General features: G+C 33.8%; 9 protein-coding genes and 1 non-coding gene across 16 annotated transcripts; 5 read left to right on the forward strand and 5 right to left on the reverse strand.

The window, feature by feature from the left end:
- The first annotated feature begins 10,446 nt into the window (after window positions 1-10,446).
- On the forward strand, window positions 10,447-13,097 carry LOC137829675 (probable LRR receptor-like serine/threonine-protein kinase RKF3). The gene has a single exon (XM_068636540.1). The coding sequence runs from the start codon at window positions 10,969-10,971 to the stop codon at window positions 12,847-12,849; it is 1,881 nt and encodes a 626-aa protein (XP_068492641.1). The 5' UTR covers window positions 10,447-10,968; the 3' UTR covers window positions 12,850-13,097.
- A 7,199-nt stretch (window positions 13,098-20,296) lies between these two features.
- Window positions 20,297-24,850, reverse strand: LOC137829676 (uncharacterized). Its single transcript, XM_068636541.1, has 4 exons — window positions 22,868-24,850; window positions 21,110-21,317; window positions 20,878-21,007; window positions 20,297-20,794 (listed from the first exon to the last, which is right to left on the reverse strand). Exons 1-4 carry the CDS (start codon window positions 23,653-23,655, stop codon window positions 20,532-20,534), a joined length of 1,389 nt encoding a protein of 462 aa, XP_068492642.1. The 5' UTR covers window positions 23,656-24,850; the 3' UTR covers window positions 20,297-20,531.
- A 1,540-nt stretch (window positions 24,851-26,390) lies between these two features.
- On the reverse strand, window positions 26,391-26,472 carry TRNAS-UGA (transfer RNA serine (anticodon UGA)). The gene has a single exon. It is a non-coding gene; the product is annotated as a tRNA-Ser (tRNA).
- A 2,191-nt stretch (window positions 26,473-28,663) lies between these two features.
- On the reverse strand, window positions 28,664-32,919 carry LOC137829677 (putative E3 ubiquitin-protein ligase RF298). Of its 4 annotated transcripts, none has more exons than XM_068636542.1 (4): window positions 32,698-32,909; window positions 32,376-32,424; window positions 30,188-32,102; window positions 28,664-29,445 (listed from the first exon to the last, which is right to left on the reverse strand). In XM_068636542.1, the coding sequence occupies exons 1-4, from the start codon at window positions 32,717-32,719 to the stop codon at window positions 28,906-28,908; spliced, it is 2,526 nt and encodes an 841-aa protein (XP_068492643.1). In that variant the 5' UTR covers window positions 32,720-32,909; the 3' UTR covers window positions 28,664-28,905. The 4 variants fall into 4 exon arrangements, with proteins under 4 accessions (XP_068492643.1, XP_068492645.1, XP_068492644.1 ...); XM_068636544.1 differs by having other exon boundaries at window positions 32,376-32,550; XM_068636543.1 differs by having other exon boundaries at window positions 32,376-32,591.
- Window positions 32,920-38,842: 5,923 nt separating this feature from the next.
- LOC137829679 (methyl-CpG-binding domain-containing protein 4-like) lies at window positions 38,843-41,614 on the forward strand. The gene is made up of 2 exons (XM_068636546.1): window positions 38,843-39,071; window positions 40,953-41,614. The coding sequence occupies exons 1-2, from the start codon at window positions 39,018-39,020 to the stop codon at window positions 41,442-41,444; spliced, it is 546 nt and encodes a 181-aa protein (XP_068492647.1). The 5' UTR covers window positions 38,843-39,017; the 3' UTR covers window positions 41,445-41,614.
- Window positions 41,615-43,071: 1,457 nt separating this feature from the next.
- LOC137829680 (piezo-type mechanosensitive ion channel homolog) lies at window positions 43,072-78,406 on the reverse strand. Of its 4 annotated transcripts, none has more exons than XM_068636547.1 (21): window positions 77,852-78,406; window positions 77,212-77,292; window positions 76,366-76,525; window positions 76,123-76,280; window positions 73,821-73,977; window positions 73,529-73,715; window positions 69,220-69,335; window positions 67,701-67,785; window positions 62,588-62,803; window positions 62,331-62,508; window positions 54,892-55,020; window positions 54,547-54,720; window positions 54,185-54,418; window positions 52,471-54,012; window positions 49,394-51,885; window positions 47,783-48,178; window positions 46,898-47,056; window positions 44,641-45,147; window positions 43,882-44,029; window positions 43,640-43,784; window positions 43,072-43,552 (listed from the first exon to the last, which is right to left on the reverse strand). In XM_068636547.1, the coding sequence occupies exons 1-21, from the start codon at window positions 77,898-77,900 to the stop codon at window positions 43,417-43,419; spliced, it is 7,449 nt and encodes a 2,482-aa protein (XP_068492648.1). In that variant the 5' UTR covers window positions 77,901-78,406; the 3' UTR covers window positions 43,072-43,416. The 4 variants fall into 4 exon arrangements, with proteins under 4 accessions (XP_068492648.1, XP_068492652.1, XP_068492650.1 ...); XM_068636551.1 differs by having other exon boundaries at window positions 67,714-67,785; window positions 76,119-76,280; window positions 77,852-78,303; XM_068636549.1 differs by having other exon boundaries at window positions 67,714-67,785; window positions 77,852-78,285.
- A 22,281-nt stretch (window positions 78,407-100,687) lies between these two features.
- Window positions 100,688-105,236, forward strand: LOC137829682 (auxin-binding protein T85). The gene is made up of 5 exons (XM_068636553.1): window positions 100,688-101,100; window positions 102,276-102,382; window positions 103,031-103,234; window positions 103,908-103,975; window positions 104,916-105,236. The coding sequence occupies exons 1-5, from the start codon at window positions 101,010-101,012 to the stop codon at window positions 105,019-105,021; spliced, it is 576 nt and encodes a 191-aa protein (XP_068492654.1). The 5' UTR covers window positions 100,688-101,009; the 3' UTR covers window positions 105,022-105,236.
- Window positions 105,237-107,582: 2,346 nt separating this feature from the next.
- On the forward strand, window positions 107,583-108,935 carry LOC137829681 (probable galacturonosyltransferase-like 4). Its single transcript, XM_068636552.1, has 2 exons — window positions 107,583-108,095; window positions 108,296-108,935. The coding sequence occupies exons 1-2, from the start codon at window positions 107,615-107,617 to the stop codon at window positions 108,862-108,864; spliced, it is 1,050 nt and encodes a 349-aa protein (XP_068492653.1). The 5' UTR covers window positions 107,583-107,614; the 3' UTR covers window positions 108,865-108,935.
- A 10,227-nt stretch (window positions 108,936-119,162) lies between these two features.
- Window positions 119,163-120,906, forward strand: LOC137829684 (uncharacterized). Its single transcript, XM_068636555.1, has one exon. The coding sequence runs from the start codon at window positions 119,349-119,351 to the stop codon at window positions 120,690-120,692; it is 1,344 nt and encodes a 447-aa protein (XP_068492656.1). The 5' UTR covers window positions 119,163-119,348; the 3' UTR covers window positions 120,693-120,906.
- A 671-nt stretch (window positions 120,907-121,577) lies between these two features.
- LOC137829683 (RNA demethylase ALKBH10B-like) lies at window positions 121,578-127,254 on the reverse strand. Its single transcript, XM_068636554.1, has 7 exons — window positions 126,465-127,254; window positions 124,658-124,788; window positions 124,461-124,578; window positions 124,022-124,123; window positions 123,762-123,877; window positions 123,504-123,658; window positions 121,578-122,466 (listed from the first exon to the last, which is right to left on the reverse strand). The coding sequence occupies exons 1-7, from the start codon at window positions 126,880-126,882 to the stop codon at window positions 121,989-121,991; spliced, it is 1,518 nt and encodes a 505-aa protein (XP_068492655.1). The 5' UTR covers window positions 126,883-127,254; the 3' UTR covers window positions 121,578-121,988.
- Between the last annotated feature and the right edge of the window lie 13,651 nt (window positions 127,255-140,905).

The following is a 140,905-nucleotide window of genomic DNA, read 5'->3' on the forward strand; positions in this document are numbered from 1 at the left end:
GGATGAAAATACCTATAATGTATCTTGTTAATGGAAAACCTCATAGGATAAAAGAATTCACTCCATTTCTTGGTTTCTACGTATAATTCTTAAATAGCATATAAAAATAAATAAAATGAGTGGATTTTAGGGTGAAAGAATGATATTTTAGAAAAAGTTATAAAAAAGTAATGAATTCAAAGAATATTTATAAATGACTTGTACTTGTTTCATAAAAAAGATCTAACTTATTGAATTCTTATAAACTTTCTCTGAATCTATAATTTATTAGATGCAAATTCTAATTTTACTTCCCTTTACCAACTCCATGAGGTTATTTGATCATCATTCATTCAATGTATACTTTGACTAAAAAAACATCACTTCATCATAATTATATATTTTAATGGCCCAACCTTTTCATATTACATGCCCATGAGCTAAATTCAACAATAAATTGTGTATATTCATTATGGTTGTGTTCGGCTAAAGACAAAAATGTTGTCATTAAAAAAAGAGCATTTACTAACGGATAAAAGAAATATTGAGTGCTAGAATTTTGTTTACTTGAACCGTTATGTAAAACTCACAAAAAATTATAAATCATATATGAATGAGATTTCTTGTTTAAACCATGCTCCTTAAAGGTTAGTGTACTTATGGAGTTGAAGTTCAACGTCCTTAATCAAGTCCAATAACGAAGAATTCATAATAATTATATAAATAAACACAAATTTCAAAAGATTAGATACGTCATCATTTAGTACTAAACACAATGAGTGTCGAGTGTTGAAGTTTGACTTGAGTGTCGAAGTGTCTTTTGCAGATACTATCCGAGCTCGAAGTTCACGGAGACGAGGAGTGGAAGAGCGAGAGAGATAGAAGGAGTTCATTTGAGAGGAAGGGGGGAAGAGCAGGCCGACCGATCGACTGAGAAGATGTTCAAAATTCTCTTGGTTCCAATCCCGTTCAAGAACATTTAGGATTCTACATCTATTATGGTTACGGTTAAGATACTAATTTTCTGTTCAACTCATTTATTTTCTAGTATTATGTTTGTGTTTTATTGATATAGTTATATCAATTTTATTTTTCTTTTTATATCATTTTTTTTTTCATTTTTGCTTCTTATGCATTATACATTGGAAGTTATTTGTATGTTTCAATGAATGAATCTTAAAGAGTTTTCTTTTATCTTGTTTCACTTTAAAAAATGAGAAATTATGATATCTTTTTTTTTATATATATAAAATGAGATATGATCTTAGGAATATACATTATTTTGTGGTTGATTATTTAATGCTAAGACAAGATACTCGAGTCACTAATTAGTTGTATCTCATAATTTAAAGAAAAAATAATTATTGTTAAAGGTTAGATTTAATATATAGAAAAATATGTAGAGCATTGGATAATGATGTATTGTAAGCTTTTGGAAAAATTGACTAAAAAAATGAACGAAAAAGCAAATATTAAGCTTAGTGTTTAGGGTTTAAAGTTTTCCCATAAGCATGCGATAAGACTCTACATCTTAAAGAGGGGACTTATGGTAAAAAAAAGATGTTTGACATCACGAACAAGAGGAGTGGAGCATGATTTGCTAGCAAGCATTTCAATATTAACAAGAATATCCAAGACATATTTCCTTTGGAAAAGGTGAATTCATCTCTTTGACTAAGCCATTTCAAGATAAAAATAATATTTTAGCTCTCCTAGATCATTGATTTTGAAAGTGTTGTCCAAGAAATATTTTATTCTTTTAGTTTCAGTTAAAGAGTCATCTGCAAGGATAATGTCATCTTCATCATCTACATACACAAGTAAAGTCGTGAAAGTAGTTGATGTTTTCTTAATAAAAAGAGAATGGTATGATTTTGACTTAGTAAATCCAACATAAGTAAGGGAAAGAGGAAGTTTTGCAAACCATTGTCTGCTAGCTTGCTTTAATCCATACAAGGATTTTGTCAATACACAAATTTGATTTTTATTTAGATGGTATAAAACCAAGAGGAACTATCATATATAATTCTTCATTGAAATTTCTATGCAAAAAGACGTTATCAAAATTTAACTGATGTAGATGACAATGCTGAGTTGCAACCAAAAAGCTAAAATAAGTTTGACAATAGTTAATTTTATTATTAATGAGAACGTATCTAAATAATATTCCTTTTATTTACATATAGCCCTTTGCTACAAGAAGAACCTTGTGTCGTTCAATGGAGCCACCAGTCTTGTATTTGACCTAATACATCCATTTGTAGCCACTAGTTGTTTTATCATGTGGTAAATCAGTAAAGTACCAAGTCTTGCTAGCTTGAAGAGCTTTAATTTTATTTTTCATGGTGACAATACATTATGGATATTTATAGGCTTCCTCGTAAGTTTGAGGTTCATTGTGTGAAGAGATGGCCATAGTGTATTATAAATTCTTGTCAGATAAGGAGTTATAAGACCAAATATATGATATAGGAAAAACAACTTTACCTTGGGAAGAATAATAGCTTTCAGGGATTGTAGAATTATTAACTTGATGATGATAGTCTACTAGAAATTTTGGAGCTCTTTTGACCTTGTTGGAATGTATGAGACCATGATTATCATTGGTACTCTTATTCCTTGCCTAATATTATTTTTGTTGTTGATATGATCCAAATCTTTTTTGGTGGAACTACTAATATCACTATCTTCACTAATGCTAGTATTTTGAGTTAAAAATTGATCATTGTTTGTTGTACTTTAAAGGTTCAAGTAAAAAATTTAAATCTTGTTAGACAAAATCACTAACGTAACAAAATTGTGGAATTGTCTTTGAAATATTTGTAAGGAAATATGTTTTCATTTCTATTTATAATTTTTTTTTAGTGTTTCTTGTATCAAGAAGCACATAACCTTTAACATCATTCTTGTAATCAAGAAAAATACATTTCCTAGATTGAGGAGTCAAGTTTAATTATGTTATTTTCTATGGTAGAAATAAAACATAAATTTCCAAAAACCTATAAATTTAGATAGGTAGGAGGTAGATTTTATAACATTTCATAAGGAGATTTTCCATTAAGAGTAACATAAGGAAGTTTTTTTTTTATCAAGTGAACAACACGAGAAACAACATAAGTTCAACATGTCTTAGGTATGCCAAATTGAAAAAAAAGCCTACTGGTGATATTTAAAATATTTCGGTACTTTCTTTCCGCAACAAAATTTTATTATGGAGTCTCCACACAATTGCTTTGATGCATAATACCAAGTTTGTCATATAACTCATCATAATCAAATTCTTTACCATTATCAAATATAATGATTTCAATGTTATCATAAATTGATTTTTGACATACATGAAAAAACTGAATAAAAGAAATTGAGTTTTACTTTTAGTCTTCATGAGATAAATCAAAGTGCAACATTGCCAATATGCATGAGATTAAAATTTCTCAAAGAAAAAGTATTACTTTGTTTAGGGTTTAGGTTTAAGATGACATGTATCACAAATGTTTCCATAATAAAAATGTTTGTAAGGAAATTTTATGCACTTCTTCAATAACTTTATCAAAAAAATGTCTTAACTTAAGACATCAAACATCTATAGGTTTTCTTATAATTTTGTACATTATTAACATAAAATTGATTCTTTTCATGAATGGAAGAATAGTAACGGAATACAACTCTTTATTAGAGTGCAAATTTTCACATTTCATCACTTTTAAATATTTTAATTTGTAATCAATTAATTTTACATGCATTTTATCAATGTTTTGTTAATATTTTTCATTATCATATATTTTTGTCTTTCTTGATCTTATTACTGTATATTTGTTGTTTTTTCTTTTAAAATTATTTTGAAAAAAGTAGAAACTTTTTTTTTAAAAATAAGGTTGAATATGATAAGAGTATGAAGAAAGAGTAAACTAAAAACTCGAAAAAAAAATAATGTATAAACATCATATAAGACATGGGTAACACCTAATCTAATTAAGTTTATGAGAAAGTAGTTAAATGTAATGAAAAATGAAAATGTATCTTTAGAAAATGGTTGTAAAAAGTTTTAAAAGAAATTTATTCATTTATTATATAATATTATTTTTTAAAGTATAAAAAACATTATGAACTTTCAGTTACTTGTATGAAGTTTTGGAAAGTTGAAGTTTATTAAGCAACTTTACTTGCATAACAAACTAATGATGTCTATCATAACACATTATTTGTTTTTGGGTATGATAAATGAGGAAGGAGGGGCAACCGGGAGGAGTTTCTGTTTGGATCAGTGTTTTTGAGGGTGTGAGTGCGGATGGGGGAGCAGGGTGGGAAGTTTTTTTACTCCTCGCTAAACTAAGAAGATTTGCGTGGATTACACTTGGCAAAAGAGGCACAAATACAAATTTACTTTCGTACCCTTCCATCAATATATAAACTCTGTGGGCAATTTTGCAATTGGATTTACCGTGTGTTATAATGCTAAGTGCTAACAGCAGTGGTGCACTTTTGTGTGCGAATGAGCTATCAGTGTTGCAGAAGAACTGGTTTGTCTTCAGTTTTATTAACAACACTATGCATTAAGAATTATTTTAAATCGATTATGGAGGCTGTTTTAAAGAAGCATAATTGATTTTGTTGGTTATTAATTCAAATTTTATTATTATTAATTCAAATTTTATTACCCTTAACCTATTTTACCGTTATATTGCATTAATGGTCAATTAACAGGCCTGTTAGTATTCCTAGTTTATAGTTTCCAGTAATTGTAATTATTATATATATATGATTGAGTGAATCAAAATGAATAAGATCAGTTTTGCAATTTTGTGCAATTAGGTTCAATCAGTTGCTACAACTTTTTGTCTTCTCTTATTTCCTTCAATTAGTTCCTACAACTGGTATCAAGAGTTAGTCTGTTATCATGAACTCTACCCAATTATCAGTCTCTATCCTTGATGGAAAAAATTACAATCGGTGGTGTGTGCAAATGAGAGTTTTGTTTGATTATCATGAGTTATGGAATGTCGTTGAAAGTGGAGTGTCTGCATTAGCTGCTAATGCAACTGAGGCGCAACGAGTAGCGCATCGTGACCAGAAGAAGAAGGACAATAAGGCTTTGTATCTCATTCATCAAGGGATGAATGACGAGACGTTTGAGCAGATAGAAGGAGCAACAACTGCTAGTGAGGCTTGGACAATTTTGTCAACCAATTATAAAGGTGATGATAAGATCAAGAGGGTGCGTCTTCAAACCCTAAGACGCCAATATGAACTGCTGCAGATGGAAACCACAAAGACTATTGATGTCTATATAAATAAAGTTATTGCCTTAACAAATCAGATGAAGATCAATGGTGAAACACATTCGGAGCAGACAAAGGTGGAAAAGATTTTGAGGTCTTTAACTCCCATATTTGAACATGTTGTTGCCGCAATTGAAGAGGCCAATGACATTTCAAAAATGATAGTAAGGTTATTGTCTGGTTCTCTACGAGCGCATGAGCAGCGGATGAATGACAATAAGATTGAAAAACCAATTGAACAGGCTTTACAAGCACAAGCCTCAATTGGTAGCTCCTATCATAAACATGGTAGCTATTTCAGCAAAGGTCGTGGTGGCGAGAATCATGGAGGCGCTTGGCACAGGGAACGTGGTCGCGGAGGACGAGGAGGCATTTATAATAAATCAAATGTTGAGTGTTATAATTGCCATAAACGTGGCCATTATGCAAATGAGTGCAGACTAAAAGGTGATAATCATGTTGTCAATTATGCTCAAGAAGACAGTAACTACGTACAAGATGAAGAGGATCATACAGTACTAATGACAACCACATCAAATGAAACCCCAAACAATCAGACTTGGTATTTGGATACAGGTTGCACAAATCATATGTGTGGTCAAAAGGAGTTGTTTGCAGATTTGGATGACTCATTTCGCACAAAAGTGAAATTCGGTGATGGCAGGTTCGTTCCGGTGATTGGAAAAGGGCGAATTCTTATCACATTGAAGAATGGTGATCACAGGTACATCTATGATGTTTTCTATGTACCTAATATGAAAAGTAATTTGTTGAGTATGGGACAACTGGCTGAGAAGGGTTATGAGATGCACATAGTTGAAAATAAATTATCAATTTTTGATAAAAAAAAAGTAATTTGATTCTTAAAACCTTTTTATCAAAAAACCGCATGTTTCCAATAGAAATTCAAATGGGTGATTTCAAGTGCTTGAATGCAATAGTGAATAATGAATCGTGGTTATGGCATTTACGCTTTGGGCACTTAAATTTTCAGAGTTTGGAAAATCTTTCCAAAAGAAATTTAGTGAATGGTTTACCCCATATTCATCACCCTGATCAATTGTGTGAGGCTTGCATTTTTGGAAAGAATAATAGGACACCATTTGTTAAGGAGCCTTGGTGTGCAAAATTTCCTTTGGAGCTTGTTCATACAGATGTTTGTGGCCTGATGAACATATCATCAGTTGGAGGTAATAAGTATTTTTTAACCTTTATTGATGATTTTTCAAGGAAAACCTGGATTTATGTATTGAAAAGCAAGGATGAGGTATTCCACTGCTTTAAAATATTTAAAGCATTTGTTGAAAGAGAGAGTGACAAGACAAATTAAGATGGTGCGTAGTGATGGAGGAGATGAGTACAAGTCTAATGAATTCAAGAGACACTGTGAAGAACTTGGGTTGCAACATAACATAACTTGCCCCTACACACCTCAACACAACGGAGTTGCTGAGAGAAAGAATAGAACAATCATGGACATGGCGAGGAGCATGCTTAAAGCGAAAGGTATGCCAAATTATTTTTGGGCTGAGGCCGTAACATGTGCGGTATATTTGATAAACAGATCACCCACTCGGAGTGTTCCTAACACAACTCCGATTGAGGTATGGAGTGGATTCAAACCCAATGTGCAGCACTTGAAGGTATTTGGGTCGATTACTTATGTTCATGTTCCCAATGCAACAAGATCAAAGTTGGATGATAAGGCAGTGAAGACCATTTTCATTGGATATAAGCATGGGGGATACAAATTGTACAATCCAATGACAAAGAAGGTGATTGTTAGTCGTGATGTTACATTTGTCGAAGATGAGGAATGGCAATGGAATGCAACAACTGAAATGGATTTGAAAAAACGAGATATTTACCTTTTGAACGATGATGTGGAAGATAGAGTCACTCTTGAAGTACCTGCAGTTCAACCTGAAGTTGTAATTCAACCTGAAGTTGCAACTCCAATTGCAATTATGATGGAGCGACCAAGAAGGCAACAACGACAACCTGTACATCTTCAAGATTGCGAAGTAAATCTTGATGATGAAGTTGATGACAATGGAGAGTTGGTTCACTTTGCTTTTCTTGCACAATCGGAACCTGTGAGACTTGCTGATGTCATTCAACACCCCAAATGGCAAAAGGCTATGAATGAAGAATTGATGGCGATTGAGAAAAACAATATCGTGACTTAAATTGGAAAGGTTGTTCCAAGTCAAAATTAAGGGAGAATGTTGGTTATTAATTCAAATTTTATTATTATTAATTCAGATTTTATTATCCTTAAACTATTTTACCGTTATATTGCATTAATGGTCAATTAACAGGCCTGTTAGTATTCCTAGTTTATAGTTTCCAGTAATTGTAATTATTATATATATGATTGAGTGAATCAAAATGAATAAGATCAGTTTTGCAATTTTGTGCAATTAGGTTCAATCAGTTGCTACAACCTTTTTGTCTTCTCTTATTTCCTTCAATTAGTTCCTACATATTTTCCTAATTTTTCAAGTATAAAATCGATTTTCATAATTTTGTAAAGGGTGCATAATCGCTTTCCATTTTTTCAAAGGGTGCATAATCGATTTTCCATTTTTTCAAATAGTGCAAAATCGATTTTCCAATTTTTTTTTTCAAATAGTGCAGAATTGATTTTCGAGTGAAGGTTGATTTGAGAGAATCGATTCTGTGACTTTTAAAGGTAGAACAAGAATCGATTGTCCCTTGTGTGAAAAAAGTGTTCGATTATGTTATGTTTTTTATTTCTTCAAATTGGATCTTGGGTCTGGTTGCACGGGATATTTGCTTTTCTTCATCAGAGTGCTTTTTCTTCTTCTTCTTCTCTAGTTACGCAAGTTCTTAATTTTTTTTTCTAAATGTATTTAAAGTTTTTTTATTAAGTGTGGTTACTGTTTTTAATTTTTAAAAATGTATTTACATTTTTTTCTACATATTTACTATTTTTATTTTTAATAAATGTTTTTATATTCTTTTATATGTATTTATTATTTAATTTATTTTTTGTGTTTACGATTTTTTATTTTTTTGAATGTATTTACTTTTCTTTATTATTATATTTATGGTTTAATTTTTTATTTTATAACTTTACTTTTTATTTTTATTATTATTATATGTTTAATTTTTTTACATTTTTATATTATATTTTTTTATTAAAATATTTTTTAATAGCAAAAATAAATTTGTAAATTTACATTTTACATTTTTAAAATAATTTTTAAATTATTTCTTAACTATCACACCACTCACAAATTTCAATAAATTATCATCACAAATTCACTTTACTCAATTCAAATAACCTCATATCTTTTCATATCTTTTCTAATCCACTCCCTCCTCCTCTTACAAATCTTCACCCAAAGTCAAACGGAGAATAAGATAAATTAGTTAAGATGATTATTGTGTGTGAATGTTTGTGTTCACTTGTATGAAAACATGAAACTGGAACAACGACCAAAGTTGATATCAACTATCAAAACTTAACGCACAGTCACATCACTACAAATTTAAACATACAGATTTATTTTTCTCATTTCGTCATACATGCACTGAGTTTCTATACGACATGTAGAAAAAGGAGAAAAGAGAGTTCTTAATCCACTGATAATAAAAACTTACCTTCGACTTGAGTTCGTGACTTCAGAAAAAATAAAATAAAATATTTTAAAAAAATACTAATGAAAATTAGAGGACGAGTTTTAAGATATGATAGTTTAAAAAAAACTATTTTAATTTTATGTATAATTTTGTAACTTAAAAGACATTATTATTCTTGATTATTAAACTTCATCTGTAATTACAACATTCACTCAGGTCCACATTCATATTAGTATAATTATCTAATGGAAATCGAACTATTTGGATAAATATTATTAGTCCAAGCTAATATTATAATGCATTTATATTAGAAATTAATGTCAATAGATATTGCTTTTTTATACTAACAAAATCGTGTGTTAATTGATGTATTATACATTAATTCATGTTACCACATAAACTTAAAACGTTATAAGCATTTTATTTTTACTAGAAGAATATGGTATTAAAGGTGACTACAAATAAAAAAAAGCATAAAATGAAATAGAATTGTTGTAAAAAAAATAGAAAAGAGTGGGAATAACATATATTTATAAAAATATGCATATTTATTGATAACTCCTTGCAAAGAACGGGGATCACTCAAATACCTTTTCTTCTCAATTCTAAGAGAAAGTCAACAAGAGAAAATTTAAATGACTATAAAAAAAAACTCTTATATAAATCATCTTCTTCTTTTTATTCTTTTTCCCTGTGTATTACTTTTCATTTAATTGAAGAAAAGGTAATTTCGTATCCCAAGCAAAAGCTGCGTGTATAATTGGAAATGTGAACGAGTGGACATATACATAAGACGAACTATCGAAGGCTTATTGTGGTGTGTTTTACGTCAGATTTAGATTAGGTGACTGATGTTTATATATTAAATAAATCACTTTTTTAATTAATTAATCAATTAATAGAAACAAAAATTTACGTCACTTATAAAGTTTTATAATTCTAATAGATTGATTTACTTAAGTAATTATAAATAGTAATTTAATCTAACACAAATATTATTATATAAAATTATTTTATATATAATAACATTTTTTTTCACAAACAACTTGGTCTACCTGAATATCCCTTCCATGTTGTGGGAGACTGACTTAACCTAAGTATAAAAGTTAACCTACATTGATGTGGCGGGTGGGCACATTTTTAGATTTTTCACAATCCCGTGAACTGAATTTTTCCGCATTATGAAACTTCTTTGCTTGAAAAAAGCATTGATTATGAATCTTTAAATATTGAACAAGGATGTGAAGGAGAATCTTACTAGCACTTAATCATATGTAAGATAAGATAAATTTGAAAGGATACACAAGAGGTAAATAAAACATTGTACGAGAAAACAGCAACCGAAGTGTCAGCATCACCAGGAATTAAGACCGCGTTTGGTAATGTAAGTTTGTCCATTATGTGTGGTGTTAGCAAAAAAGGGAAACTAGAAAAGGTTTTGGTTTTGTTTGAGTTAAGTGATGGATGAAAAATGTGTGGTTTCTTAAGAAAAATGAGACAAGTAGGAGTGGATGAGATACAAAATTAAGCAGGTATATTGGTAAAGGCACTTTAACTTGTGGTAGGTCGAAATTGTGGGAACAGGTTATATTAAAATTGACCTCATGATTTGTTAATTAGAAGCACATAAAAGAAGATGAAAGCGGTGATTGTGCAAAATATGTTGGTGTGGTGTGGTAGTGACGTGTAGATTTGATGCAGGGGCAGTGGGCAATTAAAATTTTGGTTAGTGGCTTCTAGATGTTGAAAAAAGAGTTGAAAGGGAAGAAGAGGAACAAAAAAAGTAGGCTAGGAATGGACAGCGATGAACAGTGAAGAGAAAGGATCGACGATCCATGATGAAGGATCAATGATTGTGGGTGGTAGAAGCAGTAGAAGAAGTAGAAGAAGAAGAAGAAGTAGTAGTAATAGTAGTTTGAGTTGAGTTCGCGGAAGCATCCACCCTGTGTCAGTGTCTGCTATTAGTATTGAGTATTGAGTATTGTTGGGTAAAGAATGAGGAGGAACATGGTCAAAAAACATAAAACACCAACTCCTCTTACTCTTACCTTTCTTCCCATTCCAACTCCCACCTCGCTAACGTACCAACCCCTCCATTTCCATGACTCCTGTCAAACCCTTCATCCTCCTCTTCTTCTTCTGCTTCCTTTCTCTCCCATCCTCTTCCTTATCCGCCACGTGTCCCCTCAACTTCACCGTCCTCGGCACCACCAAGCCCTCCTCCTTCGACTCCTCCCGCTGCCAGGTCGTCACCGAGGCCCTCCGCCTCGTCCAGTCCGACTACCTCCGCCGCAGTGGCTTCTTCCTCGCTCCCTCCAACGCCTCCGACTCCTGCTGGGACAGCTTCCAGTCCTATGTTAACCGCTTCGACCCCACCTACGACATTCGCTCCTCCTGCGGCTACCGAACCTCCTGGATCTCCCAAGGCTGCGTCAACGTCACCACCAAACAAGACTTCGAAGCCCTCGTTCCCCAGTCCACGCTTCAGACCGTGGGGAAGAACTGCAACCAATCGCTCGAGAATAACTCCCCCTGCGCCCTCTGCACCTCCTCCCTCTCCGCTATCCCGCACTTGGGACAGTCCGTCGGCAACCTCACCAGCTGCACTGACTACTCTTCTATCTACGCCGCCGCCTTCGCCAACTACCTCGGCCCCTCCGACCCCGGCACCGCCAAGTGCCTGTTCTCCCTCGAATTTCCCTCCTCCCGTTCCTCCGCCGCCAAAAAAAGAAAGCTTCTTTTTGCGCTTGTTTCTGTTGTCTGTGTCTTGGTCTTCTCCTTGCTGGCTCTCTGCTTTTGGGCGTATCGCAAGTTTGATAAGAACGTGGCTCGGGATAGGGATATTCGTATTGCGGAAACCGGTTTGGCTTCTGGGTTGGACTCCATGGACCAGAGCACCACTTTGATCAGGTTCACTTTCGATGATATCAAGAAGGCAACTAAGAATTTCTCCCGGGATAACATAGTTGGAAGAGGGGGTTACGGGAATGTGTACAAAGGGTTGCTTCCTGATGGGAGTGAGGTTGCGTTTAAGAGGTTCAAGAATTGTTCGGCTGCTGGTGATGCCAGCTTTTCTCATGAGGTTGAGGTTATTGCTAGCGTGAGGCATGTTAACCTTGTTGCCCTGAGAGGTTATTGTTCTGTCACTACTCGTTTAGAAGGTTACCAGAGGATTATTGTTTGTGATATGGTGAAAAACGGGAGTCTCCACGACCATTTGTTTGGTTCCAATGGGGTGAAACTGAGTTGGCCAATTCGTCAGCAGATTGCTCTAGGCACCGCTAGAGGGCTGGCTTATTTGCATTACGGGGCTCAGCCTGCAATCATTCATAGGGATATTAAAGCAAGTAATATACTTTTGGATGATAAGTTTGAAGCCAAGGTTGCAGATTTTGGACTGGCGAAGTTTAACCCCGAGGGGATGACGCATATGAGCACTAGGGTGGCTGGAACCATGGGGTATGTTGCTCCGGAATATGCTTTGTATGGACAGTTGACAGAGAGAAGTGATGTGTTCAGTTATGGGGTTGTGCTTCTTGAGCTTTTGAGTGGGAGGAAGGCGCTTCAGATGAACAATGATGGTCAACCTTCTGCTTTGACTGATTGGGCTTGGTCATTAGTCAGAACAGGAAAGGCTTTGGATGTAATTGAAGATGGCATGCCACAACCTGGTTCAACACAAGTTCTTGAGAAGTATGTGTTAATTGCTGTACTTTGCTCTCACCCGCAGTTGTATGCTAGGCCAACAATGGATCAGGTTGTTAAAATGATGGAGTCTGATGAATCAGTGCCCTCAATACCTGAACGACCAATCCCTCTTGTTGCTGGGAGGCTTGATATTGAGAGATCTGTGAGCAGTAGTGGCTCTGGTCAGCTCTCTAGTCCAACGGGTTATCAAGCATATACTATAGAAAGTGATAGCCAGTTCACTAATTCTAGGGAAGAAAGAAGCTCCAGCTCCAGGATTTTGTGTACAGAATGAGATTATAGTGTCTGGATAATTTGTTCCTAGATTTAGCTTATAGAATACTGTTTTGTTTTTTCAAGTGTTTTCTGTTACAAAGCCAAATTGGATGTACAAATTTTGGTTCTTGCTAGAGTTTACATAATGGCAATAGAAGAAGAGTATCATCAAGCTTTGTTGAATCAAGTGTGTCACTGTTATCAGAAACAACTGCCAATTCATTTTAAGAATCTTCTAGTGCAAGAAATGATGGAATTTTTAGCTGAGCTCCTCCATTCTCACTTGTATCTCTCTCTCTCCCTGTGTCACAACTTCTCAATACTAAATGTTGAAGTTTAGGAGTATCATTACCATTTGTTTGGTCAACTCATTGGGTCATGAGAGGATACGGGAAAGTTGATGCAAGAGTGAAATAATCTCAAAAACGAGAAGCTGGCATAAATGTCTCTCAAAAGTTAAGTGCACATGTTCCCTTCTGTTGTGGGTTAATCAAGCTGTTTATGTTGAGGAACATGCCCAATTGGTTTGACTTTTATTTTCATATATAATATCATTATACTATGGAGCCTGAACTTCAATCATTACTCTGACAGAGTTAGGAGTTGGCAATTATTAATATGTGGGAAGAAGATTGCTTAGGTTTGTAACGTTCAGCTACTGCATTCTATGTTCTTCTTTATCAGATGAACAAAATAAATGATAAAAAAATTAAGATTTAATTGGACAAAGTGGAGTTTTGGTTGTGGTGTATTATTCTCTTTTTTTTTTCTTTTTTCTTCTTTTGACGGGTATTATTCTGGAATAATTGACAATATCAAAAACATATAATTCTGTGGGCCTTGTGACCGAATTTATAGAAATATAAGAAATTAAAAAACATCATAGTTTTATTGAAGTAATGGCTTAGTGGAGAACTTTTTTTGTTTCTTCAAATGATATCTTCATTGGGAATATGAGATCTGGTCATTTGTGATACAGTGATTTGAAGCAGAAAGTGCAACAAGGGATCAATGAGAAATCTTGAGCTTTGAAATTTAACCACCTTTCTCAAAGCAAAGGAATCAAGTACCATTAAATGACCGGCCAAGAAATGTAATTGGCCCTTGTTCATGAACGATCAAGTTATTGAGTATATAGCTTTTGAAATTATATAAGAATCAAAATATATTATTTTTGTTAAATATAAATGAAAAATATGCAGCATCCTATCTGTAAACAAAATATCTCTTTCCCTGCTTCACATAGGATTAGGCAAAATGTAAAATTACATTCCGAATCCAAAAGATAAAAAAGAACATTTTTATATAAAAACACAGTGACATATACATTGGTGCAATTTTATCATTCCAGAATGAACTACTGTATTTTATAATTGGCTTTAACTCTTCTTCGGGAGTGTTTTCTGCAGCATAATGATTCCTTTGAGTGTTTTCTGCAATTTGTCTTGAAATATATAGAAAATACATTCTGGAAACTCTATGCTAAAAATATCAGATGTCTCTAGAAATTTACTGGATATAGAAAGAAACATCCTTTTTTATTTAATCATTAGATATAGTAAAGGAAGAATTGACCTAGTTTGGACAAAAAATTAAAGAAACTGTTGATCCATTAATTGACAGATAGAAGAGCTAAAAAGTTTTTGAATATTTTGGGATGAAGAGTTTGTGGATGGCGAAGCAGAGATTACAGAAGAAAATGGGTCAGTTAATACTGTTTGTACTCAATTCAGTGATCCTCAATTATCTATGAATGCTTTAACAGGGTGCATAATTATGAAACAGTGCGGGTCATATATCTAGAAAATGTTGGAAGCACTAGCAGTCATAATTTCTTAGATTTGGAATTAGTTAAGAAGTTTGGGAGTAAATGAGACTCCATCACTCCAATGATTGTGACAGCAGGAGGTGGTACAAGGTTGGAGGCTCCTTATATAACATGAATTTTTCTATAGATGAAAAAAAGATTTGCTTTGAGGTGAGCCAAGCCTTAAACATCAAATGGATCAACAACAAAACTTTCAGCTGATTTTCGTGCAATAGATTGTATAGAAGCAACAACTAATCAATTGAAACTTCCCCCTAATTCAGGCATACACAATGTGTAAGTTGAAAATGTGAAGAGATCCTCAATCTTGTACTTAAAAATCTTTCACCACAACTATATTCACTTGTTCCTTCTAAAGGTGAACCAGAGGCTATTCTGGATAAGAATAGGAAAATGGTTAAAAGGGGTATTCCTGCTACTAAGATATTGTTTGAGTGGAAGAAATTTACCTATAGAGCATACCACTTGAGATTTCTATTGTGGTATGATCAAACAGTTTCCTAATAGTTTACACCCTTGAAGACAAGACTGCACTTGAAAAGGAGGGTATTGTTACAACAATAAGTACTCTAAAAAATGGTTTCATTTTAATAATTACTTGTTTGTTTTTCATTTTTGTCATCAACTTTATTTTCTATTTCACGTATTTTTGTTGTTTTTGGTTACTCATGTGACACTAGGTAATGGAGAGATTTGTTAAAATCTCTTTTCCAAACATTGCTGCAAGTGCCTCATACTATTTGGTTTAGACTAGTGAGTTAAATGGAAAAATAAACACGAAAAAACATCATTTTTCTTTCTAAAATTGTATCTATGTTTTTCTCTTTATTTGCCAACAAATCTCATTTTTAAGGATGTTTTTTCTTGTACTCTATATTTTTTTAAAGAATGTTTTATTCCTTTTAAGAAATGACTTTCAAATTACTCTTTTTGAAATGTTTTTTTGAAATATATTTTATGAATTTTGAATTTATTGTTTTAGAAGTCAAAAAAATGTGTTTTAAAATATAGAACAATTCTTTTGTTTTTTAGATTTCCTATTTTGAAAACACTTTTTACTTATGCAACATCTCCTATTTTATAATCATAAAAAAATATCAAGAGTAATTTGAATATTTTGAAGAATGTAAGGGTGCTGGAAGAAAACTGTAGAGGTGCAGAAAGAAATACTCCATTCTTAATTATGCTTTGCCTGGTCATGGACCTTGTTGGAGTTTTCTATCTGAACCCAAACTCCATCATAAGAGGCAGAAAGTTTGAATTTAATTTAAATTAAGAAAAGAAAATATCATATTTAATTACAGTTTTGGTTTTTTAAATTTAAAATGTGTATATTTATTTATGTTTTCTTAAATAATGCAGACTCTTTAATTTCATTTAAATTCTTTATTTTATGTTTCAAACTGCAAAAGTCAACTGCCAGAGTTCAAAACTAGTTAGTAATAGTGTCAATACTCAAGAGTAACAAAAACAGAATAATTAACCTTAATAGGTTGGTTCACATTAAAAAAAAATTAGTTGCAAGACATACTAATGAGTCTAATTATTGTAGTTTTTACAATTAGAAAGGAACAATTAATATAATTTACTCTTATTTATTTTGATAGTTAAAACGAAAAGTTATCCTCGTAAGTAAATTTAACCTAAGATAAACAAAAAGGAATCATGTTATTTGTAGACTTCTGGAAAATGTCAAATCTCTATTAACTTGTCATGGACTAAACATGAATGCCTTATAATCATTTGGTGTTACGTTTAAACCAAGAAAAACAAAACTAAAGGAGTTGAACAAGTATAAAGTTTATTTTTATTAACAATAAACATCCAAATACACGAATATTATTAAGATTATATAAGTTTTAAGAAGCTGAAGAGTACTTGAGAAATGTAGGTGTGTGATTTATTAAATGAATATATATTTAAGAGTATAACATGATAATTATATGGAAATATTTGATTAAAACAACGAGTAACATTCAATATAGGGTGACATTTATTCTTATATTTCATTTTGTTCGAGGATTTTTAAACAAATTGTTTCATGAATAATCCCTCAAGAATTAAAAAACCTTTCATGAAAAATTCGGGATCATAATCAAATCTTATAATTTTGATATGTTTCTTAAACTAGTTTTTAAGAAGGATAATGAAAATTGTAAGATGAGTATGAGTTTCAAACTCGTGATTCATAAGATAAATTCATGTAAAACAAGAACAATTATCTAAAGTAGTAAGAAAATATACATGACCATGTAAAGAAATATTGGAACAAGATCTCTAAATATCAACATGTATCACATCAAAAGGTTTAAAAGCACGAGAAAAACTAGAAAAAATATTTAAAAAAATTGTTTGACAAGATAACAAGTATTGCAACCATTTTTTTTTATACTTTGTATATAAGGATGTTTATGTTTCAAAATGACTAATCTTTCACAAGTGACCTAGTCGAGTATATTAGAGAATATTTTGTATAATATTATTCATCAACTAGACCAATTTTCTCTTTGGTTTTAAAATCTTTAGTCACACAAGAATTGGATGTGAAAAGAACTTTAAAATTGAGGGAAGATACCAACTTAGAAAAAAAAATCAAATTATATGTGAAAGAAAGAATGAATAAACATCTTTTAGCAAAAAAAACATCATTGAATTTAACTATGTCGATATGAGTAACAATAACCTTAGTTACATTAGGAAATCTAACAATTATAAGATAAATTTGTTTCTAAGAAAGAAAATTTGCAAGATTAGAGGAAACATTATATGTAACACCAAAATCAATAGTTTTATATTTTGTGCTTTGGAGGAAATGATTCTAGTAGTATTTTCATGGTTGGACTGTTGAATTAGAGACATCAAGGCTTTGTATTTGTTATTATGATACATGTATACTTTGGTTTCCAAATGCAGTATGTTGAACAACTCTAGTCTTTGTATCTTCTTTAGTATCAAAATGGTTGACAACATTGTTCTTTCCATTATAATATTTATGTATGGAGAAAAATCATGCTTCTTGTAGCATACTTCGCCATTTTTTTCAAATGTATACACATATTTCTATTTGAAGAATTCTTAAAGTTCTTGTTTCATGGCTTGACGAAAACCATGTTTCCTATAACAACGTCCTATATGTAGGGAACAATAGAGGTTAATGTATTAATCTTGGTTTCCAATTCTATAATGAAATTGTTGTCAACTATTTGTCGTTCCTATTGAGCTACATCAGAGAAAATTTTAGCAATTGGTGGAATACTTTTATCTGTGCAATCAAAAGTAATCACTCCACATGGTCATTTTGTGTCATAAGAGCATATAGGGTCATGTATAAAATTCCCAAGCTCATCCCATATAACTTTCAATTTTGTAAAGAATTCTTTAATAGTGAGATCTCTCAGTTTTAAGGATGAGACTTTCATTTGCAAATATGAAATTCTTATGAGATTTCCTTGAAAAAAAATCTTGATTTCAAATCATTATATATCTCATCTACAAAATGCTTTGGCTTATGGAGGGAGAAACTAAATGCACAAGCTAAGAAATCACCATATCATTATAGTGTTTCTAGGCTTGATCAAAGACATCTTCTTTCATAGATTCATCAACAGTCTCATCCAAAAATTCAACCTTGTTCTTGGCATTCAACGCAGTAATTATAGACCTACTACATGAGTGAAAGTTATTCAAATGAAAAACTAGGAATGTGGCAGAATTTTCAAATGAGTGAAAATATAAGAAACTATGTACATAAGAGATTTGTATTGAATCTTCATACATGATGAAGAAAAAAGGAACAAGAATGGTCAAGAAGCAGAAAAGAAACACTAAAAACACAAATAAAAAATATGTAATAAAACTCTTATTTCTTAGTTTACTTCTACAAGATAACAATTTAGCATTCATGATGAAAGAAAGAATGTGCAAAGAAGAAAAGAGAGGAACAAGCAAAGTTATGGATTTAATTGAATTGTATCTTATCTTAGAGAATATGGTAAAATCTTGATTTATCACTACAAGAAAATCATTAAAAATAGAAACTAATTTTAGAGACAAAAAATAATTAGTTGCAATAGTGACTAAATTAGAGATCATTTTAAAAACTAAAAAAATATTGGTTTCTAAATTAGTTTTTATTATTATTAAATAGTTTCTAAATTAGCTATCAAGGTTACCAATTATTTAGATTCTAAATTTGGTAGCAAAAACCTTGATTGCTAATTAGATACCAATTTAGAAACCATTTCAGAATAATAGAAACTAATTTAGAAACAAAAAATATTTTAGTCTCTAAAATGGTCTCTAGTTTAGTCATTATAACATCTAATTATTTTTAGTCTCTAAAATTGGTTTCTATTTCATGATTTTCTTGTAGTGTATATATAAGATGAAAAAAACGAAATTGAAAAACAAACACAAAAAAAAAAAAACATTAACTGAAACATTAAACACAATAACATAACTATGCAAAGAAGTTGAAAAATTTATTTTAAATTTTTTAGATCCATTTCTTTCTATGTTTGAAAATGAGAAAAAAAATTGTTAAAATTATTTGACTACAAACTTTTGAAAGAAAATTATTATAAAATTTATTTTAGAAATTTTAACACTTTGATAGTTCAAATAAGATTTTGATATACTTTTGTTTTTTTACATTCACTTTACAACCAACAATATTATTTTAATATTTTTTTATACTATTTTTAAATCTATCACAACAATTCTTATATACAACTCTATGGTTGTTAAACATAATTTTCCAAAACAGAATCTATTTGATCTTTGCTTAACATTTTTGGCACTTTTGTCTGGTTCTTTCTGGGCTACTTTCTATTTTATGGAAATGCCAGCTTTGGCAATAAATTCAAAGGAGGGTCGTCATCATTATCTTGGATGTAATATTATATAAGTTTCACAATCTTTTGATATTTTAAAGGATTCAGTGGAATTGAAATTAAAATGTCATTTTTATTAATAAAAAAAATCATCTAAACAACTCTTACAAATTTATTGTATCTGGGTCGTGTGCTCTATGAAAAAACATAATATCTTTAAAAAAATCTCCAAGGTGGGGCCTACAGATGTCTTTATCTTATCTTACTATTAAAGAATATGTGGAATAATTTTTTTATGTATTTATAGGAGAAAAGAATAAAAAAATATTTTAAAAAATTAAATTAAATTTATGTATAGATGGATTTGTAGAAGTTTTTCATTTAATTTTTAAATCAATTTTTTAGTTTATACATTGGATAACTTTTTCATTTATTAAAAAATTATTTAACTTTTTTTCTAAAATTAGTTTGGAAAAACTTACACAAGCATTCACTTTTTTTTCTTTAGTTACACAAACAAACCCCGAGTATATGTTATCAAAAAACGTACAAAGTGACAGAAAAAAAACTCATAAACGTCATCTCATTAATAATAAATAATGATACTGTTTCTTACTAATTTTAAAAAAAAATTAATAGTGATGAACTAATTATACTTTCAATTCAAAAACAGGGTATCATAATCCTGAATTTTATGAACATTGTCAAAAAAGGACAAGCAAGAAATCACTGGGTATATTTTCAAAATTCTATACAATTATTTTTATAAAAAAAGAAAATTCATACATAGGAACATAGACAAGGAATGGCTAGTAAGAAATCACTTCATAGATTTTTAAAGTTCTTAATAAAAATCTATACAATTATTTTTGTGAAAAAATGACACACATCATGACATTACACACTCTTTTTTTGTCATATGCTTCTAAATCTATTTGAAGAAAGCTGTGTACAGAAGGTCAGGAACTAAAGAAAATGCCCCAATTCCGAAATAGTATCATCATCATACTAATCTAAACCAAGGGAACTCAATTTAGGTGTCTAAGTGTGTGTTTTCCAGATACCTTTTGAAGGAGTGGATTGTGTTATTTTTACAACTCTCTGTCTTGGTTGTTGCGTATTCTTTGTGACCTTTTCTTCAGGCTTCTCATTTTCCCTCACCACATCAACTTTCACTATGTGATGATCTGAAGTCCCTTTGGAAGAAAGAACTAAATAGGAACCAGGAACAAACTTGTATGGAGAATTTGATGATGATAATATGTAATCTACCCTAGTTCCGTACTTACATGTACCTTGGACACCTGCATAACATTAGTAATGATAGTAAGAATAATAATAATAACAATTAATAAGCATGTTTAGAGTTTGAAAATTGAGTTTGTACTTTGTCCCTTGGCAATCATGACAACGGACTCGCATTCCCCTGCATAGTCCTTAGCATCAGTGTAGTCTTTAGTCTTGAGATATTTCATCACTTCAACCTTTGGTGTTGGCTTTCCCATCTCTTCATAGTACTGGACCCAACAAAAAATTTGATTTCTACTTTTGTTATCAAGAGTGAGACCAAAAAGCAACAAAATAATAGAGGCATTTACTTTTCTGTCATGCATGTATACCTTCACAATATCTGTCCATCTTTCTTGGGAGTAATCCGATTCATCTAGTGAATTAAGGCCTCCAGCTAAGATGTGAGGCTCATCACTGGATTGGATTATTGCATTTACCTGCTTCATTCGCCAATTCTCATCAAGATGATCAAGATGGGTACAGTACAAGTTAAGTTCACCTACTTGAGGCACATCGATAGTGGCCTTCAGAACATTCCTGTGCCCAAAAACTTAATCAGTCACATTTTTTTGCATCTCATGCTCATCCTTCTTGTTAAGTCATTTTCTAACCACAATGCTTTCAATCTACAATGCTTCAATCCTTCTAACTAGCTTGTTTACACGGATTGGAATTTGGATTTCCACAATCATTTTTCAATAGATGGTCATTATTAGCCATAGATGACGCCTTTGGTGGAGGAAAGTAAAAAATTTCTCAATATAATTATGATGAACTTGAGCAAGAAAGAAAGTATTCTGACTTTTCTCCCACCCCAGAAAAACTGTACCTCATTTGCATCAGACAAACTTACTCCACACCAAACTACAATTATTTTATGCTGCGCACAGTGCAAGTTTCGTTCTTTAAAAACACGAACCAAATAGATTTACATTTTAGAGTTGTTTATAGTATTCAGGGAAATAAGCCACCATTTGTATTTGGGGAATCTAAAAGTGTATATAAAACAAGAAGAAAAGGGTGAAATTGGTGTTCCTTGGTTGGAATATTTGGTGACTTATACACCTCTAAAAAAGTCCGATTGAGGTTGAAAATAAAATATAAGTGTGAAGGGAACATTGATGAATGGTGACAACAGAGAATCCCCATATGGAGTAGGTGGGGAAGAATCCTGCATCGCTGCCTACAGCTATTACAGTTGGCATGTCGTGCATTTGTCATTGCCGTTGCCACGTACAAGAAAACAAGGAAAGAATCTAAGAGCAGTTTTAGAATTGATGTTAACGCTAAACTTTTTGCGTAAAGCTAAATGGAGGTGGATCATTGCTTAAGCATTGGTTTGAAAGAGTGAGAGTAGTTAGTGAATGAGAAAATCTTGTGTATGGCTTTTGGAAACTTCCCATGTGTTAGTTTGAGAATTCTTTTTTTGGTTCAAAAGTGCTAGAATAATTGCTCCTTTATCAGCAGAAAAGTGATTATCTTTTCATTTTTCTTTGCAATGACAAGCACGAAGAAGCTTCTTCGAAATACATACAAGAGCAGAGAACCAAAAGGTGTCGTAACTTTACTTCTTTTTCTTTAAAAAAATATTTTAGTGTGCTCACAATACCTGCTACATGTATTTATTTAATGATAGAATAATAAACGCATTTTAATAAGCGTTTCAGACTCTGCAGGAAATGGGTTAGAATTAAGTGTAGAAATCAATTATTTTAAAATAATATATTTCAAATTCAAATGTTTAAATATGTAATAAATAAATAAATGTACTTATAAATTTAATTTTATGTATTACGAATTAGCAATTAGCAATATACTAACCAATCACAAATCTCATTTTTAAAACAGTTATTACAAAATCATCAGACTAGTTTAGTTGATAAGACAGTTTAACAATGAAAGAACTAAATTAAAATAAGTAAAAATAATATTCGTGTGTTTCTTTGAACAATCAAAACTACTGTGCCTCCATTGCCGAGTTCAGTCCTGTTCCATTCCAGTGACCCAAAAAAACTTAACCTTAACATAAACAAAGAAACTGCAGAAACGCAAATGATGAAAGTGAAAAGTTAGTTTAAAAAGCTGACCTGAAATCAGTTTGATCGAAGATTTGGTGAGAAACGCAGCGTTTGATGGGCCATTTGGACAAGACAGCATTGCCGTACTCGGGTGCCCAGCTTTCGGCGAAGACGTAGTTCATTCCCAGCGCCGCAGCCAAATCAGACAAAGGCTTCATCCCATTCTCTTCCTCAGCCTTCACATCTTGCAGACTCAAAACATCTGCATCAACTTCCTTCAGAACCTCAACCACCGTTCTGTTACTCACGTGGGCCCCACCTCCCCCCCACGACCACGCCTTCAACCCCTCCTTGTCGTGTTCCGAGAAGCTCGATTGTCGGCTTCGCAGCAGCGAAATCTCGTTGTCTGGCAAATTTATGGAAACCCTCATCTTCTGTCTGCTACCAACGCTCTCCTCTGCTGTCTTTTTCACTGATTGCGACTGCTTCAATATGCTTCTCGGCCGCGAATTCGCCTTCGAAGCGACGCCGTTTTGCTCCCCCAACTCGCGTGCGCCTTTCGGGAGCGCCGGGGCCATGGAGAACAGCGCGGCGTTGAACGTCGCCACCCGGATTGGCTTCGGAGCACCCAATTGCGCGTTGGGATGAACCGTCGCGGAAAGGTTTGGGCTTGGCTCGGTTTGGGCCTTTGGGGCGCTCTTCTCGAGCTTGTTGATCACTACCACTTTGGGCTTCGAGCGGCGGCGAATTGGACACCGGAGACGGCGGAGGAGGCGGCGGAGGTTCTTCTTGAGGAGCTTGAGCATGGTGGAGAAGCGGGCGTGTGACAAAAGAGGGTCTGGCCTTGGGGAGATCATAAATCAATTGCAGAGTTGTGATTTTTAACTCTGTATTGTGGTGACGTTTGGCAAGGCATGGATATCGTGTGGGAAGGGAAGGACTAGGTGGATAACATACAGTGGCTTGGAAGGAAAAAAATGAAGAAACAAAAACGGAGTAAATAAATAAATAGTGAGATGGATTAGATTAGGAAGTAGTAGTTGAAGGCTTGCTTTGGTTTGTGTTGAGAGAGTTGAGTAGAAAAGGGGAATGGTGGCATTTGGCATTTGTGAACGAAATCTTAGGGAAATGGAATAGTTATCTCAGGAGAATGCCATAATTCAGTAAGAGAGACAGGAAAAAGGAGAAACGGGAGATGCCTATGGATATGGTATGCCCACTGTCATCTTCATCCCCAACTGCTACCAAAAAATATAAGATTATTGGTCTGCTTTTGGTTGTGTTGTGGACACAACACACGCAAAGCCAATATCATGTAAAACTTGGGGATGTAGTTTAAACTTGGTGCATTTTTATTAATCATTTTGAATAGGAAAAAGTTAATCTGAATGTATAGATTGAAATTGGGAAGTTCACAGCTTTGTCATAACTTATAAGGCAGGTATGGGTTTCATATTTTTATAGTTTTTCTTGTTTGACTGAGACAGAGAAGTAAGGGAATTAAGGGAATGAAAGGAATATTAATGGTAATAATGAGAGTAAATTAAATGAAGAAAGAAGAGAAGGTGGAGTGAGATTCTTCTTTGGAAACAGGAAACCCGGCGTACCCATCTCCAATGAACCTAACTACCATTACCATTTTACAGAATAATCTCAAGAGTTAAAAGTGTGAAGTTGTGACTGTTGACTCTGACTCAGACTCATTGTGCAGCTGTGAGAACTTCTCTTGTGTGATCAAAAAAATCAAAAACAATGGAATGTGAGCTGGTCTGGGACCCCATTTCATGAACTTAGGAAGTTGGAATGGACTCAAACACCTTGTCAAAGACCAAATAAAGCTGGAATACCTCACCTTTCTCCACTACTTTTAGCTTCCACCATTCACGCCAAAATCAAAATATTTTTATTTTTATTTTTGGTCACAAACTTACAGAAGATTCAAATCGAAGTTCATACTGAACTAATAGACTTGTATGTGCCTAAGTATATTATGCATAGAAAACAAAATAATAAACACAGGAAGGTCTGTTTCACAATGTACCCTACACGGTTACAGTGACAAAGGAATGTATTGTTTGCCATATAATGTAACACTAATCATCACGTATAGTCACTTTCTAAAGGAAAAGAAGAAGCAGAACAAGAATTCTGAAAGAGAAAGGTGGAGTAAAACTACCAAAATTCTTCTTCAAATATTGAAATACTTTAATAACTTGTAAAACAGGTTGACTTAGATACTAGGATAAATTGAAGTAGATTTTACAGTTTTTTATTTAAGTGGTGGGATTTGTACACTTGTTTTCCCATTCATAGAGAGGGCTATGCCAATGTGAGCTTGCATAATAGTGTAACAGTGATTCTATAAAATCTAGAGAAATAAATGGTATCCACATGTGTTGGGTATTTGAATTGCTAGATATCTTTGGTGTATATTATCAAGGTTCTTTTGTATCCACACGTTAATATTAAAATTCTTATTAAACCATATGTTATCTACATTCTTATACAAGACATAAATTTAAATAAAATTATATGAATGTGATTTAATCCAAAATTAATTTAAATTTGTGTTATTTCTTAATTTTTTTAGTCATCTTAGATGATTTTTCCTACTTTAAGAAAATTCCAAATAAAAAATTAAAAATAATATAAAGAAGTATACTTTAAACTTAACTCAACCTTATAAACCTGATTTATAAGTAAGATTTTATTCTAAATAACTATAATTAAATTAAGATTTGAACTTTAAATTTAAATCTAACTAAATATTGTGAACTTATTAAAAGTTAAAAGTTTAAGGTTTAGGATGAACTTTAAAAAAAATAAAAATTTAATATAATGTAGTAAAGGTTAAGTGTGTTATAATTATACTTATTAAATTTTCTTTCAATTTAATCTCCAATCCTATTTTTTCATTTAAATTCTTTTTGTATTATAATTTATTTATTTTTTAATTGGTAGGTGGAAAATTTATTTTGACGTGATCTGCAATTAATTATTTAAGGATATTAAATAATTTTCAACATTATTTTCAATTTTATTAAATATAATTTTCAAAATTAATCATCTTTTAATTTTAATTCATAATTATTATTTTTAAATTAAAATAAGGATATTTTAGTATATTATAACATTATTCAATTATTTTTTTTCCATCATATCAACTAAATATACTGCAAACCTTTTTCTTATTTCCCTTTTTCTTAGTCACTTTTCAAACTTTTCCTTTTCCTTTTTTTTTCACTTTCTTCGAAATTCAAACAAAGTGATAAAAGAATATAAAGAGAAAGTAAACGATAGAAAGAAGGGATATTTAGTTTAATGTAAAGATAATGAAATTTAGTAAAAAAATTATTACTACATATAATTGATTTGATTGAATGAAGGTTGGTATAATGTTTTTAAATGTAATGCTAGAATTGTTCTTAGGACTATTTTTTAAAATATAAATTTTTTAGTTAAAAAAATATTAGTTGAGAAAAAAAAATTATTTCTTAAAAAATCAATAAATTAAATTATTTAAAAAATTTAGAACCTGAATATTAGTTTGGTTTTAAAATATTAAACTCTGCTGAAATCATAAAAAAAATGTCGTCGACAGCAGGGTTCGAACCTGCGCGGGCGTAGCCCAACAGATTTCAAGTCTGTCTCCTTAACCACTCGGACATATCGACAAGTTGTTATGAATTGCTACACTAAATTATAAGACCAAACTTTCATTAAAGAGTATAATTAGTAATTAAATAATGTGACATTTTAAGGTAATATATTTTAATTTCAAGAAAATTCCACTATATTTTATTTTCATTTTATACCGATGAAAATTGTAACATCCTATTTTAGTAATAATAATACGATCAAACTAAAATAATATAAAACATTCATACATATAATACAATATACAACCTAACTTTTCATTTATAAAGACTTACAAATTACTCTAAATTTTTTTAAAATAATATATATATATATATATATAATAAAAACTTAAAAATATTATAATACAAAGACAAGCTACAAAAAAAAGTTACATAACTTCAATAATATGTAAGTTTTACACAATTTTTTAATAAATAACTCATACACATTTATTTATTGTTTATTAAAGACATTAAAAAATTTATACTCAACATTAAAATACTCAATAATTTCTAAAAAAATTATTTAAAGTTTGAACATTTAAAATTAGTATCTATCAATTATATATAGAGTCATCAATTACTAAACACAAATAAAACAATAAATTTCATTAGACACCTATTAAATTGTAGTAACACTTCATCCTTGAATAGGTGATAAAAAAAACTCCATCAACTTTTAGCTTTTAATAGATTATCATCATGTCTTATAATTTAAAATTTACTTTATACTACAAATAATGTTAGGTTATTCTCAAACTAACTACCTCTTACGTATTAAACATTGAAGATCTTATATTTGAAAAATAAGATCAAATTATAATATATAAATAAAAAGAGAAAAATCACTTTACAAACTCATCTCGTAAGGATTTACTTTTTAATATAGTATTAAAATTTATTGAATCAACCGTCATCAGATCACTTACAAATATTCAGTTTCACACTCAATATATATATATATATATATATATATGAGATATGTATTAAAAATCTCTCATCGACTAGATATAAAATTAATTTTGGGTGTGATTTCTAATATCTGAAGGAGTATTTATGTTAAATTTTTATTATGTTTGAATTACAACTTTTCTTTAAATAACTGTTGGTTTATGGTTTAGTTCACATTATAACTTAAACTATATTTAAAAATCTAAAATCATAGATTTTAATGGTAAATTAAAAGGTGAATGATGAAATAAATAAATAACGACCGCATAAAAAAAATTACACATTTTTGGATTGAATCAATCAAGTTGGTTCTTTAGAATGATGTGCTCTTTTTGTAGTTTGTAATTCTTATCGAAACATTTTTTATAAATTATTTTAACTAATTTTATGAAAATATGTTTACGTAAATACATTTATACAGTTAAAAATATACACATTCCTGTGCTCGTGGCAAAAGAGTTCGATATATCAACATAAAATATCTGACATTATCAATCAATAGAAATTACCCTAAATATGATTTTTAAAATATTCATTACAAAATTATATAATTGTTGTCATATATGACAATTCATATAGTTGAGTGAAAGTGTAAAATACATTTATACTGCTATCAATACATTCTAATTAAATTAAGAAAGGAAAATTGAGTTATTTAATTTAAAATTTAAAGAAACTTGATTTTTTTTTTAAAATCTAAAATTGCGTATAATTTAAATTAGAGGCAGAAAAAAGAATGAATAAAACTTTAATATTAGAAAATTCTCATGTCATGCAAGAACAATATTCTGCTTTGTAAATTGGGAACAGAGAACAGGATCTATATGGCAGCGAGAATGTGAGATTTTCTTTAAACACCTTTAAGTAAGAAAAATATAAAAAGATAAATATCTTTTAATAAACTTAAATTAATTTAGATACAAATTAAAAAATTTATCTAAATAAAACTATAATGGCAAAATTTGAAAAAATATAATAGTAAAATATGAGGGGGGAAACCTTGATTAGAAAATGTGTGAAAGGTAAAAAGTCGATGGAAAAATGAGCAGTAAAACAATACTTAAATGGTAAAATTCGTAAAATGCGATTAAAAATGCAAGTAACTGGGTGATTTAAGTTAGAGGATAAGAAATAGATTGTCTAAACCAAAATAATTGTATGCATCAAGGGACAAAAATGGAGAGAACCTCACATACCTGCACGAAGAAAAGAAAGCAGAAATAGATATTGGAGATGAAGAGGCATGACTCCAATAACTGAGTGATAGAAGACCTACTATAATTCAAGATACTCTATTATATAAAAACTCATTGTGCTGATTTATGTTTCGAAATGTAAAAGCATAAACGGTCTTTACACTCAACTGTCCCTTGGGACAGTTCTTTCTTTGTCTATTCTGTTTTTGTTTCTTGTTTATTTCCTTTTGGTTTTGGAAGGGAAGGGAAGGGAAGGGAAGGAGGAAGCACAATGTATTTCTTCTTCACGATTCCCATTCATTCGGAAAGTCTATACTATCATCTAATGCCGAGCAAATCTAGCAAGAATCCTACGTTGGATTGGGGTCCTACATGAAGGGCACTCTTTCATCCCTTGCTTCTCATGGAGCTCATTGCATTCAGGACACACAACCTGATGTGAACATGGCAGAAAAACTACTGACATCTCCTCTGATAGGCACATGACACACTCCTGCTCACGCCTCAAACTTCCAGCAGCCAACTTGTCATGGCAGCTCTCCATTGTTTGAGACTCATTTGAGGTCTTGTTTCCCTTCATGTTTGGAGTACTCTTTGTTCTTGAGAAGCTATCATTCCTTTCCTCAACACATCTACGAAGTGCTGCTATTTTTTCAGAGTCAGATTTTAGTTTCAAGTCAACCAACTCTTTCTCCACCTTTCCAATATCTTCCACATATTTCTGCAGATCCCTAGCAGCCTTCCTTCTAATTATATCCTCCTCAGATTTCATATGCAGCTCACGTTGTTCTCTCTCCTTTTTAATGGATGCAACCTGAGAAAGGAGCTTTTCTTTCGCAGCTCTCTCTTTTGCCAATCTACCCTGTAACATTTCCACCGATTGTGGTATAGCAATAGAATAATAAGCTGTTTGAGTACCCATTTTAAACAAAGGGGACACGGATATAAAAGAAAAACTATTATTTAAAAGGCACTTGTATATATATGTAGACGAATACAAAGGAGGTGTATTATTGAGAAGCCTATTTCTATACAAGAGGAGCAAATCTTAGCTGCAAAACTAAATATTGACGTCCAAGGGATTATTAAAAGAGACTTGGTCACACAACACAAGACCATTAAGTCACATAACTTCGTCTTTTATCTTGACTATTATTGGTAAGATTTAATGATTAATATTTGTCTCTTACTCTTACATAAAAACTAACCCTCTCATTCTACAAAATCTACTCTGTGATACCCAACAAACAAAAAAACTTGCAAGGAAGACTTGTGCGATAGATTATTGAATGCGCACTGTTACTATACTTCTGTTTAATCTGATTCTAGACTTAGCACCTCTCCCATGTTGCAGTACATGGCTATAATTGTCAACCACGTATACGTAGACTAAAAAATGTATATATATTTATTTCAAAGTATCCATGAGTGTTCAAGGTGCCTAAACATTTCCAACATAGGAGCATAAGGTTTGGAGTAGGACTGTCAAAGTAGAGAGGCAGACACTCAAGATAGACGTTGACAATACATACAAGTAAACTCCACAGATTTTTTCAGACATATCTTGATATTTGGAACTAAGTAGTTTCGTATTTATCACATACCTCAATCTTGGCTTGAAGATTTTTCTCTTTGTGTAGCTCCTGTTGCAGATTAAATAATTTGTGCTTCTCTTTCTCAAGGTCATCTCGAAGCAAACTGTTCTGGCCTTCCCATGACTGGGCCTGTTTAAGAGCCGTCTGCTCACTCTCCAGTGCTTGTTGATGGCTTGCCATTGACTCTACAACCCACAACTTAGCAGCATCCAACTCCTTTTTTAGCAAGGAGTTTTCTGCCTCTAGCATGAGAGCAGCAGAAGCAGCACTATCAATTTGCCTTTTCGTATTTTCCATGGCATTCTCCATTTCAGATATCCTCTTCACAGCAGTCTCCTGCGCAAGTTTCTTTTCCTTTTTCAACAGTTCTGCGTCTTGCTTTTCCTTCCTCAGAGTTTTAAACTCAGGCTGTAGTTTCCCAAGCCTATTCGTAACCTGCATAACCTTCTGATTTGTCCAGTTGTTCCAACCAAGTAGCTCATCCTGCAATTCTTGCAATCGAGTTATCAACTTCAAAATTAGCTCATCCTTCTCATCTCGCGGGACATACTTACCCAAAGCCTCATCAAACGGAATATCAGCACAGTAATCAAGAATCTTGACAGAACAGCTTAGCTCAGATTTTGGTTTGGATGTACTGGCACGTGTTGAAGTTTTTGCATTCACCATGTGAGTACAAGATATTGTACTCTTTGCAGGTAATGTTCCAGAGTTACCTCCTGCAGATAAAGCAGATGCATCACTGCTTGAAATATGGCATGTTATATTTGCAGAACAAACTCCTTTCGTGGTTAGCAAATTTGAGGAGCCACATTTCATTTGCTGGTTAGGAATTTCAGATGGCGGCTTGAGTCTTTTTTCAACAACCAAACTACCAACACTTGTAATCTTCCCTGATTTAAAACCCGCTTTTCCACAATTCCTGTAAGTTTTCTCCATGTGAAAGAACTTCTGCCTAAGTGCTGCTATTTCTTTTCTGGTATGCCGCTTAGAGCAAGATCCAGATTTACATTCGTGGGACGGAAAACCTGATGTTCCGGAGGATTTCTCTGCAGTAATTGGCAATGATGCATTCTCTGCCTTAAGTTTTACTCCTCCTGTAGCATGAGAACTTTGGTTGTTGGGTGAATTAAGGAAGCTTCCAAACTTAGGTTCTCCAGACCTTTGATTATGGTGATTGGAGGACAAATCCTTCTGGAGAGTTGGTGAACTGCAATTGGAAACTGCATCAGAGCTTTGGACCTCCGACTTAGATTGTAGACTGGAAGAACTGGTAGAGTTTTCCGCATTACAAACAACACCTGGACGGTCTTGCACTGCACAGGCTAGTGAAAGGTTCAAGTCACAAATCAGTAAAACCCACATTGCTTCACCAACTGTCAAGGAGGGTCTGACTTCACGAACTACACTGATCATCTCCACCATGGTGTAATGCAGCAGATGCTGGAAACTCTCAAATACAAAATCTGTCGCATCTTCTTTCCCCTTCAAAACATTCACCGTCTGATCTACAATATTTGTGACAGGATCTCCTTCCTCAATGTACAGGGCCTTCCTTGAAAGGGACATTTCAACCAATTTTTCATCAAAACCTAATTCAACAACCCTTTTGAGTGCACACCTGAAAATCGCTTGCAAATTAGACAACAGCAATTCCTCAAGCTGGCTTGCAATAGGATCACTCCAATCCAAAAGCTCACGCATTTGCAGTTCATTTTCTCTACTAAACAACTGCGACCACCACTCTGATGGACTAAATTCATTTAAGCCATTTTGTGAAACCGGCATTTCATACCGAGGGAACTCAAACAACGGTAAACTAGCAGGAAGTATAGAAGGATGAGCTAATTTTCTCTTGTTCTTACACCCTTTATCCTGTCTGTCCTCCCCATCACCCGTTTTATCCATTTCAGGAACACTTACACTGAAACCCACAAAACATTTGCGTGTCAATTGAATAAACAAACTATAGGTCCAAAAAGTGCGTAAACAAAGGAATAAGAAATTGACAGTGGGGTTGGGGGAGGGGGAATTCAAAGAAAACATTGACACAGTAAAATTGGGAATAAAATCCATACAGAATTAACACCAATTCAAAATTAAACCTTTTAAAACAAGACCAGTTGATAAAATCTACTTTCACATAAAAGAAAACCAGGGACCCCAATCTAACAAGAGAAGGCCAAGAAAACCATACCTTGGCCAGGAGCCGCAAGACTGAGAACAAAATGAGGAACTTCCTGTATCTAAGACTCAGAAAGAAGACCTAGTTAGACTTGAAACTCTTTAACCAAACAGCTTGTGGGCAGGGCTTATATAGTTCAAGCAGAACAGGGAATGGAAGCCAAGTGCACCCACATACCAATCAAACACTGACAACCCATAACACAAACAATGAAAACGTGACGGATGCCTTCCAACAAGGCACACACAACAGGGTTATTGAAAACAGAAACCAAAAAAAAAATTCAGAAAATCAAGAAACTTTAACTTGGAATCAGCAAAGAAAGCAAATGTACCTGACGCATGCATTGTTTCCATAGGAAACGTTACGGAAGAGGATATTAATTTAGGTTGGCGATTATGGCGTCAAGATTTTTGCTTAATACGCAGTGTATGTGTGCAGCCACAGTTCTCACTCACAAGTTTCTTTGGGTTCTTCTGGGTTTTGGAATGATCCTCTTTCATACATAATACTGCGGCTATTCGTTTAGGCGCTAACAACTACTCTACTTGCGGTTAAACCTTCTTCTCTTTTTATACCCAACCTAATACCCTCATCTACTGCATCTTTTCATTTTCAAATTCAATTTTTTTTTGCATTAAACACCAAATTTCAAAGTTTTGAAGAAAAAAAAAAACAAATGTTAGGGATACATAGACTACATTTTTCAATGAATCTACAGTATATTTCAATTCAAAGTAAATAGCTAAGAAATTAAAATATTGAGGTTTATTTAAAAGAAATGTTCTTTTTCAACGAATATTTTTTTATGACAAATTAATGTTTATTTTTGGATTTTATTTTAATAATTAATAACTGCGAGGATTAAATTAAATGATTTTTTTAAAGATAATGTTTAGTTCATTAAATAATTTAATATTTTCTTAACTTTGTTTTGCTGTAATTAATTTCTGCTCGTTTCTTTACTTAAAAGAATAAATTTAGCTCTGACTAATTCAACATGAAAATTAAATGACCTTATTTACCGAGGAACACTCACACAATTTCTTCGTTTATAATAATACAATTTGAGATTTTTATTTTTTTTTAAATATTATTAAATATCCATCATGTGTAAAAATTAAAATAAATATATTAAAGAAAAGCATTTTAAGTAACTATTTTCAACAAGAGTTTCTTTAGAATTTTTTTTCTTTTAACTTTTTCTTAATATTTTATCTCTTTCAATCTATCATCATTATTTATTATACATTTTAATTATATATAAAATAAAGAGTTATGACATGTAATATAGAAGATAAAATATTAATTTCTTTATATATTTTATGTTAATTAATAACTAACCATTTTCTCTTTATTATAACATCTTTGTGCATGTTAGCATGATTTGTGTAATATTTTTTTTTCCAGCTTTTGTTCTATTTAATGCAAACCTCAAGCAGATTAGTTTCTATGTACGCAAAGACACATATGTTAGGTTTAGGTAATGAATTTTTATTATAATTGTTTCGATACTGAATTTTTAAGATGATTATTTTTTTTTTCAGAAAAATTGAATATTTTAATTATAAAATATATTATTGTGATAGAAAATTTTAGAAGAAATTATTATTTTTTAATTTGAGAACAATTTAAATATTTTTAAAAAGTATAACTTTTTTAGTAAACTTATTTATACTCTTTCCCAATGAATAATATATCAATACAAGAAATGATACCTCACTAGGTATGTGCACACAACATACTTTCCTTCAAAATATCATACGATCCTATATCATACACTTGAATCTATTTATGTATTTTAAATTGTGTTGATAACCATTAAAACAATTATATACAACCTAAAATACATCACAAATACAAGTCATGTAATTTCTCATAATTATTTAAACATAAATTTTTTCTTTATATAAAAATTAACTTATAAATAATTGTTTGTGCCAAAATCATGTGAGATGAAAGGTTTGTCTCACTTTAATTTATCTTGAGCAATTTGTTTTTTAGCAAAAATTTTCTAAAGGATAAAAAGAATGTGTCCCTTTTGTTTAAGCTACATAATGTCATTTGAGTTATAAATACTATCAATAAATTATTTCTAGCTAAAATCCAATACAAAATCAACATCCTGTTTCATTCACAACTTTACTAATTTACTAGATTCATCAGTTTATATTTCTAACATTAACATCAAATTTATTTCACGAATCTGGTTTCAAAATTTACTATCTCAAGTTCATGAGCAATATATACATTCACCTAAATAACTAAGAAAATTCAATCATATATACCAATTTAACATCACAATAAAAATTACATATTTTCTTCTCAACCAACTATCAATAACTAGTTAAATCTTCTATTCTCAACTCACACCAACATTCCGATCAATTTAAAATAAAACTAATTAATTAATTCTCCTTACCTATTTTCAAAGATCCTTAAAAAAATATTTTAAAGAATAAGTTAAGTTAAAGATGTTTTAACTTGCTCGTATGAAACTTGATTAAAAAACATAATACATCACAACAACATAAACTAATATGTATTAATTTAATCAATATCACAAAAAATACTTATCAGAAAAAAGGTAAAAATATGTCTCTATCATCTTATCTTCCAATTTTCAAGTAGTGTCACAAGTTTTCACATTCCACAACCCTTTTACCATAATAATATTTCTACTCACACTTGCCTTATCGAATGATCTTTAAAACTCATTGGTTTAGCTTCATATGATAGATCTTTAAATACTTGAACCTCATCAAGTTTCAACAAATGCTTTGGATTTGACACATACTTCATCAATCACGATACATTAAAAAATTATGTAGATTAGCTAGAAAAGGAGGTAAGACAACCTCATAAGTCATTACACCTATCTTTATGAGAATCTTGTATGACTTGATGAACTTGAGAGTCAACTTCCTAAACTTTATTTCTCTTCCAACACCTATGGTAGGAAAACCTTAAAAACATATGATCACCAACATCAAATTTCATAGGTCTCTTTCTCTTATATGCATAAAATTTCTTCCTACTTTAAGATGTCTTCATCTTTTCCTGTATCAATATAATATTTTATGTTGTTTGCTACAGCAACTCTAGTCTCACCATAATATTCTCATCATCTTGGTGTCAACAAAGAGGTGTTCTACACTTCCTCCCATATAGTGTTGTATTAAGGGTAATCTCAATGTTTTCTTCGTGTTATTATATGTAAACTTCACTGAAGACAAGATCTTATCCTAGTCACCCAAATTATCTAATACACACATCCTTATTCTAATGAATGAATTGTCCTCTTTAATTCCCCATTTGTTTGATGATGGTAATCTAAATTAAGCCTTAAATGAGTACCCACCTACAAGTTATACTAAAACTTAGAAGTGAGTATAAGACTCTATAAAAAAAACTATATTAGTAGGTGCTTTATGCAATCAAACTATCTCTTAAATATACAATTTTGTTTAAAATATATGTAGATGTTTGAAATGGAGTAAGGTATTAATTAAGATTCTAGTTAATAGATATTTTTTTTTTCTATAGTACTTTGGATTTAATACCATTGTTGAGAGATATTGAGATCATGAATAGACTTTTGTATGTTAAATTATAAAATTGATAATCTGGGTTATGAATGTGATTTTAATTAGAATAGTCATTTTCTCATAGTTATTATGAATTGATATATGAGCTTAATGATGAGTTATATTGAGCAAATTAAAGTCATGCAAGCCTTTTTCTCTTTTTTTTCCTTTTTTTATACGAAATTTTGTCATTGTTTAGACACAAATTAGCCAAAGAAAAAATGAAGCAAAACTACAACATGAACGACATCAATTTGGCATGTGTATTGGGAAAGTCATGCTAGCCTTTTGAGTTGCTTAAAATTTGCAAATTCGTTATATTTATTTAGGTAAAGTTTTGAAACAAGTTGATCTTTCTACATGAAGTTGATTTTCTGGTATTTTTACTCAAGTGACAAATTTTCATTAAGTGAGTGAAAATATAGCAACAAATTAGCATTTGCTCTCAGCTCCATTTTTACTCAAGAAAAAATGGAGTAGAAAATTATCCATCCTCTCGGCCTTATTTTCGTTCAAGCAAAAATTCAAGCTAAAAGAAGTTCACTCAAGCTATTCTTTTTGTCGCTTTAATTGATTAAATATCAGAGTTAGATATAAATGTACATAGATTAGTAATTAATTTTATATGTGTGTGTGATGAATTTCATGTGACCAAATGTAAACATAGTTATTTTCAACGGTGAAATAGTATGTTGAAATGATTAGGTTGTGTATTAAATTTGAGATTCTTTATTAGATATCTTCACTCTAATGATATTAGACTCACATAAAGGAAAATATTAGATGATGAGAGTCAAAGGAGGTTTCTATGACCTAGTTTACAGTGTGAAAAAGAGTTGTATCTTGTAAGTCAATTGAATTTATCCTGTCATATGAATGGACTGAGTTATTGTCATGTAACTTTATTGTGGTGACAACTTAATGAAATTAGTATGACAATTGAAGATCTTTAAGTATAATTCAGCATACATTAAAGTAAGTGTATGTGATAATGATGTTTGTGATTTGTGACATGAGAGGTAACAAAGACTAAGAGTTACACATTTAATTTTGATATGTACTTAATGAATTTATGAAATGTGTATTCTTAAGAATGAATGAGATTTGAATGACTTGTATAAATTATGAAATTTTAAATATATGACCGAATATATGCATTTATATCAAATTTAGGAGGGAGTGAAGCTCATAAAACTGGATTTTAATGCAAAAGAAAGAAAAAAAAAGGAAAGAAAATTCAAATGCAAAATAATATATTAAAAAATATTTTTTTATAATAGTAATAACCAAATAAAATATAAAAAAATAGTAATAATAATATACTTCTACCAAAAAAATAGTAACAAATGATAATAAAGTACTTGTCATACCTACTTAGTTTTTTTAAAACATTTTCTTTATAGATAAGAAAAATTAGATAAATTAGAAAAAAATTGGTCCAAAAGAATTTTAAACCATAATCTTTTAGATAAAAGATAAATAAATAATAATCACCAGACATTTAATACAATAGAATTTTGAAAAGCAAAATTTTAATTGCAGAGAATCTTAAAATTTATTATGAAATTACAAGAGAATCAACCCAAATGAGTTTACCTTCCAAACAAAGGCAAAATGAAAAAAGTATAAAGAAAATTAAGAAAATCCTAATGCTATATTTTTCGAACGTTGTTGTCAAGCTTTGAAGTTCGATCCTTTCTTCATGAAGTTTGTATTCTTTTATAAGTTTTCATACTTAAGGATCTCGGAAAAATATGCTAATTCAGATTTTATTCACAGTTTTTAATTTTCTAGAATTCATGAATTTTGTTTCTTATTTAATTTTGAACCGTGAATCTTCGTATCTTCGAGAGTGATTTTGCTTTCAATTATATTTATGAGATATTGTAAATTTTATTTTCTAATTTTTTAAGGTAGATTTCATTTTTCGATTTGATTTAGATAAACAATTTGAACTTTTGGTTCATTTTCCTAATTTTTTTATTATGTTATGGATTGATATTTGTAAATTATTTTAAATAAGTAACATTAATAAATTATAAATATAATTTTAAATTGTGTATAGATAGATTTTAGAAAGATTATTAATATTTACTAGTTTTATCTTGGATATTTGGGAACTTGTGTTATTCAATTATGAATTACGTTTTTACATTTCATAAAAGTTCATTTTAAATTTGGAGTGGATTAGTGTTTTGACTCGGTAGCTCACCAAGTCAATCTCATAACACTGTTTTGATTGCTTTTTTTTAAAATATTTATATTTATCAAAATTATAATAAAATATTACAATAAAATTATTATTATTAACCATGTAAATATTTTTCTGGTAATGAAAATATTAATAACAACATATATATACCACACTATATATCATTTAGTAATTTTCTCCTAATGAATAAAAAATAAATTATTTATTTATTCAATAAAATAAATAATACTTTTTTAATTTTTAAATATATATATATATTTTTAAATAATGACTATATAATTTTTTAATACTATTTTTTAAAATATTATTTTTTAAATTAATTATTCATACATAATAAAACTATAAATTATATTATATGTTAATCTAATAAAAATATGAATATACAATGTGTATTTCGCTAGTTATTAATAAAAATTATAATATCTATTCATATTATTAAATTTTAAAGTCTTCAAAATTAATTGATGTTTAATAAAATCATTTATATTTTCACCTTTCTTTTTCTTTCTCATGCTTTCTAATTTTTTTTCCAAATAAAAAATATTTACTATTAATTATTAAAAATATCTTCTTTTTTTCCTATCGCCCCTCTATTTCTTTCAAACCAAACCATCTTTGTTTTAACCATTTTCTACATTTTTTTTGTTTTTCCTTTCACTTCCTCTATTTATTTCCAACTAAATAATTTTTCATCCTTACATTTTTCTCTCTCACTCTCTCTTTTTGTGTTTTCTTTTTCACCTACCCTTCTTTACTTAACACACTTACTTTACTTAACACACTTACATGACGTAAAATGGTGGATTTGGAAATTGTATTTTGCAGAGAGAGTTGAAGGGAAAACAACTTTTGTGAATGAATGATATGAAGGGCGGTCAAGAAATCTCAAAAACACCATCCTCTTCCAAGGTACTTTTCTTCAACCCATTTTCTCTGTTTCTGATAATTTTGCAGTTAGGGTTTTCCGTGCACGAGATCCCCTGCTTTTCAACTTTGTCGCTTGATTCATTTTTCTTCACTTTTCATGGATTCGCTGTTAATAATTGTTTGTTCTTTGTATTGTAGATGAATCATATTATCCTGTCTATCATTCAATGTGTTGTGTATTGTTTTATTTAATAAAGCTACAAAATTTATAATGTTTTGTTATTTTTTAATGGGTATGACATATAGGTTGTTGTTCACTTTGCTGGTATGTATTGGTTTAGTGAGAAGGGTTCGGACCCCTTAAATATATAATGTTGTGTTTGATTCTGGAATTTACAATTCACAGTGTATGGAAAAAAAATATAATTGACCTATCCTAGGAAAATGGAAAAAAAAACTGTTAATGTGCTGTTTTGATTGATAATTTTAGATTAGTAAGTGTTCGAATGGGCGAGAGATGAGATGGGACTTCAGAAATTTCAGCAAGCTTTAGCCAAATTTGAGGACCTTGGGTGCATGGTAGTTAAATGGAGATACAAGTAGTGTATGGGAGAGCTGATTTTCTGTCTTTTCGTATGGTGAATAGTAAGATTCATAAACATTAAAAGATGTGACATATAGAAATGCAAAGATGCAATTAATAACAAAACAACCTGAGTGTTGTATCTACATGTATATACCACATAGAAGAGGAACTTTTGAAATGAGTAGGGACGTTTGAAATGACGCACCAGGTTCGCGGGTAAATTAAAATTAGGGCTTTTATTTATAAAAGCAATTAAAATTAAAATTAGGGTTTTTATATAATAATTCAAATTAAAATTAGGATTTTTACCAAAACAAGTCGCGGAATCGTGCGATTCGTATTACGATTCACACGATACAGTTGCGATACGGGACATGGTATTGACAACTATTGTGCTAATGTTACCTAACTTTTCCTGACATGGTAATGGCAACCATCCTTTCTGACATTTCAGAAGGAACTCAGATCCATGATGCTTCAAAGTCTGGATGACTGTAAGATTAACACAATAGTAGTTAATCAAGAGAGAGAATATTCACGTAGTACCTTAGTCGCCTGGGTTGATGAAAAAAATCCCAGGAAAAAGAACAGTGGCAAGATTTAAATCAACTTATCTGAGGGGATTTCGGCTTCATCCAATTTTACGGGGAGAATGCAAGATTCAAATCCTAGGATTCCCAGTAAAGTAAGCACCAGATTCACCGATCAATGGTTAATATATCTGCTGCAGAGAAGCAGAGGATCTATGTTCTTTCAGAGGTGGTGCGTTATTGCTCTGCCGTTGTATGCGTCTGTGGTGACACTCGTATCTGATATGACAGAAGGTGGCTCATTTCTCATGCCTGTTTGTCGGAAAGCCCTGATAGGTTCCAGAGTCCAGACATTGATCTCAAATCTCCTGGGCCTATGGTTTTAGGAGTCAAATTAGATAGTGGTTATGTAACTTGTGTGTTATTCTCAGTTTATTGACCTGGCTGGGGTATCATTGGCCGGTTCTATTAACTAATTGAGGCAAAGCTTCCCTAAGTGCCTGTCGAGGTCAGCTTGTTTGGCCTAATTACTCATAGCCCCTCAAGCATAGAGCCTGAAAAGTTGTAAGCGATTGTTGAAGTTAACTTGTGCAACCAGTCAGCTTAGTTAGGAATTGATATTTGTTTGATAAACGTACGTATAAATTAATGTCTGTTTCTGTTGTTAAAAGGAATAAAACTAAATTCATTGCACAGCCAATAATGATTAAAAAAATTGAAACCAAAGCTTGCATATTTGACTGTTATTATTATTCTGTTTAGTAAAAAAATTTAATGCACGTTACTTTCTTAACTGCTGCCAAACAGAGAACACTGTCAAGTCAGGGTTCAGTGGATATATATGCGGCGCAATGCAAAAACTGCTTGAAATGGAGAGTAATGGATACACAGGAAGAGTTTGAAGAGGTTAGAAGTAAAGCCACCGAGGAACCTTTTGTTTGCAGCAGAAAGGCTAATGGTTCCTGTGATGAACCTGCTGATATTGAATATGATTCCACTCGAACGTGGGTCATCGACAAGCCTAACCTCCCCAAAACTCCACAAGGTTTTAAGAGGAGCTTGGTACTTAGAAAAGATTACTCGAAATTGGACGCCTACTACATCACACCTTCTGGCAAAAAACTGAGAACCCGCAATGAGATTGGAGCGTTTCTAAAAGATAATCCAGATTTCAAAGGTGTTACTGTTGCAGATTTTGATTTTTCTTCCCCAAAGATAATGCAGGACACCATCCCAGAGATAGTTGAGCAGAAGGATTCTTCTAACAAGAAAGCTAAGATAGCCAAAGGCGATGTTTGAGGAATATCATCTCAAGTTTGCATGATGCAAAATATGTTGATTATGGTTGGTTTGTAGTGTAGAGAGACTCTTGTAAAACCAAACCTGTCAGACAAATATTTTGTTCATGTGTTTGTATTATATTCTAATTTTAATTTTAATGTTAATGTTATTATTATGTTTAAAATTAACCGAAATTCACCCCAAAACCAAACAGATATTTACTGCTACATTTATGGTTTTCAAACATCGAATGGAAGGCCAAAGATATTACTGCATTCTTCTTATTATAAAACATGATAAACCCTATACCCTATACCTCTACTGTTTTGTTTCACACCAGACTTCTTCGTCTATTGTTTTCTTTTTTCCGTTTTTTAATCAACCTCCAGTTTCTTTGTGACCTTCAGGATTCCTTAAAATTCCCCTTTGTTTCATAAAGCAGTTGAGAATAAATTCGCTTCAGCAAAAGTGACTTCGGACCTGCACTCGAGTTCTTGCCATTGTTTTCAATTTGTTAATTACTTGGAATCATTGTGCGAATAAAGTAAAGAAACAATATGCTCACCTTGCAAATCATTTACTTTTTTTTAATGAATTTTATATTAAAAGCTAAAGCACTCTTACAGTTACATTAAGAAAAAAAGTATTGCTCCTTTCAGAAAAAAAGGGACTCTGCTTAAATGTGTTGGTAGTACTTTGGATGGTGTTTGGTACATCTATTTAGGGGTTGAGGGAGGGGTAGTCCTGTCGTGTAATATGTTACAAGGTTAAACAAGTAAGGTGTGTGGTTGTGTTTCTATATTTATGTTAGACAGACTCAAGTATGGCGTATCTTTTTTTGTATTCTCAGTTTCGTAATTGTGGTAACATCTTCTATCACTTTCCTTCTTTTAATAGTTGTCCTATCTCTCAATATCTCTCAATTTTTGTTGTGTACGTGTACTCTTTTAATAATACATCTTTTCTTTGCTGAGAAAAAGAAAAATTCCTCTCTATGTTAACAATTAACAACATTGATGTCAATTATTAATAATTAAGGAGAGAAATTGAAATATATAATATCAATGATTACAAATACTTACGATTACTAATAAATACGCAAAATTATTAAAATAAATTCATAAAAGAACTTCAAACATTATCTAAATATTATACATTTTATGACGTTCTTATAATAATTATTTTTCTTGTTTATAAAGTTCAATATGATTTGATTACTTTATTGTATAACGGCTCAATGATCTGAACTTAAAAGGCATAAATGCATCACATTTATACCGCGTTCAAATAATTAAAATATAAATAAATTGTTTAAAATGTTCAGTATAATGACTTTTGTTATTATTTAGAACATATTTATGTTAAAAATAATAACTAAATTAAATCCTACGCGTAAATTTTATATTAACATTTTAAATTAATTTTTAGAGCTAATAATTAAAATATATCTCAATTTATATTTCAATTTTCTATATCTTCTCAATTATATTATTGTACACTATGTTCTCTCCATGAAATGTAAGAGTTATTTTTAATGCATATAAAATCGAGCAGTAATGGTATTATTGAATCGATTTTATATTTTTCATTTAACTTTCGGTTAACTTAATCTTGCTGCTTTGATTTAAAGGTGAGAGAACAGGGGTTGAGAACAAAACACCACTCTTCTTCGTTAACTATACAAATTTTGTTCACTAAATATCTAGCATAGACACCATATATATGATTTCTTCCTAAATAAGAGTCAATGTTGTGTACAAGAACAGTCATGAATCACGATGTTATCCCCCCAATCTGTTCAGAGAAATGTTGTGATCGCAAAATGAATTCCACACCAAAAATGTTGCAATATCAATCTTATCATGTAGGGCATCTACCAGTATCGTACTGCTCTGAACTCCACTTCCTTCAATGTGCGTTGCAGTCAAAATATGTGCGAGCATTGAATCTGGTTAGCTGTTAGTGACCAGAAAATGGTACACCCAAAAACTTAATCAGGTTTTGTGTACTCAAGCAGCATGTGCGGGGACCGGTATATCTTCACCAGAGTCCAGTAAAGGACCTCTTCCACTCCAAGCTCACCCTCAGCTCTAGCAGCATATATATCCTCGCATATGGCAATCAATCTACACAAGAAGCATGCAAGAAGTAATGTAATTTACAGCATGATGTATCATAAATAGGGCTATCTTCAGGAAAGAACTCTTCAGTACCTGTCACAGGAAGGTAGGTTCTCATAGGGAATTCTCATCCTTAAGTCAGAGCACTGGAGTCTGATAAAACGTCCAACAGCTAGAACAAAAGTTATGTAAAGCCCCCATATGCTGAACTTGCTGAGTGTGTCACCGAGAATGCCCTCTGAAGCAGTATTACAAATATTAGAAACATTGTATTAGGCAATATTATCAGGAAACAGAATGAACTATGGACACAAATAATTTCATGACCAACTTACGCGGTGGAGTCTCTTCAGATATTATGATTGCCATAGGTCCCGTCAAACCACCACAAAGTCCACTTAAATTTGATCGATTAATATCTCGGAATGTCCACCACTCAAATTGCTCACGATTAATGATGAGATCAGCACTAACAGCATTGGCCTGACAAATTGAAGTAGAAGTTTTTAATAGTAAATTTGGATCACTTGAGGAAAATGAACACCATCTCTCCTCCCTCGTCGTGAGTATCTCGTATTAAAAAGAAATAGTAATTTCTAATTTAAAACCAATTGTTAGAAGGAAAAGTTCCAGCGTTTACTGGAAAACTACAGCACTATAGGCTACAAAAGATGATTAACTACAAACGGTCACCCATGTAATGACAATATGCAGTTATTTTCTCAATTCATATGCAATCAACAGTTGAAGGAAGAAACTCAGAAAATTTAGTTGAAATAAAAGAGGGAAGGAGTGCACTGAAAAGAAAAATGTTAGAAACAAAAACATTTTCTTATGCCTTCCTACACACTACTTTTTTTTTATTTCAGATTTTTTCTTTAAAAGTCATCATCTTAGGTATCATTATGAAACTTCACATCTCTTCCTACACACTAATTTATTAATAAAAAAATTATTAAAAACTTTGAATCATGAGAGAAGTTCACTATATAAGTACGCTTCAAAATATTGTAATTTTCAATAAATTCCAACAATTTCAAAAAAAATGTGTTCCTAGTATATCTCAACAGAATATGAACTCGGAATCAGATTACCTCTTCCAAAGGTCTAACGTCACCTGAACCAGTGAGACGGAAATATCTTGGATAAACATTATCAATCCTAAAGCTGTTTATAGAACCATTAAAAACCCTCTGAACATCAGATTGCGTTGGAAGATATTGAGGATCAACAGCTTTTTCATATTTCACAACTTCTTTCCCTTTTGGCCTGTCCCTTGAAAGTATCCAGGTGAAAAAAATTTCCATGTCGGTATTCCATTCAAGGGACTGAATCAATCTGGTCTGAACAACAAGTGGAACAAGCCACAATGTACTAGCATCAGCTTGACAACATATCAACTGGATATCATTCTTATTATATGCATCCAAATAGCCAAAGGGATCAGAATTGACATTTGAATCTAGTAGATCCCACCGTAGTCTTTCACATAGAGTAGTTTGATACAAATTCAACCTTCCACTTACTGTCTTGATGTCAACTTGAAAGGTAGCCTCTTTTATGGGGTTTGCAATGTTTGTCGGGTTACCACTGCTATACATCTGCAAGGAAAAAAATAAGATGTGCTTCAATGATTTGTTTTATGCTATTTGGGGTAATTGAAAAATTGCAATGGTCAAGCACATGAGCATATGTTTAATATTAACAGTTTCATAATTATATCGCACAACACGGGTATTTTCAGAGAAAGTTGTTCAAAACTTATCATTATTATTACTTTAGATTTGAAAAAAAATAATTAAAATTAATAAAAGCATTCAATAACATTACTTTTTACAAAATCATTAGAAATTATAATTATACCTTTACCAAGCTGTTAAATAACATATAATTAAGATAAAAAATATTCTCAATATCTCCATAGTAATTAGGAAAGAAATATCTTTATAATCTTCCAATTCATGTCAGCATATTTTTATTTCCTTTTCAAAGGTTTTGGTTATTACGGTTGGAAATCCCACATTGACTAGAGATAAGGCCAATTTACAATGTATAAGGGGGTCATCCTCACCTTACAACCTGGTTTTGTAAGGATGAATTAGGCTTAAATTGTCTTTGACCTTGACTCCTAAGCGATGTAATGTAAGACTATTTCACATATCGAAACAAGCCCTCCAGTCGAGGGCTACGAACTACTTTTCCATTCTCACATACGACACCAATGTTCTGACCTCAAGTCCATTGGGATAATATCTTTAGGATCTATTGGAGATCCCACATCGACTAGAGATTAGAAAATTTCATAATATATAAGTGGGTGTAAACCTCACCTTATAAGCCGGTTTTATGAAGTTGAGTTAGGCTTAAAGTCCACTTCCTAATATGGTATCAGAGTCATTTAAAGTCTATCCTAGCGAGTGTTTGGTGGGCTTATCAAGCCACCTGCTATCGGCCCGTTATCAGACCACCCATAATATATTGTCTCACGCACGAGCTGTCACTGTCAGCGTGAGGGGTGTGTGTTATCATTGCATCCAAGATATTGTCTGCTTTGAAAGTTGTTAGTCTCATTAAAAATTGAAGAACAAAGGCACACAAAATTTGTGGTAGAAGTCGACGATGGAAGCAAGGGATTCACCAATAGAAGTTTTGAGCCCTAGGTCAAAGAGAGTAGGATTGGAGTGATTCACAGAAAAAGAAAGTGAGAATCGTGGATTTGACTGGTCAGGTAAAGACTCAGTTGGTCTTATGTTTTTACCCTTTAGAAATTCCTGAAACAACACTGGTTTGAAGGGTGTTTCTGTCCTTGAACTTGAAAAATCACAAAGTGGCAATGAAACCTCTTTGGCTTTGATTTCTGCCACAAATAGCAGCATGATGACCATGACCCTAAGGTGCTCACTCAACAACAAGGGCATTGTGAGTGGGGGAAGGGAGGGATGACCACTTTGCTCACCACCCCACAATTGTGGCGCAAAAGCACACAATTGACAACTACGTTAATGGCATTAACTACCTTTGTAATATCTTCATTATCATTAATATAAAAAATAAGTCCATTTTACTGTGGAAAAACTGATTCAAGCTCAGCCAGAATTTCTCTCATTTGAGAGAAAAGGGACATTGTATACTATTCTATTATGTAATAAAGTATATTACAACATTGATATGTTCATAGAATCTAGAGCAGTAATTCTTTTTTATACTGATAAATATCTTACTAATTAGGGAAACAAATCATGATAATAAAATATAGTAGCCAATCCAAGAGACAAACAGGAAATTGATTAACTAATCCTAGAAACAATCTAAGATACGATTCTGGATATTTAGGTTTGGTCCATTACTTACCAACATCGGAGCCCATATAACACAGATCAAAACAAAGAAAAGGCATATCCCATTACAGCATTTGGTCATTTTTGTTTGCTTCTCCCCCTGTTTGTGCGTAGCTCTATTCAAGACTGAATCACATTTGACAAGGTACAAACTAGCATTTATGTCCTCCAGCTATCAAAATGGGGGAAAGATGTTGTTAGTTTCTAAACCATGCAAAATTGGAACAAAAAAAAAAACATGAAATTAGACTTATAAGCTCTTCCAAATTAGTTTCCGCAAGTGCTTATACAGAGAAAGTTAATCTAAAAAGTTTTGCTAACACCAAACTTCACTCAAACATATGGCTCACTAATACCCTAAAATAAATTAAAATACACAGAATAATGAAAACAAGTCATAATTTTCAATGATAAAGTTTACTATTGTTTTAAAAAAAATATAGGAATAGTGCCATACATCTCAAATTATATGCCTTTTCCAAATAAACAATACAGATTATATACTCAACAAAGTATTGCCATTTTATTATAAAGACATGAAATTTTGATCAACCACCATTTGTAGTTTTTCATTTTGCCCTTCCGTTTGGAATAGGTTGGTATTACAAAACATATATAGTGATAAGATAACTCTTGCCATCTCATGAAATTCTCAAGCTCTGCCATTTTCATATTGAATGATCAGTGACAAATGAACTTCACTTAATATGCACTAAAAATAATACAGTTTTCATTGGTGGAGAACGGTATTCACTATAACCGGGTAGTACTAAAGATAAATTAATATAAATGATAGTTTATCAAGTTGTTGCCAAAAAAAAGTATTTAATGAGGCAAATTTAACTTTTTTGATGAAAGATTGTGATTTTATAAATAAATAATAAATATTTACACGTACCTTTAGCCAGTCATACATGGTCAGGGATGTAGTTGTGCATGACCAGTCAAGAACACATCGTAATTCATAAAGGAATGGCAGTGCTCGATAAAGTCTATACCCTAAATAATTGATTCTTGAAACTTCACTGGTCAAAAATTGCCTATACAGAGTGCTCTGGTGAGGAATGCCATATTGAATTTGTACAGCCTGCAGTCCTAGAGAAACAGCCTTTGCAAGAAATATAGCACGAAGAGCAAACTGAGCTGTACGTTGTTGGGATGGCTCCAATTGCCAAGCATACTCTGTGACTGAATATGTGAAGAGAACGAGGTTGAAAATATAGAAAACCACTTTCCCCGTGGCAAATGAGCAGAGGTATATTATTCGATCAAGCACAATCAAGAAGAAGATAGCCTGAACATAAGCATAAACTCTTATTAGGTGTCTATATGACATGGCAACTCTAGCCCCACGTACAAATCAAGCATGCAATAAATTATCCCGCCATTCTAACATATGTAACAAAGAAACAGTGTTTCTTAAACATGTCAATGATGAATTATAGTCATTCTCTTTCAAAGTGCTATAAATTTTAACCCTTCCATTTGGAAAATCAAAAGAAACATTTTTCAAAATGTTCTAGCAACTTCTTGGCATTATAAAATCATGAACCAACAATCCCAGAAGTTTAAGCTAGTAAGTAAAGAAACATATGAATGATTTATATTAGATGTCTAACACGCATAGGATGAACTAAAAATCTCTCATAAGTTAAAATCAATCTATTCACCCCAATGTTTGGGGTAGATGAGAGATTCTGTAAAAGCTGAAGTGCATAATGTTAACTTACGGAAGAAGTTAATTCAGTGTTTATATTAGAGTTATTGATATAAACTGTAAATGATACAAAGTTGACAATCCTCTATTACAGAAGTCCTATATATAGGTCAAAGGATAATCACTAATAGGTGTCAGATATAACTGACTGACAATAACATTTATAACTGTAACCAAAACAAGTAGACTATTTTGGAAAGTGTGACATCACCTGCCTCAATTATTGAGGTGTTGCTTATATATGTATTTGGAAACTTCTTTCAATGTCAACTAAATGAAATCTAACATGGTATCAGGTCTATAACTAATCTTGGTAAATTGCGTATTTTGGTAGACATATGTGGAAAGGAGTATTAGGAAGTTCCACAACACCTGTCTCAATTCTTTGGGTGTTGCTTATATATTTGTTGGGCAACATCACTTATTTCCAATTGGTTTTTGAGATGAAATTTAACAGACTATAAGTAGATCAAATTTGAAAATACAGAGAAAAATAACTATAACACTTACCCTCTATTTAGAGTGAGAAAGATGGTGGAGAAGGATAAAAATGAAATTTGAATTTCTGTTCCTAGAAGTCAACTTTTCTTTCTGTTTTCTCTTAAACCAAACAAAGGAAAACACGGTAACTATATTTTCCTTTCTCCCTATTTTTTGTCTTCCCTATCACAATACCATTGTAGAGAAGTTGATGCAAACAAGACCGTAATTTATTAATATACTAGGGAAAAACTCTTCCTGCCCTGTTTAAATAATGGAAGGATAAATTAAAAGTAAAAAGTACAGACATACCATCAAGATAAAGACATATTCTTTGGGAAACTGGTCTTCAAGCTGATATACATCGAGAAACTCACTTTTATTTTTTAAGACAGACTGATAGAAGATGGCAACAAGAAAGAATACAATCAGATCTGCACAAAATATGTAAGCATACAGATCAATTTGTCTCTTGCCTCCTCCAATTACAGAAAGAATATGGTAAGGGAATCCCACTTCTTCCACCAAACCAGCACGCTGAGCTTTGAGGATTTCCTTGGCCACATCAGCTGCTGGAGTTAAAGACTTATTCCATTCTGTGGAAGAGCTGTCAGTTACAGGTGAAGCATACACAACTTCAAAAACAACCAAGGCAACATTGGGTTTCTCTAGACTTCTTTCAATGCTTTGAACATTAACCCTGCTAGCAAAAGAGCAAAGATTTGGATTCTGTTCCTTGCAGTTTTCAGTATGAACAATTCTGAGCACCTGATTAATTCCAGATTCAATTCTCTGTGGTTGAATCCCATCCTCTGGCCAGAAATTGACATCCAGAGAAACCTGAACAAAGTAAGGAGGAGATTCGGCTCCTTGTGTGAGTGATTTCCAGTACCTAAAAAAGCTTCTGATAACCAGTTTTACCATGTTGATCATCTGATTTAGCAGATCCCATGCTCTATCTTGCCAGTTATAACTAGTGGGATCATCTTTTGCATGAAGATCATTTCTCTTATACTTGAAGTGAGTGGAAGATATCCATTCATCATCTTTAGGTGTAATGGAGCTTTGAATGAGGGTAAATAAATACACAAGAAAGAGAGGTAATGAACTGACAACAAATGAAGAAGTGATTTTGTGTGTTGGAAAACCTAATTCTCGTAACAGGGAAGGATCAATACTCAACCCACAGTGCTGGATGATAATTTGGTACAGATACTGAAGTAAAATATAGAGTTCTGTATAGATTAGCATGATAATCCAGAAGATGTAACTTGGACCTGTATGTACACATAAAGCATACAAAAAGAGAGCCCCTATATACACCATTGATAGCAAACTGAAATTCCATAAGAACACAAGAACAAAGGAACAGTAACATACAACATCATTATTGGAACGCATCTGGTTCCATATATAACGAAAGATCCTTCCCAACTGCAGACTTGCGGCATCAGAACTCTTATCTGATTGCATAGATGAAGAACGATCCATATATATGTGCCGATTTTTCTGACTCTCCATCTCGTCGTAGATCCTATCCTCAATGTTTGTGCGCTCATGTGAATCAGAATCTTCGTGTGAAATATTCAGAAAGCTCACTAGGTTATTGACTGCTTGATTCCCAATGAACTGTACCTGGGAAACACCATCACCTATTAATTGTACAGCAGACTTGAGAGGGTTCTCTTTTGGTTGCCCTTTAACTTTTTCCTTTTTTCCTGAATCACTAGAAGCAGTATCAATATCTATTTCCGTAATTTCACAAATAGGAGAGTCCAATGAATGCTTCATGTACTCCTCCGTCAATGGAGTTTCTACATTTGTACAAGCAGATGGTTCCTGAAGTTCACAGGGATGAACAGAATCCTCTCTTATCGCAGAATCTAGTCTCCCCAGAACTTGGTCTTCTTTATCAGAGATTCCAATGTCATTATTTGATGTGAGAGAAACACTCCTTCTTCTTCTCAGACCTTCACTATTGTGAGAAAATCCATCAATACAATTAGTTGATCCGTTCATGCTATGGAGTTGTATTTGCAAATTAAGCATTTCAGATTTCATCTTCTCCACCTGAAAATTACGTTGTCGTTTATTCTCTTCACTTTCACGATTTTGTTGTAATTGTGCAGTTTTCCATGCAGCCTTTTTCTCTTGCTCACGCACAATAGCCCCAATTTGCTCTGCTTCCAGGTAGCGACATACATAATCAAACTCTTGCGAGGAAAACATATATGACTGAAGTGATACAAGCACAAAAATGATAATCTCTACAATTGCAGATCTGGCTGTTATCCGAAAACCATAATCATATTTATAAAATCCAATCATTTCATAAATTTTATTCACTGTCTCACACTTCCCAGCACTTGGTCCCCCAATGAAAGGAGACTGATAAGCAAGAGAAATGATAATAACAGTGAAATTGTATATGCGCAAGAACTTGAATATTCTGTTCTTCTTCTTCAGTATTTCAAATCTCATGCGAAAGAATACCAGAGCAAAGGCAAGATAACCAAGATGCAAAATGTCGTACTCAAGTGTTCCAGTAATCAATATTAATATCAGCACAAGGTCAAGAAGATGGCAATAACAGTAAAGCCTTAAATAGTCAAGAAAGGTCCACATGCTTTTAGTTTCAAAAGATAGATCTCGCCAAACAAATGTGTTCCTACGCTGAGACATAATCTGACGATATGTTGATGATCCTGAAAAGCTAGGCAAGCGATCTGCACGAAGTTTGAAGCAAGCCAGCATGAATACCACAAAGTAGCTAATCAACATCCTGGGGTCGTCAACAATAAGTCCTACAACAGAAAAGACAGTAAAATGAACAGGTTATTGAAGGTTTCAACGTGCAAAAGAATATATTAAATAAGAGAAATTGTATTTCTATAACATTTCATAGAACAGTTTGTACACAACTTATTAAACCCTAAATCCTAAATAGAAAAAACATTGTATACATTATTTTATGTGTACCACATCTCATTAAATAATGGGTCTCAATAACCAGTTGCCTTAAGGACTCTGGTTAAGGACATTACGTTAAATATTTCAAATTATTTAAAATCAAATCTAGCATTATCCTAAAATAATACATGCATATTAAATTCAGTGGCGGGAAGCCCTTGGGAATTTTAAGAACTGATGACCCTAATCACTAGTTTCAATCTGTACCCGCAGAGGGAGATGCTTCACATAGGAAGAAAATGACTAGATATCTCAAATATCTAAATACAAGTAAAAAACCAATTAGCCAAATATATAGCCAAAAAAGAAAACTGTCTAATGCCTTCACACACTTAAAATTTTAGAACTAGATATTAACAGAATGATCATGGACTTCTAACATAGAAAGTGCAACTCAGAGAAGGATAAGAGAGCCCTACCAAACCAACACTTTTCACAATAATGGAAATACAGAGTAGATATTTTCCAGCAGTCGTGGCAATGAATCTCATTTGAAGCATGAGAATTCGAAGGTTTCATATCCTTCCAGATTACTACGTATTCCAGGATGAGAATGGAAGCAAACAAAAAGACAAATATAGGCCAGACTTTGCGTATAATTTGCCGATTCAGAAGAATACAAGCAGCAAGCAGTGCAATATACAGCATGGATAATGCATTCAACAAGGCAAAGCTTACCAGGAGTAATGATATCATGTTTATCTCAAGTCCAAATAAATTAAACATATTCTCCATCCAAAATTTCAAATATATTTTTAAGACAGTCTTTTGTGTCTCAAATCGCTCCTTTCTCAAAGCAATAATCCGTTTCTTGTTCCACTTGTGACTCTCCTTGGAACTTCCCCAAATAAACCCAAATGAATATTTTTTACTGTTACTGTCAGAACCTCCTGTTTTAGAGGATGGAGTATCAGGTGCTTGGGAAAGACCAGAGGTAATAATTTGCAGTGACCTGCTTGGCACCCTTTCATTTACTGCAGATGGAGGATGTGAATTATATGATCCTTTACTTTCCTCATTGCACATAGCATCATTAATGAATGCATCTTCTGTGGGAACAAACAAAGGACAAGGTTCTTCCCATTGTCCTTTGCTAAGAACTTCATTTGGCATCCTCTCCAGCCAACGGAAGACATTGTATTGAAGAGTACAAGCCACAATCACTAGAACTTTTCCCCTCAATCCAGATTCTAGACCCCAAAAGCCAGGCTGGAATACATGGAACCCCAAAAAGAGAGATAGATCAGAATACTTCTGCCCTGGAAACATTTTAGCCTGCTTTCCCAATAACTGAAAAAGATATTCAGCCGTCACCAGAAAACCTGTGTAAGCTAAGAATGATTTGGAGGGTATAGTAGACACTTTTGGTAAAATGGAGCAGAAGACGAGGCCAATCAGATACAAGAAACCAAATGCACTTATTGAGCTTAAAGATGCATAAAACAGAGCAATAAACAAGATCTTCTGGCTGTGCCAGATAATAAATCGCCTGATAAACCCAAGTGCCCCTGGTCCTAACTGATCCAAGTGATCCTGCCTGATCTGCGTGTTCTTCCTCCTCTCATAACTATAAAGTTGCATAACAATTAAGACTGCCATAGATTCCCAAACATTGTCAAAAGAAGATGCTTTTGAGTCATATCCCAAACAAAAGTAGAGATCTATTAATTTGGACAACCACATCTTTAGGCTTGAGAAGCTGCTCAAGCTATAAATGAAAATAAACACCAAAATTGCGTACACTTTCAATGGAAGCCAAAGCTGTCTTTCTGTTCTCTCAACAAGTTGTCTTCCAATAATCCAAAGAAGGAGAAGTAATACATAACCAAATGATATGTAATTAGGTCTCACCATGTATACAGTGAGAAGAATAGTGACAAAAGCAATATAAGAACCACATGATCGGTATAAAGATAGGAACTTCTGGCCAATTGTACTCAGGTATGATGCTACTCTTCTTTCTGTAAAAAGAAAATATGATGAGAAAACATGATCATAATAAGTAAGACAGCAGCTGCAAAAGTAATTGCATATCAACCACCATGAAGTAACACAAAATTAATTACGCACTATGACTATGAAATGTAAAATGTAACTCAGAATAGAAGCACTATAAAGATTTTTGAAATGTACCATGAGAGAAATTCTCATCATTGTTTCTCACAGATGAGGAAGAATATACAGACAATAGAACGGATTTGTTAAGACCAGCTTTCAAGATGCCAAATCCAATAGGAGGGCTAGGGGCATGCTGTATGATTGCTGAAAATGAAAATAACATCTCAAAACCGTAGTTATGAATTGCACAGAAGCAAGCAAGTAAAGCTACTTCCAAGAAATCCCAGGCACTATCCTCTTCACGGAGACCTGCAACAATTTCATAGAACATGTTGTGAATCTCCCATTTCCACGTCAATTAATAAGTGGGAAAACATACGGATATAATAGAACTGATAAAATTCAAAGGTATGAACAAACTAAAGTACACTACATACCTAATTGCATTACAACTTCCATGCTTAAAGAGCCCTTTTTCTCCAATGCAGCTGAGATCAAATTAATTCGAAGAACATACAACAGTGAAAAATGAATCTCGCATAGGAGAATCAGAGCCTGTCTTATCTTTCCACTGACATTGTGACTCAAAAGGTACATAAGAAAGAATATCACTGAAGAAAAGACAGAACAGAAGCTAATCAATAAACTAGCATAGGATATGGTCACACAATAAACTGCATTCTACAACTCAATTAATGGCTCACTAGAAACAAGGTACATGACCACGGATCATTTAAATGGATTCCATGCAAAATGAACATAAAATTTTTGAATACACATACTATATACAGCATGGATGAAACCAGGCTTCATAGCAATCAGAAAGATCAATGTCAGCATGATAGCACGAGAGCATTTCCGCAATCCCCATGCTATTGTTGCAACAATCAATACTTTAGTCTCTCCCTCCACTGTAGATAAGAACGATGGGATGACGTGACATGAGAAAAATCAAATGTAGTCAGAAAAAATGTTCTTTGGATAAAAAATAAAATAAACAGAAAAATAATTTATACAAGTCACTCAGTAATATAGTGATGGTCAATAAAATCTCGCCATATAAATCTGAAGTTAATACTGATAGAAACAAGAATGTTAAATTTCATACATAAACAACAACTTATACGGAGGAAAAGCTCCTTTTGCTAAAACAAGTTTTTGGATATGGTTCGTTACTAGGCTTCCATTTGTTGTTCAGCCAACAATTATCATGGTTTATAGCCATACATAAGTGCGTGCATGCCTGTGTGCGAAGAGTTTGAACCAGTTGGGCTTGAACTCAAGAGTATCTGATGCAGAAGTACTTACACACACAAGTGTTTTCAGGGAGCTTTATAGTGTCTTTGAATGGAAATTTTAGAAGGTAATTTATTTTCAAAGAAAATTTGAAATGTTTTATGATAAAATATATTGTTTGGTATGGAATTCTAACAGAAATTGAAATTATAGAAATTAAATTGGATTAATTACATTTTGGAAATTTCAAATTCATTATCAAAAATATGAATTTGAAATTCTTCATACTCTCTCCTCTATAACACCAATGTTTTTTCTCTTCATATTCTTTCCTCCACTAGGCTAGTGCACCGTCAACTCAAAGTTGGTTGGGACATTGTCAACTCAAAGGTGATGTCAACTTCACATTTATTTTTCAACTGATGTTAGTGAGAGTTTCTTTTAAACTAAAGTTAGTCGTGGCTATTTTTTTGGACACGACCAAGATTATACTTTTGCTAATATATGCTAATGTTATTCTCATCCGACGAGACAAGGTTTTTTTCACAACATCAACAAGGTTTTTATGTTAATGTTAACCGGGGTTATTTTTAGTTGAGATCAATCAGGTTTATTTTTTGACCAACGTCGACTAGAGTTATTCTTTTTAATCTAGATTGAAGTTATTTATTGACCATCGTTAATTAAGGTTTTCTCAACCAACTATAACAAAACTATTTGTTGATCAATGTTAGCTAGGGTTTTTTTATTGATGACAATGAGACTATTTTTTTACCAATGTAAGTTTGGGCTGACATTAATAGCGGTTATTTTTCACTTGACATTTGGGATTATTTGTCCGCCGAAGCAGTCCAAAGTTATTTCCCAGTCAACATTAGGAGGGGTTTTCTCAACCTGTGTTGGTAGGGCTACATTTAGCATATGTACCAAGATTTTTTTCAACATTATTAAAGATCTCATTTGTCATTATTTACTTCATCAGTTCCAACAATCAATTGGCTGAGATGATTATCTTAAGAAGTCTTGTGTTAATGATATTTGTAACAACATAGTCACGTATATTACGTATGCACCGGAGCACCGGCTTCAGCGAAAGTGTTAGAGATATGAGATATGATATGATTTGATAGGGAAATATCTTACCAAATCTTTCCAATTATTAAATCTTATAACATCTCCTTGTGTAATATAATCATACCATATCTCTAACAGACATATTTCATGGTTACTTTTTATAATTTTTGTAGGGATTTTTTTTATCGACGTAACGAATGTCACTTTTTGTCCAAAGGTTTTCAGAATTCTTTTCTAATGTCGAATGGGAAAATTAGTGAACAACCTTGACCAGGATTGTTGTGGGCAGTTTGAGCCCAGCAGATTTTTTCATAAGCAACAATCCAAAGTGAGCCAAAAAGAACCTAACTAACAATGTAAAAAAAGAAAAACCTATGATCGATATCAACCATAATAGTTCTGTGAGAATAATCTTTGCTAATGTTAATCAAGAAAAACCCTTATTGATATGAAGAGAAAAAAATCTTCAAGTCTTAACCTCGACTGGAAAACATCACCGGATGATTTTTGAATTATTAAATGTTTATTATTAATATAAATTTTGTATTTGGTGGTAATTAAAATACATGATACCAAACAAGAAAATTAAGAATAAAAAAATAAATATAGGATTAATTTTCCTGGTGTAAAATACACCTTATAAGTTTGTTTATTTATAGATGGAAATAATAACAAAAATTATGGTTAAGCCATTATATTCAACACTCTTGTCAAGCTGGTGCATATATATATCATATGTACCAAACTTGTTATAAATATAATCAATAATAGGTCCCCGCTAATTGATCATTCAAACTAACAAACTCAGTCTTGATGTCTTCAGATATAATATTTTCTCGAATGAAAAGACAATTAATCTCAATATGTTTGGTCCTTTTATGAAAGAGCAACTTTATCACATAAGAGTGACCTTCCAAATTGCAATTTTTTAAGTAGATGTTTAAGCCAAATAAGCTCACAAGTAACTGAGACCATAGCTTTATATTATGCTTCAACACTAGATCTTACCACAACATTTTGTTTCTTGCTCTTCCAAGAAACACTATCCGAAAGTGGATCTTCTATCAAACGAATATCCTACCCAATCAGAATCTGAATAACATACAACTCTACTATGAGTATTGTGACCATATGACAAGTCATTTCCAGAAGAACCTTTAATGTACTTCAATATATGAATGATTGCATTCCAATGATTAACACATGGAAAATTAAGGAATTGACTCACCACACTAACTGCAAATGAAATATAAATATCAGAAGGAGTAACAATAAGATGGTTCAATTTTCCAACTAATATTTTGTACTTCTCAGAATCTAAGAAAGGCTCCCCCAGACTAGATAGGAGTTTGACAATAGGGTCCATAGGTGTGTCAACGAATTTTGAATTCATTAATTTAGTTTCCTCTAAAATATCCAATTCATACTTCCTTTGAGAAATAAAAATACCATTATTGGATTGTGCTACCTCAATCCCCAAGAAATATTTGAGTTTGTCAAGATCTTTAGTCTGAAAGTGATGACAAATATGTTGTTTTATTTGAAATATGTCACGGTAATCGCTACCTATAAGAACAATGTCATCAACATATACTACTCAATAGATACACTCAGCACTCAAGTGACGATAAGAAACTAAATGATCTACCTCACTGCGAGTTATACCAAATTGTTGAACAACACTACTAAACTTTCCAAACCAGGCCTTAGCAAACTACTTGAGGCCATATAAAGATTTGTGAAGATGACATACCAATCCAAAAGACTCTCCTGAGCAACAAAATCAGGAGGTTGCTCCGTATAAATTTCTTTTACAAATTCCCATTAAGAAAAGCATTTTAGATATCCAATTCATGAAGAGGTCATCTTTGAAGAGTTGTCACGACTACGAATAAGCGAACGAAAGTCATCTTTGCCACTAGAGAAAACGTATCACCATAGTGCAAACCAAATATTTGTGTATAACCTTTAGTCACAAGACGAGCTTTGAGATGATCAATAGTACAATCACGACCAACTTTGGTAGCAATAATCCAACCGCAACCAACAACAATTTTTCCGAAAGGTAAAGGAACCACTTCCCAAGTTCCACTATTCTAAAGAGCACTTATTACATCAAGCATTGTCTAACTACCTACGGACTTTGGAATGGACACAGAAAAAATAGACGAAAGACATGAATAAAAAGGTTTAGATAGTTGATGTTAGCTTTAAGCACTATAATGAGGAGATGGATTACAAGTAGAATGTATACCTTTATGGAGGGCAATGGAAAGATCAAGTTCAACCATCAAAGCTGGATAGGGCGGAGGAGTTGGCACTAGAAAAGGATCATCTAGTGGAGGATGGGAAGTCTGACGACAATTGTAAACTTGAAAAGGAGGGGAATCCTTAGATACAGTAGACACAACAAAATTATCAAAGTCAATCGGAATGTGTACTTGATCAGATAAAGAGACACCTGGAGAAGATAAAGACTTAAAATAAAAAGAAGACTCTGTAAAGGTGACATTTGCATAAATGAAATAGCAATTAAGAGAGGGTGAGACCTAGCAAATAATTTATCAAGATCAGGACAAAAATTGTTAAAAAAACGTGTAGACCCAAAAACTTTAAGTGGTAAGAGATGAAGAGGTTCACGAGAAAATAAAATAGAATGAGGAATTTTATTCTCTAAAACGTTAGATGACATGATTAATTAGATAAAATGCACTAAGAACAACATCACCCCAAAAACGTTGAGGAACATCACCATGAATTAAAAGAATGTGAGGAGTTTCAACAAGATTCTTACACTCAGCCACCCCATTTTGTTGAAGCAAATAAGCACATGAGTTTGGTGAAGAATGTCATGAGATTTCATAAAAGTGCTAAAAGAATAAGAAAGACACTCACGATCATTATCACTATGTAAGGTTTGAATCGAAACTCCAAATTAATTTTTAATTTCGTTATAGAAAGATTGATATATAGAAAACAACTCAAAACAAGTTTTCATTAAAAATAGCAGAGTACATCTTGAATAATCATCAATAAAAGTAACAAAATAGTAAAATCCAAAATTAGACTCACATGTCTTGGTCCCCAAATGTCAGAGTAAACAAAGGCAAAAGGGAACACATGTTGTGAGACACGACTGGGAAAAAAGTTGCAACTTTGTTTACCTAAATGACACGACTCTCAAGACAAACTAGACATTTTGGACAATTTTGGAACAAGGTGTTGCATCTTGGCAAGACTATGATGACCTAGTTGAGCATGAAGGAGAGATAGAGAATCCATGACCATGCCAACATGTGCAAATGTTTGTAGGTGATAAAGACCATGAGACTCACATTCAATGTCAATCATCTGTCCCGAACTCCGGTCCTGTAAAAAATAGAATTGAAGAGAGACCTAAGAACATAAAGAACATTATCAATATATAAAGAAGGAAGGAGATGAATAGTTCCAACACCATAGGAAGAGACCCTAGATCCATTAGCCATGGCTACAAATGGTAAGTAACCGGAGGTAGACATAGAAGAGGAAAAAGATTTATTACCAGTAATATGATTTGTGACACCTAAGTCTAGAATCCAAGGACCAAGAGAATTGGACTAAGGCCATCAAATGATGTACCTGAATGTGCAACAGAAGCAATGAACCAGAGTTCTCACAATCCTCATACCATTTAAGAAATTCATTGAAAATGGCAGGCTGGCCGAGGGTATCAAATAAAGTAGGATCCACAGTAGAAGGTTGCACAGGAGCATTTTGGGAAACTACATATCTAGGAGGATGACCATGTAAGGCATAACACCTATTAATTTTGTCACCAAGATTACCACAATTTTGTGACACGCTTTGCTCAGCATGTGAGGGTCAGTGCAATCATTACGTTGAGAGACTAAAGCAAAAGAGAAATCAACAGGAGTATGTGTATCAGTGGTGTGTTTACCTAGTACACACAAAAGGGTAGAAAAGGTGGAAGTAGAATTGGGCACAAAAGGAGATCCCAAAATCTGATCATGAACATGAAAATAATCATCAAAAAGTCCATGTAAGCCCAATAACATGAAGAACTTGGACCTTTGCTCTAGTTCTTGAGAAAGAGTGTAGGCAAGAGACAATAACTCGGTAAAATCGTGAAGTTTACCCATATATTCAGCCATTGTACCATCAAGACATCTAGGAGTAACAACTGTGAGGAGATTTTGACACACCATAAAGACGTTGAGTATCATTGGTGTATATTAACTTTGTTTGTTCCCAAACTTGTGAACACGTCTCATAAGCACGAAAAATTTGTTTGAAATGAGTGAATGGTAGATTTGATAATAATTCATAATTGAACATCAATTTTCAACCAACGGAAAATCTCATGTTTAGCAACATTGGGAACACACTAGGTAAGATGATCAACATAATATTGACTCTTAAGCCATAATTAGTTTCATCCAATTTGTCAATGGAGAGATGAGCAGTGACATAACTAATATAAATAGACAGATCACACTTCGAAAGAAGAAATAAATGAAGAGAGAGAAAATAAAAGAAATCCTAAAAAGAGCAAACGAACTCCGATTAGGATGATGAGGGCAAATACAGAAGGAGGACAGCACGACAATTGTGACGATGGTAATCATCGTAGGACTGAGTGTTAGACGCGTCGCCACGCATGGTGAAAAGCGACAACGATGATGACGCAGCAAGGAGAGGTGCATCAGAGCTCTAATTGTCGCAATCTTTGCGGCGTCGTGATTGCCTCTCAGGCGAACGATGGTGGTGCCAACCCAATCCTCGACGACGACAAAGCAACAATGATGGTGGTCGGGAAAACATTGGTGAATAGTGGGTTCACTGAAAAAAATTGAACCTTAATCCTATATGCTCTAGATACCATATTAAGAATAAAAAGAATAAATATAGGAACAATTTTCCTTGTGTAAAATACATGCATATGGTTGGTTATTTACAAATGGAAATAGTAACATAACAAAATAATATAAACTATGGGCTAAGCCCATTTACATTAAAAAAAAATCAGTAAATTTGAATTGTTTCATCCAAACAAAACATTTAAAAAATGAAAGAAAATTTAATTCAATGTATTTGCATTTCTTGGGAATTTTGAAATTCCCTATCTAGACATATCGTAATTTTTAGGTTTACTTGTTTTACAATGAAATTTATCCCTTGAACAAATTGCATTTGTCTCCTAAAAAATTAAGACAGAACCACCAGGCAATTAAAAGATGCAAAGACAAGATAACAAATACATTAAACTCCCCGAAACAAAGTATTTCAAGCCAAAATGTATATTGCTTCTTAAGGTAATATACAGAAAAGTTGTACAAAATCTTGATAACAAGCTCATTCTTAGAGCAATATGTATCCAACCTATTGAGACTAAGTATTGGTAAAAAAATGTTTGAGAACCCAAATAGACTATAGATTAGGCCAAAGTAAAGCATGTAATAGCTTAAGCAATCCTCACCTTATGAGTTAACTTTTAGAGTTGAGTTAGGTATCATAGTCTATCATAGATCTGATATTGACCACCCAATGAGCTAGCTTTTGGGATTCATTTAGACTTAACCCAAATTCAATAGTATGAAATAAAAACAATAATAGACTTGAGAACTGATGGGAACTTGGGTGAATTGAACTCAACGCATAATGTTTATAATGCATTATGGATTTAAAAAGAATAATAATTTTTTATATTTATTATTGCCAAAAATTTGCATCCCAAATGATTATCAGAAATGAACATGAATACATACATACACACACACATGTTCCACTGTATATGGGCATATAGTCACCAGTAAAAAAGGGTACGACTGTACGTGGTTGAACATAACTCTAAATTAAAGAGGTTTAATAAATTTTTGTGAACAGGTATGACAAGATTGTAATTGATTACCTTTTACTGAAGAATGGTCATTTGACGATTGCCCACCCTCACCAGACAAGTAGAGGAAAACTGAATTGTTCACAAGATTACCTAATGCAACCAAAATTCCAAGACAAAATTGTGCAAGCAAAAAAAATCCAGGTATTGGATAGTGCCACAGTCCTACCATCTCCCAAATCTTCATGTCCTGTAAATATGTAAGAAAACATTTACGAAAGATTGAATGTATGTTCTTCACTTGTAAAATTGTCACCCTAAAAGATTACCCGTCCAAGTTTCCAATTCAGAAATGTGAATGCCACATTAAATATATAAGTGCTAACAGCCCACAAAAGAATGAAGACAAGAAGCAGTCCATTCAGTCTGTGCAAACGAAATAAGGAAGGAAAGGCATAAACAATGTATCCGACATAAGCAAGTAGCCCAAATGCACATAAGCTTGCAAAATGGAAGCTCCAAAAGGAAAGGGCAAACAAGGAGACCTGCAAAATAAAATTAATCTAGGAATTTAATAAACAAATCATTTGGTATTAACTAAAATAAATGCATATGAAACTAGAAATAAGTAGCTGCAAATGCATCAATAGAGATCACGAGTCCTATACCCATTGGACATCTACAATGGGTACTATAGTACCCATATCCATTTACCCAATGAATATGGGGGACATATCTAATGAATGTACGAGAAAAAAGGAGTAAATGTTGGTCATCCAATACATAAATGATCACAGTCGTTTCAATTAGTTATAATCTTAACCATCCATTTGAATTATATGGTCGATATTTGTTCATCTTGTGCTTTCACCAGTGTGTCTCTCTATAGATAGATATACACACATAGAGAAGTAGTACCAAATGACTTTGTTATAAGTTACATAAACTATAACACTAAGCAAAAACCTCTTATTGGATAATTTTATCTAAAAATATGTACTTAGAGTGAAAGTTTCTAATCATATTATATATATATATATATATATATAGAGAGAGAGAGAGATAGACACAAAATAAAGAGGATGAAACGACACTAATATATGTTACACCAACTATTACTGTAAACAATAACTTCTTATTTGATAATTTTATCTCAAAATATATACTTCGATTGGAAGTTCTAATCACAAATTGTTCAATATTCCACTGTACTTCAAAATTAAAGTTATATAAAATTTCATAATATAGGTTTAGTTGCGCATTTTACCACTCAATTGTCCATTATCGTTATTTTACCATCAATTGCCGTTAGAAATCGGTAACACGACAACTTTATAGATGTGAAACTTTGATGTTAATGTGGCAATGGTGTACCGATATGCAATTAAGGGTAAAAAAGAAGGGCAAAGCTTTGAAATTGAGGTAGTAAAATGTGTAAAAATTTGAAATGAGTGATAAAATGTGCAACATTTTAAGAAGTAGGATAGCAACACTTGTTTTATTATTCAAGAACCCAAAAGCTACCAAGTCATTTACCTTATGTATTTGGACCATTTTATGAATTACGAGTCTATTTTTAATTATGATATCTATAATAGTAACTCGAATAGCAACTCTTCCGAGTCGAGTTACGATCCTCAGGTTACGAATTTTCAGACCCTTTCCGATCCGCCTCTGAGTTACGAGTTTGACAACATTGGGTGTCTTCTTAATGAAAAGGTGTATCTGTAACAACCTTCGGGGTTTGAAAAGACTACCAATTCTCTTCTTTGCATGTTACACAAATCTCAATATGATTTAAAACAGACCCCTAGAACCTGGTTTGAAACCTCAAGTCTACTTTTATCCCCAGCCAGCAAATGTGACCCATCTCTCGTTGTTTACATTGATACAATTAACACCATTTATTTTCTTGTGTATATGTTAGGCAGGAAAATAAGGACAGCACTTGGAGGGTGTATCATGGAAGGAAATTTAAAAATAAGGGTTAAGCGGGTTAGTTAGCTGTTAGGAAGGGGTCTTTAAATAAGGACCAACCTGCTGTGGGGAGAGGTTAGTTGAATTGTTGTGTAAAGTTGACAGGAATAACCCTGTGTGAAAGGAGCTATTCTCCTTTGTAATTCCTTTGGGAGTGTTGATCTGTATTGTAATAAAACAATTATCTTTCTTCTTGTTGTGTTTGGGAGAGATTCTGGGTTTCCTGTTTGGGAACCTAACAGTTTGGTCTGACCTGCCGGATCTGAAAAGCATTGAGGGAAGAAGAAAAGATGGAACAAAGGACGGCAGCAGTAGAGAAACTTACCAGCGAACAAGAGAAATGGAATTCTGAAATAAGAGCGAAAATTCTGGGGTTGAAAGAAGGCATGTTGGAGTTGAAAGAAATCAAAGAAATGTTGCAGGATCTCAAGAAAGGAGACAGAAGGTCGAAAGGGGGAGAGAGTTTGGTGAATGGTGAGGAAAGAAGGGAGGAACCATCAAGACAGGAAAACCAGTGGGAAAAAGAGAATGAAGGAGAGATGAAGTTGTGGACTAGGAGAGTGGAATTACAGGTTTTTGAGGGCGTGGACCCAATGGGTTGGCTGGCCAAAGCTGAAAAATTCTTTGAGGTGCAGAATTTGACAGCCGAGGAAAGATTAAAACTGGCCTTCATCAGTATGGAGGGAAGCACGAGTCCTTGGTTCAGTTTTTGGATAAAGAACTCCAAGAATCCTTCTTGGTAAGAGTTTTCTATGGCGCTGAATAGGACGTTTGGGGGAAAGGAGAGAAGTTCTGTTTTTGAGAAGCTGGAAAGATCAAACAAAATGGAAGAATTGATGAATACATTCAAGACTTTGAGTTGTCACAAGCACAGCAGACAGGGGAGGAACAACTGTTGGGGTATTTTTTGTTGGGTTACAGTCCAAGATTCGTAACCAAATCAAACCGCATGACCCCAAAGAATTGATGAGAGCCATGGAGATTGCGCTGGATGTTGAGGAGTCATTCAGAGAAGAAAAAACTGGCAGCATTGGGCAGAGGAATAATGCTTCTTTTGGGCGTTAACAAGGAGGTATCGGGATAACAGGCCACACAGATTTGCATAAGGAGAATAGTGAGCCAGTCTCGACTAGTTTGGCTAGCACAGCAAGGAAGGAGTCTTCTTCAAATAGAGAGTTTCGGCCAGGAGAAGGATCCAGAAACAGGGGGTCTAGGACCCTTCCCTATCCCGAATATGTGAGAAGGGAAGAGGGAAAATGTTTCCATTGTGGAGGGGCGTACGGTCCTGGGCATCGCTGCCCTGAAAAGAATTTGAGGGTAATCATCTGCGCAGAAGATGAGGGAGGCCCTACAGAGGTGGATCATTGTGTTTGGGGACAGATTGAGGAAAATTTGGAGAGAGAAGAGGAAAGGGAGTGTCTACATATGGATTTATCCATTTTTTCTGTTGGGGGTTTAACACAACCCAACACCATGAAGTTACAAGGAAAGTGAAGGGAAGTATAGCGCTTGTGTTGATTGATAGTGGGGCTAGCCACAATTTCATATTTGTCAAGTTGGTTAGCCAATTGGGATTACCGGTTGAGTCCACACCATCGTATAATGTGAGGTTAGGTGATGGCCATAAGAAAAGGGCAGTGGGTTCTATCAAGGGGTGAAGGTGAAGTTGGGAAATTATAGGTTTGAGGAGACATTTTTTCTTTCTGAGTTAGGAGGGGTGGATGTGATCTTGGGAGTAGCATGGTTGGCAACGTTGGGTGATGTGAAAGTCAATTGGAAAACGTTGACTATGAATTTCTGCATTAACGGCCAGCAGGTGCAAATTAGAGAAGATCCCAAGTTATCTAGGACTTTGGTGACTCCTAAAGCTTTAAAAAAAGAGACGGAGATCGAAGCGGTGTCCCTCATATGGGGACTAGAGAGCGTTGACCAGCCCAATGCATATCAGACCGAGAGTGACAAGAAGATGGTGGGGCTAACGTGGAAGCAAACAACAGAATTAAAAGATGTTTTGAAGGAATGAACAGGGGTTTTTGAAGAAACCAAGCAATTGCCACCCAACAGGGAGATTGATCATAAAATCCCAATTAAAGCTAGGATATCCTATTAATGTGAAGCCATGTAGGTACCCACATCTGCTAAAAACGGAGATAGGGAAACAGGTTGACAAAATGCTGAAGGCAGGGATAATCAGACCCAGCAACAGCCCGTATTCAAGTCCTGTAATCCTAGTAAAAAAGAAAGATGGCAGTTTGAGGTTTTGTGTGGATTATAGGGCCTTGAACAACGAGTGTTGTAACGATTTATATCACATGGGTAGAGAATTGTATTGTATTCTAAGATACGAATAGTGTACTGTATGATACAAAACGTGTACCATAAAATAACTACTAACATGGTTCTTACTATATTTTGTGACAACTTGACTACAATTGCTCTCTCTGATAATTCCATTCTTTAGGCTCTAACCAAGCATATGGAGCTGGATATATTCTTCCTTCGAGAGTCATTAACAACACTCTAAAAGTTCTGCATATACCACCTCATCAACAATATGTCAATGTCCTCACCAAATCTCTTTCTCCTACACGGTTCCAGTTTTTCAGAGACAAACAGAAAGTGACTTCTTCAGCTTGAGGGGGTATGTCAGAATAGATAGCCGTTAAAGTTGTGTGTCAACATTCTTTATAGGTTTGCTATTTGTATTTCTTATACAGTAAGTCATATTTTTATTGGTTGTAACTGTCAGTAGTTGATGTTAGTTGATTAGTGTCCAGATAAATTGAATCTAGACAATCTTATTTTCTATAAATAACTTTGTACTCTTCTATGGTTCAGTAAATAAAGCATTAAGATTCAATCTGCTTTTCTCTCTCAGATTATCTTTTCTATAGAACTTTAACATATGGACAGGATAGATGATGGATAAATGGATTGCTTTACCACCCCTAATAAATATATGCAAAAAAATACATATCGTCATTTGGCATCTTATTGTGTTGTGTTTAACTTTAGAAGAATGATTTTGTATGTAATATTGTGTCTTGTTTGGTGTATTTTTAATGAGTGCTCTTTATTTTAAAATGACACTTATGTTTTATTAGTTCATGAATAAGGGATTAAGGGAACTCATATTTCAATTAACTAAAATTCAAGTAATTAGGAAGGTGTGGTGATCTAGGCACCTAGAGGGTACAAGACTGGGGATTAACATTCTTACCCATTTCAGTATGCCTAGATCCCACCAATTGTCATCCCCAATCCTAAACAAGATAATTTACCTAACATAAAGTGTGCACACACGGATATATGAATGCAATTTTCTCTTAAAAGTTAACTTAAAAATAGGCTATAAAAGTACATCAATGGAGGAAAAGAAAGACTGTAATAAAGAGAGTCACAACTCTAAGATCATTCATCATCGATAGTAGAAAGCAGATTATAACATGTTTTAAGAATATATACCGGGAAACCATACGTGAAAAAGTTGATACTGAAAGTTCGAAAAACAGCTCCTCTGAGTAAAACATTTGTATGTCTCACACCAGATCTGCACATTTAATAAAGGTACTCAGCAAGTTTAAAGCCAAAATCCACATTCCCAAAGAAAAATCTGGAAACAAAAAGTGAGATGTAAATGTAAAACAATAATATTATTCAATTAAAATAAGCAAAATTGACACATTAGTCACCAGTGACCATATTTCTCTCAACTTCATTTTTCAAAAGGTTAGACGTAGATAAAATGTCCATGTAGAATCAAAAAGATCAAATAGTAAACCAAACATTGCCCATATTGAATATGTAAAACAAACAAGAGTCATGTCATAGACTAGAGTATGACTTAATTATACTAGGCCTAAGCCTTATCCTACTATTGGTTACATGGATCACACAATGATATTAGACTCAATTAAAGGCCAAATCATTAGAGATAACATTCACCTGTAGACTTTAAAAATAGACATAGAATGTAAAGAAGAAACAAAGGAATAGTAAAAATAAGATGAACAATCATAATTAAAAGTAAAAACATATAAAGAATTATGGTTACGAGATGACCAAATCCCTTTCAAGATGGCAAATGGGAAAGTTAGACGTTGATGGAGAGTCATTTGGAACAAAATATGACGTTGAAGGTTGGTTAGTAGATGGTAAATAGGTGATCTCAACTAAGCAAACATCAACACAGACAAGATGTCGTTGAAGACAAAAGTAATGATAACCTTTTGAAAGACGACATATCCAGGGAAGAGGCAATTGAAATACTAGGCAGAAATTGTCTTCAGTTGGAATGAGATCATGGGAAAAATAGGTAGAACCAAAGCCATGAAGAGAAATAGTGTACAGAGCCTACTAAAGGTACAGGATGAAGTAAGGAACTTGGTTTCAATAACAAATGAAGGCATGCACTTGATTAAATAGCATTGTAAGAAATGCATCATCCCAAAAGTGAAGAGGGACATTATAGTAAAAATGAGTTGTTTCAACCAGGTGAAAAAAAAAATTGTTTAAACAACATTTTACTGTGGTGTGAGGGATGTTACAAGAAAAACTCTTTCCTTTTTACTCATTCTAGTGTTGAGTGTGACACTTGAAGCTTTTAGGTTGCATTACGCACCTCAAGGCCTACCATACTAAGCTTTATGAAAATATTTCCATTGTTTGTTTTCATTAAAGCATAGTTCTTTTCATACACAATAAAAGGTAAGGCTGGGTTTGGATTGATGAAAATAGATGGAATGGCCTTAGTGGTACAGTTTGCAGTGTATTAAGTGTAGGATGGAATGAAAAGAAACCTTAGAAAATCTATACCATTTCATTTCATATAACATTTATCTCTACCATTCTATTCACTTCGCAAAAAAATGGAATGGAAATTTTCCTTCATGTAGTATACACTCATCATTTACAGGTGCTAGAACATATCTTTGAAAAGAAATAACGTAAAGCAAATTACAAAAGTATATTTCTTTTATATTACCTTGACTCACGAATGAAAAATGAATGCTTAGAGGGAAGCAGTTGCTCAGTCAGTGTACAGTCTGTTCTGGAAATAATAAAACCCATCTCCTCCAAATCAGATTTAATAAAAGACAGCTGCACCACAAGAACGAATGTTAGTCAAAGAAAGAGTAAAGTGAATCAGTGAATCAGTGAACTAAAATAATAAGGGAAAAGGAACTGTACTGTCATATATATATATATATATATATTGTATAAAATAAATATGCTAAATTGTAATTATGGTCCCCCTTTAATTTTTCATCTGTGATTTTAGTTCCCTTGTTTTTTTTTTTTCTACAATTTTAGTCCCCATATTTCAAACAATCCCCATTCTGATCCAATCTTCAATTTTACATACATTTTATTTCTTTTATTTTTTACAATTTCATTGATTAAATTATTTCCAATGGCATTTTAAACGAAGATTGTTCAAAAGTATACTCTTCAGTTTGGAACTTGAAATATTGGTACTTCGATAATTCTATGGACGACAACAAGGAGGAGCTAGACGAATAAACAGATGAAAGTGAAAAGGAATAGATTCAAAGAATGTGACATCTAAAGAGATCAAATAGTGGTGAAGATGGGGGAGAAAAACATTTGTAATGTTTTTGGGGCCTAAAGCAGTTGAGGAAGATACATTTGTGAGATCAGGGTGAAAATATTATCAGAATCGGGAGTGAGATTATGAACAAAACAAGTACAAAGACTCAAGGAGTAGAGGGGTGGTGAGTGAAGGGTATTAGAATAGGTATTAAATATAGTTAGAAAGTAGTTGTATTGGAAAATTGCTATATGTTGTACCTATGAGATGCGTCTATCTTTGTACCTAGGACTCTAGTTTTGATCTTTGTGTTTCTCCCTCTACTCATTGTATCATAATTCAATCGATATAAATATGAGAACATATGAGATGAGTGTTTAAGCTCTCTCAAATATAGCAGTCTCTTTTATTTATCTCAACTTGGTATCAGAGCGGGTTGATCCCGCTTTGCTGATCTCAGTCTTCGGCGAAATATCCAATGTTCGTTGTCGTCCACCATTGTCGCAGTTTTCTCTAGTAACTACCTGATCTGGAGCGTCTCTCCTAGAGACGGCCAACCCGGTCGGTCCTGAAAGCTAAAACAACTCCACTCACCACCACGTCCACGCGTTGTCGTCATCACACTGAAGCACCATCACATCTCCTCCATAGGGCTCATCGAACCTCCTCATCTTCGTTATGATTGTTGGTTCTTCATTTTTGGCGTGGTTGAAGGTCAAACCTATGGTTCTCCTTTTGTCTCTTATTAGTAATCTCCTCTGTCAATAAAAATGGCTTTTGGACTTGTTGTCTCTAACTCTAGAACTCCTACCATTACCTCTAAAAAACTGAATGGAAAAAACTATCTCTCTTGGTCGGCATCAATTTAACTTTGGTTCCATGGCCAAGGTTTTCACGATCACCTTGAACAAAACAAGAGTAATGTGCCATCTGATCAAGCTGAACCATAGAAGAGAATTGATTTTCAGTTTTGTGCATTACTATGGCAATATGTGGAACCCTCTTAGAACATTTAAAATGTGCAACTCTTTTTGGAAAAAGGCTCAGAATATATTTGCAAATGATATTTAGCACCTTTACGACTCTACCAATAAGCTTGCTTCTCTTAAGCAAACAGACCATGACATGTTGTCTTTTATGAGTGAAGCCCAATCTGTTGTTAGAGAATTAAAGATGCTTTTAGAGGTTGAGTCATTAGACGAGATCAAGAAGAAGATGGACAAATTCTATATGGTGACGATCCTTCGTGCCATATATCCAGACTTTGAACATGTTAGAGATGAACTTTTAACAAGACACGAAATCCCATTCATGGATGCTTGACAACACAACTCCTTCAAGCTCCAACTCTTCAAAGCAGGAATGTTCAACAACCTGTGGAATCTTCTGTCATGGTTTCCACACCTGGAAGAGGAGGACGAAATGCTAGAGGAGGACGTGGTGGTAGGGGACAATGGATCACAAGAATCATGACTGATTGAGAGATCATGCCTTTGCTCATGAAATCGACAAATCACGATCCATTTGTGTAGCATAGGGTTCAAATTACCCAACTCATGTAATTAGGCTTTTTAGGCTAGGTTTATGATACCAAAACTCGCAAATAAAAGGATGGCCCCTTTTCCCCAAGGTAACCAAATCAATGACACTACTATCACCATTGTCATCGTCAACAATTGCAACACTCATGTTCTTGTCATTGACGCTTGCTTCATCTTCAACATCCCTGACGCTACTTTCATTGTCATAAATTATTGTCTCCATCTCCAACCCTCTTCTATCCTATAAATTTTTTTTCTTGATACCATTTTAGACTTGGAGAGTATTCTATTCTATTTAGAATTTGAAGAAAAAAACGGCATCAGATGAAGAAAAAAAATAGCAAAAATGACAAATAGATGGACCAATAGAAGGAGGAGGACTATACTTAAACGTTTTGGTAAATAGTCATAAGGGAATTGCCTTTTTGAAGTCTCTTGATGTCTTTGTCATATGTAAGACAATTGAAAAAAAATTCAAGATGTTGGATGATGTTGCAACTGATAATGTTGCAAATGACAAGGTAGTTGGAAACTTCTTGATGTGAAAGAGAAAGAAGTTACATTGGACACCTTGTGCAACTCATTGCAATGATTATTGTTGAAAGATTTTGAAAAAAAAAACACTTCATCAAGAAACAATAGCAAGTGCTAAAAATATCACAACCAACATCTATTTGAGGACTAGTCACAAATTTACTAAAGGAATGGATTTGATAAGACCAAACAATACTCATTTTGTTACTTCTTATTTGACTTTGGGAGGCTTGTATGAAAATAAGGGATCACTTATTAGAATGTTTGGATCCAAGGAGTCACAATCTAGTCAATTTGTTAAGGCTGAAGATATAGTGCTTGTGGAAAATTTCACTTGTTTGATTTTCTAATTAATTATTTTTATCTTTCTCAACTAAACTCCCCTTTGGGAAATCATTTATCAAAGATGGGACAACCAATTGCATAGGGCATTGCATGTTGTAGGCTATTATCCTAATTTTAATATGAATGATTTCCTTAGACAGTTTGTCTGATAAATAATTATGAGTTTATTAGTTATTATGAGTAATTTTATGACATGAAAACCTATTTTTAGTTGTGCTATGAATTGAATATTAATATTTATGATTTATTCTCATATATTCATAACTCTTACAAATCAAGTTATGATCTTTTATCCCCTTTCCAATCTACTTAGGATCCTCAAATTTAACAACAATGATTAAAGCCACTACTCCATCTCAAGCTCTTAAATGCAACAATATTTACATAGTAGCACATCATTACTTCACTTTGTTCCACCACTGTAGTGGCCACTCCAACCAATATTGACTACTATATATCAAGTTACACTGACCCCACTTTTAACCAAACTTGTAATCAAAACACACTTGTAATTTTGTAAGTGGGTATGATACTCATAACAAAACATGTGATCCACATTTTAAACGAGTCTATGAACACTCCACCACATCCTCCCCATTGTCTTTCTTCACGTGCAAAACCATCCAAATTGCCCCTCACCTAATTATTAAATGCAAGCTACCATCTATTGCTACTTGTTGCATCAAGTTCAAGGCATATCTAACTTGTTCTTGATGTGAATTTTAAGGGTCACCACATCTGTTACATCCATTACTACTATGTACTTAAACCTCCCTCAACCTGAGGACAACAAATCCCCCATTTACCTGATTGCATTTGCTACTGAATGAAATATAATCAACTAATGATAACCTAATGATAGCTAGCCCTTTAGCATCAAAATCACAACTATAATTTACACAGATCAAAATTATGAAATGAAAATCCACTCTAGCATTTCTAATGGGCTAATGCATCTCAAGAAATACTACAACTTCACTGTGTTAGCACCATTATTATTTTACACTGGTTAAACAAATGGGGTGAAATGGTACCTAAAAAACTTTAGGTCATCATAAGCCTATCAATGTGCAAAAAGAGAAATACAATACTATCAAGTGGAAAAAAGAGCAATAGAGTAATCAACAACATAGGTATTGTCAAGTTTGGTACAATTCTAGATTCAGCCTCTACAACATTAAGAATAAAATATATCATAAGTGGTTTATGAGAGAGTGGACCTACTTTACCTAAATATTAAAATGTGAAAGCCCGAATGTGCTTAACTAGTCTTTTCCAACCATCTTCAGTATTAAAAATAAAATAATAACACAGATACATACCATTGTATAGTAAAACAAAAGAGAAATGCTGGAACAAACTTGAGGCCACTCAGAATTGGCAGATATTTTGTAAAGACCAATTAAATCAGCCATCCAATGAATCATACTTGGAAGTTCCATGGGAAGCTGATATATGTAGAGCAGGAATATATTAAAACCTGCGTACAACTGAAGAAGCCTCCACCACCTATAGAACCAATTGCTCAGACGTAAGCCCATAAGACACTGAAAGCATCAAATACCCTAAAGGTATTATGAAAGTGCATAAAGAAAAAATCAGATAAAAAATCACCTGAAAAGCCCAAGAAAATTGCTTGTCAGGGACCAATCGACTAGACCAACACAGCTACCAATGAAAAAAGGTAGTGAGGCCCATGAAGGATGGCTAATTCCAACAACTAGCTGAATGGCAGGCAACAGCAAGCAAGATGCCACCCGAAGGTGAGAACCTTCAATACAAAAAAACAGAGTATTCAATGGCATTATTTGCAACAATATGTGGTTGTCAGAATGACAGCTATAAATAAACATATTGAGGGGATAAAAAGATTCAACAAAACAAAACTAAAATAGACAAGTTAAAAACGAGACAATTACAAACAGCTTACATAGTACTTACCCAAGTATTAAACAACTAAACATGTGTGAGTGATTAAGTAATGATAATACAACTATGGCTTTGAATGGTAAACTAGAGTTGTGTAGGATAGGAAAGCTTTGGAGCCTCATGGTTTCCATTTTCCGTAAAACAGAGTATATGGAATCTTAGTTGAGCGAAACACACACTAGCATTGTATTAGAGGTAAAAATAAACTTAAGCATCTTGAATCTATAATCCAAAATATTCAAGAAATGATGACATGTAAATCATAAAATTCAAGTGGGGTGGACGAATGGAGGAATGTATTTTGTGTTACTTGTGACTGATCAAAAGAAGTCTCTCAAACTACAAAAGGTAAATCTTATCACAGCCATACAACAAGCTATGCTTCATGGTAATCAGTTTTGAGCAGTCAAGTGACATCAAGCACATAAGCTAAATGTTGCAAAAATATGAATGTTCGGTTGACTGAGTGGATATACAATAAATTCAAGTAGGATTCATGCTAATAGGAAAATAAGGTTCGATAACAAACTATGATGGTTTGCCCATGTATAAAAAAGAACAAAAAAGGCCCCACTGATGATGGTTGATCAAATACATAATATCCTAATAATGCAAGGTGATCAAAACACTAGGTGAAACCATTAAAAAGGATATAAACCTAAAATGGTCTATCTGCAAACTTAATTTCTTTAAACCCTTTAAGAGGGTATTGAGCATGTGTTCGTCAGGAAGTTTCACATTGATTACAAATAAAGACATTTCATAATATATGAGTAGATGCAAACCTCACTTTATAAGCCGGTTTTATAAGGTTGAGTTAGGCTTAAAGTCCACTTTTTAATAAATCTCATTATGATAGACTTGCCTTCCTAATAGGCATATGCAAAGAAGGGTGTTGGGAAGTCCCACATCACCTGTGTCAATTTTTGGAGTACAGCTTATATATTTGTTAGACAACTTTGCCTAATATCAATTGGTTTTAAGATGAAATCTGATAGTGTTTAGTCTGGATGAGGATATTTATGCTCCATCCACCATCTCGTACTATTTGCCTAGTTTAAAGACTAACAACCACATTGGATACAATTATACTATTTCACATGGGATCACATGTTATCTAAATCTTTCCTTTTATTGGCACTATTTTTTTCTCTCCATGGACAAACCAAATGTTCATCAAAAACACCAAACAAGTTAATCCTGATATATTAGAAGCTGGCGGGCAATGCAAGAACAAATGAGAACAAGATTCAGAACCCAATTGGCACATCATTAACAACAACCCTCCAAACAAAGGATTTAAAGTTGGAATGAGCATCAAATACACTTATAAAGTGGAAGGAAACATCAATGGGAGAATTGGAAGCAGGATTTGGAAGAAAGTGAACCCCCGATGTCTAGGGACCAAATCTCTTATTTGAATTAGAAGAGAGATTAATAGAGCCCGATGTTCAAAGAATCCCCTATCATTTGAATTCTAAAGTGAAAAATCCACAATACAGTTGAGTGGGATAAAGAATAAAACTTAATAACAGGGGTATTGGACAACGAAGAGATATGAAAAGTCTAGAAAATGCATGAGAAAGACGAATATTAGTATCCAAAGAACCTTCCAAATATTAAAATGGGATCCATTACCCAAATCTAATGAAATGGGAGAAGTAAAAAAACTAAATAAGCATAATCATGTCATATAAACTTTCAGGGCCTATCATGCAAAGCATTGACTTAGAAGAGATGAGCATATCATCCATTAGAATGTAAAGCATACTTCAAATAATTAGCACCTTTACGTCAATCAACCAAGAAAAACGTTGTTTGCCACAAAAAATAACTCAAAGAAGAATGCACATTTATTTGCATCAGCACGAGATGACATCCATATGCCAACACTGGACATTTCATATTGTGTGTTCACATCTCATACATGGCAATCATAATACAAGAGAACAAAGAAACAAAAGGATGAAAGAAACTACTTACAAACCTATATGTTCTATAATTGATAAGAAATGACCCCAACACCAATCTTGCCATGTTTTCAGAAAATGTCTCTTCCCGTATATATCAACCAACGCAACAAGAAGAGCTAGCAGTTGTATAACCAAGAAATAAATTACATAGGGAGATTTCCATGACTGAACTCTGCAAGAGCACACCCCAGAATTAACAAATCAGTATGCTTATAAAAGGGGAAATCAGGAATAAATGAGAAATACAATAATCTCACATCATAAACCCAATCAACTTTGCCCACCAAGCTTGTGGCACACTCTGTGACATTGGCTGAGCAGCCCATATTACCAAATAAGTCACTAAAGAAAGTATTGCAACTACAGAAAAGATAACAATTGGCCACAGTAACAAAATCCTCCTGCGGAAATGAAATCCTACAGCAAGAAAACAGAAATGGTAGTAATTAAATACAACACGAATTAGTAAACCTTGGTATCCAGATACCAATAGGCAGCTTCAACAATCATCAACCCATATGAATAATTCTGTGCACTTGCTATCACAAGGACCAATAGCACCTAATAAACATAAACTTTCAAAAGGAGATCTACCAAGTCAACTTTCAAATAGAAGCAACTCCAACTCACTCAATGAATTCTGTTTCAATAAAAAAAATTAAAGGGGTGTGATTGAATAGATTGACACAATTACATCATTGATTGTCAATCTGTTCCTTATTTTTTTTCTTTTCTTTGGTTCCTATTCATAAATCCTTGAAAATCATAAAAATGACTATATTTCTTACTGAATATTGGAAAAAAATGTTGGGAGGAACTCAGTCTGAAGATAATCTGTGCGGGCTAGCCTAACAAATAACAATTATAAGTATTAAAAAAATTACTAGGAGAGACAAATTCATTGTTAATCTGCAAATGACAAACAGAATCTGTCAACTAACCAGTAATAAAAGAGAAGGGGAAGAGAGAATAGTTCTCTTCAACGTAGAGTTCTCATGGTAAGGTCGTCATTTACAAATTGTGGTAAAATATTAAAATTATAGTTAAATACTTTAAAAGAAACAATAACTTGGAAACCAAACAGAAAGAACTAAGCAGCTTACCTAATTGTGATACATTGTACAGAATGAGAAGAAAGGCAACCAAATCAACAAGAGAGATCAAACTCCAGTTGATTAAAGCAGCTGCAGGCAAGAAGAGCAGACAATAATCAGCACATGCTTCAATAGCGGAGTACATATCCCATACATGTGTCTACTTTACATAAAGAAACCTAACATAAAAAGGTAATTGAAAACAACATTTAAAAAATAAATATTCTTCCTTTAATTGTTTACCGAGAGTAGTAATAATCTTCCTTCTAAATCTTGAGACTAAGAAATAAAAATATAAAATATATATGTGGATACTGCCCAATCGCTAGTGTCTACTCACTCTCACTTCAAAATTAATAATAAATTATTCACTGTAACAGCATCTAGTGATTAACGAATTCACAGTGCTTCTAATCTAGTTAGTCCAGAATCTTCCAAGTGCAATATTATAGATTTTATGACGACGCGAACTTCACTAGGTTAAAAACAATAACTGTATAAAATCAAATCAATCAGTAATGACGAACAACCTATGCTGCCAACTTCGTATATAATATATTACAAGTTTTAGCGACCAAAACTAAATTCAATCCAACTAAGGAGCTCACTCTCACTTCCTTGAGAAAACACAAATTGCAAATAACGGTACCTGACAGAAGCAGTGAAGGCAGCACGAAGCCGGCGAGAAACTTTTCCATTGAATTCGGGGTCAAACACGGCGATCACATCGAGATTCAAATCAATCAAACAGCTGGTACGATATTCGATCGTTTTTTCGTGAAATGAGTTTTTCCCGAATCGCGAGTACTTTCCGGCGCTATGGGAAAAACTCGCCGCAAACTACCGCCAACTCAAGAAAACGGAAATGTTGGTTTCACGCTTCTCTTCTCTTCGCTGCACAGTTTCAGTTCGTCCCAATTTTTTGCAGATAAGATGCTCTTACAAAACACACAGAATTGAGAGCTCCGTTGATCATGAATTTTCTAAAATAACAAGCCACCAAGATAATAATAAATAAAAATTATTATTATAGGATAAATAAATAAATAAATAACAAACGATTTTTAGCCAAAATCGTGCTACGCAAGGAGGAAGAAGAAAGAAAGCAAATATTGCTGAAAAGTTAATAATTATGCGACTCAGGTTGCTGCGATTGTCCAATAAGAAAATTTCTTGTATAAAATAAAATAAAAAATGAATTGTTTTCGATTCTCGTGCTTTGGAATCACGTTGCTTGTGCCTGAAGCCGGTCATGTGGCAGGGTACTATGGTCATTTCATCATTTGAGACGTTTTTATTTTGGTGCCACATTTCCTTTTAAAACCATTACTCGGCGCTCAAAAATATTTTAACGGACCACAAGAGTACCAAATTTTCTCTTGTTAACCTACCAGTCTTCAACCTACAAGTCTCAGGGATTCGTGGAACAAAGGATAGAAGTGTCTTTTGCCAAAATATGTTGTTTTATTGTCTAATTACCACTATAAATTTATTAACTTTTATAATAATTGTCTTAATTCTTAAATATGTTTTAAATTTCATGAAGAATTTTTTATTTTGATTCGTAAAAAAATATTTATACTTTATCTCAAAAATTCAAAAAATGATTATTTTTATTCTAATATTATATGGCATTATTTAAGTTTTTTTTTTAAGTTAAGTGGTGATGATGTAGTGACCTCGAAAAAAAAAAATTTGTAAACTAAATCATATTATTTAAATTACAATAAATATTTGGGACTAAAACTAGGATTTATAATTGTGAAGGGATAAAAAAATACTTTCTAAAAACTAAAACAAAAAATTCACACTTTGTTAGAATTAAAAAGAGTGGTTTCAAATTTCATGAAAAATAAAAACATTTGTTTCAATTTTTATAACATGAGATAAAGAAACTTGTAAGAAACAAAACTAAAACTCGTTAATTTTAAAGAGATTATAGTCATATTTTAGTAAAATAATACTAATTAGCCTAAAAGTTACACTCTTTTGATTCATTTACATGTAGAGAATTCCAAATTTCAAATTTTAACTATATTTTATTTTATTTTTTAAATAGTTTAAATTTGTTAAAGTCATATTCGTTATAATTTTATAAACTGTTTTTAACTCGATTCTAGTCATAATAACGATACCGATATAACAATCAAATACATAAGAAAAAAAAATTACTAATTTATAATTCTAAAATATTAGTTATTAATATTTTATGTGATGTTTAACTCACTCTTTTTTATCATTTTTAATACGTATTAAATATTTTTTATGCAACAAAATATATATATATATATATATATAGTTTTTTATCAATTTTTTTATACAAGACATAACTTATTAGGTTTAATAAGGTTTAGTTCCATCTTAGAGAAAAGTATAAGGTCTAACACCATTACCTAATTTCGTATGCCTGACATTCCGGCTTTTTACAAGATTATTTATGAAAAACTTTAATGATTCGTTTGAACCAGGCAAAAAATTTCAAACTTCTTCCTTCGCAAGTATACCAAGATTTGGATAGGATCACGGTTAAAATATATATATATATATATATATATATATATATATATTAAATATATAAAATATTTTTATATTATTAATCCATTCATATTTATAATTTTATTATAATAAAATAAGTATAACTAATTATATAATACAATATAAATAATAATAACTATTAAAATATTAATAAATATATAAAATGATAATTAAAATAAAATATTAATAATAAATTATGAATTAATAACTATAATTAAAAAATAAAAAAATATAAATATTAATTAATGATGATAAAAATAAATAAATTAAATAATAGTAAAATTAAAATTATTAATTAATTATCAGATATTTAGTTAAAATTAATTTATAATAATATAAATAATTTAGTTATTACATTATTTTATAATTTTAAAAATTTATTATATTTATCAAATCACACACAAATTTTTATTAATTTTTTATTTTACTTTTTTTTTTATTTATCTTAATCTAAATAATTTTATTTTTCTGACACTTTCTTTTCACATCTACTATCTGTGTAAACAAAGCATAAACGTGTTTTTCAAGATATTTTCATATAAATATTTTCTTTGTAAAATCTTCTTATAGATAAACAAAAACATTTTTCATAAATATTTATAAGTTTTTTAAAATGTAGTATAAAGATTACACCTATCTATCAACTTCATTTTCAAGTAAAAATTTACCAACTTCTTCCTTCCTTGTTTTTCTTTTGTAGTGTCTGACCGCATAATCTTACACAAGTATGTTACAACATATTTACTTAACGTGTCAAAGTTAAAAAAAAAATTTCATGAATTCAATTTTCTTTACTTCATTTGTTATAAAATGTCTAACATAATCTTTTGTAACTCTGGTTTCAACTCCCAGTCATGAATTGGATTTAAGATATAATTCAAATCCAAATAATATATAGTGAATTGATATGTATTTTAACTAGATCAAATTTATTTAAATTTTTTTCAATTTATTTAAAGTTGATTATATCCACTTTGTCAATTATATTAAATTCATTTTGATTTGAACATGGATCGACTCAGTTAGATCTATACCCAGACTTACTCGGCTAGACCTGGACCCGAGCTGAATCAGGTCGACTTGGGTTTAAGCCGACTCAATTCGACACGACCCTGAACTGACTCGGCTCTACATGGACCTGGGCCGACTCGGCTCAACATCGGTCTGGGTCGATTTGGGTCGACATCGGCCATGACCGACTCGGCTCGACATCAGCCACAACCGACTCAAATCGACATGGGTCAAGGTCGACTCGGCTCGACATCGGCCTATGCCAACTCGCCTCGACATGTATTAGGGTCGACTTGATTCGACATGGGTCTGTACCAACTCGGCTAGACATTGACTCGGGGCTCGACATCGGCTAGGGCCGACTCGGCTCGACATGGGCCCAGGCCGACTCGACCCGACATGGGCCCAGGCCGACTCGACCCAACATAGGCCCAGACCAACTCGACTCGGCATCGACTCGGGCCAACTCAATTCGACATGGGTCCGAGTCGAGGGCCCGGACCAACTCGACTCGACATCGCCCTGACCGACTCGGCTTGACATGGGTTCGACATGGCCTCGGACCGACTCGACTCGACATGGACCCGGACTGACTAATACAACCCAAATCCACAAGAAGATGACCAAGGATGCCAACTTTGAAGGGTCATCTCAACAATCAAAGGAATACCTCGTTAATAGGAGGAATGGACAACGTCCAAAGCACTTGAAATTCTTCGTACTAGTCTTATTAAATATTTAGAAAAATGTTGTAAATAAATTGGGCTCACATGAGAGGGTCAAATAGTAGAAATAAGTTAGAATAAAGTGTCTTTAACATAGTAGGGGGTGTAGATAGCATTCTAGCTTGTTCCTAGCCCACTTGAAGGCATTTTGACCTAGTTTCTAGAAGGATAAGCCTAGAATACGGGATTCACTTAGTCAAACCCTATGACTGCCCACTTTTTTCCCTTTTCCCATTCTACCCTCTTTTCTTATTTTTCAAGGCTCCTAAATCTATAAATAGGGAGGTCTACCTCATGTATTCACATGTTAAATGAAGAATAAAGTTACTATACACAAATTGTGTTAGAGTTTGTGAGCATTGTCTCTCTAAACCATTGGTCTTATCTTTGAGTGTTATGAGCTCTTAAGTGGCGACATCTACACTTATCTTGGATTCAATTCACCATTCAAGTGGCGTGCTCATTCACAATTCCACCACTCCTAAGTTTCCTTTCACTCATTTTTTTCCATTCCATTTCCATCCCTATTTTCAATTCCAAAATATGTCTTGTTCTTGTATTTTCAATTCGGTCTTTATATTTGCTCACCTTGTGTTTGCTTAAATTTCGCACCTATATTTGTCATTCATCTTCACCATTAATTGTGTTTTTTCTTTGGCCTTATGGAAATGAACTTTCACATCTACTTAACACTTGTTAAGTTAATGTCCAGTGAGAATTTTCCTTAGGCTTTTCACCTTTAATTGTCTTAAAATCTAAATCTAAGTAAAGTGTCACTAATCAAATGAACAATCATAAAATCAACTCACATTACCGACTCAACTCGACATCTGCCTGGGTCGATTCGGCCCGGCCGACTCTGATTGACATCGACATGGGCTGAATCTGCTTGACATCAACTTAGACAGACTCAACTTAACATCGACTAGGACTGACTTTGCCCGACAACGGCCAAGATCGACATGGCCCGACATTGACCAGGACCATCTCGGCCCAACATGGGCTAAGGCCGCCTCAACTTGACATGGGCCTAGAGTGCATGGCTCGACTCTGGCCCTGATTGACTTGGATCTATTGAATCAAGTGTGTTCAAGCTTTGAAGAATCCAAATCCTAAGCATTTGATGGAAGGTTGGAGGTGCTTGATGTTGCTGGTGTGCTTTAGAATAAGATCTAGGGTAGATTATATTTGTAATCCACTCTTTGTTGAATCTAAAGCTTAAGTGTTTTCAAATCTTTTAAGTTTAAAGTGTTTTTCAAACTAAGTGAAAAACAACCTGTTGTTTTGTCGAAACAACTGATTGTTTTATACTTAGGTGTTTTTTGAAAAAGTTTGAAAATTGTTTTGGATGGTTGACTTGCTGTTAAACCAAAACAACCAATTGATTCGCTATTTCAACCGATTGTTTGTTTGAAATCCTAATAGAAACAATTTTGTTTGTTAAAAGAGCTTTAATTAATTTTGTTCCTGCTAGGGAGATGGGACCTAGAGAACTGTTGATGTCTTCTTCTCCTTCCTTCGGTCGGGCAGGTGGCTGAGTGATGAACTGGGATCCTTCTCTTCCTTCTGCTTATCTTTCGGCACTCGGGACTCGGTCGTCGGGTGAACACCGGATGGTGGGGGTACCTGCGAAGGCACTCCGACGCTCAAGTCAGTAAAGCGGGTGGTTAGCTCTCAGGTAGGTGAACAGTAATAATGACATACCTTACTCCTTGAAATGCGTGCTATTTATATTATTCTAGTGGGCCTACCTTGTTGGGCCCGTTTATCGAGGTGGATACCGCTTAGGGTTGCATTACCTAATTCTTGATGATGGATTAGCTTCACTGATCTCGGTCTGAGCGTTAATTGTAATGGGGTTCGGCCATCGGCCAAATTCCCACGGTGCGGGTCTGCCATCGGCCAAATCCCTGTGGTCTTTGGCGGTTTCGGCCAAGCCTTCTAAGGTCTCGGCCTGTCGGCATAAGTCTTCAAAGGCTTCGGCCTCTCGGCACAAGTCTTCAAAGGTTTCGGCCCCCGGCTGGTCGGCCAAGTCTTCAAAGGTTTCGGCCCCCGGCCGGTCGGCCAAGTCTTCAAAGGTTTTGGCCAGGTTCTCATGGTCTCGGTCAGGCTGACACGGCATCGGGCAGCCGGGTGGGTCCCGATCTCTCCCCCGTACCGGTACACTTGCCCCCCAGGCTCAAGGGCAGACGCGTGAGTTATGTCCGATGAGTCTTCAATAATGGGACTCGGCCGGTCTTCCTAGGGCGTGCGGTTGTTTCGTTTCTCGAGGTGTGACGTGATCTGGGCGGCGTGACATGACCCTTGGTGACGTGATATGATTGGCATTAATGAGGGGTTTTTTGGGCGGGAAGTATTGTGAACCGTTGGATCTAAGAGATCTAACGGTTGAGATTGATTCGACGCTTCGAATTCCGAGGCCCATGGGCCCTATAAATAGGGGTCTCCAACAGTGTCGAGACCTTGCATTTTCTGAGTGAGTTTGTCTGATAGCCGAGCCTTCCCTCGCCCACTGCTCTGAGAACTGAGTGACCGTTCGGTCTTTTTGCAAAGCTTCACCTCGTTTTTCAAAGGTTAGTGATGTCGATCGTGTCTCGGCCTACTTCCTCTTCGTCTGGCCATTCTTCCCCTTCCCCCGGTCGTTCTTCTCCCACCCTTGGGTCGTCTCCTTCTTCCTCTTCATCTTCTACCGCCGGCCCTTTATCGGTTGGTGTGGTTGAGGCGCCTCCCATGGTAGAGGTTGTCAGGGGGGATGACCCGGTTAACGCTGTTGACCGGTCGGACTCTTCCCCCGCCGTCATCGTTGGTCGACCCGTCTTTCCTCCGGCCGGTGTCATTGACCGGCCGGAATCTATCCCGACGGCCGTCCCGCTAGTGGATCTTAGTTGGGTGGATCCTAAGGTTGTGGAGTTCTCGTCCACTTATGCTACCGAAAAGTCTGTGGCCAAGTTTTTGGCTAAGTATCCGGTTTTGAAAGCGGGCGAGGACTCTGACGGTTCTAGCGATCCAGACTACTTTAGGATCTTGCCTTGTGAGCCGGTCGAGCGGGTGTGTATGGATCGGGCTGGTGCCGGTCCTCCTTTCTTTTACATGTACACCCGTTTCTTTTCTGATCTTCACGTGTCCCTTCCCTTCGATAAGTTCACAATGGGCGTCCTTCGGGCGCTCAACGTGGCACCCACCCAAGTGCACCCAAACACGTGGGCGTCCCTTCAAGCGTTTCGCTTGCTGTGTGACGCCATGCGGCTTCGCCCCACCCCGTCTTCCTTTCTTTGTTATTATGGTTCCCACCCCGGCCGTCTCTCCTCTTGGCTTTCTTTGGCCGGGCGGCCGGGGCATGTATTGTTTGACCCTTTTGCGGTTTCGTATAAGCGGTTTAAGGAGAGGTTTGTCAAGGTCGTCATTCGGCCTGAAGCGACGGCCTTTTTCTTTGACCGAGCTGGTCAGTCTCGGTTCCCCCTATATTGGACCTCCAAGCCCAAAGATTTTAAGAGTTGGCCGAGGCCGATGGGGAGTGAGGAGGAGGTAGAAATTCTCTCCTTCTTCGACGCACTCCCAAGGAAGCTTCCCTGCCGATTGCTGATCGGTGCATATACCGAGACGGCGCGTTGGGCGGCCATTAGGGGTATGGGCTCGACATTTGTTGTGTCGGTCGGTATATTTAGTTTCGCTGTTCTAACTTGTGTTTTTTGGTTTGCAGCTACGATGGTTAACGAGAAACCAGCCGGCGTAAGCGCCCTCGACGAGTACCGGAAGAGGGCGGCAGACCGAAAGGGACGTCGAAGCATCGACGTTCTTCCTGCGAACGCTCCTGCCGCCCCTGCTGCCGAGAGGGAACAGGCCGGCCCTTCCCACAAGTCCAAGAAAAGGGCGAGGGATGGTGGTAACATTGCCACCACCTACCGCTCCCCCGGCTCTCTACCGACGCCGCCTCCTTCCCGCCGCGAGATAGTCGAGGTGGGCTCTCTCTCCCCTCGGCACGTGGAGCAAGCATCCGGTGCTTCAGCTGGTGGCCATCGACCGCCGATCTCGGCCCTAGATCTTCTAGGGGGTAGTCACAAGTTCACGCGTAGGGTTCGCGTGGCTCTCCCTGAGGGGACCCGGGAGTCGATCCGGTCGGTCGGCCCCATGGACCTGCTGAAGAGTGGGCTGGAGCTTATGTGCCGGTCCATTGTCTTTGTTGAGCAAGGGATCGAAGGTCATGGTCAACATGCCGAGGATGTCTCTCGGTTGGAGCAGGATCTGGCCGAGGGTCGCGAGAACTTGAAGCGGTCTTTGGCTGCCAATGAAGACCTCTCGGCCAGTGCCGCTCGGGAGGCTGCCAAGAGGGAGCTCGCTGAGAAAGATGCTGCCGAGGCGAGACGGCTTTTGGCCTTGGCCAAAGAGGAGGCTTCAAGGGCGGTAGCCGAAGCTGTCGAGGTGAAGAAGGTGGCTGAGGAGAAGCTTTCGTCCTCGGCCGCTGAATTGGCCGCCCTCCAAGCTGCCAAGGACCAAGTTGAGGCTGAACTCGACCGGAACTACGACGAGTCGGAGGAGCTGCTTAAGCAGTGCTTCGACCGAGCCGTGCGCCAAGCCCATTTTCTTTATGGGGGACCGCCGGCCACTGGTGAATTTAACATGGACTATGAAGTTCACCAAGGTCGGTTGGTTCCAAGTGCCGAGGCGGGGTCTTTGGAGGCATCGGAGGCTCGGGCGGTCGGGATCCCTGAGGGGGAGGCCGAGGCTGAGGAGGGGGAGTGCTTGGAAGTCCAAGACTAGGTTTTTCCCTTGGCCAGGGTGTGGCCTGCTCTTGTTTTTTAATTTCCTCCTAAGCCGGGGTGTGGCTTCTTTATTTTGCTTTTTGTTGTATCGCCCTGTTTCTATCATTTAATGTATGGTCTATCTTCTTTTCATCTTTGTTTTGCGTAAAAATTTGCGTTACTCTGTCGGTCTTCCATTGATTCGGGCGACCGGCCAAAGATTACGAATTTATACGAGCTTGGGCGATCTGCCAGTATTTTGCGAATGTTAGGTTCGAATAGTAAAATGTGGGCGATCGGCCATTTTGATTGTGGACGTGTAACTCGAGCAAATAAAATATGGGCGATCGGCCAATATTTGCGAGCGTTAAACTCGAGCGAGTAAAATGTGGGCGATCGGCCATTTTAATTGTGAACGTGTAAGTTGAGCAAATAAAATGTGGGCGATCGGCCAATATTTGCGAGCGTTGGAATCGAACAAGTGGGCGTTCGGTAGGCCGGCACTTGCGATGTTATTCGAGCAAGCGGGCGTTCGGTAGGCCGGCACTTGCGATGTTAATCGAGCAAGCGGGCTTTCGGCAGGCCGGCACTTGCGATGTTAATCGAGCAAGCGGGCGTTCGGTTGGCCGGCACTTGCGATGTTAATCGAGCAAGCGGGCGTTCGGCCAATACTTTCGGTAGGATATTTCCAACACTTTTGATGAAAACGCCTCGTTAAAACCTCCCTGGTTGGGTGAGGAAAGAGTGCGTGATTTTATTCATTTTAGCTGTAATAGAATTTGAGGTGCGTGGCATTCCACGTCCTTGGTACAATTTTTCCTGAAAGCCATTCTAGGTGATAGGCTCCTCCTTGTGCGACTTCTCGGACTCGGAAAGGCCCCTCCCAGTTGGATGAGAACTTCCCTTCGTTTTTTCTTGCGTCGCTGCGCATTCTCCAGACAAGATCGCCCTTCTGGAAACCTCTCGGCCGGACTTTGGTGTTGTACCGTCTGGACGCCCGGGCTTTGCAGGCAGCCTCCCGAATCTTGCTTTTGTCACGAAGCTCACTTACCAAGTCAAGGTTGACCGCTAGGCTTTCCTCGTTTAGGGTGAGATCGAACATTTGCCGTCGTATGGTGGGCTCGGCCACCTCTACCGGGATCATGGCCTCGGTTCCGTACGTCAGGCTGTAGGGTATTTCCTGTGTGGTAGTTTGGGGGGTGCACCTGTACGCCCAAAGTACCTCGATCAGTTCCTCGGTCCATCGGCCCTTTGCTTTGCCCAGCCGCTTCTTCAGCTCGTTGAGTATGACTTTGTTGGCGGCCTCGGCTTGCCCATTGGTTTGTGGGTGTTCTACCGAGGCCGTGATGGACTTGATGCCCAAGTCGTCATAGAAGGATTGTAGGCCTCGGTCGATGAATTGTCGGCCGTTGTCTGTCACTATTGTGTGTGGGACGCCGAATCGGCAGACAATGCTCTTCCATACGAAGTTTTGTACGTTCTTCGCCGAGATGGAGGCGAGGGGCTCGGCCTCGATCCATTTTGTGAAGTAGTCGACTCCCACCAGGAGGAATTTGGTCTGCCCCTTCCCAGGGGAGAATGGACCGATAATGTCCATCCCCCATATGGCGAACGGCCACGGGGAGATGATGCTATGCAGTTCTTCCGGCCTGGTGTGGAGGAAGGGGCTGAATTCTTGGCACTTGGCGCATTTCTTCACATATTCAGCACAGTCGCCCTGTACGGTCGGCCAGTAGTAGCCGGCTCTCAAGACCTTGGCGGCCATAGTTCTCGCCCTGGCATGATTTCCGCAGACTCCTTCATGGATCTCGGCCAGGATATACTTGGCCCTTTTGCTGGTTATGCATTTTAACAGGGGGGTTGAGTAGCCTCTCCGATACAAATCTTCGTTGATCATGGTGTACCGGGCGCATTGTTGCTTCATCGCCTTCTCTTGGTCGGCCGTGCACGTGCCGTCTGTCAGGTATTGGATGACGGGTGTCATCCAACTGTCGGTCTCAGCCTCTTCTTCTACAGCTAGACACTCGGCCTCAGCCTCCGTCACAGTTGGGTGTCTCAGCCATATTTGTATGACCGACCTCTGATGGCTCTTCTTTTTGGTGACCGAGAGCTTGGACAGGATGTCGGCCCTCTTGTTGTCCTCCCTCGGTATGTGTTGCAAGGGTGCTTTGCTGAAGCGGGCGATGCTGTTTTTGGCCGCGTGGTAGTATCGCTGCAGCAAAGGTTCTTTAACCTCGAAATCTCCATTAACTTGGCCGACCATCACCTGGGAGTCGCTTTTGCATGCAACCTCGCGCGCTCCCATGTCGTAGGCTAGGTTCAGCCCGGCCAGCAAGGCCTCGTACTCGGCCTGGTTGTTGGTCGCCCGAAATCCGAACTGGAGGGCTTGTTCCAAGAGGAGATCGCCCGGCCCCTCCAGGACGACTCCCGCTCCACACGCTGTTTTATTTGAGGAGCCGTCCACGTAGAGAGTCCAACCGGCCGAGAGGGTGGGCTGTGGTGTCAGCTCGGCCGAGAAGTTGGCCAAGCATTGAGACTTGATGGCGCCCCTCGGCTGATAACGTATGTCGAACTCGGAGAGTTCGACCGACCATCCTATCATTCTCCCTGCAAGGTCCGGTTTAGATAAAATTTTAAAAATAGGGTAGTCGGTTCTTACAATTATGGAGTGATTTTGGAAGTAGGGGCGCATCCGTCTTGCCGTGAGGACGAGTGCGAGGGCCACCTTCTCAATCATCTGATATCGGGTCTCGGCCGAGTGGAGGGTTCGGCTGACAAAGTATATGGGTCGCTCCTCGCCCTCGGCTTCCTGTACTAGGGCAGCGCTGACTGCTTCTTCCGAGACTGCTAGATATACCAGGATTGGGATGTCGGGTCTCGGCTTCTGGATGACGGCCGGAGACGCGAGGAACTCTTTGAATTTTTTGAAGATTTCCTCGCATTGGTCGTCCCAGACGAATTTTTTACCTTTTCGGAGCAACTGAACGATCGGCCTCGTCCTCTCGGCCAAGCGGGGGACAAACCGAGAGAGGGCGGTCAGCCGTCCTAGGAGTTGCTGTACCTCCTTCACGGTGTTCGGGTTTCTCATGCTGAGTATGGCCTGACATTTGTCGGGGTTGGCCTCTATCCCTCGGTGGGTGAGCATGAAGCCTAGGAACTTTCCTCCCTCCACCCCGAAGGTACATTTTTCGGGGTTGAGTTTCATGTTGACTCCCCTAAGGGCCTTGAAGACCTCGTCCAGATCCTTCAGATGTTGCTCGAACGAGTCGGACTTCACGACTATGTCGTCCACATAGACTTCTACCGCCCGGCCTATCAGACCCTTGAAAATTTTGTCCATGAGGCGCTGGTAGGTCGCCCCGGCGTTCTTGAGGCCGAACGGCATGACCTCGTAGTGGTAGTTGGCATCGGCCGTCATGAAGACCGTCTTCTCCTTGTCCCGCGGGTGCATGCTTATCTGGTTATAGCCAGAGTAAGCATCCAGGAAGCTCATAATTTTGTGGCCGGCCGCCCCATCCACCAGGCGGTCAATGTTCGGGAGGGGGTAGGTGTCCTTCGGGCATGCGCTGTTGATGTTTCTGTAGTCGACGCACATCCTCCAGTTACCGTGGCTTGGTAACCATGACGACGTTGGCCAGCCATGTCGTGTATCGGGCCTCCCTTATGAATCCGGCCGAGAGGAGCTTTCCGGCCTCCTCCTTCGCCGCGAGTCGTTTTTCGTCGCCCAAGTCCCTCTTCTTTTGGGAGATCGGGCGGGCTTCCTTGAATATGGACAGCCGATGGGTGATGACATCCGGGCTGACTCCCGGCATGTCGGCCGGCGTCCATGCGAACATGTCGACATTCTTTTTTAGCGCGGCGTGCATGACCTCGGCCTCGGCCGCCGCCAAGGCTGTCCCTACAGCCGTGCTGTGCTCTTCGTCGAGGAGGGGGACCCTCCTCAGCTCCTCTCTTGCCTCTAGCCTATCCTCGGTTGCCCGGGGATCAAGGTCTACTAGTGCCACGGTTGGCTGGGCCTCTCTCAGCCGGTCCTTCCTGGGGGAGCGGTCCTTTCGGGAGGACTTTCTCGCCCGAAGGGGAGAGGTGTCTGCCCTTAGAGGCTCCACCCGGAGGCTCTCGACGTAGCACTCTCGTGCTTCTTTCTGGTCCACGTGGACTATGAGAATGTCTCCTGTCTTTGAAGGGAATTTCATTGCGAGGTGGGGGGTTGATACTATGGCCATCAGCCGGTTGATGGATGGTCGGCCGAGGAGGATGTTGTAGGAGGTGTTGGCGTCGATGACCAGGTACCGGATTTTGATGGTCCTGGTGTTCTTCCCCTCTCCGAAGGTGGTGTACAAGTCGATATATCCCTTGGTACCCACTCTCTCGCCCGAGAACCCTACCACGTGGTCGTCATATAGCATCATCTCGGCCTCGGTCATTCTCATGGCCTTGAAAGTTTTCCAGTAGAGGATATCTACCGAACTTCCTTGGTCCACGAGGGTCTTCCTTATGGTGAATCGATCTATGTCGACCGCTATCACCATCGGGTCGTCTTGCTGGCGGTAGTCCACGCCTTTAAAGTCTTCGTCCGTGAACGTGATGGGTGGCATCCTTGGTCGGAACGCCACGGCGTTTACCTGGTGTACCGCCCGGAGGTGCTTCTTCCGGGCGTTGTTTGTGCTTCCTCCCCCGGCGAAACCGCCGGCTATGGTGTTGATAACCTCTCGGTTACCTCTCCTATCGCCCTCCCTTGGGGGATCGTCCTTTCGAGGGGGGTCGGCCCTTGCGGGTAACCGATCGCCTCTGTTATTTTGGTTTTCTCGGCCGCGCTGGGGTGACCTCGTCCGCCTGGGTGGATCCGCCCGGCCGGGTGGGTCTCGGCCATTCCTGACGAAATGGCGGAGATGCCCAGCCTGGATAAGTTCCTCGATCTTATCCTTGAGGGCCTGACACTCGTCGGTCGAGTGTCCGGTGTTTTGATGGTACCGACACTGCTTTCTCCGGTCGGCATTATTTGGGTTGGCTACCTTCCTTGGGGGAGGGATCAACTCGGCGTTGAGGGCCTCGTCCAAGATCCTCCCTCTCTCAGCCGTCAACGGCGTGTATCTCGAGAATCGAATCGGTCGGTCTCGATTCTCCCGTCGCCGATCAGTTCTCTGTGTCGGCCGCGCCTGGCGATCCTTTTCTTCCTTCCTTTCTCCGCCGGCCTCGGCACGGGCCTGGTTGCGGAACTCTCTTAGTTCCTCCAGCTGCATGTACTTAGCGGCTCTCTTTCTCAGCTCATCCAGGCTGTCGGCCGGTTGCATGCACTGGTTGATAAGTGTCTAATTTCAGTAATATTTCATATTAAAATATAGGCACTTATGAGAATTTATTGCTAATTTACATATAAAATAATCCCTAATTTATGAATTTATACCTTTTTACATTTTTTATGATCTTTATTTGAATAAGAGTATTTTATTCCCAAATTTGGTGTTAATTGCAGATTTCTAAGGAAGATTGGAGATTTGGATTAAAGATGAATGATTTGAGCTAAAAAGATAAAGATAGAAGGTCCCAGAATGGAAAAGATGCAAAGAAAGATTGGGCCTTTTTTTATGTTTTATCATTTAGCCCATTAGCGCGACACAATAAACAACCTAACCCTAGAAAACTAGGATAAATAGAGGGCTAAAGGCTCAACCTTAGTGTGCCAGATTGAGAGGAAAACACCATAGAGTGAATTGTAACCCAATTGGGAGAATGGAAGGTGATAGAAGTATGCGTGGCTAATTCTACCCTTTGGGATTGGGAGTAATCTGCTCAAACTCTTATGTATTGAGGTGATATTTTATATATTAATATTCAGTTCTTGATTGATTATTGGTATTGTTGTTTTACTTTTAATTCTCCGTGACAAATTGAGAATCTTAAATCTGACCGGGAGGTATTTTTAGGGTTCGGACCTAAACAACAATACTTAACATATTTGAGTGCTAGGAATAGACTTGAAATGTTAATTGCTATTAAACGTCTGAGCTTCGTTCTAAGTTGTTCTTATAAGTATGCGAGGGATCGATAGTTAGGGAACATTCTTAAGGATTTTATATGCGAGGAATCGATATAAATGATTTTTATACGGGCATCAATTTCAATTAAAGAACTTAATATTAACATGCTAATCAAAATACATGAGAGTGAGAGAGATGAAACTTAATCCCAATTTTTCCAATTGAAGCAACTAATTCTTTGTTTGTTTTCTTATTGATCAGTGCCAACATAATCACTTTACACTCTTTTTTATTGTTCTGTTGTTATATTTAGCGAATATTGTACTCAATGATTCACTGTTCTTTGTGGGATCGATATCCGTCCTTAGGGACAATTATTACTTCTGACAAACGCGGTGCACTTGCCGTAAAAAATCATCAAGTTTTTGGCGCCGTTGCCGGGGACAGGTTTGATTTGTTGAGTATAATTTCCTAAATATTGTGAATATACTAACTATTTTTTTTTATGTGAATAATTTTTTTTTAGTTTTTATTTTTTTTAATTTGAATATTTTTGTAAATATTTTGTTTTTCTTTTTAGATGTGAATAATTTTGTTTTTTTGTTTTCTAGATTTTTTTATTATTTTGTAAAGATTTTGTTTTTTTCTCTAGTTTTGAATACGTACAAAGTTTTTTTTTTTAGATGTGAATATGTTTATTTTTATTTTTGTAAAACTGTTTTTTATGTTAATTTATTTTAAGTTTTTTTTTTATTTGTTTACTTTATTTCTTTTATTTTGATTTTGTTTTGTTATATATTTTTTTTTTTTTACTTCTTTTGTTTTTATATTGTTTACGTAGTTTTTTTTACTGTAATTATTTTATTTTGTTTTGATTTTATTTTGTTATATTTTTTTTTATTTTATTCTTTACTTTTTTTTGTTTTTATATTGTTTACGTAGTTTTTTTTTTACTGTAATTATTTTATTTTATTTTTGTATTTATTATATTTTTATTTTATTTTGATTTGGATTTTGTTTGATCATATTTTATTTTTACGTTTAGCTTAAGTTGTTTATTTAGAGTTTACGTAGTTCTTATTTATTTATTATTTATTACTATTAGTTTCTGTTTTATTTTTGTTTCATTTTTTTAACAGTTATTTATTTTATTTTATTTTATTTTTATTTTTATTTTTAGTTTTATTATTTTCTTTGATTTCATTCTTAGTTTTTATTTTACGCAAGTTGTTTTTTTTATCTATATATTTTGTTTTAGTTTTCTTAGTTAGTTATTTAATTTCGTTTATTTTGTATATTTTTAGTTTTTATATATTATTCTTGTTTTTATTTATTTTATTTTTCTTTTTGTTAAAAATTATAGTTTTATTATTTTATTTATTTTTTAGTTTTTATTTAAGTAAGTTTTTGTTTTTCTTGTTTTGTTTTTCATTTACTATTTATTTCTCTTTCTCTTGTTATTTTAAATTTTCTGTCTTCTTTATTTCATTTTTTTTAAAAAAAAAAAAACTATTTACTTGTTATACTAATCTTTGCTTGAGTTGTCTTATGATATTAAGAAAACAAGTTTTTATACAATTGAGAAGACAACCCAGAAGAATAGAAGTTAAAAATAAAGAAAAAAGAAGCAAGGAGAGAAGTTAGAAAAGACTGAGAGATGATGATGACGGTACCTATCACCAGTTGAGGGAGAACATATGGTTTTAATAATGAAGTGGCTAGGAAATTCTGTCTAGCCAATCACTTCTATCAAATAAGACCAACTGGTAAACCATGGAGAATTTCAAGGGAAACCCAACCTATGTTATGTATTTTGACCTGGGGACAAGTTTTATTATTTAGGGGGCAGATCCAACAAATGAAGCAAAGACTGTAGATAAAGATCTTAACAAAAAGCTGGATGATTTCTTAAGAAGAGAGGATTGGGCAAAAATATGGTTTTATCTTTCTAATTCTCTTTTCTTTTCAGTTATTTGAATTTTGTCTTATTTTATCTATTTTATTTTTCGGTTATTTTGTTTTCTGTTTATTTTCTTATTTGTTTAGTTTGTTTATATTGCTTATTTTGAATAAATTTCATGTTTTGTTAGTTTGTTCGTTTTAAGTCTTGAATTATCTTTCTTGAATAAATTTCAGTTTTAATTTGTTTATTTTTTTTTTCAAATAAAAAAGAACTAGAATATTAATTTTGAATTGTGGAAAAAAGAATTTGTGTTTAAATATTAAATAGTGAGATGAATTAGACACAGGTTAGAAAAGAAAATATGATTGAATCCATATTCAAATGTAGTTAAAATTATGATACATGAAAATTTAACAGGATAATTGATTAGGACAGATAATGACAAGACAAAAAGAAATGAGACCAATTAAACCAAGTGAGTGTGTGAACCTTAAACAGTTTTGAGAGTTTTACTGATGAATTGACAGTTGTGGTTGCTTAATTTTTATTTTTGTTGCATCATAAAAGAGCATGAAGATGATTGAGGCATTTGTTTGTGTTAATTAGGAGCCAGGGCCAAAAAGCCAACCTTTATATTAGAATTCCATTTATTTTATCCCCTTTGGGCCAAGAATTTTTTTGTTAATATTGCACCTTAACCTTTATTGATATAATTTCCTACCCTTTAGCATGTTTAAGGAAGGAGAACATAGATGCAATACATATAGAAAAGGGAATGGTTGGTTCTGATTGTGAAAGTCAAAAAGTTGAAAATAGGAAGAATCTTTTCCTATTATTGAAAAGAAAAAAAAAGGAACAGAAGAATAAAAATAAATAGAAAAGAAAGATAGAAAAATTTCATGAAAATCATGAAAAGTCAGAAAGAAAATGAGGGAAAATGTGACATCGAAAGAAAGTGGTAATTAGATAACATATATGTTCTCTATAATTGAATTGTAGATATGTTCTTCTTCTTTAATATGTGCATTTTGTTATCTAAGAAAAACCAATATTTTTTGGAAGCCCAACCTCATTAGAACCCTGGAAAAGACCTCAAGATTCATGTTTCTAATATGTTTGTGATTTGAAGATGAAATGAAAAGCAACTGTGATTTGTTATGATTCAGTGAAAATATAGAGAAACACTTACCCGTGAGCATATGAGAAGATATTCCTTGATGAATTGTCATTTAATTGTTTTGATTTGATCCTGGAAATTGATTGTGTCTATAATTTTCTATATTTGAATTTGGAAGCATCATAAGTTTCTAATTTGATCTGTTGTTTAGTGAATTAAGCTGTTTGATATTTAAATTCAAATATATTCATTTACTTTGCTTGAGGACAAGCAAGATTCTAAGTTGGGGAGAGTGATAAGTGTCTAATTTCAGTAATATTTCATATTAAAATATAGGCACTTATGAGAATTTATTGCTAATTTACATATAAAATAATCCCTAATTTATGAATTTATACCTTTTTACATTTTTTATGATCTTTATTTGAATAAGAGTATTTTATTCCCAAATTTGGTGTTAATTGCAGATTTCTAAGGAAGATTGGAGATTTGGATTAAAGATGAATGATTTGAGCTAAAAAGATAAAGATAGAAGGTCCCAGAATGGAAAAGATGCAAAGAAAGATTGGGCCTTTTTTATGTTTTATCATTTAGCCCATTAGCGCGACACAATAAACAACCTAACCCTAGAAAACTAGGATAAATAGAGGGCTAAAGGCTCAACCTTAGTGTGCCAGATTGAGAGGAAAACACCATAGAGTGAATTGTAACCCAATTGGGAGAATGGAAGGTGATAGAAGTATGCGTGGCTAATTCTACCCTTTGGGATTGGGAGTAATCTGCTCAAACTCTTATGTATTGAGGTGATATTTTATATATTAATATTCAGTTCTTGATTGATTATTGGTATTGTTGTTTTACTTTTAATTCTCCGTGACAAATTGAGAATCTTAAATCTGACCGGGAGGTATTTTTAGGGTTCGGACCTAAACAACAATACTTAACATATTTGAGTGCTAGGAATAGACTTGAAATGTTAATTGCTATTAAACGTCTGAGCTTCGTTCTAAGTTGTTCTTATAAGTATGCGAGGGATCGATAGTTAGGGAACATTCTTAAGGATTTTATATGCGAGGAATCGATATAAATGATTTTTATACGGGCATCAATGGGCTAAAGGCTCAACCTTAGTGTGCCAGATTGAGAGGAAAACACCATAGAGTGAATTGTAACCCAATTGGGAGAATGGAAGGTGATAGAAGTATGCGTGGCTAATTCTACCCTTTGGGATTGGGAGTAATCTGCTCAAACTCTTATGTATTGAGGTGATATTTTATATATTAATATTCAGTTCTTGATTGATTATTGGTATTGTTGTTTTACTTTTAATTCTCCGTGACAAATTGAGAATCTTAAATCTGACCGGGAGGTATTTTTAGGGTTCGGACCTAAACAACAATACTTAACATATTTGAGTGTTAGGAATAGACTTGAAATGTTAATTGCTATTAAACGTCTGAGCTTCGTTCTAAGTTGTTCTTATAAGTATGCGAGGGATCGATAGTTAGGGAACATTCTTAAGGATTTTATATGCGAGGAATCGATATAAATGATTTTTATACGGGCATCAATTTCAATTAAAGAACTTAATATTAACATGCTAATCAAAATACATGAGAGTGAGAGAGATGAAACTTAATCCCAATTTTTCCAATTGAAGCAACTAATTCTTTGTTTGTTTTCTTATTGATCAGTGCCAACATAATCACTTTACACTCTTTTTTATTGTTCTGTTGTTATATTTAGCGAATATTGTACTCAATGATTCACTGTTCTTTGTGGGATCGATATCCGTCCTTAGGGACAATTATTACTTCTGACACTGGTCGCGAACTGTGTTTCGAACTTTGCGACGAGCGTGGCAAAGCTGTCGATGGAGTTGGGTGAGAGCTTGGTGAACCAGCTAAGGGCTGCACCCTTCAAGGATGTGGGGAACACTCGGCACAAGACGGCATCGTCCGAGGTGTAGAGACTCATATGGGTGGTGTAGGCGTCCATATGCTCGTCCGGGTCGGTCGACCCGTCGTATCGGTCTCGGTTGAAACCCTTCCACTTCTCAGGAAGTGGGACTTCGATGATGTTGTTTGTAAAGGGGTGACGGCGGTTCGGGTCGGCCGTCAGGGTCGGCCGGGTGGATCTGATTAGGCACGACTCGTCACCCATTTCAGTCTCGCGGGGAGGGGGTCGGCCTCTCGTCCCCTCGGCCACATCCGGGTTGGGGTTGGGGGGAGAGGTATAGGACTTGCCGACCACGTTCGTCGGTATGACAGAGGGTCCTCCCTCCCCCAGCTTCTTTCTCATATCCTCGTTCTCCCTGCGGAGAACTAGCAGCTCTTGCTCATTTTTCTGAGCGGCCTCCTCGGCCTTCCTTCGCATCTCGGCCATCTCCCTCTGGAGAGACAGCAGCAACATTGTTTGGTCGGCTTCAGTCATTCTTTCCATGCTTCTTGTCGAAACCATCTACTTTTTTCCTTCAGCTAGTTTCCCTCGGCCCCACGGTGGGCGCCAATTGTTCCTGCTAGGGAGATGGGACCTAGAGAACTGTTGATGTCTTCTTCTCCTTCCTTCGGTCGGGCAGGTGGCTGAGTGATAAACTGGGATCCTTCTCTTCCTTCTGCTTATCTTTCGGCACTCGGGACTCGGTCGTCGGGTGAACACCGGATGGTGGGGGTACCTGCGAAGGCACTCCGACGCTCAAGTCAGTAAAGCGGGTGGTTAGCTCTCAGGTAGGTGAACAGTAATAATGACATACCTTACTCCTTGAAATGCGTGCTATTTATATTATTCTAGTGGGCCTACCTTGTTGGGCCCGTTTATCGAGGTGGATACCGCTTAGGGTTGCATTACCTAATTCTTGATGATGGATTAGCTTCACTGATCTCGGTCTGAGCGTTAATTGTAATGGGGTTCGGCCATCGGCCAAATTCCCACGGTGCGGGTCTGCCATCGGCCAAATCCCTGTGGTCTTTGGCGGTTTCGGCCAAGCCTTCTAAGGTCTCGGCCTGTCGGCATAAGTCTTCAAAGGCTTCGGCCTCTCGGCACAAGTCTTCAAAGGCTTCGGCCTCTCGGCACAAGTCTTCAAAGGTTTCGGCCCCCGGCCGGTCGGCCAAGTCTTCAAAGGTTTTGGCCAGGTTCTCATGGTCTCGGTCAGGCTGACACGGCATCGGGCAGCCGGGTGGGTCCCGATCTCTCCCCCGTACCGGTACAAATTTCATAACTGAATACGCTCTTGCTTTAAATGTTTTGACCAAGATTTGAATACTATAAATAGTTTGTTAATGTTTTATAACAAACAACAAAAAAGAAAAACAAATTTGAGTTTTTCAAAGAGTTTTCAAGCATTTGAGTTTTAGCTTTGAGCTTTGGTTATTCAAGAGAGAAGTGGAATAGGATTACTCTGTGTTGATTTCAGTTGATTCTGTAACAGTGTAATTCGTTATAAAGATTTGTGTACATTCTGGTGTTGTAAAGCCAAGAATGGTTGTGTGCTCTTGAGGTTGTCAAGATCAACATTCTTGGTGAAGTGTATGCTGAGCCAAAGGAAGTGTGTGTCTTGAGGGGATCAACGTCACTTCTTTGGTGGTGTTTGTATGTAATCTGGATTTGATTACCTAGTGGATTCCCCAGTGGTTTCTGGGAAACTGGATGTAGCTATTGGGTTAAGAGTGAACCAGTATAAACTGTTTGTGCATTTCTCTCTCCCTTAAACTCTTTAATTTCAGTTGTTGTTATTTTTACTGGTATAAACAACCGATTGTTTCTATGAAACAACCGATTGTTTTTCTAGTGCTTTTTTGTTTTGAGCTTTGTTCTTGGCAAACTGAATTCCAAAATCTGGTTTCTTGCAAAGAATTTCATTCCATCTCAAAAAGTTTGCGAAAACCCTTTTTAAACCATTCACCCCCCTCTAGTTTAAAGTCATACATTCTAGCAGGCTCGACATCGACTCGGGTCGATTGGACTATAAATGGGCCCGGGCCAACTCGACTCGACATGGGTCTGAACCAACTCGGCTCGACATCGTCCTGGGGCTCAACATTGGCTCGAGCCAAATCTGCTTGACATGGGCCCGAACCAACTCGATTCAACATGGGACTTGCCCAACTTAGCTTGACATTTGCCCGGGTCGATTCGGCTCGACATTGGCTGGGGTTGACTCGACTTGACATCGACATGGGCCGACTCCGCTCAACATCGGCCTGGGCCAACTCCGCTCGACATCAACCCGGGCCGACTCAGCTCGACATCAACCAAAACCAACTCGGCGAAAGATTGGCCCGACCTTCTCAGCTCGACATGGGCCTGGGCCAACTCGACTTGGGTCTGACTTGACTTGGGCTCTAACCGACCCAACTTGACTTGGGCTAGTGTTTACTCAAGTTGACTTTGGCCTGGGTCGTCTTTGCTCGACTTTTGCCTGGGTCGATTTGGCTCGAGTTTTGTCAAGACCGATAGCTTGACTTTAGCTCGGACTGAATCGGCACCCGGACCAACTTGGCTCGATATGGACCCCGACTGATTTTGCTCGACTTGGGCCTAGATTGACTCGCCTCAACATAGGACGGGGTCAAGTCAAAATCCAACCAAAAATTCATTTTGGATAATCCAAAAATGTATCAAATCCATATCCAATTAAATGGATTGGACTTAAAATCCAAAAATATATGGATTTGGATTTAAGATAAATCCATTTAAATGGATTAAAAAGTAATATGAATTTGGCAATTTTGAATTTTTTACCACCCTTTAACTATCAACATAATTCATTAACTTGTTGTACATTTCAAACATTTTATCAACTTCATATGATATTTTGCTCCAAACTTCCCATTCCTTCTCCATAATTAATGTTTCACTTCTACACAAACAAATAGAAGTTACCATTGCATTTGATAATTACAATGAGTTTTTTTTTATACAATAAATTATGCATTACAAAACTCGAAATACAAAATTGTATTCTACAATTCGGAATGGAATCTAACAAATTATTACATTTTGAATTCTAAAATGTGAAATACAAAATTTTATTATGAATTTCATAATTCGAAATTATTTTTTTACAAAAACACCTTCCAAATTACAAATTGAAATACAAATAAAATTAAAAAAAAATCCACTTAAAGACTTATGAATCGTAGAATTCAAAATATAAATGTATTCCAAATTCTACAACTTAAAATATTTCTTTATACAAAATGCATTATGAATTGTTCAATTTAAAATAAAAACATTCTATTTTGAATCCCACAATTTAAAACAAATACATGAATAAAATATTTCGAATTATATAATATTTCTCATTATACAATTTAAAGCTATTATCTATAACATAAATACGTTAATACATAAAATACTAATTGATATTCTAAACTGTACAATTCAAAACACAAAATTCTTTCAAATTCTACAATTCACAACATTTACGCATTATACAATTCATAACTAATAAACACACCTTACTTACAAAATCTAGTGAGCTCAACCACAAACCGCCGCGGCTAAACACCACACCCATCACAACGCACCAACAACCAACTCCACCAAACTCCACAACAAACAACACTGTCCTCAACAAAGCATTGCACCAACACTCACCACTAACCTCATACACCTCCCCTTAACCAAGGAATATTTTGACAAGGGTAGTTTAGGAATTAAAAAAATATGAAGGTGTTGGAGGAAACTATATATGGAGGAGGTGCAGAAAGAAATTGCCATTATGTGGTTGTCACACGATGCAGAAAGAAAAGCAGTTTGTGGTGTGTGCACGTCGTCATTACAAGAAGTTGTTAGAAGATGGTAGAATGCTATGCGATTTCGTTGCTTTTGCTCTGTCTCTTCTCATTTTCTGCACTCGTTCTGGCTTCTTCGCCATGCCCCGTTACTGGTTAGTTCTTATGCTCATTCTTTCCATCCTCTTTTTCCCTTTTCTCCCTTTATGCTTACATCGATGTTTCTTCTCCTCTTTAACGGTCTTTTAGCTTTGTAATTGTTATTTTTATGGATTCTGAATCGTGTTCCTTCTCACCAAACACTTCATCCGGCATAAGTGTGATGCGCTCGACGTGAATAGGTTGCTCACTATGCTTTGCACAGTGTGTGTTCGACGATTTGTCTTCGCATCACCACTAACTCGTGCTAGCTATATGTACATATATGGATATATTCTAGTTCAATCTAATTTGTTTCTTCTTTGCTTTGATTATTGACATAAGCTTGCATTTCTAAGTTGGATTGTTGCAAACAGTTACCTGGCTCTTCATTTTGCAGTACAAGTATTGTTGTTATACAACTCCTTGCTATTAAGTCTTTTTGTATGTGAAATGGATAAAAAAAACATTGTGAGTGAGAATTGTTTTGGTAATTATGTTATTGGAACTGAGTTGCCATGGTTTTCCCAATGACTAAGTTACGTAAGAGAACCTGATCACCTTTTGAAGGTTTCCTTTCTCAGTTACATTTGTCCAGCTCCAATGCTCAAATCTAGAACTTGCTCACTATCTATAAAGCTCGAACTCAAAATCTTGTTTAATAGGACATAGTCTAGTGGTACTCGAACCAACATCTTGTTAATAATTATGAGTGAGTTTAGGGTTTTATTTTGATAAATTTATTAATAAGCTTCTGTTTTAAACACTTATACAGAAAAAAAGTTAGAAGAAAGAAAAAAAGAAGTAAAATGAACATTTCCCATAAGCTAAAGCTATTTTTTATAGGAACTATCCTATCTAATTTGAAATTTCTCCAAAAGTTGAGGTGCATAAACTAAAGTTGACTTATAGAAAAGTTCTATTCATTTTGCATTCTTAATTTTTTCCTATAAGTACATACCGAGAAATTAATCCAGGTAGTCTAAGCTAATATCATGACATGTACATGACTTTATTTATTTATTTATTTACCGAGATGTTTGTTTTGGATATCAAATGATGATTACGATCTCGCGTGCCGCTTTTTTTAATGAAAAAAGTCATTGTTAGATATGATAAACTGTTATCAGTGTTGGCCTTTTTGCACAATTAAAATATTCTGGGTTCATTTTTTAAATCAACAAATATACAGGATTACCACTAGTGAGAAATATCAGCGAGATTCCTCAGGATAACTATGGTAGGGCGGGACTCTCTCACCTGACTGTTGCAGGTTCATTATTGCATGGATTGAAGGAGGTATCCATTTTAATTTTATTTGATGCAATATATCATATGACAATCGTAAAATGATGTTATTACAAACATATTATATTAAGAAAAATGATGCCAAATTGTATTGAAGGATAGGTATCAAGTAGTAAGTGTGAAGAAGGGAGTTAACCGAAGGAGTAGCTGACTGTGTACAGTATTTAATTGTTGTGCTGTTTGTTTAATGAAACAATAGATTTGTCATTTATCTATGGGCTCTTAGGATCAACTTTTCCAGAAGGACTTTTAAGAGACAAAAATAAGAAGAAAAATTGAAATGAGTTTTGTTATAAGTTAAAATTAACTTATGCATAAGCTATTTTGTAGAAACTCTTTTACATAACTTCTTTAAATTCTTATTTTTAATTTTTACATTAGTTAATTTTAGCTCATGGAAAGTTTTATTTTATTTCTTATTTCTCTCTCCTAGAAATCCCTTTGAAGAAACTTGTTCAAAGAGACTCAGTTTTATTATACTTTTTTTTTTAACAAAGAAAAACTTAGTTTTTACTAGGACAATTCATAGTCCAAAACTGCTCACGCTTTGGGTATTGAATCCTCTTGGCAGCCATCTGTGTGGTCTATGATGTTCAAAATGTTTGTGTATTATCATATTTCCAAACTTTCCTGGAACAGGTTGAAGTATGGCTTCAAACATTTTCACCTGGAACATACACCCCAATTCATAGGCATTCCTGTGAAGAGGTTTTTGTTGTTCTCAAAGGGAGTGGCACTCTTTATCTTGCAACAGTTTCACATGGAAACAACCCTGGAAAGCCACAGGAGCACTTTATCTTTCCAAATAGCACATTTCATATTCCTGTTAATGATGTTCATCAGGTAAACCATTTTAAGCAACTATGAGAAGTCTCCAATTTAATTTGATTTTGGAAAAAAAGGTTTAGAATTATAAACATTCTTGTGAATAATATCTTCAGGACAAGTCATAAGCATTAGAATGTTAAGTGCCAACTTTTCTAAATTTTACGGGTTGTTGATCACTTGATCTAAAGAATTGTTACATTTGCATTAAGCAAGGAGCTATATGTTTTTAACAGATCAAAATATTGATAAAGGGGAATATAAGATGTCATGGATACTTTTTCTAATTTGGATAATGATAACTTGGCATTTATGGAGCTATAAGTAACATTGTCAGTTATGCTTGTTAGGGAGCATCATGTTATAAGAAGTTTAAACTTTTACTTGAGAAAATATAGTAGGCTGGCATGTAAGGCTAGCCGTTCCTTGTCAGTTGTAAACTGCAATGTGTGAGCTTGTTGAAAAAGTACTAGCTTTGGTTAGGACTGTGTGCCATGTCAAATGATGTTCAAAGAAATGCAAGTTGGGCGAATGAAGTAACTCCTGGGAGTTTGTTATAACTTCTTAGTTCCATCTCCATTGTTTATATTCTACTCTAGCTCGTGTCAATTTGGTGGTGATATCTGTTGTTTAGTCAAGGTCTTCTGGTACCCCGTGGATTTTTAAATTACTAAAAGAGTCTGTGTTGCAGCTTTGGAACACCAATGAGTACGAGGATTTACAAGTGCTTGTTATAATATCTCGTCCACCTGTTAAATTGTATGTACTTCTTCTCTATGTTTCATACTTTACTAACTCTTATCCTGGCTCTACCAAACATGGCAAACTGCTGAATACTGTGATTAGTAAATACATTCTTATTTCCAAGTAACTCGGTCGACAATATCTGCAAAACTGCATATTCTACTTGGTTTTTCATTCTCTGCTGGTTACTTTGGTTTCTTCTCAAGCTTCTTATATCTGTTGATTGGTTTTATTTAAAACAAAATTTAAGAAATCATACTAAATGGATAAACTGAAATCTGAATTGCGATTTTATGCTTATATTGCTCTGACTTCACATAATGTGTTCTATAGTCGACCAAAAGAGATTATTAGTGTGAAGTTTGTATAAGAATTTTATATGCTTTGGTTCTTGTGCAGCTAAAGATTGAATTCGGATGTCCAAGTAGTTTGTTTAAGAATGACTTTGACTTCATATCATATAAATCGAAACTGGGTACAAACCATTTTATATCTTATTAAGAATAAAAAAAATATAAGATTAATATCACAATGTAAAATACACATTAAGCTTCTTATAGATGAAAATAATAACAGAATATCATAACAAAATAACAGAAACTATGGGCTAAGTTCTGATCAATCAAAATTTTATAGTTTTGGAATATTTTCCCTCTGAAATGCGTCTCTTCTTTCTACATGGATGTATTATATAATTGTTTTTTATTATGGAAGGGTAGGGCTGGCCACTCCCTCCTCAAAATTAAACACGGACCCCATATATATTCTCGATTTTTCACAATGCAGTCGTATGATTTTGTAATGCAATTATATGTGTCATTTTTATTTTATTTTTACTCTCGATAACACTCCTTTTGATATTTTTTGAACACGTCCCTATATGGGACAGTGATGCAATCTTTCCATCATTTGTCTTCTTAATACTCATTATGAATGTTTTGGTTATTATGCTTAGGTTTGCATACGAGGACTGGTCAATGCCACACACTGCAGCGAAAATGAAATTCCCCTATTACTGGGATGAGCAATGTTATAAGGAATCTCCAAAAGATGAACTATGATTGGTAGTCAAGGTTTACACATTTTATTACTGGAGATTTTCTATCACTGAGTGTTTTATTAGCAAGAGATTCAAAGCTATATGAAGACAATCTTATTTTGTTTAGTCTAGTATTATCTTTTCAAGACAGGAGCAGTTAAGTCGTTTCTAAATGATTGCCACAATATGGTCCAGATGATTATGCGAGTATGGATGGTTGCATAGCAATTTTTGGTACTCATACAGCTCTTATGCATAACTTTGGATACAGAATCTAAGTGTGGATCCAACAATCGTTCTAGGACGCTGTTAACAATGTCAAACTTTTGAGCTGCCATCCTATTTCCGCTTTAAAACCATGAAAGTTTTTAACAGAGATGAAGCAAAGCTTACTAAATTATGAAAAAAAAATAAAATCATCTACCTTCCCCTTAAATACTCACTAGTCATTATAATCGAACAGTGTGTACTATACAATGTTGTTTATGGTGTTTGTTTGAGAAAGTTTGTTCAGATGTTGCTGATTTATTACTGATCTTATTTGGATGAGGCTTTTTTGTTTCTTCTAAATGTTTAGGTTACCAATTTACATTTACATAATATACATACCAAGTTACATACAAAAAAATCTACATGACGGTTCATCTCTTCTTTGTTTGAGCTCCTCAGGAGGCATTAAGAATCTTTCTTTTTAAGTTTATAGTCATTACACGACTTTCTATTGAACACATTAAATATGTTAATATTAATATAATTTGTTAAAACATAAAATTAAATATTTAAAAAACAGTGCATTAAAAATCTACTGTCTTAAATGCCCTAGTGATAATTACATTCACTAAATTAATGGAAAATAAAATAATTAAAAAGTTTAAAGTGTCCCTGTAGTTTAGACAGGAAATTAAATTGCGGCACAAATTTATTCCTTTTATTATGTAATTTTTAAAGGCTTAAAATTCAAAAAAATATTACGATACCAAAATTATTCAACAAGTAAATCATCAGGTAATCAGAAGTGAGATTAAATCTTCAGTTTATTTATACATTATTAAAGATAAATTACATTATTAAAGACCTTCTCTAACAAATAATTGGAAAACACTAATCAATCATTTGATGAGACTAATGATTTTGAGTTGTATGTGAGTTACTAAATAGTAATGATATTCAAATTGGCATCATAAATATAATATAAACAATTATTTCTATATTAAATTTAACAAAATATCAAATGACAATCTCAAGATTGTTGAGTACATAAAACATGGACAATTATTCCTATTTTTCTCTTCACCTTTAATTACTACACGTGACTTTCACATATACTACTAACTTAACAACTTAATATTTTAATTATATTTATTTTATTTTTTTATTTTAAAATATTATTATAAGGGATTGTTAAATGAATATTTTTTTATGGTGAAGCAATTTTTTAGTTTTGAAAAAATGTTATAATTATTTCTAATTGAAAACCCTTGTCCAGAAATCTTCAAGCACCACCAACTCACGCCAACTCAAGATCGATCAATGTTTAACGTTGCTAAATGTGTGTGCATCATCATATATTTTGGCTGGGGTAGAGGAAAATTCCCATGCAAAAAATCACATACTTTTGTTTAATTGGTTTCCAACAACAACTATTTCTTTGCATAAAAATTGTTTGACACTGTATTCTAAAAAAACAATCAACTCTTTATAATATAATAATATTTTAAATTAAAAAATAAAACAAAAATATTAATTTATTGAATTGGTAAATTAGGGTTTTTAATCATCAACATCCTTATTTATTTTAACAAAAATTACTTTAGTACTTTTAAAAAATTATTAACACTTAAAACCTTTAATACTATAATAATATATAAGATTTAAAATAAAATAAAAAAATGTTTTTATTTTTTATTGGTATCTTATTTTATCTTTTTAGTGATGTGAAAGTATAACCACTGCTTTAGTAAATATATCTTTTTGGTAGTGATGCATATTTAATGAGGAGAATTAAAAAGTAATTTACTTCTTACAAACTCTTCTCTCTCACATCTTTAACCTTAGACATGTTTTCATTCACTCATAGTTAATGACATTAGTTAGAAATTTATTTTAATTCTAATTTGATGACTAACACCAGTTAAAGTTCAAAATTCTAAAACATCAGTTTTAGTGCTTTCTTACAATGAACTAATAAAAACAATTAATTGATCCATTAATAATAATTTTAAAAGATCATAAATTCAATATATTTTTACAAGTTTGTTTAGTAAAGTATCAAGTCAAAGAGAACCAAAAATAACAAAAAAATATGGTTCCTTCCAATAAAAGTGAAACATGTAAGGTATTAAAGAAAAACCATTTTGCACCATCATCCCACAAAAGAATGGTAAAGCATACAATATTTTGAGTACAAAGATTTAGGGACAGCACCAGCAACCAGCAACCACCAACCACCTTTGTCCTCCGAGGATTGTTCTCTTCCCTACAATCCCACCAAGCACCTTTGTCCCCCTCAACCATTCCTTCCAAGAAAAAAAAGCTTGATAAACACCATGGCTCCAACACTTTCACCTCCTTTGCCACCTTGAGTTTCACAGCATAACATTAAAGGACAGGAGGAAATGGCTCTTGGGAACCCTTCACGTCTTCCCTACCCATTTCACCTCCTGTCTTTCCTACTCCTTCTCTCCCTACTCCGGCATGTCACCGCCACCAACATTCAACATGGAGTCGTGCGAAAACCGCTCCCCGACTTCCCCATCTTCCGAGAAGCCCCTGAATTCCGCAACGGAAACTCATGCAGCAAAGAGAGAATCCACATTTGCATGACGTTAGACTCAAACTACCTCAGAGGAACCATGGCCGCAGTGCTCTCCATTCTCCAGCACTCCTCGTGCCCAGAAAACGCTGAGTTCCATTTCCTCTCGGCAAGGTTCGAGCCCCAGGTGTTCACTACCATCAGGTCCACCTTCCCTTACCTCAAGTTCAACATTTACCGCTTCGAATCCAGTAGGGTGCGTGGCAAAATCTCCAAATCCATTCGCCAAGCCCTCGACCAGCCTCTCAACTACGCACGAATATACCTCTCCGACATTCTCCCAGGTAGGGTTACTTTAGGTTCTTGTCTGCATAATAACTAACCACAACTGTGAGATTATTGCAAGTAAGATTAATTAGTCTAACCCAATTCATTCGTGTTTTTGTTATTTTGATCCTCTTAAAATGATTTATGAGAAGCTTATCATGAGATCGATGTTATGATCACATAATAATTTTGATATTATGACGAGCCTAACTTGCAGTGTACGTGAAACGGGTGATATACCTGGACTCTGATATCGTGGTTGTGGATGACATTGCAAAGCTGTGGGAGGTTGACTTGGAGGGGAAGGTGCTGGCGGCGCCGGAGTATTGCCAAGCGGATTTCATGGTTTATTTCACGGAGCTGTTCTGGAACGACAAGGAGCTGAATAGGACGTTCGAGGGAAGGAAGCCCTGCTATTTCAACACGGGGGTGATGGTGATGGACGTGGAGAAATGGAGGGAGGGGAAGTACAGGGAGAAGGTGGAGGGGTGGATGACGGTGCAGAAGCAGAAGAGGATCTACCACTTGGGGTCTTTGCCTCCTTTTCTGCTGGTTCTGGCTGGGAGGTTGAAGAGTGTGGACCATAGGTGGAACCAGCATGGGTTGGGAGGGGATAACCTTGAAGGGAAGTGCAGGAGTCTGCATCCCGGACCTATCAGTTTGCTGCATTGGAGTGGGAAGGGGAAGCCATGGTTGAGGTTGGACTCAAGAAGACCTTGCTCTGTTGATCATCTCTGGGCACCCTATGATCTCTATCATTCCAACACTCATGCTTTGGAGGATTGAACAAGATTAAGGTTGTTGGGGGAAAAGGAGGTGGTTAAAATTATCAGTTTTGGATCAGTTTTCATGCTAACATTAACAATGGCTTTGAATTTGCTCATATTAAAGCCATATAGTCATTTCTTTAGGTGAGGGAAGGGGGAGAAATTAAAACAGCAGGTAAAGTGCTAATAACAAAAGAAAAAAAAGTTTATTTTGACAACCAAACAGCATATCACATCACACATTTGATAAACAATTATAATCATATAATAATATGTTAAATTAAAAAATAAAATAAATATAATTAAAACAATAATTTATTACTTGTAGAGTCTATGTATTTTACCGTATGGGTATATATATTCCACTCTATTACGTTTATTGAAAATTAGATAAAAACTAAATATGTATCGTAATTATAACAAAAGAACAATTAATATTAATTAAAAATTAAAAATTAAAAAGATAAATAATTATAAATAAAAATCTTTCAAAACTTTAAAAACCCCGATTATACCATTAATGTAATTATTACCATGCATTCAAATTGTTTTCTCGTGATATTTATTAGCTTCGGTCCGATATGATTTCACTTTTCGTAATTGTTGAATTTATTCACTTTTTCATTCATCTATCATTTAAATTTTTTAAAATAACACTAATCAATCTTTTAAAAATATTTTGAAAAAGAAAATAAGATTATCTCTCATTTCTTTAATAAAGAATAATTTTGGGATAAACCTAAGAAAAGTTTATTGCTAACTAATTTAGAATATAAAAAAGTTAGCATCGGTAATTAATTTATAAAATATTTATAAATTTTTATTAATAATAAAATTACTTTAAATATTAATATTTTTAATTTATAAAATATTATTTAATTTAGTGAAAGGTAATATAATATTTTTTATCTTTAAATTAATTTATATTTAATTATGTTTAATGATTTTTTTTAATGTTAGATACTCATAGTGTTATTATTCTAAACAATTTATTAGGAAATAGAGCTTTTACGTTCAATATGTTTAACATTTAATAGAAAATAATTAAAATTTATCATAAATGTATTAATTTATAATAAATAATATTAAATAATCGGTTAAAAAATCAATTTAACATGAAATTACATATTTCATTAAGAAGAAAATTATATTTTTTTTATTGTATATCAGTTTTCATTATTTTCTTTTTATAGATATTAATCTATATGATAAAAATTAGATGAAGGATTAAATATGTTTTTTCTAATATATATATATAACGTGACATTAATTTTCATCTCTATTCGAAACAAGAAAACTATTAAAATGTGTCGATGTTAACTTCTTTTGATGTGCTTTCAACATAAACTAATCAATTTAAACTTTTTTATATGTAATATATATTTTTTATATAAAAAGGTTTAAAGTATTTAAAAATAGATTATAATTAATATCATTTATTTATATTAAAACATTATTTTATAATTATAATAAATATTATAATTAATATAAATATGAATAATCATACCACACATTTTTTTAAGTCTAAAAATAACTTTTTTTTAACTCGAAAAGAATTTTAGAAATTTGAGAAAACAAATTTGCACAATTACAAAAGACATACAAAAGTGAAATCAATTTTAATATTTAATATTTTTAATAGTATTTATGAAAATATTTAATGAAATAAATATTTGATAAAAATGGATCCAAATTTAAAATATGAAAAAATAGGTTGAGATTTCATCATATTTTAACTATTTTAATTTAGTTTTATTAATAATATTTTGCAATGGAATAAAAGAAAATGGCGGAGTATTTGAGAGGAACAATGTATCTCTCTCTCCCTAAAACCTTGAAACCTCTCTCTCTATATTTCTCTATCTCTCTCGTGCATTGTCCAAACCTAAGATCTCCAAAGATTGAAGGGTTACGAATGAAACACAACAACAAACCCAAAAAAAATACTATAAATATCGCAAGGATAGTTGACAAAACCCTCAACCTTTGGCGAACCCTAACTCTCGTCCATGGACAATCTCACAATTTCAAGCCCCACGAACTAATCAATCCCTTCTTCATGTCACCCCAAAATCCTAAGCCTCAAATTTTCACCAAATTATAACAAATCCACATCCCGTTTTGCAGAACCTCATTCCTACTTTATCTATCATGCTCTACCACTGCAAAATTTCAAACTTGGGTGCATTTCGGCTGTTGCACCAAGCACCGCAACTTCCTGGGGAAAAGATCCTTTGTGATCATAAGGTAATCCCTAATCAGATTCCCAACCACCATATTTTTGTTTCTGGTAATGACGTTGAAGAAATTGGTGTAAGAGTTTAGGGGGTTTTTGTTGTTAACAATGTAGTTATTGTAAAAAAAAAAGAATTGAGATGAAAAAAAGAGAATAAGGAAGGCAAATTATGTGAGAAAGAATATTTATTCTATTTTCGTTTCCTTACTTAAATCAAAACAAAGAGTCTGAATATATACCTCATTCTAGGTCTAGCTAAAGAGAGAGAATGTAAAACAAAATGCCAATAAAGGCTAGAATAAGAAAAGACAAAATAAAGGCTAGACATATGTACAAAGAGAAACAACTAAGAATTAGAAAACACAAAATTAATATTAGCTTCCTTCTAGAAGAAGCCTTGTATCGATATCCTTTGTTATCCCCGCAAGGTGTGGAGCAAATATTATGGGACCCAACCTTAGAATAAATACTCTTGAAAGATTGAGGATGTAAGCCTTTGGTATAAATGTCATTCAATTTCTCTTTGGTAGAAATGGGAAGCAAATGTATGAGATCTTTCTTCAATTTTTCCCTAACAATGTGACATATATTTTTATGTGTTTCGTACGCTCGTGACACACTGGATTTGTTGCAATGTATCTTGGTCATTGCCCTTGCCCTGTATTAAGCTTCACAAGACCTCTTTGATATTGTTCATTGGTTCTTTGATTTCCAAGATATAAGGAAATTCTCAAGATACACACTAAAACCATTCACTAGTTGTCTTGAAAGGAACGCTTTCAGTAGAAGATAATTTTGTATGATTATCAATTGGAGTAAGTGCAGGTTTGCAGGCTAAAAAACCTGCATCTATAACAATTCCAATGCATATTTCCTTCAATTCATCATTATTCCTTTCTTACTTCTTGCTATTTCAAGGCTTGTTTGATTCGCTCAATCACCTCTTTATCATTTTCTGCCAATATTATATCATCCACATACACCAATAATGTTGTAAAAGATTCTTTAGAAGAACATATTCTTTTGTCCCCTTTTTAAAACCAATAAAAACACATTTTGATGCCCTTAGATCGAATTTTCTTTTGTTTCTTGGCAAAGTGCTAGCATAGCATAAAGATCCAAACACCTTTAATCCATTAAAATATGTTGCAGTTTTGTAAAGCATTTCCCGAGGAGAAGAATAATTTAAAATAGGTGTTGGAAGCATGTTTATAATATGTGCATAATGTATCACAAAATATGACCAATTAATTTTGGGTAGATGAGATTGTATCATGAGAGCTCTTGCTACATTTAATATATGATCATGTTTTCTTTCAACTATGCTATTTTGGTGTGGAGTATTGACACATGATGTTTGATGCACTATTCCTTTGTTGAAAAATAAATTAATCATGAAAAATTAAGTCCCATTATCTCTTCTTATTATTTTTATTGTTGTCTAAAATTGTGTTTGAACAAAAACAACAAAAAATTCCAAAGTCTTGACAACTTCAAATTTTTGTTTTAAAAGAGAAATCCACGTATACCTTGAATAGTCATTAATTATTGTCAAAAAATATTTATGATCATGAATTTGTGGTATTGAGTATGGACCCCATACAAATACATGAATCAATTCAAAACATTTTTTAGATTTAAATGTACTAATAGGAAATTAAAGTCTTTTTTATTTGCAAAATGACAAACATCACAAACAATATATTTGTTATATTTAACGAAAGAAAATTTAGTCATGATAACATCAATACATTTGTTTGAAACATGTCCTAATCGAAAATGCCCATAGGGTTTCTAGATCACTAACATTGACATTAACAATATTGATGGTATGTGCATATTTGATGGGTTTTATTTGAAGTTTTTGATAGGATGAGATTCTTAGTATATAAAGTTTATCTTGCATCTTAGTTGAACCAATTTCTCAAGAAGTTCTTGTCTTGAATATGACAACCATTAAAGTCAAAGGTAAGAACAAAAGATAAATTATCAATCAATTTTGCTACTGAAAGAAGATTAAAAGTGAAACAAGGTATATATAGAACATTGTCTATGACATGATTTTAATTGAGAAAAGTAGTTCCAAAATAGTTGGCAATGACTTGATTTCCATTTGGTAATTTGACATAAATAAATTAATTTGATTATATGAAGTAAAATGAGTTAAGGATGAACAAATGTAGGGGTGGCAAAGCGGGCTGACCCGCCCCGCTTTGGCCCGCGAGCCAGTTTTCATGACCCGCCTCGTGTGCGGGCTGACCCGCATAACTTTTACAAATAAAATATTATATATAGATGTAATATGAAATTATGAATTAATCAAACATGCGGTGTACTAGAAAGTATGACAAACCAATACACCTCACAAATTTTGAAATTGATTATACAAGGTGGCCAAAAAACAAGTACACATCATCAATAGTTACAAGAGATTTGATGAATTCAAAAACAACATTGAATAAATAAGCAACTGATATCAATTAACAATCAAGAGCAGTTATCACATCAAACACTTGTTATGCAGTTACTATTATGTCATCTTCTTCCACTTCAAGAACATTAGATGCAACCTTAGAAGAGCTTTCATCTTCTACTTTTTTATAATTATAATATTTCCATCATTTGCATACATTTGAACAATGACAATGAAAGAATGAATTTACCCTAAAAAATCCTTGCTTCCAAAAATAATACAATAACAATAGAATTGGTTAAAATAAATAAATTACCTTCAGAAAATCCATGCTTCCAACTAGAAGTACAAATAATTGCTTCCACATTTTCAGGCAAAAGAGAATTCCTATACATGTTAAGAATTCGAGAACCAATGCTAAATGCAGATTCTGATGCAACTGTGGTTATAGGAATACTCAACAAATCTCTAGCCATTAAAGCAAGATCTGAAAAATGTTGACTATTATTTTTCCACCACTCTAACACATCCATGTGCTCCAAAAAATCAAAATCCAAAGTTGGCTCATTCAAATAAGTGTCAAATTGTGTTTTTCCACTTTGATTAGATACTTGAAGCTTGTGCATTTTTAATTCCTATTATAGATGTAATAAGTTAGTAACATGGGGCAAGTACAACAAAAACTAAAAAATGAACTGAAGTACATTCAAGTAAGCAACTTACATAAAAAAGACTTGGTTTAGAAATAGATGGGGATGAAGATTGTCCTTGCTTACACTTTAGAGTATTTGATGTTGTTGCTCTCAAACCTTTGCTATAATATTCGGCAAAAAGTTTGTATAATTTTTTATTGATGTTTTCCAATTTCAACTCCCAAGTCAATGAATCAATTTTTTCAAAGCAAAAACTCAATGTTTCTAACTTCATCCTTGGGTCTAAATTTGCACCAAATGCAAGTACAACACTATATTCATCCCAATATTTTTGAAATTTGACTATCATCGATTCAACCATATTCTTAATTAGTGCATCTTCATTTTTCACATTTTCTATCAACAAGCTTTGAATTTTCCAAACTTGTAAAAAATACAAGTTGGAAGTTGGATAACTTGTAGCAGAAATCAAGGTAGTGATATCATAAAAGGGTAACAAGAACTTACAAATTTTTTCTGCTCTCTCCCAATTTTCCTCTGAAGGGCAATATTTATAAGATTCATTAACCAAGTGCAAGCTTCCAAAAACACATTGATATTTAAGAGCACTTTTAAGCATCAAGTAAGTTGAGTTCCACCTTGTAGGGACATCAAGACACAAACCACATGATGCATCAATATCACTAAACTTTTCCATGTATTGTTTGAATTTCACCATTCTACTCTCTGAACCCCTCACATATTTGATGCTATTTCTAATTTGGTTCAAAGCCCCACCAAGCACCTTTAATCCTTCTTGAACAATTAAATTTAATGCACAACAACGAACATGAAAGAATTCACCACCACATATCAAACCGTTTTGTAAAAGAAGTTGGCTTCTTAGAGTATTTTGGAGAACATCATTAGTAGAAGCATTATCCAAAGTGATAGAAAATATTTTTTTCTCTAATCCCCAATCTTGTAAAAATTCATAAATTTTCTTAGACAACTCAAAACCTGTATAGGGGCAGCATATGACAAAAGTTGAGTAGCTTGCTATTTAACTTCCAATTTAGGTCAACAAAATGAGTAGTCAATGATATGAGACCTTCAGTATTAATAGATGTCCATAAATCAGAAGTTAAGCATATCATACTAGGAATAGAAACAAGCAATTCCTTAAGCACTGTCTTTTCTTTGATATACATTCTCCCAATATCAGCCTTAACAGTGTTTCTATAAATCATAATTGCATCAGGACACAAGTAGCTTATCCAAGTCCTAAGTTCGGGATACTCAACAAATTTATAAGGAAAATTATGTCTAATAATTAGATTAGAACACAATTCACGATGTACAACTTGATCTATCTTTTTTCCTTTCAACTTTTCTTGCATATCTAAAATCATTTGACCCACATCTTCAGTTTTTCTTTTATCACATTTCATAATATGATGATTTAAATGAGAAGTGCCATATTTTCTTCCACCGGTTAGATATATTCTATTGCAACTATTGCACCTTGCCCTTTCTTTTCCATCTTTATCCACACCAATCTTAGTAAAGTACTTCCAACAATCAGAGGTGGTAGTCTTATCCCTTTTCTTTTTGTCACCTTCAATAGTTTCGGATTGGTTTTCAAAATCATCTTTCTCAATTTCATTTTCACATTCGGGAATATTAATATCCTCTTCTTCAGCCATTCCAATTTCAAAATTAAGATCCTGATTAATTAATAGCATAAACATAAGAACCTATATAAACATAATCATAGATACAAAGAGATAAATGCAACATAACCAGCATGATGTAGAATATAAAAATTACCCCAAAGCAGAAAGCTGTCACCTACAAAGCCAATACTATAACAGATACAAACAAGTTGTTGCTCCACAAATCTTGAATTACTAAAATCCTAAAACTGCAGAAAAAGGTAATGGAAAAAAATTAATTCTCATGAGTAAAAATGGCGGTTGCAAATGGTGGAAGGTTAAGGAGGAAGGGATAGAACCTAGAGGAACGGTGGTGGAGGGCGACGGTCGCAGATGGTGGTGTTGGCGATGGAGGACGACGGTCGCAGAGATGGTGGTGCTCGCGGTGGAGAGAAGGAACCGGGAGGAAGAATGGCAGCGGTTGGCGGTGGAGGACAACGGAAAGGTGTTCGTGGAGGAAGAATGGCAGCGGCTGGCGGTGGAGGACGGTGAAAAGGTGTTCGTGGAGGAAGAATGGCACGACGGCAGATGTCGCTCGCGGTCGCAGTCGCAGATGTCGCTCACAGTCCCAGTCGCATATGCGTTTGTATTTTAGGGTTTCAAATTGAATGTGAATTTGGGAGAAAAAAAAGGGCATCAACAGCACATGCACAACACACATAAGAATTTAGTGAGCAGTGGGTTGACAGGTCAGCCCGCCCTGCCTCGTCGTAAGTGGGTTAGCGAGTCAGAAAAAGGGAACCCGCCCTGCATTTTTTGGTGCGAGCTGCGGGCCGGCTCGCGCGACCCGCCCTGTTTTGTCACCCCTAAACAAATGTGGTTAATAACACCACTATCAAGAATCTAAGAACTGAAGGAAGAAAGAAATGTATTACCAGTTTGTGTTGTCATGTTGGAAGGAATAATAAAGACTTGATTAGAAACATTGCCACTGAATTTGGACTGTTGCAAAAGAGATAACAATATTTGATACTGCTCAGGAGTAAATGTTGAACCAAGTGGTGTTCAATGTTTTGAAGAATCCAAATCTTTTGAAGGATGATGAAGCCTCTGCTTTGCTTGATGCTGTTGTGTTGGTTTAAGCTTTGTTCTGGGGTAGTTCAATGTTGTAATCAACCCTTAGATTAAATCTCAAAGCAATTAGCATCTCAATTTTATTAAAGCAAAATGTTCTTCAAACTAAGTTGAAACAACCGATTGTTTTGTCGAAACAACCGATTGTTTACACTTAGGTGTTTTGAGAAAGTTTGAAAACTGTTTTTGAATGGTAATTTTGTTAAGTAACAAAAACACCGGTTGATTCGAGGAAACAATCGATTGTTTGTTTTGAAACCATAACAGAAAAACTGTTTTTTTGACTGAGCTTTAAATGCTTTAACTGAATACGCTCCAGTCATTAAATGCTTTGACCAATCTGTTTTAAATGCAATTAAGAGTTTGTTAAGATTTGATAACAAACTATATTCTTAGATATATTCTGAAAAACTGTTTTTAAGTTTTTAAGAATCTTGAAACAAAGTTTTTGATCTAAGAGTTTTTCAAAGAGTTCTGAGATTGCTTAAGAGTTGAGAGATTGATCAAGGTGCTGAATAGGATTCTGCTTGTATTGATTTCAGATTTTCATCTGTAACAAGTGTAATCATTGTAAACTGCTGAACAATTCGTTTGTGTGTTTTTGCTGAGATTGGCTGTGTGTTCTTGAGGTGTTCAAGATCAGCAATCTTAGTGTTGGCCAAGGAGAGTGTGTTTCTTGAGGTGTTCAAGGTCATTCTCTTGGTTGTGGTGTAAGTGATCAAGTGGTGATTGCTTAGTGGATATCCTCAGGGTTTCTGAGAAGACTAGATGTAGCTCTAGTTTGGAGTGAATCAGTATAAACAACTGTGTACAATCTCTCTATCCCTAACTCTTTAATTTCAGTTTGTTTGTTGTTTGCTGGTATAAACAACCGATTGTTTCGAAGAAACAACCGATTGTTTTTTCTAGTATTACAGTTTTGCTTGCTGTTTTGGCTAACTGAATTGTTGAATCAATTGGTTTCTGAAATAAGTTCATTCTAACTTTGAAAAGTTTGCGAAAACCCCTTTAAACAATTCACCCCCCTCTAGTTTAAAGCCATCTTTTCTAACAGTAAAACCAATTTGCTAAGATTGCACTTTTGTCTTTAAGCCTTCATGATTTTGCTCATGATTATTAAAGTCTTGTTTGAAAGAAGAAATCATGATAAGGAGAACGAAATTTGTAAGGGATCAACAACTTCACCCATGGGTAAATGTAGCAATCAAAACTCGTATACCATATTGAGAATTGAACTTTAAGTCCAACTCAACCTTATAAAACCGACTTATAAGGTGAGTTTTGCACCCATTTATATAATATGAAATTTTCTAAACTATTGTCAGATTTTTAACCGTAGTTGAAGTTAAAAACCAAACTCTAAGCTTTTGGGTGAATACGTTTTGTTGAATAAGTTAGAGAGTTAGGTTGACTAATACAAGAGATATATTGAGCATTTGGTTTGACCATATGTTTACTATTTATGAAGATTCTCTTAGAGATCTCAAGAGAGTGTTTGTTGATGAAGAATTTATTTTAATAATAAGCAAGGTTGATGAAAATGGAAAATGGAAACAAAGTTGTGTCGTGTATTTTTCAAAATTTTTATTTAAAAAATAAAGTTAAAAAAATTGATTTTAGTTATTTTATTTCCATGCTAACCTGTAACGTAAATATTATATATTATAAGATGAAAATTTATTTGACACGTAATTCAATAGTTCTTTTATTATATTCACATAATTTAAAATTTTAAGAAAAAATAAAAATCAATTTTGTATTATAGTATAATAAAAAAAAAATTTAAGTCTTAAATAAATTATTCTCTCCATTTGTTAGTTAATTTATTTTTCTCACATATAACGTAAAACAAAACGGTTTCTACCGCCACTCAAATGCTTCCTTCTCCTTTCATCTTCTTCCCTTACCTAAAAGGGTATGATATGTTGAAAAATAATTGTGGGATTTTCTCTTCTCTCAAATATATTCTCATGAATTTTTATTATAAAAAAATTATTTATCACAGATTATCAAGTAATAATTGTCAAGATATAATATTTTCTACATAGAATCTAAACAATGTACAAAAGCACCTTTTGCAAATGGAATCTATTTTGAAAATGTCATAGAATATAGAAATTAAAAACAAATCAATAAAAATCTGCACTATATTTGAATTAACTTTTATAAACATAAATTTGATAAAAAAAAAATGAATTTAATATAATATATCTTATATTTCAATATCCATAAGCTGATAACACACAATCTATTAGGATATTATTAATAAAATAAATAAAGAAATAATGAATATTAGAATTGCATGTTGGTTTGTTCTTCTAGATCTTAGAAGTGTAAAACAATACATAAGCTTCGAACGCACTTTTTTCAAACTAGAATGATAAATTAGTTATACTTGTGTTTCTTACTTACTGATCACTCCATCATCACCGCATGAATTTCTTCAAGTCCGTTTTCCTTGAGGACCAGGATCCACCGCGACCTCAATCTGGATCGAGTAATGAGCCGCCAGACCAGGACCCGGATCCCGACTCCCCGCCCCGATCGACCACCGCCAATTCCGGGGGCGGTGTCAGCGACGGTTGGAATTTCGTCGGCGGCTTCATGAAAACCCTAACATCCAAATCGGAATCTATAATCGAGACCTACCGTCGCGATCTGCAGGAATTCAGCACCGGTTTGAAGAAGGAAATTGAGGTGGCGCAGGGCTCTCTCGGGACCGTGGGTCACGTCATTGACGAATTCGGAAACACCGTCGTCAAAGGAACGGCTCAGATCATATCTCAAGGTAAGGACGCCATCCTCGCTGTCGATCTCGATTCTGATTCTGATAATAATAGCGCCAATAGGAAGAGCCTGGATTTGATGCGGTATAGTAGATTCGACGCTCAGGTTCGTGCGATTCAGGGTGACGTTAGCACTTACTCCGAGGAGCCTGAGGATTTGAGTGAGTTCAATGAATGGAAATTAGGGTTTTTGTTGGAGGGGAAAAGTGATGAAATGGAGGGGCTTTTCAGAGAGAACGATAATATGGAGAGTGTTTACAAAAGAATTGTTCCGAGCAGTGTGGATCACGAAACTTTCTGGTATAGGTATTACTATAAGGTTTATAAGCTCAAGAAAGCTGAAGACGTTAGGGCTAGGATTGTAAGTGGAATTTCTGGGGAAGATGAGGATTTGAGTTGGGAAGTTGAAGATGATAATGATGATGAGGATAGAGGTGGCGCTAAATCTGTGGTTATGAATAAAGAGGTTGGTGGGGACAGTGTGGATACCCAGTTACGTGTTGGCTCCGATGAAGGGGGAACGAAGAAATTGGATGTGGAAGAAGAGTCTAAAGTAGAAAAGAGAGAGAATTTGTTGCAAAGTGAGGAAGTTGGCAGCAAGATAGATAAGTTTGAGGAACCACATATTGTGAAATCAGAAATTGTTGGTGAGATGGGTGGTGTTGATGAGGTGTCAAAAGTGGATGTTGGTGTGAGCAAGAATGATTCTGCAGCTGAAATTGTTGAGAAGGTGAAGGAAAGGGAGGGTTGTGATGAGAAATCTTCCAGTAATGAGGTTGAAATTAAGCACTCGGAAAATGAGGAGGGGGACGATGAGGACCTTGGGTGGGATGATATTGAGGATCTTAGCAGTATTGATGCGAAGGAAACATCGCATAGTGGTGGCACAAACAAAGTTGATTTGCGGAAAAGACTTAGTGCTGCCGAAGAAGAGGAAGACTTGAGTTGGGGCATTGAAGATGATGACGATGATGAGCCTGCCAAGGTTTGAAATGTTTGATGCAATGGAAGTGTATGGTGTAAGTGTCATTTTCACATAAAGAAATTTGTCAGTGATATTATTATACGTTTTAGAAGCCGGGATGGAGGTTGTATTGTTATCTGTTTTATCCCTGAAACGCATGAATTGTAACTGTTTCTTTCTTTGTTCGTTTCTTATTTTGGTTATTCATCAATATATGGTTACCATTGTCAGCAAGACACAATTCCTATCCCATTTTTAAGTCTGCCTCTGCCTTTTATTTGACAACTTATGAATCAGTACTAATTATAGCATGACCTATATTCTTTTATGAAATTGGGTTATGATCACTTTATCTCGAAACATGAGTAATAATCAAATCAAAAGGAAGAGACCACTAAAATCAAATTAGAAAAAACAGACATAGAGTACATCTCACAGGCACTCCTAAACCAAAAGTCCTGTCATGTATTTTTCAAATTGGACTGCCATATGGCATGACGAGCATTCAAAATGTTGTTCACAGTTTCATGTATTAAACACGGGATTTCATAAATTTTAGCTAATAACAGTCAGTCAACAATTCACATTAGTATGAATTATATTACAGCACAGGAAAAGGCAGTAAGGCACAAGCTGCCTACCAATAACAGGGATATCCTGGAAATGAGAAATGGAACCTTAGTCTATTATTGTAGAATTTCAACTTCTGTACAAAAGGTGATAAGGTTATAAAGAGTGTTGCATGAATAATATAAATCATGGAAAATGTTCGGTTGAAAATGTGTCAAGGGTCTACTTAAAAGACCAGATGTAGTCTACTTAAAAGACCAGAGGTAGCTACTTGTCTAACAGATAAAAGAAATTTACATTCCACAAAAAACAACAAGTAGATAATCTTTTAACTAAGCATGCTGGAGGCAAATTGATTTTTCTCAAAAGATAATTAACTTAGAATATCATTCTTACAAAATGCTACCGTCAGATAGTCTACTAAAGCTCTTGCCCGGATTGGCTGACATGGAAAAACCAGATATAATTCACACTCTTCAAATTTAAAAGGCTTAAGTACTCTACTAAAGCTCTTGTCCTGATTGTCTGACATGGAAAAACCGTTTTGAACATCACTAGATTCTAATATATCCAAAGGGAAAAGAGTGAACAAAATGAACCAAACTGCTCCTGCAGCACCTGGGGTGGGGCGTGTTTGTACAACAACATAAAATGCTCCGTATTGTTGAGCAAATAGCTGAGCTGAGTCGTGAAGCCTCCTTTCTTGATTCACATTTCTTCAAACCCAAAGCTGCTTCAGAATTAAACTTATCATTATCCTTCAACACAAATGTTTGGTTTGGAAGTGGACTCTCCCACTTGTGATTCAACTGGGGAAGGTAATGTGAGAAGCCTCCCTTTTTGGGCACGTGGGGGAAGATGCTTGGCATGTTTTCTAGATGGCACATTCCATGGCAAAAACACCCCAGTTCCACCACCAGCAAGTTTGCGGGAGTTCAATGCCACATGACGCATGGGAGTTAGCATCACCATTGGACCGCGAAGCACTCCCCATTTTGGCATCATGTTCATACCCTCGTAGCTACTTATAGCACCATTTGACAAAGCATATGGACTAGCAAAGCTAGGTTGCCACAGAGTCATCGCATTTGCCATGGCAGGAGTTGGTGACTGGCATTGATTGGAATCTGGCCTCACTCTGAAGAAGGCGATGCTGACCCTTCTGTTAGGGGATGGGCACATTACATGTCTTGCCATGTCAGCACTGTTTCCTCTCATCACTAAAAGTGATCTGCAAAATGCAAGGTGTTTAGTCCAAGTTATTGCATATTGTTACTCAGTTTAAAAGACATTATCGTGTATGATAAGCTCAACCTCCTTGCACAAGACAAGGACAACATTCTACAATTTTTTGAACATAAAACAAAGAAAAATGAAAAAGTACTTTTACTAGTGACATTCTAATAGTAATAATAATAATAATAAAACAAAGAGGTTGAAGTCTTTCCTCGGTGTAAATCCTATCAGCAAATGTTGATGCAGCTAATTGGAAGATGGAATCAAATACTAAAACAATAACAAAAGTCTTATGTTGTTGGTGAGGCATGAAACTGAATTCTAAGAATGGTATGAATCCTTTGACTAACTGCCAAATGTTACAATCATACCTCATTTCCAAAAAAAAATCAGCTGCTAATCAGACATTTAGCAATTAAAAGTCGATGATGCTTAAACTTAGAACATGAGACTATTTTGCTATCGTAGATACAATATACTGCTTAAATGCAAAACCTTAATACACATATACTTACTCCACGAGTGACATAAAGGAATGTATACTAGGTTTTAGTTCAATCACAATCTAACAATAATTGATATTTCTAGGATACAAACAATCTATTTTTGTCCTTACCTTTATTGTCTGAAAGTTTGTTTGTCACTCAAGAAAAGAAATGAAGAGCTGATAATGTTCTGTTATGTGCGTAGATGTGCAACCTAATAAGATTAGTTTTAGAGGCTCCTGTTTTAGTTATACCTCGTACTATACCTATATATGTATATGTATTGGTACATCTTGTATCTTTTTAATATATTATTTTCTTGCCAACAAAAAGAAAAGAAAAGCAAAGATGCAATCTAACCCAATTATGAGTATGCTATACATATACAGTTGCATCCTCTAAAAAATTGGCACTTCACCTTTTTCACTTACATTCTGTCCTATAAATGTTGAAGGTACTTCTTCCATTGTATCCAGCATTGTGACTAGAATCTTAATTAATAAATGGAAGATAGGACTGCAAAGAGTATAAGTTCTTTAATATGTACCCCTGCTTCAATGAGAGCATGAGAGGTCCCTTGTAGTTTCCATCATTTTCACTCATAAGTATACGTCCAAAAGCCATAGTTGATTCTGAGAGAAGAAGAGTGGACACAGGTTGATCCAGATGTGGTGGTTTGAGGAATGGTTGTGAAAACTCCCCCTAAAAATTATGCAATTACATAGATATTTCTAAAAGGGTTATTCCACTGTTCACTGTTATTATAGTAGAACTTAGAGAAGCGGGGAAAGTATGCAATGTCTACCTCTTCAAAAAAGTTGATGATACAACCATTTGGTCTTTTATACTCGGGAAGTAATTGCCACTGAATGAGGTGATCAATGACACCTTGAAGAAGAGCAGGAATTGGCTCTATATTGCCTTTAAACAAAAATTAGAAAATGTAAAACATAATTAAAAGAGAATCACTAAATTCATTTATGAAATATCAGAAATCAAAAGAACAAAATTGATTTGGTAAAGTAGAACAGTTATAAATAATCACTATTTCTTTAATAATCTTACTCTTTACATCTTCCTTTATCTGTCCAAATATTGGAACACCCAGCTGAATCAGCTCTCTCTTATTCCCCTTCATCTGCTTGTTGAATAATATAAAAGTTTCACCTATATGCATACATGGAGAATCAGTTAGTATTTTTAAGAATGAAGACAAAAAAAATAGCTTGCATTAGACATTATATATGTTTAATGTTATGCTATTGAAGACAAAAAAAAAAAAAAACAAGAAAGAAGATACATAGTCACGACAAAATGTCACAAGAGACAAACAATCCTTAACCTAAAAATTTGTCATGATTTATGACAAAAAGAGAATAGCAAAATGTCACAAGAGACAAGTTAGGATTGTCAAAACAAAGTTAACCTAAAAAATTGTCATAATTTATGACAAAAAGAGAATAGACAAGAATACACGGACACTCAGAGATCAATGTCAGTTTACCAGATAGTTCTCCATTCTGGCCAGCAACATGGATCTCATTTACAAAGTCTGTCAGCTTGCACAGTTCTGAATCTGTGAAAATGTCTTCATATAACTTCAATCCTTTTACTACATTCACCTGCAATATCAATCAGTTCGTAATCAGCTTCTTTTTAATTAAACGAAAGTGTTTTAAGTTTGTGACATAAAGAACTTGCCATATGTCCCTTGACAGACTCTTTTGCTGTAAAACCTTTAGTCAACTTAAACTGTGAAGAACGTCCTTCACAGTCTTCATGATTGGAACATATATTAACGTTCATGGGATTAGCCTGCATTTCTTGAGATCCTGTACATGAAACCAAAAACAAAATTCCATGCAAATTTCAATATTCAGAAAATGACAAAATTGTTTCCATCCTAAGCATTAATACAATTGACACTACTGAATACACAGGCCACATTTTCCCAGATAACTTAAATGAATGATCAAATCTTTGATTACACGCCCTTCTACTATTGTCGTCTTTTTATTATTATGATTTAGTCAACTCTTATCATGGTTAAAAACATTATGAGTCCGTGACCTTACCATTGGACAAATATCACCGAGATTTCACAAAGCAACACCTGTCAAGAAACATTTGTCGTCTTCTAACAAATTTGCTATTCGTTGGCATCCACCACCGATATTAGTCCACTAGCACATTTCGTATATCGTGCCAAAAAGAGGTCACTGCAAGCATTAATAACGTCTATTTTCTAAATAAATACAACCCACCAACTCAACATATTCTCTCTTTTCTTAGCTCAAGCAATTGCAGCTGCTTTTCTTTTCTTCAACCAAACTTTGTATAGTAGGATGTTTTACCAATATGTTTATTTATTTTCTACTGATATTTCAAATAATGTACATAACTCATTGTTTAGAATTATTATCAGACATAACTCATTGCATGTTTGGTAATATGTATACATAAGTCATGCAACTTAATCATACATCAAGCCCACAAGTCCTGGACCAAGAAGCACACAAGTTAAGGTTGACGCGCAAACTAGGACAGATCAAAACTCAAATACGCCAAGCCCATGCCCATATCCCATACCCGCCGACACAGAAGAGTGACGTCAAAGACGCCATCATGATGATGGTCCCTCTGTCTGTAATAAAAATCATTGCACACAGTTCTAGATCTGTGCTTTCAATTCCAACCTTAAACCAAGTGTGCCATTTAATAGTATTTGTCACTCCCAAACTAACAGTCACACCCAACCCTTTCTCATGACTCCTGACTCTCAAAACTCTAAACCATCCCATTTAAGTAATACCGAAATTATCAACTACATGCTCTGCGTGGCTAACTGCTTTCCTTTACTTTATAACATTCTCCCTGTTCTTTTTTTATCCAAAAAAAGATTTAATAGTACAAAACAAAATCTTAACCTATGATTTTCCTTGTTTCAAAATTAAGCAGGTAAGTGTTAAACCTACTATTGGGCAACAGAAATTTACTATCACAAAATGAAACAGTAAAACAAATTTCCACATAGGATTTGTTGATGCATACTATACCATCTGACCAAAGATACAATTTCAAACCATAAAAAAAGAAAAAAAATAGTTCTTTTTTCAAGAGAAACATATAAAGTTTCATGCTTTATTTAAGTCTAAGAGACCCAGATAAAACTTTTCAATTTTCTTTCTGTAATTAATAAATGATCCTCAGAACTTTTCAATTTACCATCAGCTATTAACATGTGATCCCAAAACTTTTTAATTTTTCATCAGTGATTAATAAATAATAGTCCAAAAGCTTCTTTTAATTTTTTCCAGGTTCTGAAAGTTCCGCCCTTTGATTTTGAATGAAAGGAAAGTACGGAATCCGTGAAAAAGTTGGAAAAACACGACCCACTGTACACCGTGTGATGTTGATAAATTGAATTAAGTTCCATTAATTTAGAATGCATGGAATTAAAAAGAAAAAAAAAACTAGAAAAAAAAGTTTAATTATTTAATTTATTTACCCGAATCAGTAATCTCGCTCTGTGGTGATTCATACTCGTGTTCATCAGCTGCATCATTTCCGACTACACTCTCCGGCGACGTAGTTTTCTCGTTGGATTTGTCCTCCGCGGCAGCGTTGTGGTTTCTGTCCGACTGTCTTTGGAGCTCGAGGGTGACATCCGCGATGGAGTGGTACTTCTGCATCTGGAGGACAGGGATCCAGTTGAGCCTACGGCGGTGGATGGCTGCGAAGACGGCATCGTAGTCATGGGCGGAGGTGGCTAGGTGAGCGCAGAGGGCGTCGATGATGGCGTTGGCCGCAGCGAACTCGCCGCGGAACCATGCGAGTATGGCATCCTTGGCGAATGAGTCGGAGACGAGCATTGGGGGAGGGACCATGGTGGGTCGATCGGAGGGTGCGGTTGGGCCTGTCGCCATGGAATTTTGAGTCGCACAGTTATAGGAGCCAATGGTGCTGTGTTGGACCCAAATAGAAGGAAAGGAAAAAAAGGTTGAAGAAGATGAAGAAAAAGAAGATGATGAAGAAGAAGAAGAAGGTATGATGAAGGGGTTTATGAATATGTATTTTTATGTGAATGTGAGTGACCTTATATACTCATATTTATATACTCATATTCTTATGTATGAATGCATGTATGTGTAGTTATGTTATGAATCTCTCAACCCAACCCAAGCTCCCACAGGTTCCTTCTGCAATTAACGTGGCACCCTCTCATACCATTTCACGTGCCTACTATCCTAATACAACAAAATTTAATCATATACATCTCAATTCCTTTCTCACAATTCAAATATACCCAATTAAGGACTACAACTTTTATATTATTTTCAAAATTCAATAAAATATTAATTACATGTAAACTATACACATTTTATTTTTTATATTCTTAAAATAAACCACGCGCTTTAACTATACTAAATTATCAAATACACACTTTAACCATTAATATCAAATACCGCTACATGTGATTCTACTAACTCAGGTAAATGCTTTCTGCATTTATAACATGTGTCAATATCAAATAGATGTTTATAATTATTAAAGAATTTGAAATGTATTTAATGCGCATTAAATTTACTCTTCATAATAGGATCCAATTGTTTATGAAAAAGATTAGTGTAATATCATTACTTTTTGCATAGTTAACAAATCTTAATGTGGGTACTTTCAGTTACAATTTTTTTGCAAGTTGATTGTGATGAGAATAATATTTGTTTAGTTTTTGTGGGCTTTAGCAACTATGGCTAATTTGATAATAACATATGGTAAAGTTTTTTGTTTGAATGGTTGGAGTGGCTAAAGTCTGAATCACGTATGAACTTTTTGAAAAATAATATATTAGTGAAAGCTTCTTTTGTTATTATTTATTTTGTGGCAAAAGTTTGTACGAAGCATGCTAAGAGATATAAAAAAAACTGGTAGTTGGTCTTGGTCATGCTCCTTATATAACCAAAAACAATTGGTTAGTTGGTTTCCATTACTTGAAGAAGCGAAAGAGAAATTATTGTTTTTCTACCATTAATTATTGTTTTATGTCATTCTCAATGTTGGTAAATTTAGCATTTCCTGATTGTGAATAAAAGAGATTCAGGAACATTAATTAAACTCTGGAACATGGTTCTGGGGTGCCTCATTTCACTCTATCTGTTCTGAACCTAACTAACTATAAATATGAGTGTCAAATTTCAACCGTCCTTTTCTTTCTCTGTTAAATCAAAACCTGATTAGGCTGCAAGTAAACATGTAAAACTAGGATTTCAACTTTCTCAAACACATTTCTTAGGTCATATTCTTTCTAAAATCAACCTTTTGTAGGTTAAAATTACATTTCAGAATGTAAAATAAATGCATTATGAAATGAATTTTACTGTTATTTCTCTCTGTATTTTATGTATTTATTAAGTCATATATCATTCATTTCAACATAGGTTTTCAAAAAGTCTATTTAAAAATCAACGAAAAGTGTGGATGTGTTAATACTTTTAAAACACATTATTCGCACAGTTTTGGAATTTTGAAGCACGTTTAGATAGATTTCTTCGTAATTATTTATCAAGAAAACTAATTGGAATAATTTTTTTAAAGTTTAAAATTATAGTTTTGCTTATATGGTGACATTAAAATTTAAAGAAATTATACGGAAAATTCTACACGTTAGTTTATATATAAATTAATTATAATAAAAAATATTTTTTTATTCTTATAAACGTGTTTATAGAGACACCTTTGTCGAAATATTGTATAAAGTGTGGAAACAACACTTTGACTGCACTGGCATTGTTACTATTTATTTATTTATTACATATATTTATTTTATTGGATTTTTTTTTAATTCGAGAGTTAAAAAGTGTCTTTTGTAAACATTTGCTCAACTTTTACACCATTTCAAAGAGTTTTAAAAGAACTAAAGAGAGTTTTTTTTATCTATTGAAGGAGTTACAATAATATTCTCTATTAGTCTAATATGAAGTTGACCATATTTATTTCAATTGTGTCATACATCTGCCTAAAATAAAAAAAAAACATGGAAAATTTAATGTACCATAAAATATATCTGGCAGGATAAATAAAAAATAATTAAAGATTAAATTGAAAATAGGTTTAAATATAACCCTTTTTAATGAGTAAAAAATCAAACGAATAAAAATACTAAAAGAATGATAATATTTTTGAGACAAAGATTCCTCAAGTAAAATAAAACTAAGGATCAGACAACAAGAAAAACAAACTTCTATGCTAATAAATAAACTAGGAGTTTGTGCGACTAGACACTTGAGATTTAGTGGAAACATTCCTAATGTGAAAAATATTAAACAATATATAAAAATATTAAAAAGGAGCATAAATAATTTGTGCCTAAAAAATATTTCATTAAGTGGAATTGAGATTTGTGTTTCCTAAAATGCTATACACAATTTGAATGAATCACACAAAGAAAAAATAAATAAATAAAATAAAATAATAAAATAATAATAATAAAAAATAAATAATATATATATATAATTAAGGTTGTTATAAGGGAAAGTACATCTTAGTTTCGGTTTCGATTGAGGAGGAAATTTGTAAGGATTAGAGAGGATGAGTGAGAATATGTGAGGTTGTTTGGATTGAGGGATGATAGAGTGAATGGGTGAGGATGATTTATTGTAAATTTACAAATTTGTCCTTGTTATTAAAAAATATTTGAATAATTAATTATGATTATTTTTGTGTGTAGCGAAAGTAAGAAAAAAAAATCAAGGATTACAAAACTAAGGACTAAATAGAATAGTGAATATAAATTTTTTAAGTTACCTAATAAACTATAAATATTTTCGTAATTTAAAACGAATATGTATTTTAGTAATTTAAATCGAAGATGAGTACAATAATGATGATAGATAAAGATAATGAGACAGGACAAAATAACTCATCTTCATTCGCGTATATAGGGATGACAATGCGGGGCAAGTTATGCAGGCTGGCCCGTAGTCCGCTATCAAAAAGTGCAAGACGATTTTACTAATCTAGTCCACTGACCACTTAGGGTTGCCTCACATAACCCGCAACCCGCACAGGCTAACAGCGGAGTGGGGCGGGTTCACCTACTGGCCTGCATAAGTAAAAAATAATTATTATTTTATTTTATTTGCAAAACAAAACATAACCCACTTACTCATTATTGTAATGTGATCTTTATTTTATTTTATTTCAAAATAAATAAATTTAATGCACTAAAAAATGTAATGTTTTATTTTAATCATTTAAATGAGTTAATATTAAGAGTTAATATTGGATCTAGTTTTAAGGAAAGTCTTATATTTAAAATTTGTTAATAAAAGAAATAATATAAATAAGAGATTTCAATAAGATACTCTTTAAAAAATTAGTCATTTTTATTAAAATATTTGTAGCAAAACTTTGTTTTGATAAGATACTTTGATACATTTACATACATGTAGAGGGAAAATAGATGCAAAACAAAACTTTAATTATTTTTAATCAAACTTTCTAACAACCCTCATACTTGAATTCATATTTTTACCTTAATTGAATAAATTGAAAGATAGATAAAAAAAATTAATTTTTCAGCAAAAGAAATAGGTTTTTTTATAATTAATGAAATTTTATTTTATTTTAATTTTTTTTTTCTTAGACGGGCTAACCCACAATTTTGCGGACTACCTCTTATGCCGGACGAGCCAATGAAATGAACCCACATTTCTTACACAGACAGGCCAATCCAACCTACATTTTGCAAGCTCAACGCGGGACAAACGAATCTGCATGATCATCCCTACACTACATAATTTAAAAAATCGAGTATTACTCATATATATTCCTACATAGTTAATGTATAAACTTCCTCATCAAAATCAAAACAAGGTTTGAACAATACCTATCAAAGCGAATTTACTTCTCGCCCCTGTATGAGATGGGTAATGCCATGTCACCTATATACTCTTTCAATATTCTTGCCGTTGATACAAAAAAAATACTCTTTCTTTACTTATTAGGTGAATTTGGTAAAACATTATACACTATATGTGACTCATCGTATATAGTCTTCTAACACTCATTTAGGTGAATTTGGTAAAATATTTCATCTATTATATATAAAATTTTGATAAAATTTATCGATATAAATTGGTTAATTTATGATTTATTCATAGAAAATCATTTCATTGGTATAATAGGCTTCCATCTAGTTTATTCTTAGAATTTATGTATCGTTTTTTTTAACATATGGGTTTTGACCTAGTCTCCCCATATTTTTGTATTTTATTTTTTTTTAGTTTTTTAATAATATTTTTTCATATGATGAAGGATGATTGTTGTTACTTGAAGTATTAACCTAGCCGAGATGTCAAGTTGCATAATGATGCCTAACATGAAAGTTTTTATAAAAAAAAACTTTTATAATAATTTTAAGATTTTAAATAAACTATTTATATATTAACATTTTAAAATAATTTATCAACAAAATATTTATTTTCTAGTATATTATCTATAAAAAAATAAAAATAGGTTTAAATCATATTTATAGTTATAACTTTTGGATTATTATTTTATTGTTACGTTTTTTTATTGATTTAATGTTATACTTTTTTAGTATTGTTTTAGTTATTCCATTATTTATTTTTATTTTAATAAATACTTTTTTTTGGAAATAATAATTAATTTTAAATTATAATTAAGAATATTTTTTTACATAAATATTACATTAAACTTATTTATCTATTTTTTTAATATAAAAAATTAAAATATAATTTAAAAAATATTTATTTATTTAATATTAATTGATCGACATCATATTCTTATTTATTATTTTTTACAACTTTTAATTTAGCTGATTACCTAATTTCACCAAACCTTTTAAATGAGTTTTTTATGCTTTCAATTTTTTAGCTAATTTTATCAATAATAGCCTAGGTTTACAAATATTATAATCTTAGATAGCTGATTAAGGAACACGCATAAGCATTTTTTTATCATACTTTTAACTGTTTTTTATTTACTTTTGCTAATTTATTTGTAAAATGGGTTAATGAAAATCTGATGCGACCATGCTGATACTTAAAGTCGCGACATATGATAAGAATTTTTTTTGTTTGTGCTAATCAGTGTCATAATCCCAAACAAAAGACCACAAACGTTATCATAGCTTGTAGTTTCTCGACAGAAACATGACTTCAAGTTAAATCTCAACATGTCATTCCTAATACTTTGTTAAGACATCATCATTTTCAGTTATTATTTTGTTTGAGATTTATTAAAAAGTGAATTATAACTTTATAAAATTGATTTATATAATATTATTTATATACACTTATATATTATGAAATATTTTTATTTTTAGTTGATGGATGAGCTTTAACTAGTTCGATAATAGATGACCTGATAAATTTTATTTAGATAAAATTTAATTAATTTTAATATTATATTAAAAAATAAATGTTAAACTTAATTTAATTTTACATAATAATTTTTAAGATTCACTTATATAATATAAAATACTTTTTTATATTTAGAGGTGGGATTTCCAACTAAATTTAGGAATTCATGCAGTTTATCAACACATTCCACTTCTTAAAAGAATAAAATGTTCCTCTTGGCTGTAAAAATACACAATTTATATTGTTTGTTTTTTCAGTAAATTAGATATTAGAAACACGTGCTTCCAAATTGATTGATTTAAAAAAAGAAAATCTTGAAGTTGAATACTGAACTTTATGACCAACCTGATGAATTATTAAACAATAAAAGTGGTGATGGAAAGGATCCAAAGAGTTGAGTGATGGCAAAATTGACATTGAGCACATATGATATATATAGAGTTGGAAGAGAAAACAAATGACATGGTGGAATAAGTGAAAGGTATGTCCCCATGTGTGTGGGACCCTTTGGCCATAGAACCATTGTTTTAGGGTCCACCATGAATGAAGAAGGTAGGCTTGGAGGTAGTGGTGGGGCTAATGTCAGGTGACTCAGTGTAGGGTCACACCTTCTAAGGTAAACTCACCATGACTTAACACTTTTATTTCAAATTATATTATAAATATAGCTTTCCTAACATAATCATCAATAATAAAAATCTATTAATAATAAAGACATTTAGTTTTACACAAGCATAAAAGCATCTACTTACTTACATGACATTCATACTTTTATACTCTTTTGTTACAACTTCCCTGAATCCTAGGTAAACACTTTTTTATCCTAGATATCTTACTCATTTTTATTAATCATACTCAAACACACGTGCCCCATATCAATCTTTTGATTAAATGTTATCATAATAATTTCAGTAAATTATTTATATTGAAGTTATACAAAAGAAAATAATATAGAAAAAAGTTATAGAAATAAATATTTTTTTATTTACTTTTATAAAATTATAACTATACATGATGAGGATGATTATTATATAGTAGGTATTTCTTTACAAATAATAAAGTCATTTGTTGAGATTGTTGATTAACATTTATAACGTGGTTGTGAGTGTTTAAAATATTTTTTTTCATTAAGATGGCATAAAAGTTAAATATACTATAAAGTGAATTTTAAATTTAATTTAACATTATAAAATTAATTTATAAGGTAAGATTTATATTCATTTATATAATATGAAATATTTTTATTGTTGATGTAAAATTTTTAATTAAACTTTCTTAAGTTGAGATTGTCAATTCAAGTATGAGACTATATTTTTGAGTAATACAATAATGATTCGATATTAAATGATAAATATAACAAATTCTAGCTAAATTTTTTTTTAAATAATTCTAAAATTATATTAAAAAATAAACTTTTAAATCTAATTTAATCTTATAAAATTAACATAAGATTTTTAAGGTAAAATCTTAATTCATAAAAGTAAAAGAATTATATAAAGTGAGAAGTATATAAAGATTAGGTTGGCAATTTATAGATTATGCAAGCACCAAATTACTTTTCTATCCTTTTACCCTATTTAAAAGGGGATTCTTTTTTGTAAAGAGATTTGCTGTTCTTATTCCCTTTGTTAAGTTTTTAGGTCATAAAGTTTGGGAATTTTCGATTTAAGCTTTATCGAAAGGCAAAGGTTACCCAAATGCTAATGAAACCAAAGTGTTCGGAAAAGATATCTCCCACTATGCTAGTAATACGAAATTAGAGAGGGAACCAACAACAAGCTTTTCTTTGTGGACCATCTTAAAAACAAAAAACAAATATTTCCTGCGGAAAGATGGAAGATTCTTTTCCTTTCATGTAATTAATATATCATACTTAAATACTTTCACAAACCTAATCAACATTAACAATACTCAGCATTGCTGTCTAATGCTGGCTAATAACTAATAAATAAATCTGATTACAATTTTCTTTTTCTTAAAATTATCTAAATTTATTTGGCATATCATTATAAAATCATACATTTTAGGTGTTAATATTTATAATAATTTATAAATATTCTATTTCTTAGATTCACGGACACCATCTTCCAGAAATCAAGTTGTGATAAAAATGCCAAGAACAATACGTATAAATCTTAAAGATATTAATGAACTTAAAGTTACAATATTATTAACATTAGAAAGAAATGCTAACTTATTCCTAGTTTTGTATATATAGAAATTTGGATTGAATATCATAAATTTTATAGAAAAAATAGATAATACATTTATCATGAGTCAATTATTACATTTAAGATATTATTTATTTTAAAAAATAAAGTTTTATCACTTTTAAAAAATTAAAAAAATGAATATATATTTATATTATTATTGATTTCAATTTCTAAACTATGTAAAATTATTAAATATATCGAAATAAATTATAAAGTTATCTCCAATAAAATATCTAAAAATGTATATAAGTATGGAATACCAACCCAAATTTTGAGGTCTATTAATATTGTATAGTTTATAATTATTTATTCGACTTTAGGAGCCACCTGTCGGTGCAGTATACATTATTGGCACTTGTACATTTTAAAACAAAATATTGGTATCTTTATATGGTTAATATATAAAAGAATTAATCAGATGAAAACTTAATTTGATTCAGTCTATTATATGACTATATAATATAATTATTAAATGATTGTTTTCAGCATCAAAATAATAATTTTGTTATCCTTAATATGTTTTATAATTGGATGTGATTTTAAAATTGGTATCTGGATAAATTTATGAGCAGTCTTTTCAAATGTGGAAACCAAAATTGACAAGGCATGCCAATAGGCAAAAACGAACATTGCATTGTGAAGAGGCTAAATTGAAAGAAAACAATTTATTACGAAAGACAAAGTTGTAGCCAATGCTTTCTTTATTCTCGTGACCATTGCACCAACCAAAGAGAGTTCTAGTCGCAATCAACTTCTACAAATTTATATTACATGCAAAACAATTCATTTTATTTCTTTTTATCTGTTAATTTCATCTTCATTTATTAACTCAGTTTACTACAAAAAAATAAAAATAAAAATCCTTGTGTTGTCTTCTCCGCATACCCAAAATTATATATCACATTAATTTCATCACACTGTGTTTTTTAAGTGATGCATTTGATATGAATTATTTTTTGTGAGGGAAAAAGTCTAAGCCTAAAATATATCAAAAGTCTCAATGAAAAATTGTGTTGACATGTTACATATATTAAAAACTTATTGTATTAAGGTAAATGATTTTATGGGGTTATTGACAAAAATGGGTTATTAAAAGGAAAAAGGAATGTGATATTTTAGAAGAAATTAATTAATATGATAAAAAGGGAAAATATTTGTTATTCTTGTTCTTTATATATTTGTCCGTCGCTGACTTTATACGCTTTATTATATTCTTTTTCTATCGATACTTAAAAAAATGTGTTTTTACTATATTCTGTATTCTTAGGTGGGTATTTAAAAAATGAAAGTAGGCAAAAAAACTAAGAAAATAAAATAGTTGGTCCTTCTTGGTCTGTTGTGACTCTTGAGATATGAAGATGGCCATAAAAAGTATGACATAATGAGAAGGGAAAAAAAGAAAGAGTGAAGTCATGCATGCCTCATCTCATGTATCATCCCATGCCCATGACATGACCCTTTTTGAAGTCAAAAGTGAAGAGTTGGGTGCACACACATACACCACACGAGAGGCTCATGCTGAAAGTACCCCTTGCAAAAGTACCCCCTTAGGACTGAGAGGACACAACATCAACCATTTCACTATTTAACATATAACTTTATCCAATATTTTAAAAGAATGTAATCTCATCTCTTGTTAATATAATTAGATCAACAACACATAGCTTAAATAGTTGATATCTCTTACTCATTGTACATAAAAACTATATTTTGCTACAAAACTAGCAATCAAAATTATACGACAATAGAAGTTCTTTCACAATTGAATTCTTCACAAATTCTCTAAAGATTATTCATTTCTCAATCCTCCAATAGAGCTAAACTAAATTGAACATGCATCAATCTAATTCAACTGAAGCGCTCACCAGTAAAACATGTGTTTACTGATTTAATCAATACTCACTTTGTTCCATACGTATACTTAATGGGTATGCTTATCTCCTCTCTCGTGAATCATGTGCCCAAGAAATTAATTAGAACAATGCAAACTAACTAAGAAACCAAGCTTTAAGACAAGGAAGACTTTCAATCATGCGTTCAAGTACAACCTCTCACAAAAACCAATTTTCCAAGAGATTAGAATATTAAAACAACTACTATAGAGAATTACAAATGAAACTTTTATTGACCCAAAACCTCATAACTCAATGAGAAATTACAAAGGAATGAACAAAAAAGGTTTAGCATTCCATGCGAAGGCAAAACAAAAGAATTACAAAGAAGAAAAGAAAACTAGGTCTAGAATTTGTTTGCTTCTCTAAAACGCGATCCAAAAACTTGTTTCTTCATTCCTTTGAAGTCTCTTTTATAATCTTCTTTTCCTTCAACTAAATCAAATTAAAAATCTGCCCTATGATATTGTTTTACAATTATCAAATGTTTCCTTTACTGTTTCAAATTATTAAACATATATCTTCATTCCCAAATAGTCTCAGATTTTATTCTTGCTTCTCTTCCAGAAATATTGTTTCCAATTTTCTTCAGATTTGTGCATTGATTGTAATTGATTCCAACATTGTTGTGAGAGATATTGCAGATTTAATTCTCTAAGTCTTTATTTCAGAATTTGTTTCCGGTTTTGATCCAAAAGAAACAACTTAGGTTAAAAATACAAAATTAACAGAAATAATAATAAATGCTCAAATAAACCCAATTAGAAAAATATTAATTAAAAAAATATATTTATTTATTATTATAGTCCAATAATCTATGATTAAAGCAATTGAGTGTGAATAAATATATGTTCATCAAAAAGTTATACCCCAACTTTTAGTTATAACTTTTAGCTTAATAATAAACACTCGATCTAATAATTGATATCAAATCAAAGTCACGAGTTTGATTCTCTTAGTTAATTATCATTTCCACTTATCAAATTCAATAAAATACAACAACACAGTTTTCAATATTTATACATATTTTTTATTTAAATAATATTGCAATCATAAACATTTATATCAATCTAATCATCAAATAATATTTAAAATACCTTCAAAAAATAATTAAACCACCAAAGGACATAACTTCAACAAATATCTCTTCTATTAAGCAACACTTGGATGATATTGGACCACTACTTAATTGAAGCATGGACAGAATACACTAACATCAAATGTTTCTTCCTCGTAGTAATCCTTATCATATAATGAAGAAAACATTTAATGGAAGGTAGGAGAATAGAGTTGCATCAACACCTACAATGGTCAATAAGTATACGAGCATGTACAAAACATTAATATTGTGTTCGAAAAGACATAGAAAAATACCACTAAGAAGAAAATTTGGAAGAAATTATCAATATTCTTTAATATTCCATGTTGGTGTAAACTAGATGTTAGATACTATATAGATGTGATGCATGTTGAGAAAAAATGTTTGTGATAGTGTAATTGAGACATTTCTCAACATAAATGAAAAGAAAATAGATGAAGTTAAAGCTCGATAAAATATAGTTAACATGAGTATACATTCTAAGTTACATCCACAATTTGATGAAAAAATGTTTACTTTGCCTCCAGCTTGTCATACTCTTTTTAAAAAAGAAAAGCAAAACTTTTCTTAGTGTTTACATAGTGTGAAAGTGTCACAGGAGTACTCCTTAATTGTTAAGAGCCTTCCATCTATGCAAGAATTGAAGTTAGTTGGTTTAAAGTCTCACAATTGTCATGTGTTAATGCAACAACTTTTGTCAATAGCTATTTGCGACATCTTACATGCTTCTGTTAGAGGTGCTATAACACGATTGTGTTTGTTTTCAATTCCATTTGCAAGAAAATAATAGACCCTTAAATGTTAGATGAGTTGGAAAATGAAGCAGTCACAATCTTGTGTTAATTGGAAATGTACCCTTTTAAGAGATACATGGAGATATTGAAATGATATGTCAAGAATCAATATCAGTAAGAAGTTTCAATTGTCTAAAGGTACATTGCAGAAGAACTTAATGAGTTAAGTTCGGGGTATATGCTAAATATGTGAACTAATAGGAATTCATAATACTCAACATGATGGGAGATATGAAGATAAAGGTGTTTGAAATGTGAATATTAGAAATATAAGTCGAAATGGACCAAACACATTTGTACATATCAAAGCAACACAACATTTGTACATTCATAACACTGATGGGTTATCCCCTACATTTTGCAACACATTAATGAAATCAAAGAAACACACCGCGAGATGAATGAAAAATTGACATTGAATGAATATAACAAGACCCTTTTAGCTTGGTTTAAGAGAAATGTTTACAGTGAACCTAATGTTTCAAATACACTATTGAGACTTCCCAATACACCTAATAGTGTATGGTCCGATGTAAATTTTGGACATTTTTTTCATACAAATTTATGTCGTACTTTATTCTGGTCTAACTTAAAATATAAGTTTTTATGTCAAAGATTTCGTCCGACATAAATTTATGTCATCCACATCCACGTTGGATTATTAACATACATAAAAAAAATCCTAGATAGCAGATGTAAAAAAACTTCTTTTGCACGAGTGATTATATCCTTACTCATTATTATGTGAAAAAATAAATATTTTTTAATTTTTTAATTTTGAAATTGCTGAGAAATAAAACCATGATTTTTTATTTTTTTTTTAGAAAGACAAAAACATGTCCTATTTATAGAAAATAAAAAAACATATTCAAACATATTAAATACTAGAAAAAAAAATATATAGTTGCTATTGTCTAAAATAATTTTTATTACAAGAATCCTTTTATGAAGTTTTAGTTTAATTTTTGTGGTTTATTTTTAATGTGTCATGTCACTTTCACTCTTTTTTTTCTAATTTTTATTTAAATACAAGGATTTTATGACATTCACTCTCTTGTTAATATTTTATTTTATTGTTGACAAAAATATATATTTTTAAAACAGGAAAATAATTTTGTATTTTTATAACTAGGAGTCTTATTTAAAATTATGTTATGTTAACTTATTTGAATGAAAAAGTTTTATAAAACTGATGACTTAATTTTATGATCTATTGTGTGGTCCTGCAGTGAAGATGCTCTAATGAATCTGATGATAATAAACATATAGTTATTTTGATAAGGATAATTTTGAAATGAAATAAAGGCAATTTTTTTGTTATCCGAGTAGTATTAATCTATTAGGAATCTCTCTCTTTTCATCCTAACTTTGCTTTACTCTTTTTTGATGAATGAGAGTATAAATTCGCAATGGAAACTTTAGGAAGAAAAACCATAAGATAAAAAAATGTGCATGCACGAATCACTCACATCCACGCACAATATGCTTTTGGGAACTTTGTTATGGGATGAAGAATCCACACAACTATTGTATGGATCAAAATTGTACAAGGACCATATAACATAAGTACATATAGTTTCAACAATCCTTCATCACAACCATTCATTTACTAAGTGGAAACTTTCCAAAGATACTTATTTCTTCAGAATTTTCCCTTAACTGCATGCTTGCCAAGAAAAACAGAGAGAAAGAAACAAAACTGAAAAAGATTGTGCAACCCAAAGTAACAACTCATTTTTAGGAGGATCATTATTCCTACTGTGTTCGATAAAAGCCTCTGAATACTTTTGTGAAGGATAAGTTTCTGTGCTGGTTGTTAATGCTAGATGCAAATCTCATTTTTTAGATCACAATCAAAACTTTTAATAAAATTGTATAATAGACTACCATCTAATCTGTTTTTAGAATTATTTATGAATAAGTATAATCTACCTATGTATTGTTTTTGTTAACATATGAGTTTTGATCTATTACTCCATATTTTTATATATTTTATTTTTTTAATAATATTTTTTCATGTAATGACAAATGATTGTTGTTACTTGAAGTGACAGCATAGTTGAGATGTTAAGTTGCATAATGATATTTAATATAAAAAAATTTATTTAAAAAAATCAAATGAAAAAAAACATTCATAGTTTTTTAGGAATTTATTATATATAATAAACTCTTGTTATTAGATGGTAATTTAAAATTCTTTTATGTAATTTATGAAAGATTAGCAATCAAATTACTATAAAAAAGAATATAAACAAATTTTTCAAAATAGGTTGAAGATGTTAAATTCACTAGATATAAAAACAATTTAGAGTATACATCTCACTTTATATATAATTTTTTTAAGATTAAATGAGAGTTCAAAATTATTTTTTAAATAACACTAGACAAACTTCTTTCATTAATACTTTTAGGACAGAAAAATAAAATAAAAAAGATGAATTTTTCTATAAAAAAAAAAAAAATCCACATTTTTTTTAAGGATGTGCACGTGTTAAGATTGATAATTTGGAAAAATTATAACAGAGAACTTATACGAGAGCTTATGCATAAGATAATTTAGTTTAT

Source organism: Phaseolus vulgaris, chromosome 7, assembly GCF_000499845.2.
Source record: "Phaseolus vulgaris cultivar G19833 chromosome 7, P. vulgaris v2.0, whole genome shotgun sequence".
Lineage (NCBI taxonomy): Eukaryota > Viridiplantae > Streptophyta > Magnoliopsida > Fabales > Fabaceae > Phaseolus > Phaseolus vulgaris.

Coding starts and splice junctions, on each gene's coding strand:
- LOC137829675 (XM_068636540.1), top strand. CDS start 10,969: ATGACTCCTGTCAAACCCTTCATCCTCCTCTTCTTCTTCTGCTTCCTT.
- LOC137829676 (XM_068636541.1), bottom strand. CDS start 23,655: ATGATCTCCCCAAGGCCAGACCCTCTTTTGTCACACGCCCGCTTCTCC. Junction 21,318..22,867: donor TTCGATCAAACTGATTTCAG/GTCAGCTTTTTA, acceptor TTTTGGGCACAG/GAATGTTCTGAAGGCCACTA. Junction 20,795..20,877: donor CATGATTGCCAAGGGACAAA/GTACAAACTCAA, acceptor AATGTTATGCAG/GTGTCCAAGGTACATGTAAG.
- LOC137829677 (XM_068636542.1), bottom strand. CDS start 32,719: ATGGAAACAATGCATGCGTCAG. Junction 32,103..32,375: donor TCTTGCGGCTCCTGGCCAAG/GTATGGTTTTCT, acceptor TGTGGGTTTCAG/TGTAAGTGTTCCTGAAATGG. Junction 29,446..30,187: donor ATCTTCAAGCCAAGATTGAG/GTATGTGATAAA, acceptor GAAATGTTACAG/GGTAGATTGGCAAAAGAGAG.
- LOC137829679 (XM_068636546.1), top strand. CDS start 39,018: ATGAATGATATGAAGGGCGGTCAAGAAATCTCAAAAACACCATCCTCT. Junction 39,072..40,952: donor AAACACCATCCTCTTCCAAG/GTACTTTTCTTC, acceptor GCTGCCAAACAG/AGAACACTGTCAAGTCAGGG.
- LOC137829680 (XM_068636547.1), bottom strand. CDS start 77,900: ATGGAAAAGTTTCTCGCCGGCTTCGTGCTGCCTTCACTGCTTCTGTCA. Junction 55,021..62,330: donor TGACCATTCTTCAGTAAAAG/GTAATCAATTAC, acceptor TCTTATCTACAG/TGGAGGGAGAGACTAAAGTA. Junction 43,785..43,881: donor ATCTGAAGAGACTCCACCGC/GTAAGTTGGTCA, acceptor ATACTGCTTCAG/AGGGCATTCTCGGTGACACA.
- LOC137829682 (XM_068636553.1), top strand. CDS start 101,010: ATGGTAGAATGCTATGCGATTTCGTTGCTTTTGCTCTGTCTCTTCTCA. Junction 101,101..102,275: donor TTCGCCATGCCCCGTTACTG/GTTAGTTCTTAT, acceptor ACAAATATACAG/GATTACCACTAGTGAGAAAT. Junction 103,976..104,915: donor TCTCGTCCACCTGTTAAATT/GTATGTACTTCT, acceptor TATTATGCTTAG/GTTTGCATACGAGGACTGGT.
- LOC137829681 (XM_068636552.1), top strand. CDS start 107,615: ATGGCTCTTGGGAACCCTTCACGTCTTCCCTACCCATTTCACCTCCTG. Junction 108,096..108,295: donor CCTCTCCGACATTCTCCCAG/GTAGGGTTACTT, acceptor CCTAACTTGCAG/TGTACGTGAAACGGGTGATA.
- LOC137829684 (XM_068636555.1), top strand. CDS start 119,349: ATGAATTTCTTCAAGTCCGTTTTCCTTGAGGACCAGGATCCACCGCGA.
- LOC137829683 (XM_068636554.1), bottom strand. CDS start 126,882: ATGGCGACAGGCCCAACCGCACCCTCCGATCGACCCACCATGGTCCCT. Junction 124,789..126,464: donor GAGCGAGATTACTGATTCGG/GTAAATAAATTA, acceptor TTTCATGTACAG/GATCTCAAGAAATGCAGGCT. Junction 123,659..123,761: donor TCATCAACTTTTTTGAAGAG/GTAGACATTGCA, acceptor CATAATTTTTAG/GGGGAGTTTTCACAACCATT.